A 144,179-nucleotide genomic window follows, 5' to 3' on the forward strand; every position below is an offset into this window, starting at 1 on the left:
TGAGCAGGTCTCCTGAGTTTTTCAGGAGCCCCTTGGTCTTGTCCCCAGTTCTGCAGGATCAGTAGCCCCAGTGCCCTCTAGGGCTGCCTTTTAATCAGGGGAGTTGTTGACTGAACCTCCCCAACTTTGGTGGTGACAAAGACAGATACATCAGGAACCTTAGGAGCCACCTCCTAGCCTAGCCTGACAGTAACACAGACATTCACATAGCCCCTGCAGAAAAGGGGAGAATAAGACAGAGAATAATTTAGACTTGGGATGAATGTGTCCCAAAATATTTTCTAAAGATTCAGGGACAGAATATGAGGCAGGAAATTCTGAGAATTTTCTGCTAAGTTTTACAACATTCTTTGAATATTCATAAAAACAAACAAACCATGCTATCATTTTTAGAAATGTTTTCTGGAATAAGAAACAAGCTTATTTTAAAATTTCTTAGAAAAAAGGAAAATAGAAAACATTTAGTGGGGATAGTCCTGGACTTTACATTGGAAGCCTTGGATTTGCTTTTGCAACATATAAACCTTTCTCTGTATACTACTCAAACATATCCTTCAAACAAGGTGAGAGATCTGGTTGCTCTATCTCTACAGGCCCCAAACAGTAACACATAAGGATCCCTTTTGTTGTGCTAAAAGCAGGCTTTATAGGTGCTTGGAACAATTAGGAATTGCAAACTTACCAAGTCCTGAGCCTAGGTATCTAAACTCAGAAAACTGAGACTTTTCTTCGCTGCTCTTCCCAAAATGTTATTCTATTCATTAAATAGACTCTATCAGCCACTTATGCAGCTCTTTTTTTAAAAAGAAGTTTCTGTTGATTGTCCCCCTCCCCCACAAAGTATGTTCTTTAAGTTTTCCAGAGTTCTGAATTCTTTGCTAAAATGCCCCCAAGGAGCCATCAGTGGAGATATATGCAAATTCAAATGATTCGTTTGTTAAAAAGAAAATGAGAGTAAGAATTTGGGGACTTGGAGAATAATTCTCTGAAATATTTTCATCAAAGTATATGCAAATAAATTCAAATTGGACAATATTCTTTTCCAAGTCTAGAAGGGGAGAGGTCCCAGGGGTGGAGGAAGTGGGAAAGCCCCTTATACTAGGGATGTGCACGAATCAATTTTTTTGTTTTGATTTGTACCCGAATTAAAACACCCCCAATTTGTTTTGGGTCCAAACCTGACCCCCCCCCAATCACCCCAGATTCGATTTGTACCCAAATTTTCTGAATCGGTTCAGATAAAAAAAGGGTCCCAGGGCCAAAAGGGGTGGTGGTAGTGCCCAATGGGTGGAAGCTACCACCAAATTTCAAAGAAATTGGGCAAAGGGGTGATTTTTAAAGAATTTTTGAAGTTTACATGTCTTGGTTTTGTTGGCTGTTGTTGTTTCTGAGGAGTTATGAGTGTAGATTCTCTGGTAGCAAATGAGTGTGGATTCATTTTCATTGACAAACAATGAATCCACCCTCTTTTGCTACCAGAGAATCTACACTCAAAACACCTCAAACCCTGTACCCCATGGGCTTGTGTGTATGGGAGTGGTTGGTACCCGATGTGCACCACACCATCACTCACTCTGGGCCACCCCAGTGCCCCCCAAGTGGAGTTATGGGGCTGCTGAAATCCCCATTATTCCCTATGAGGGAAAAGCTTAAAGATGTGCAAACTTCAGAATTTTTTTTAAAAAATCACCCCTTTGCCCAATTCCTTTGGAATCTGAGTGATAGCAGGGACACTTTGGGCACTACCACCCAACCCACTCTTCTGCCCCTGAAGCCCCTTTTCTGGCCCGAATCTGCCCCAAAGACTCACAAACTTCAGAAATTGTTTAAAATCACCCCTTTGCCCAATTCCTTTGGAATGTGGGTGGTAGCAGGCACCCATTGGGGCACTACCACCCGACCCACTGTGGCCCTCCTAGGAGGCACCCACAGGCAGAAATTAGCATTGTCTGACTCCATTGTCCCATAGGGTGGATGCAGCACACGTTAACAACAACAACAGTGGAGCTTTGCAAAGAACAAGGTTTCCAAAGGTTTCACGCACATCCACTGTGGCACTCACCACATCCACTGTGTCCCAGCATACTCCCCAACAGAAATGCAATTGATCTACACACAACAGTGTGAAACAACAACAATGAAATGCACTGCCCCACACGCCCCCTCCCAATGCAGGGTAACAGCAGCAGCCAGCAGCAAGCAAGTAAATAAGTGTGGTATCACAGGTGCAGCAGACTAGGGCCAACAACAGCATCAAATGTGCCCTGCCCTCGTTCCCCCAAGCATTTCATCAACAAGCAACACACAACTACATCTGTGGCACCCAGCCATAAAAGCAGGTTAAGTAAGGATGCAAAACAACATTCTGCCAATGGAACAGCGAGGTTTGCCCCCCTCCCACCTACACAAGTAAAAGAGTTATGATGACAACAATGGTACACAATTTTTTGGCACATGTTTTTGACATTTCTGCAACAGATCGGAGCCTGTGGCACCAGCACAAACTATTGTAGATGCAAGCAATCTAGTTTGAATAAAAATCACAATGATGCTAGAAGTCACAATAAGACCCAATCTTCATTGCAAAGAAGACCAGATAGGGTGAGGGTGAGGGTAAGGGTGAGGGTGAGAACCTGCCCTGTGCCCAGGCATGAGGTCCCCAAAATACAGGCACAACAACAAACCATCAAGGCATTTGAATTGCATAATATATATACCGCTAGACTTGAGATTATTTAGCAGGGAAGCATAGTATACCTGTGCATGTGTCCTCTGTGAAAGGGCTAGTGGGTTTAGGGTTAATTTTTGCCATGACCTCAGAATGCTGCAGTTGGGGGTGGGGGGTAAATGGGCACAGGGAGGAGGCTAGAGTCTGTGCCTTCCTGCCCACTCAGAGCTTGTAGGCTGCTGGGCAGAGAACAATAATATTGATATATTATGGGCAGAGAGGGCTGGAAGACAGGCTTCTGTTTTTAAAAAATGCAAATATATATAAATCATGAGGCTATGCTACCCTTCTAACCACCTACTAGTGCTAGCTAACGGGGATCCTTCCCACACAGAACCCCTGTTTAAACTTCTTCTAAACTGAACAACACACAACTTTTTAAATTAAATTGAAAAAAACCCCAAGAATACACAGTTCCAGAGATGTATGTGTATGCGTGCATGTGTGCGTGCATGTTAAAATGGGCACTCACTCAGTGGCTTCACCCACGTTGTGTCCAGTTGACCACTTCTGTAGTCTGGTTCCTGAGTCTACTCTTCTCCAATCTTCTTCTCCTTCTTCAGTCTTCAGATTGGTGGTGGTGGTGGGAGCCTGGAAAATCTGGGGGGGAAGGGGATGGCTGGCCATGTGGCCAGTGGCCAGAGGGGTTGGGGCTGGTGGCTGGCACACAGACAGCAAGCACAGGCAGGCAGTGATTGTCTCAGCAGCAGAAGGGGGTGAAAAAAGAATTCTCTTCTTCTCAGGAACAAAAAACAAGCAATGCAGCAGATATAATCCATTCCTAGGCTGGCATGTAGCATCAGGGGTGGGCAGGCTGGGCTCAGGCCGGCAAGGCAGAAGGCAATAGGCATGGCATGGCATGGCAAGGCTAGGCTAGGCTAAGCTAAGCTCTCTCTCTTCTCCCATGAGGCAGAAAGGCAGAATGGTCGCAGTACAGTTCGCACATCCCTACCTTATACTACTTGCTCTTGACATGAAGGAAGGGGATTCTGGATGCTCTGTGGTGAGGGTGTGTGTGAGAAGATGGGGAAGCAGAGAGTCATAACCTCCAGGATGAATCCCAGGGATGTGTGAATTGGAAGGATTCCTACTAGTTATCTTTATAGGGTGAAAGATGCCTTGTGCTGTGAGATCTATGTGCTGAAGTGAGGCTTCTTTGGGTTAATGGTTGCTTGAGATAATGTCTGGCAGAGAACAATGGATTTTTGGGTAGTTAGCTATTACCTGAGGGCCTGATCTCCTGAGGAGGATGTCAGATGTTGTTTTTGGGGATTACTATTATCTGAGGGATGTGACCGAACAGACATGAGTACAGGGATAAGAAGGGCAGTGATGTGACTAAGTAATGGGGGAGCCATGGCGGCCTTTCCTTGGGGTTTCAGAACTATAGTCTCCATAGGGGAAGCTCTATAGGGTGCTTGGTTTGGGCCTTCATAAGACAGGGAGCTGCTATTGGTAGGGATGTGCAAACAGGTTCAAATGTTGTTGTTGTTGTTTATTTACGATCTTAGATCAAACATCAATATACACAGCATATACACAGCAAAAAGAGAAAACAATAACGGAAACAAAGTCTAAAATGTCATCAAATATATAAAATCAGGAACCTTTGACAGTAACCGATTGCTGTGCTCTAGCTTCTCTTAGTATGGTCAATGTGTAACAGAATTTAGCAACTGCCAGGGATATTGTTGGGTCCCTATCTTCTAATAAACATATAAGAATTGTCTCCACTGAGTGGCTTTTGAGATCTTTCAGATACTGAGATAAAAATAAATCTCTTTCATCAGTATAAAGTGGACAATGTAACAGTGAATAGGGTTGTGCGTTTTGTGTTTTTTTCTGTTTTATTTTGGTCCGAATCCGAAACACCCCAATTTTTTTCTTTGTTCGAAACCAGCCAATCCGTAACACCCCAATTTTGTTCTTTGTTCGAAATTGCAAAATCTGAATCCAAAACATTTTGGATTTTAAAAAATGCCCCCAGGGAAAACTAGTGGGTGGGGGTGGTAGTGCCCAATGGGTGGAAACTACCACCCAAATTTCAGAGGAATTGGGCAAAGGGCTGATCTTTGGTGAATTTTTGAATTATAGGATTTTTCCCATAGGGAATAATGGAGGTTTCAACAAAAGTATAGCTTCATGTTGGGGGGAAGGGGTGGCCCAGAGCAGAGTAGGGTGGGTGGTAGTGCCCAGTGGGGGCAAAGAAACTGCTAGAATTATTTCAACGGAATTGGGCAGAGGGCTGATTTTTAAAGATTTAATGGCGTTTACACATCTTTCAAGTTCTTCCCCATAGGGAATGATGGAGGTTTCAGCAGCCCCATAACTGCTGAAACTTGTGGGGCATCGGGGTGGCCCAGAGCAAGTGATGGTGTAGAGCACATAGAGTGCCAACCACCTCCATGGGTTGCTAACCCATGGGGTACTGGGTTCTGTTGTTTCTGAGATGTTTTGAGTGTAGATTCAGATTCTCTGGTAGCATGTGAGAGTGGATTCATGGCTTCTCATTGAAAATCTCATATGCTACCAGAGAATCTACACTCAGAACACCTAAGAAACAACAGAACCCAGCACCCCATGGGTTAGCAACCCATGGAGGTGGTTGGCACCCTATGTGCACTACACCACCACTCGCTCCCAGCCACCCCAGTGCCCCCCAGGTGGAGTTATGGGTCTGCTGAAACCTCCATTATTCCCTGGGGGGGTGACTTTAAAGAAGCGTAAACTCCAACAATTTCTAAGAAATCAGCCCTTTGCCCTACTCCTTTAGAATCTGGGTTGTGGCAGGCACCCCTTGGGTCACTGCCACCCAACCCACTGTTTTGCCACTTAGGTCCCCTTTCTGCCCCGAATCTGCCCCAAAGACATGTCAACTGCAGAAATTCTTTAAAAATCAGCCCTTTTCCCAATTCCTTTGGAATCTGGGTGGCAGCAGGCACCCATTGGGGCAATACCACCTGAACCACTCTTCTGCCCCCAAAGCCCCCTTTCTGCCCCGAATCCACCCCAAATAATATCAACAACACACATCACACATCGACAACAGCAGAGCTTTGGGGAAAATCAGGCAGATTTCCAAAGGTCATGCACATCCACTTCCCCCTCCCCCGCCTGAAATGCAATTGATCTACACACAACAGTGTGAAACAACAACAATGAAATGCACACTGCCCCACTAGCCAATGAGGGTAAAATTTACCCTTAAATTTGCTTAAAAGGAATAAGAAGGCAGTTGCCAGCAGATCAGCCCATGCTTTTGCTGGCCAATCTGCGGGCTGGAAGGGCCGGAAATTCAAGCAGATGTCAAAATTCAAAATGGAGACTGAAGGAGAAAGACTTTTTGCGATTGCAAAATGAAGTTCCAAAACTGCCGAAACAACAAAACATTTTGTATCCGAAACAGAGACGTTTTGTTTTGGCTGCAAAATTTTCTGTTTTGAGTATTGGGTGTTTTGTTTTGGCTACAAAACAGCCGAAATGGCCTGTTTTGTGCACAAAACGTTTTGTATCCGGAACGAAACGCACATCCCTAACAGTGAATGCATCAATGCTTCGGGAGCAGCTCCGCAGGGGCATAATCTCTCCTCATAGGGTTTTCTCTCAAATTTCCCTGCTAACATCGCTGAGGGTAGAACATTCAAGTTAGCTCTTGTAAACTCCCAGCGCAGCTTTGGTGAATAGATTGTATAGAAATAAGAGACTGTGACCCAATCTTTCTTGGTGCTTAGGAACTGTAGCGGCCTATTTATAGAGGCCCTTTCCTCCTGGAAATTTATGTCCCTAAGCCTTTCTTTAACTAGGCATCTTGCCGTTGACTCACCCTGTTCTAACAATTGTGCTGGGCAGAAGTCCATCTTCCGGAGTCTTTCCTCAACCGTCATACACCAACGGGGTTGTGGGGTAGTGGCAAGGAGATGAGGTATAAGTCCTGCCGGGTAAAGATAAGTCTTAATCCAGTACAGGATAATAAGCCAGGCCCTGGTCTCCAATTTCCATAGCCCAGTCTCCAGCCGTATTAAGGAGTTCGGGACGCATTTTGGTACCCCCAACAGTGATCTCAGAAAGCCCGATTGGACTTTTTCTAAAGCTTGTAAGTCTTTTGGCGGTCTAACCTGAATCCCATATAGCAGCTGAGGTATCACTTTAGCCTGAAAGGCTTTATTTGCTGCCGGAATGTAGCCACCACCTTGTGCCCCGAAAAATTTCCTGATTGCCATGGAAGATCGAGTGGCATTCAATTTAGTGGCACTGGTGTGCATAGAAGTACCGCCATTAAACTGAAACACCACCCCCAGGTATCTGTAAGACTTCACCTGCTCTACTCTGGCACCACCTATGGACCATCTAAAAACCCGTTGCTTCTTTGCAAATCTCACGATTTTAGTTTTGGTGTAGTTGATTTCCAAAAATTCCTCATTGCAGAACAGACTCAAGCATTCTAACGCTCTTTTTAGACCAACTCTGGTCTGTGACAATAAGGCTGTGTCATCTGCATACATCAGGATAGGTAAGCACCTGTCCCCTATCTTTGGCGCATGAGTTTCAACTTGCCGTAGGTGGGTGATTAGACCATTTACATAGAAATTGAAAAGAGCTGGGGCTAGTATGCATCCCTGCTGGACCCCTCTTTCTGCAGGGATCTCTCTGGATAATTGGCCATTATGGTCGCATTTTACTCTCAGACTCATGTTCTCGTAGAGTTTATATATTAGAGATAGCAATCTCTTGTCAATAGAAGAGTTTGCAGATTTCTCCCACAGAGAATCCCTGGATATTGAGTCAAAGGCACTCTTAAAGTCTATAAAGGCAACATATAACGGCGCCTTTCTGCCCTCAACGTATTTCTCTATTAAACTCTGGAGGACCAAACAGTGATCCATCACAGATCTTCCTTTTCTGAACCCCGCTTGTTCTTGTACTAGAATGTTTTCTTTCTCCATCCAATCCAACAATTTGGAGTTTAGATGTTTAGCGTATAGCTTACCAATTACGCTTAGTAGACTTATGGGTCTATAATTCGATGGGTCATCATACGGGCCTTTTTTGTGAATTGGGACAATTGCCTGTCCCCAGCCATTGGGCATATTTGTTGTTCGGTCTGTGTAAGTGAACATGGAAGCTAAGAGCAGAGCCCACCAGCTAGCACTGGCCCTTAAAAAATCAGGGGGAATATAATCTTTACCTGGGGATTTGCCTCTCTTTAGCTGTCTAATCAAATTCTCCACTTCTTCAGTGGTAACTGGAGGCCATACAGGCGATTCCTCTGCGGGGATGCTGGGCCAAGATGGAAAGGTTCAGTGTACTTGTGGGGCAGCATAGATTTTAGTGAAATGATTTACCCATCTTTCCTCTGGGACTGGAATTTGTCTGGGGAACGAATTAACCCCGGATACTAAGCGCCAAAAACTGGCTTCATCCTTATTATTAAGGGCCATTATAAGTTCTGACCATTGTCTTTCTTTCAGGGCCTCCTTTTTGGCTTTAATCAGAGACTTGTAACTTCCCTTATATTGTTTGAATTTCGTGTCTAAAGATAAGGTATTATTTATTTCGCGGTCAGCCGAGAGTTGTAACAGTACTTTTTTCGCCTTTTTACAGTCCTGGTCGAACCAGGGTTTGTTATAAGATACGTGCGAGGCGACCCTGACCCTGGCTTGAGTGCCTCTGACCAGTAAAGGGATAAGTAGAGAAAGCAAGGCTTCGTAATTAGCAATCACTTCAGTCTGGGACACCAGCGCCCCTTCGGGGGGCGGATTTGTCACACCGTTTAATGCAAACTAGGGTAATTTTTTTATGCTCCTCCATCCCCGCTTCTGAATAACACCAGCTCATGAGTCTAGCCTCCAACTCTGGGGACCACTTCATTCTCTGGGCCAAAACAGGGGGTTTCGTCTCTGGGTCATCCCTGTGGTTGAATGAGGGTTCTATGATCCCCTCATTGGTTAGATGGCAAGTGACCCTCACAGGGAAATGGTCACTCTCTGGTCTTGGGATAACCTTCAGCTCTATTATTTTGTCTATCAGCCCTCTAGATACCATTACATTGTCTATTATCGAGCGTTTTGTACTGAGAAAAAAGGTAAATTGGCCAGGGCAGTCTCCATTGATAGCTCCATTAAGAATATGGAGATCTAGTTTGTTAGCCAGCTGTATCAGCAGCCTGCCAGTAAAGTTACTGCCCTGGTCTAGCAGGATACACGTTTATGAAAGAAGAGTACCCAGAATGTTGGGGGCAATATGCTAAATCATTGTAAACCACTTAGAGAGCTTCGGCTATAGAGCGGTATATAAATGTAAGTGCTATTGCTATTGCTATTGCTATGAAAGAAGTGAATCTTTTGGTGTCAGGTAGGAGTGAGTCCGAACCAGTCCGACGGCCATTCTAAAGAATGGCCGAACTGCCGGACTGGTTCGGCGCTTGCTGGTTCGGGTCCGGGTGGGGGGTATTGCTTTAAGGGCGGGAGGGCTTGCTTACCCCTCCCGCCTCTTTACCCCCTCCAGCGCCCGTATTTAATAGACTAACAGGGCGCTGGAAACCAGCCGCCCCCGCCGCCCCCCCGCTGAGAGCAGATTTCTCCAAGAGGTACCCATACCCCTGCTGCCGCCGTAGCCCGCCCACCAGCCAGCCAGCCATTCCTCCCTCCCTCCCAGCTGCCCGCCCGCCCGAGTCCTCACCGGAATGCTTTGTTAAAAAACGAGAGGAGCTCTCGGACAGAGCTCCTCTCGTTATGAAGGCCTGCTGCAGAATGAAGGTGCTTTGCGCGCGCGCGTATGCGCGCGCTGCAAAGGACGCCAATCGCCGGAGGCCCGGTCTACCCGGCCGGGAAAAGGTAACATGCATCAGTCTCAAGGTCACTTGGGATAGGCCCATAGTTGCCATGGCCACTATGAATTCTAGAGCCATCCTGGGCAAATTGTTCTCAAAGTGAATATTGAAGTCCCCTACCACTATAAACCTGTGAGATTCTAATGCCAAGCACAAGTCAGCTCAGATAGGGACTCTGTTGGGCAGAGGGGTGATCAGTACACCAACAAAAGTCCCAGTCTAACCCTGGTCCCCAAACAAGTACTCACATCAATATGGTCAGGCACTTCGAGAGGGATCCTGCTAAGGGAAATGTTATTCTTATAGGTCACAGCCACTACATCTCCATGCCCCCCACATGCTCTCACCTGCTCCTCAACAAAGTACCCTGGAGGGAGAACCTGGGATTGGGCCACTAGCCTCCCCCAACTAAGTCTCTGTGGTACATACCAAATTAGCCCCTTCGTCCCATAATCTGATCATGGGTGATTTAGGATTTATTCTGGTCCGATCTGGCATTACAAAGGATCAAGGTGAGGCTCTGTGGGTAGTTTGAACTGTTCCCCAAGGTCAAAATGCTGGTAGGACAGCCAGAAGGGGAAACCGCTATTAGGTTTCTGATTTCCCTCCCCCTGTAATGGCCTGCTGATCTGCCAACATTACTTCTTCTACTCCCCACCACCACTGGAATAGCCTCTCCACAGTCAATGGACATGCCCCCAGTCTCCCTTTCTCTAGACATGCCTAGACACATGGTAGACTAATCTCACCCAAGACACAATCAACTGAAGCTGTCTAAACAACAGCTTCAGCTTTTGAAACAGCAATAAAAGAATATACTCTGCCCCGCAACTCACTCCCACCCAAAGGCCCAGCACCAAAGGCCCGGCCCCCTTTGGTGGCTGGCTTTGGTGGCCACCTACAGGCTGGCCACTTACTGCTGGCTGTGCCACTGGCCATGCCACTGGCTGCACCTCTGGTGCGCCCTCCTTCCTTATAAGCCCCAGGAACCCAGAGCCCCCCTCATGAGATACTTCAAGACATGGCTGATGGTAATTAATGCGCAGAGAAATGTCGATCCGCTGGCCGGGCAGGAGGTGTGGGAGGCAGCAATCAATCTCCTTTTCTGAATGAATGAGACAATCTGGCAAAGTTCAAGCCACTTACCTTGCCCTCTCCAGTCCTTAAGTGTCTCTACCTTCCTCCTGTCAACCTTCTCCAAGCAACAAACCCACCACTTCTTTGACCATCCTCTTATTTTGAACATATCTGTAAAACCTCTTTGTTGTTCCCCTGGGTGGGCTTTGACAATGCCACCCAAGAGATTTTGTGGGAGGGCTGTAAAGCAGGCTGAGGAAGTGAGAAAGACACAGCTACCTCAGGGCAGCATACTGTGGCAGCCCATGCATCACTGCCACCAGCAGCAAGTCAGAGAGATGGACAGGAGGGCTGGTGCCCAACAAGGATGCATCAGAGAAGAGAAGCAGCAGGGAAGGCAGGCTAGGAGTTGGGTGAGACACTTTCTCTCAAGGCCCTGGATTCCAGAACACATACATGGAGAAGACTAAGGTTGTCTGAAAGGTACTGAAATCAATTATTGCCTGTCAGCTACAATGGCTAGTAATAATGATTGTAGAGAATATATGCTTGTAAAGAGACAAAGTGGATAAAGATTGTATACTTCTCTTTAAAGAGGACTAGATGTGTCTTCACTTGTAAATCTCTTCATTTCCACTTTTTTGTCAGCTGTCTGAGATTAATGCCACTAACAGCTGTCCTTTCTTCTATGAAGAAGTTTCTGGGACGTTTGAAGTAATATTGTTAACACCCGGTAAATTACTTAGAATTCTAGCATGTTCTGAATTCTCCCAAGTCTCCACAAGGTCATGTCTCGTCTGTCTTGAGGAACAACTTGTCTGACTGAATCTGTCGCAAAAAGAAAGAGGTGGGGCATTAGGTCAGATATGATCACCAGGCTGATCCTTTTTTTTATTATAGCGGAGGGCATCTTTAACCTAAGGGAAATGTAGGTTTTGTCAATGCATTCAGTTTTTCATTGCATGCATGATAAGCAGTTAAGCAGACATGCCCTTGAGAAACAAGGACAATCCTTTTTAACACACATATGCACACTTATTATCTTTAGTAACACAAAATAAGAGTAAGAAAATATTGGATGAATCAGACTGAGGGGGCCGAGAAAGCATAAAGCATGAACCTTATGGAACAATACATTCTTTGGAAAATCTGTCTACAAGGCAGCTGCAAGCTCTGTGAAGTCAGCAAAAGTGGAAAACAGCATCATCCAATATTTTATTGTTGCTAATTAGTGATTTGTCTCTCCACTTCAAATTCAGTGCCCACATTACTGGGTGGAAAGTCAGTCCAATTATGCTCATTTATGGATATTTCAAAATTATCCTTTTCTGGAAGTTTTAATTCCAGTTTGGATGGATGTGAGTGTACATAGTGGATAACAGCCAGTAAGATCCACCAGATAAATATGAGGTTTTTCTTCTTCTTCTGGAAAACAATATTAGAGAATAGACAATAAATGGCTAAATATCAAATCCCATTGGTACCTATATGTATTCTGCTTGAAACCTTTGAAATGGTTTTGATCCAGATGTGGTAGTGGGCAACCACTATTGCATAACAACTGGTGGGCCCGAATATGGATGTTAATCCCCGTTTGTATCAAATGGTTCCAGCCATTTCATTCTGGATGAGCACATAAACTGGAATGAACTGGATGGACTCCTCTCACAGAAGTCTGCTTTCACATGGGAATCTTCCTTGCTAAATGAAAGCAATTGTTGGTAGAGGAAAAATGGAATTAACTGTTTATTAACAGCTGCAGAAACCTGGCATTTTATTAATGAGAGAAAAGACTGCTGAAATTGTACACTGAAAATGATATATTCTGTCAAGAAATAGTTAAGACCTGTAAGGCAAAGTACAAATTTTGGAAAAAAGATGTTCTTGAAATGATACATGTTCTGACTGTATTTCATCCTATTTCCTTACTTATTTGTCATTGTTCCTTCTAAAATATATAGTCATAGGAAAGGAATTACTCAAAATCTGCTAAGCTGCATGTTTAACACTGGAGCACATTTTACAACCCCATGGAAGCAGTTACCATATGGAAAGCAATTGATGTGGGGCCATCTATTATATTATTAATATTAATAATAATAATAAATTAATAATGTGTGTATTTAATTGATATATCACCTGACCCCAAAGACTCTAGGCGGTTCACAAAAACAAATACAATAAAGACTAAATAAAACAAACAAAATAATTCAAAACAATTTAAAAGTTCAAAGATTACTAAAAGCTAGGCCAAAAAAAGAGAGCATCTTAAGGGCTCTTTTAAAAGCTGGTAAAGAAATTAAACCCCAAATGTCTGTAGGGAGCGCATTCAACAGCCCAGGACGTGACTACTGAGAAGGCCCACTCCCTGGATGCCACTAGACGAGCTAGCAGCATCTGGAGACGGCCCTCTCAGTGACCTTAATGTGCAGTGGGAATCATGCAGAAGAAGGCCTTCTCCCAGGTAACTTGGCCCTAAGCCGTTTAGGGCTTTAAAGGTAATTACCACTACTTTGTCTTTTTCCTGGAAACCTATTGGCAGCCAGTGCAGTTGATTAGGTAAATTTTATGTTGATTAGGTAAGTTTTACACACAGCACTCAGGCCTGTTGTGTTTTTTGTTTTGTAGTTTGAGAAAATTGATCAAATCCATAATGGACCAATCCATATGATGACCCCCCTGCATGTAAACAGCTCTTCATGCAGTGAGAGCTGCCAGTCCTCTTGAGCAATCTAAAACAACTTCTTTGTGATGGCCATAATCAGGGCAGCAACGCCTTTGGTTGCAACCGACTGTTTTGTAGGGCATGTGCATTTGTGTGTATAAGGATCCCCAAGCTTTGCTCGAAGGAACCATGCCAAAGGAAGCTTTTGAGCCAGCAGGGGTTACCACAGTATCCCTTCATTTCTCTGCACTAGCTCCGACTACACTGTTCTGGAGCAGTTCACATTTATGGTCACCTGTGTGCAAACATGTTGGGGAAATGTAGGGAGCATCAGCCAGACCCTCTCTGTTCATATGCAGCAGGTACTACTTGTGAGAACCAGTGTCCCTTTATGGGGGATAGATGTGCAGCCTCTGCCATTTGCACACTCATGGTAGCCCCCACAAGGGCTCCTGCTATTGTGCAAATATGGCCACTAGGTATAGCCATTTCCTGTATATTCTCCAGTATTGGAAGCTCCAGTTCTCACAAATGGCACCTCCACAGGAATGTTTCTGATTGCCACCTGAAGCCCTTGAATGCTTCTGAAGTGCCTGCTTGTGGGCTACCACCAGCATAAACCAGGTCTTCCTCACACAAGGGATCATTTGCATTAACTGTAGTCATGAGAAATATTGGCACAACAAAAAGAAGTCCAAGAAAGAAAATGAGAAAATACTATCACTAACAACCATCTGACATTTCCAACTCATTAACTATAGACGTGGCATGACTAGTTAGCAAACTATATAGGATGTATAACCACAGAATTCCCATGTCATGTTAGAGAAATAAAAAAAGCTCCCCCTAAGTGAACTTGATTATTAAGCACACAAGTGTGCACTGAACTTGTACACACAATTGCTTTTTTAATTTGTGCACTCAATTACCATGATTGTGTGTGGAAATTGAATAATTGAATAATTACCCATAAAACAGTTCATTATGATTATTTGCATGCATAATTACCTGATCTGCACGTACAATCATGTTAATTATGCACAGAAATTAGTTATCACATAATTGCATGCCTTACCTTATTAAAAATAAAGCCCAATTCATTTATTGCAAATTGCACTTATTCAATGTAACATATGTATATACACAGAGACTCATATACAGATACACAAATATTGTACTGATTTTGGATTTCCTATCACATATAAATGCTATATCCACTGGAATTTTATCCACCAAAATCCCTTACATTGTCACCCCAGTGAGGTATGTAATAAAAGCAACACAAAATCTATCATAATATCATAAAATCTATCATCATGTTTTCCAAACTATATTCCAAAGATCTCTGGGGTCCACAGGATCCTATGAAAGGTTCCTCAATGAGAGAAAAAGAAAGGAAGCCTCTTTGAAAGACAGCTTGTACACTCATGAATGATTTTTTCTTTCTTTAATATGCACCCACAAAGAGTGGTCAGTTTGGTCTCACTCTCAATTCACACCAGGCAACGATGAGGCACAGTGGTGCCCCCTATGATCTGTGCAAATGACCATGTCACAGAATCCTGTGCAGCACACAGGTGTTCTATGGCAGACATCCATCAGATTCTTAAAGCTAAATCTGTAGAAGGGTTTCTTAAAGTTGCATAGTTTGAAAACCATAGACCAACAGGAGTAGTAGCAATAGTGGAGTAGTAGCAATAGTGGAGTAGTAGCAATAGTGGAAGTAAAAACATTGCTTTTTAGAGAGAGGTCAAAGTGCAAACTTGCTTTTAACCACAAGGAATCATGCCTACACACACACACACACACACACACACACACACACACTTTTTAGCTCACATTCATGCCTTTTCCTGATCAGAGATCAAGAACGTTGGTTGTTCCCTTCCTACATAGGTATTTCTCCAAAGCTTCAATTCCTTCCGAAAATATTTTTTGGAGTCAACTTTATCCTCCTACATCTCACAGGAAGGACAAAACATTCAAGGAATTGAAGCTTTGGAGCTCTGAGGAAGAATGATCGAAATGGGTTTGAAAATTTCCCGGGCCAGCCCATCAGCCCTGTCGTATACAGATACTCTGCACAGATCTGCTCACTAGCAATTATATTACACCTTCGTTCTCAACATTCCTGCACTTTATCTCAAAACAACAAGCTCCTCTTATTTCTATTTATCACCTGGAGCTCAAGGACTTGTTATCTCAATGCAATGTTTGCAATTGTTATTTTAGTTATGTTAGAATTCAGGTGATTTGTGACTCTTGTGATTTACACAAGTAGATCTATGTGATTAACACATGAAAATTATATGAGGTCATGTGATTGTATATGTTCAAATAATTATGGATATTTATTCAATTTTGCAGTCTTTTCAGTTTTGTTATATACAAGTATAAGGTGGGTTTCCCCCACAGAAAAGAAATTTGTAATTTTCAAAATTGTGCCTGCTTGAGAGGTGTTATCTATGCTACCAGCCACTACTGCACTTTTTATGAAGGCAAAGGGCAGAATCCTTCACATGGGGGTGGAATTATGGTATGGGGGTGGTGAAGGTGACTTCAGTTCCAGAATTTTTTGAAATTTTCTACCATGAAACAAGCCATTTATAGGCCTTTTGTGAGTTTTTAAATAAAAAATAATAATAGTTAAAAATCAATGCATCAACCAATCCACTTCAAGATCAATAGACAGTGTCCTGCTAACCTGTACTATATCTGTGTTCAATTTAAGAACTCTAGGCCAAGCCATTTTGGAAATATAAAAGAAGGTGAAAAAGGAGTGATGTTTATCCTTTTGTATGAAGGCAATGGGCAGATTTCCCCATATGGGGGTGGAATGATAGTCCGGGGTGGGAGCGGGGCAGTGTTTAGTTCCAGAATCTTTTGTAATTTTCTACCATGAAACCAACCATTTATAGGCCTTTTGTGACTTTTTTAAAATTCAAAAAATCATTAAAAATCAAGGGACTGATATATCCTCTTCAAAATCAGTACACACAGTCCTGATACCCTGTTCTACATCTCTGCCATATTTCAGAGCCTATGCCAAGCCATTCCAGAAATATAAAGGGGGCCCTCTTTTCCCTTGGGATACATCATGGCACTCTCTAGGAGGGTGTGCACATGGATCTGGGCCTCCAGATCAGTGCCTAATGGTGCCCCTATCCAAAATCCAGGCTTGAGGGATCTTAAGAAACTTAGTAAAGTTTCATTACAATACCAGTGTAACATAAGGGGTGGGTGGAGTACTTTCAAACAAGTAGAGCACATGAACTCTGTGTGTGAGTGTTTCAAAATAAAGCACTGAAAATGCAGTGACAAACATATTGTTATAATATTGGTTAGGAAGTCCTCAATATAATAGTTAGATGCTATTGAAGAGCATCATTTGAAGAGCCAGGTGTCAAAATATGTCAGAAAGCATCACTTTAGTATCTTACAGTTAGTAAAAATGCTGTGATTCCTCCAGTATATTCTGATCAACTGTAATTTGGTTAAAATAAGTCAGGAAATTAAATATATGCCTTCACAACTGTTAAGTTAAATCTTTGGGAGAGCTATATATATTGTTAATGGATTGGTGTTGAATGATATTTTCAGAAATACATGAGTGTACACAGAAATCAAACATAATGAGCTATATTGCATTTTGTAGAAAACATTTTAGTGTTCACTAACTTCTCCCACAGAAATGGGGGGGGGGGGAGTCCCATTATTTGCACATTGTGATTTAGACACATTGTCAGGACTCACCAGATGCAGACTCTGAGGAGGCCATGACAGAAGAGGATGAGGAGCAAGCCCCAACTTAGATCCCCAGCTCCAGTGGAAGCCCCTCAGATCCAAGAAATTCTAAGCAACCAGAACTTGCTCCTCCTACAGTCAGAGGAAACCAGGGATCCAAGGGACCCTATGCCAGGACTCCGGTCCCATCACTGGGGTCCCCTCCATTGCCCCTGGAATCTCAGGACCAGAGGCACTACTGAAGCTTCATCACCAAAGCCAAAGTGATTACCTGGCCCCTTGAGAGCTCCCTTCTAATGGGCTTGCTTGTGAGGGATGGGAGGCCAGCTCTGGTGCCTCAGATCAGGACCAGCCTTAGCTCTAGAAAGGGGGGCAGGACTCTTGGCTGCCAAATAAACCTTTCATCATTCAAGGCCTGACCTTCACTGGTACAACAGCTCCATACAGAACTCTTATTAGAATCAGCTCAGCCTTAGGTATTGGCTCCAGTCCTTGTCTGGTCCTACCTTCCTGTCTTCATCTGCATCTGGTCTTGTGCCCCAACCTAGACTCTGATCTCAGGTTCTAATCTGGCCTTGCTGTCTAATACAGACCCTCCTCTGTTGGAATTTTACTGCATAACTAAGCATTGTCTTTCTTCTTGCCTGTGGCATACTTACCCCTATATGTATGTGTCTATGTTGGGTTCCTGGGGTGGAGTCAGTCTTCAGTTCTGTTGATTGGTTGTTTTATCAGTTCATTTGGTTTTGCTGTCTCCCTCTTACAGAAGTGACTGTTACCTTGTTAGCTAGTGTTAATAAATAATAAAGATGTTGTTTCTGTAACTAAAGTTAAGCCTCTTGTTTAATTCCTTATAATAAAGGAATTACTCTGGAACACTGGGCTGTGGACCCAGTTGTGAGTATGTGTATCTATATATTTATATCTATTTATCTATCTATCTTTGAATGAAGCAACAATCTCAGAGGCAATGAGAGGTTTTGTAGGCAAGAGAGATGAACAAGATGACTACTTTTGAATCTGTAAGAAAGCATCCTATGATTGAACTGCTGAATGATACAAACTACAGAAAATGACCATTCACAATCAAGATGTTGCTAAATACACTTGGACTGTCTTGTGTTCTGGAGGAACAGAGACCAACAGAGAATGAAAGGAAAGAACAGAAATGGGATTCTGCAAACAAACAAATTATGGGATACTTATGTCTGACTGTAAGTGATCAGTTAATTAATTTATTATATAGAAATAAAATTACAGCAAAAGAAATGTGGGGAAGATTAAAGGAGATCTTTCACAAAGAACAATGAACAACCGAGGTTCTTTTATGCTGGTTATGCAATAAAAGATTCAAAGAGGGAGAGAGTCTGCAAGAGTACATATGCTCATTTTTTGGAATACTGAGAGAATTGGGGCTGCGAGAGATAAATATGCCAGAACCAGCAAAAATTGGACTTTTGCTGAATACCTTGCCTAAAGAATATGAGAATACCCTTAACTTTCTGCAGATTAAACAGAATGGAACTTTGAATTTTGTGCAGGAGTGTTTGCAAGAATTTAACTTGAAAAAGCAAACTGAGAGGGAGGAATCAGTTAAAAATCAAGCCTACAAAGTTTCTGGGGGCAGACAATGGTTTATATGTGGGGGTACTTCACATCAGAGAAATGCATGCCTGTCAGGGAGTGGTCTGACTCAGAGGGAGAATTGTCTGATTCACAGCCCCCTGAGGGGACCCTCCTGCAGGATGGTGAGAAAGAAGAAAGGAGCACTCACCTGCTGTAGAACAGCAAGAGGTTGCTGGGGAGCCATTGCTTTCTTCAGATGGGGAGGAGCCAGGACCAAGCAGCAGACCGGTGAGCCACATGCAATGCCAAAGAGAATGCAGAAAAGAGCAGCATGTTGGGCAACAGAGAATCACCCAGTTGGCTGCAAAGTATGACAGGGCTGGCATCTGAACATGCAGCCCGAAGGCAGGTGGGGGCCTTAATTGGCTTCACCTGGTGTGGTACCTTGAAGAACTATAAAGTCTGACTGCTCCCTCTGCATCACACTGGTTTCAACTGATTGCTCTGGAGTACAGATTCAGTTTCCAGCTCCTAGAACCCTTGTGCTGTTTACTCCTGGTCCCCCAACCTTGGCCTGGATATTGACATGTGACTTTCTCTGGAACCCTTAGACCACAGAACCAGCAACTTGACCCTTCTCCTGGTGATGACCCTGATTGGACTTGGCATTGACTACAATTTATGGACCGGCAATTCTAGGAAGGGAATGCACACCGCTGACAATGCCCTAATTAAGAGCATGGAAATTATTTCCAACAAAGAAAAGGGAATAAGAGTAAATTCCAGAAAAATAGATTTTTGTAGAGATCTTTCCAGAAGGCAGTGTTGCTTTGTTTTCAATGAAGGAAAGCTTCTAATGAAAAGTATGGAGAGATGACGAATTGTATGAAATGTTGCAAAAGGGAGAAAGCTAATGATGCAATGTGTACACAAATATTGAATGAATTTATGGAACCACAGATTTGGGCAGTGAAGCAATGAGTGCATTTCAAAATTAGTAAAAGAACAATTGGCAGCAAACCTAAAGGTTAAAACATGCAAATCTGAAATCAAGTGCATTGAATGTATTAAAGCAAATGCAACAAGGGATACTGCAGTGGATTTACTCAGCCTTTGTCTTAGAGCAAGCCCACATGAAGGGAAGAAAAATGCTGAATCATGCCCTCCGTGCTTTCAGAACAAAGGCTTCGCCCCAAAAACCTCCTTGTACACCTGGTAGTTTATTCGCTGCCACCCCACCTAAATTAACAACAGAGTTGGGAACCCCTCACCCACCTACCCCCGGGCCTGGGTGGAATTCCCAAGGAAACTCTCTCCTCTGCTATTGGAAAAATACAAAAACCTTCCATGTGCAAGCTTACATGTGGTGAGAAAACTCGTAGATTGCTGAAAGATCTGAGACGTGTTTTGCACCATAGAAAGCCCTTCCCTCCCACCCTTTATTTAAAAAAAATATAAAAAGTCACGCAAATAGGCTTGTTAAAACCTAAAGAATATATGACTAGCATAAGCAACATGTTTGGAAGAAAAAGTGTCATTTGTGCACTGACAATGCTGGGAAATATACTGGGAAAGGTATTGAGCAGTACCTAAAGTAACAAGGAATTAAGCATGTGAAAACAATACCTTATTCTCCAGAGCAAAATGGGATGGTAGAGAAAAAGAACAAAACCCAGATTAAAATGTCCAGAAGTATGCTCCTTGATTCAGGTCTGGAAAATAAATACTGGGGAGAAGCTGAAATGACTGCAACTTATTTGCAGAATAGACTTCCCACTAAAACAAAATGAGTAACACATTTTGAGCTGTGGAATGAGACAAAACCTAACCTAAAACATATCCGAGTGTTCAGATGTAAGGCATTTGCATATGTTCCTACAGAACAAAGAGGAAAATTTGATTGCAGATGTGAAGAAGAAATATTCATAGGTTATGAACTGGGTTGGGAAAGCTACAGAATACTTGACCCTATTTCAGTAATTGCTAAACTGCATAGTGTTGCATATTTTGATGAAAGATCAAGGCCAAATGCCAATACAATATCTCACTGTGACTCAGTCTTTCTGATAAGTGAAGAGGCTGCGAGTAGATTTTCACAACTGAATGGAATGCAGAGGAAGAGATCCAGCAACATAAAGCAAGACTAGTTGCCAAAGGATATGCACAAAAATATGGAGATGATTATGAGGAAATATTCACACCTGTGGTCAAATATACATCTATTACATACTGCTACTTACATACATCTATTATACTTCTACTTACAATTGCTGCATAAAGAAGAATGGAAGTACATCATCTGGATGTTGAGACAGCATTTCTATATGGTGACATTAAAGAGAACATACATATGAAACAACCACCAGGTTTTGAAGAACCAGAAAAAGAAGCACTTTTTATGTAAACTTCAGAAAATTATACATGGGTTAAAACAAGCTACAAAGAATGGGATGAAAAATTAAACCAACTACTTCTAAGAAAAGGAAGGATTCAAGCAAGGAAAAGCTGATCCCTGCTTGTATACAAAGCTCAGAGATGGAAGGCGGATATACTTCCTCATATTTGTGGATGACCTGATAGTGTGCCATCAAGATAAGAAAAATCATGATGAATTAATGAGGAGTTTAAATAAACAAATTGTAATTAAAGATCTGGGAGAAATCTGGGAAATAAAAAGTTAAAAAAGATGCAAGTTTTACCTTGAATTTTTTAAAAAAGTGGGCTTAGTAGAGTGTCTTGGCTTGGCAGAAGCAAATAAAGTAAACACCCCAATAGAAGTGGGTTTTCTAAAGAAGAAAGAATGCAGTGAACTACTGGAAAATAATGACAAAAACAGAATGGGAATTGGAAAACTGTTGTATATATCAACTGTTTGACAACCAGACATTGCAGGCAGTAGTTGGGATATTGTGCAGAAGAGTGAACTCATTAACAAAAAAAGACTGGACTGCAATTAAGAGGATTGGATAATATCTAAAAGGTACAGCAAATTTAGAATTACTACTACCAGCTAGTAAAGAACCTAGGTTGATAGGTTCCATGGATGCCAACTGGGCTAAGAAGATAGAAAATCAACCAGTGAGAATGCATTTTATGGGGGTGGAGTGATTTCATGGATTAGTAAGAAACAGTCTATTGTTGCTCTCTCTTCAACTGAGGCAGAATACACACACACACACACACACACACACACACACACACAGTATATATGCAGCACAGGCTTGCCAAGAAGTAGTATGGTTACATAAACTCCTTCTGATTTTTGAAACAGAAGAACCAAGACCAATTACGATGTATGAGGATAATCAGAGCTGCATCCTTCTCTCACACAGTGACAAGACTATACAAAAAATCAAACATATCAGCACGAAGTACCACTTTGTAAGGGATTTGCAAAAGAAAAATTTGATCCATATAAAATACTGTGCATCTAAGAAGATGGTACCAGACATACTCACGAAACCTTTAACTAAAGATCAATTTCGGTATAGGTGAGAAGCAATGGAACCTGTGAACTGAAGAGAGAAACAACGAGAAGGGTAGTGTTGGAACTTTATTGTGTAACTAAGCATGGTCTCTCTTCTTGCCTAAGGCATACTTACCTCTGTATGTAAGTGTCTATGTTAGGTCCTTGGGATGGAGTAAGTCTTCAGTTCTGTTGATTGGTTGTTTTATTATTTATTAATTTATAAATAAATAAAGTATAAAAATCTCAAGGCGGTGTACAGAATTAAAACATAATTAAACAGTATCAAACCATAAAATGTAATAGAAAATATTTAAAATTCATTAAAAAATAAAAATCGTAATAGATACAAAAGACCTTAAAGTTAAAAAGTTTAGTCTCAGTTGAAGGCCTGGGGAAATAGGTATATCTTCAGTGTCCTAAAATCAAACAGAGAAGGAGATGTTCTTATTTCAGCAGGCAGGGAGTGTGTTCCAAAGCCCTGGGGCAGTCACAGAGAAAGCCTGGCCATGAGTTGCCACCAAACGAGTTGGTGGCAACTGTAATCGGACCTCTCCAGATAATCTTAATAGGCAACAGGGTTCACGACAGAGAAGGCACTCTCTTAAGTACCTTGGACCTAAGCCGTTAAGCGCTTTATAGGTAATAACCAGGGCACTTTGTATTTTGTTCAGAAAAAATATCGGCAGCCAGTGCAGTTCTTTTGAATCGGTGTTATTTGGACCCTTCGGGTAAACCCAGAGACCAATCTAGCTGCTGCATTCTGCACCAATTGTAGCTTCCAAACTACGTACAAAGGCAGCCCCATGTAGAGTGCATTACAATAGTCAAGCCTAGAGGTTACCAGCACATGTACCACTGTTTTATGGTCATTTGTCTCCAGAAATGGACGTATCTGGTGTATCAGCTGAAGCTGATAAAAAGTACTCCTGGCACTGCCTCAACCTGAAAAACCAGGGAGAGTTTGGGAAACAGGAACACTCCCAGACTATGAACCTGATGTTTTAGGGGGAGCGTAACCCCATCCAGAACAGGCAGATCTAAACCATCTCTCAGATCCCAACTCCCTACAGATAGTACCTCCGTCTTGTTTGGATTCCATTGTTATCCCTTATTTAGCCCATTCCTCCAGGCAGGCACTTAGGGGGGTCATGCCATTTCCCATTAAAGTTGGTATGGAGAAATAGATCTGGGTGTCGTCAGCATATTGATAGCATCCCAGACCAAACTTCCTGATGTTCTCTCCCAGCAGTTTCATGTAGATGTTAAAAAGCATTGGAGACAGTATGGAGCCTTGTGGAACCCCACACTTTGGCTCTCACTTTTCAGAGCACCAGTCTCCAAGTGACACCATCTGGAATCTGCCAGAGAGGTAGGAGCGGAACCACTGTAAAACAATGCCATCCAATCCCACCTCCTTCAAGTGACCCAGAAGGATACCATGGCAAATGGTATCAAAAGCTGCCAAGAGATCCAAAAGGATCATCAGAGTCACACTCCCTCTGTTGATCATGTTGGAGACACCCTGAGCCCAACATTAAACCCAGAGCTACCAACCCAGAATTATATCGAATCCAGGCTCGTGTCGGACTCCGTTTTATTAAGGAACCAATTAATGCCTGAATTCAGATGAACTGACCAGTACATGACACTCAGGTCTCATGACTTGCGTCTGAGACTGATGGTAATTGCTTTGTGAAAGTAGGGGCAATCCAGCATTGTATTCTCAGTGTTTGTGAAATGGGTACTCAAGAGACACAATGGCCAAGCTTGGTCTCCTATCCAAATGCTAAAATTTAACTTGCTGTCAGATAATGCCTCTGGGAAGCTAGGAGCCGAGCTTGCATTTCCTCCTTTAGAAAAGCTCACACCAATAATGGGTGATTGCTTTGCTATCCAGTGAATTGTCTGAAATTGCCAGAGAAAAAACCTGTCTTTCTCTGAAGGAATATCTGCTATGTAAGAATTAGAAGCATTATTTATACCCTATTGTTGTCTTTAGAATTCCACCTTAGGTATCACAAAAGAAAATGATTTAATTACTGTCTCACACCTATAGCTTTGATTCTTCTTTTGCTACCTTTTAACATGCTCGGGGGGAACCAGGTGCCAGAAATCTGGGGACAAGAAAATATGCCCATTTGCAAGCTCAGAGATGCAGATTTGCTTTGGGCAAATCTCAATAGAACAGTCTCCCCAAACAGCAGCTAACAGGAGATGGAACTCAGAGCCTGGACTGAGCTAATATCCTGAACTAATATCAATAATTAAAAGAAAATATCCAGAGGGTAACAGCAAATTGTCACCTTTTTGTGATCCAGGAAGGATGATGATATTTGATCTATGGAGATCAAAGGTAGAAACAACTATAAGAATTGAGCTTACCGAACAGAGAGCTAGCAAGCTTTGCCTATCCAGCAGATCTTTGCTCAAAAACTATCCTAGAGTTTGCTGCTCCAAGCTGCAGGGCTAAAGCAGGAATTCTTTCCAGGGATAATATGACTGCCAGATGAAATAAGCCAAGTTGGGCAAGGGTCAAGAGAGCAGGTGGTGGGATGTACAGTCCGAAGCAGTTTGTCCACATTCTGGACAAGCAGTTTAGTTAGCAGTTCAGTTGCTTTTGCTGTCTCCTTCTTATAGAAGTGACTGTTGCCTTGTTAGCTAGTGTTAATACATAATAAATAATTAAGATGATGTTTCTGCAACTAAAGTCAAGCCTCTTGTTTAATTCCTTATAAATCAAGGAATCACTCTGCAACATCCTCACCCTGCCAGATTTGGACATAAACACAATCTATACCTATCAATGCACCTGCTTACAACTGAGACCAATTGTTGCAATCCTATATACTTGTACTTGGAGGTAGGTCCCACTGAAATATTATAGAGTAGGCATACACAGGATAGAACTGAAATTTTAAGTGTTTGTACCTAGAAGCAAGTCACATTGAAATCAATGGGATACAGTTCTGTTAACAAGATTCAAATTTACCTCTAGGGCTACAATCTTCACACAAATGTAGAGGCATGTTCCACTGAATTTGCATAATGGAGAAAAAGAATCTAAGCTATAAAGAATTGGTCAAAATTTCACTCTGCCACTCTGAATTTGTGAATCTACAATTTTATTTGGAGTTTTAAAATATGCACAATTTATTTATTTGCATAAATATTTAGCACATTTTAATACCACCTATAACTAGGTCTCAAGGCGGTTCACAATTGCCACAGCTACTATAGCACTGAATACCTTTCAAGGAAGGTGGAGCAGAGTGAGATACCAGGAGCTTTCTCAGATAACAGCCTTTACCCCGGGCTTATTGCGAGACTTTACTGTGAGTTCAAAACTGAAAAAAGAAAAAACCTGATGCAAAAAGTGCATTTTTTTTTACCCTGGATATAAATCGAGCTACACTCTAATGTGCAATGAAAAACCCAAATTGGGTGTGAAGTGCTTCCCGATAGCTTGCAGGGACTTTGGGATAAATTCAACCGATATGTGAATGCACAGTTCCATTCTGGAGGAAATGTGAACTAAAAGCTGGGTGTGAAAAACTTCCTGGTGAAGCTGGTCTCTTTTCAAGAGGGGAGGACAGCCCCAAAGCCATTAGGCAGAGGCAGCGTGCCTTCTGTATGAGTGCATATCACTAGAAATTAATTGTGTCCAAGCAATGGAAATACCAATGACGGAATCTTGCCCCAAATGGCCTTATTCTTGTCTCAGCCATTTTTGGCAGCATCCCTATGGCAAATGGAATGTGGGCTTCATTTCTCAGTCTTTGCTAGTTCTTTGCTTGGTACAGAATAACTTCTGTGAGAGAACGACTCCGCAAACCAGACATTATGGCTGTGTTGTAGAATGTTATGCCACCTTTTGCAGCAAATATCACAGTGTTTCGAATCAGGAGATAGGTATGCTAAATAAAGAGGACCAATGCCATGCAGGTAAAAGTAATATTTATTTACAAGTTGATTTTTTTTAAAGCCCTTTCAATTTAGCACAGCTACAAGAGATGTGTCCTGTTATTCTAGTATTCCGTATAATGATTTCTGATTACTAAAATGTAGAGCACAAATGGTAATCAGTACCCCTTTCAGTGCAAGGGCTGGTGCTGAGTACCTCCTATCAGTTTAATCACAGTGTACAATTCACTCGGTAATGTGTCATAATTGCCCCTCACAAAGTTGGCTGGAGGGACCAACTTCGTTGTAATACAACTGGACTTCATAAGCTGCTGAAACACAACATGCATTCCCAGGATACAGAAGGAATCTTTCATGGAGAATTCCACAGGCACTATTAGTCTTTCAAATAAGGCTGCCATAGGAAACAGAAGGGGCTCCCTTTTCTTTTCTTTAAACCTCTTTGTCTACAAAAGGGGAAAAAATAAAAATTAATAGCAGGTTTTTGTTTTTTAAAAAATGCACATTGCCAGCCACTTTTCTTTTACATTAAGATCAAGCCTGATTGCCATCTCTTCAGATAATTAAATCTATTCTTTCGGCAAGGGTAGATTACTGAAAGCTGCACTGGGAAGCTTTTTCATTTCTGCGGGTTTCACCCAACAGGGGGTTTATTCTTATTTTGATGCATGGGGAGCTGCACATATAAATCACTGCACATATATCAGACAATAAGTCTTCTTAAAAAATAGCAAACACACACTTAGAAATAGACAAAACACAGGCAGCTGCATTGCACATTATTTCAACATAGTGTGCCACCTATGAGGCTATTTAACAGCCACTTGGAGCACAAAATTTACTTGCCATTATGATATATAAAGTCTTCAGCCACTAATATCATTTCACTAGAAATAATGTTATAGTCAACCACAGCTAGATGAATTATTCATTGAAAATACATCCTGCCCTCCCGCAAGAAACAGAGACCTTTACATCTCATTTGTTAATTATTTGTGAACAAATCCTTTTTCTCTGTTATTAATATGCAGTTTTTACAGAAAGTGTTCATTTACTACAGGGCTGCACAACTTTAGCCCTCCAGCTCTTGTTGGACTACAATTGCCATCATTCCCAGCCACAGTGGCCAATAATCAGGGATGATGGGTGTTGCAGTCCAACAATGGCTAGAGAGGCAAAGTTGTGCAGCCCTGGTTTAATAGTTCATGAGAACAGATTACCAACCTGTTTCAATTTGAGTGGTCAGTTCTGACTGGTTGGGTGAGGTTGGCTGTTGTGCGTGATCTAATTTCAGATGGATCTGGAATTTGATACTTTAAAAAGAAGAGAGCATGTAATGATCAGACATCTTTAGGGACCTGTGTGTCACAACGAAGGGAATACTGACTGATGTAATTCAGTGTAGCAGGTTAACAAGGAAGACCACAAGCACAAGAACAAAACTTTACTTTAAAGGTGTAAGAAAGATAATGATGATAATAATCTATATATTTAATTCGCTAAGTCATACCCGGAGTGAATCCCATGCGTGGCAGCTCTCGTGAGATTTCGCGAGCGAGGGGAGAGGGAGAGGAAGGCAAGTGGCCGCTGGCTGGCGAAAAGAAGTGGCAGTGCCAGCTACTGGGAGAAAGCACCGGGTAGCGAGAGGAAGTGGTGGCCATGCCAGCTGCCAGGGAAAGTGCCACCCGGAGAGAGGAGGAGGCGGCCACTGGGCGGTGAGAGAAAGTGCTGCCCAGTGAGAGGAGGTGGCAGCCAGGCTGGATGCCAGGGAAAGCACTGCCTGGTGAGAGGAGGCAGTGGCCGCCAGGTGGCAAAGTGCTGTCCGGTGAGAGGAAGCGGCAGCTAGGGCCGGCCGGCCAGCCGGCTGCCAAGAGGAAGTGGCGGCCGGGGCTGATGGGAGAGGGGGGATAATGGCTGAAGAGATGGAGGGAAGACAGGGAGAACTAGAGGCGCAGATGGTCTGCGCCAGGTCAACTAGTTGCAGTTCAATAATGATATAAGGTAACTAAATAGTTACTGTAATGCCATAACAGCATTAAAACCATAACACAACCTAATAATTATACATTAGGTTCACAATCATGTTCTAACTATCCTTTCAAAACGTCATCTACCTAGTTCTGTGTTGTTGTTTAGTATAACTGCTACTGTCTCCTGCATGGAATGTTGGGCGCATGCATACATTACACTGACATGCAGAGTATCAGACTGAGGATGCAGTGAGCAGCTTCTCAGCAGCAGAGCACTTATGCATGGAGAGAGAGGAGGAATGATTTTCGCTGATCTCTCCTGCCTCCTGAAGTGCTCTGCACCTTCCAGAAAAATGTCCCTGAGGGTTATGCAGCCCACAGGGACATATTTCACAGGTAGTCTCAGGCGTGACTCATGTGGGCAGACACACTTTAGACCTGGTTTTTGTCTCAGAGCAGTTGCAAAGTGATTTGAATATGGGGGATATAGCCATCTCTCCCTTGCCATGGTCCAATTACTCCCTGATCTGTATGCAGATTACCGCTGCTCCTTGCCTCCGCAGAGGCAGTGGACCTACTTTGATGGTCTGCCCCAGGCGCCTTATGGATCCTGATGGTTTTCAGAGGGCTCTTGAGAATATTCTCAGCAATCTGGTGGGCACCTCTCCAGCACAGCTCATTGAGGCCTGGAACACTGAGGCCATGAGGGGTCTGTATGAGATTGCCCCTAAGCGGCCTCTCAAGATTCGTGGATCCCGGCTTCCTTGGTTCACTCAGGAGCTTAGGGAGATTAAATGCCTTAAGAGATGACTGGAGCACCGCTGGAGGAAAACTAATGCCGAAGCTGACCAAGCACGGTTACTCTCTTATCTTTGGGAGTATTCCGTGGCGATAAGGGCAGCAAAGTCTGCTCACTTCTCCGCTCTTATTGCATCAGCTGACTCTCATCCAGCAGCCTTATTCTGGATTACCCATTCCCTGTTTGGGAATGCATATCCAGTGGAGGTTCCATCTGGCCGTTGTGTCATGTTTGCTAGATTCTTTGCTGATAAAGTTGCTCGCCTTCGGCAGGAGTTGGACTCCAATTGCACAGGATCTGATGAGATGACGGAGATGTCATCTTGTGATGTTATCTGGGATACTTTTCAGCCTGCTGAGGCCGAGGAAGTGGACAGGATTCTATTTGGTATAGGTGCTGTGACCTGTAGCCTGGACCCTTGCACCTTCTGGCTTATTAGAGTAGCCAGCGGGAATGTAAGATCATGGCTTCAGGAGTTGGTGAATTCTTCTCTTCGTGAGGGGTCTGTGCTGGCAGCCTTAAAAGATGCAGTGCACCCTCTTTTGAAGAAGACTTCTCTCGATTCTGAGGTCCTTGATAATTAGAGACCAATCTCCAACCTTCCTTTCCTTACAAAGGTTTTGGAGAAGGTTGTATGTGCCCAGCTTGAGAGAACTCTGGATGAAGCTGATTTTCTAGACCCTTGTCAGTCGAGTTTCAGGCCACGGCATAGCATGGAAATGGCATTGGTTGCATTGGTTGATTACTTGTATCTTGACCTTGATGAAGGTAGCACCCCTCTCTTGGTCCTTTTAGATCTCTCAGTGGCTTTTGACACCATCAACCATTGTATCCTTCTGGACTGCCTGTGTGGGTTAGGTATTGTGGACACTGTTTTGCAGTGCTTCTGTTCCTGCCTTAGTGGGCGTTTTCAGTCGGTGTGTATTGGTGGTGAGTGCTCTGCCCTGTGGCCACTCCTTTGTGGGGTGCCTCAGGGCTTGGTTCTCACACCCATTCTTTTTAACATCTACATGAAACTGCTGGGGCAGGTCCTCCGTCAGTTTGGGGTGAGATTCCATCAATATGCTGATGATACTCAATTGTATATTGCCAGCCCAGGCCACTCTAGAGATGCCGTTTCTGTGCTTGCCCAGTGTCTGGAGGATGTCAGGGTCCGGATGGGCCCAAATAGGCTCAGACTTAATCCCTCCAAGACTGAGTCGCTTTTGCTTACTGTTCGATCTGGCCAATTGCCTAGTCTGAGTCTCTCCCTGGACAGGGTTGCACAGCCCCTGAAGGAGGTGGTGCATGACTTGGGGGTCTTTTGGACTCACGGCTCCTGCTTGAGGAGCAGGTGGAGGCTGTGGCCAGAGGTGCCTTTGTCCAGCTTTGGCTGGTCCGCCAGTTGCGGCCTTATCTCAACCGGCAGGCCCTGGCAACGGTAACTCATGCCCTTGTCACCTCTCATCTGGATTAATGTAATGTGCTCTACTTGGGGTTGCCTTTGAAGATGACCCGGAAGCTTCAGTTGGTCCAGAATGCAGTGGCCCACCTGCTTATGGGCACTAGGAGATATGATAGTGTGACACCTCTCTTGCGGTTGCTCTATTGGTTACCTATTTGCTTCTGGGTCCAATTCAAAGTGCTGGTTCTCACCTTTAAAACCCTTCAGGGCTTAGCACCTGCTTACCTTCAGGACCACCTCTCCCAGCCAGTCCTGCCCCATCCTGTGAGATCTTCTCAGTTTGCCCTTCTTTTGGTCCCTGGTCTCAGAAGGGTCTGTAGTACTAGGGCTCGTGGAAGGGCTTTTTCTGTTGCCACCCCTTCACTTTGGAATTCTCTACCCCACACAGAGCCTGTCATTTAGGCTGAGAGGGGTGGACTGAGACTAAGCACCTAGCCAGTCAGTGATGTGGAGAGGAGGAGGAGAGATGGTGCCTGACACTCCTCCACCTCCCCTCCTGGAGAGGGAGTCAACAATATAGCATGCAAGTGAGCCAGTCAGTCACACGGTGAGGAAGAGGGAGAGGTGGAATCAGATCAAGGGTATGCTGTGGTGCCCTGGCTATGAGGCTCCAGAGGACAGGAGGAGAAAGGAAGCCATAGTTTAGAATTAGAGGTTTTTATCGTTGTTTAGTTTGGTTCTCCCACACACACACACACACACACACCATCACCACCCCGACAATTCCAGGACAGATTCATTTAGCTTGTATTTTATTTCCCACCAACTTTGGAAAGATTTACTTCTTGGGGATGGTGTGTGTCACAGTTCTTGGCTGCTTATATTGGGTACCAACACTGAAGCTTTGAGACAGAAGGTTTTTGTTTAAAAGAGTTGAAACTCCCTGCTTTAGACTTGGGTATGGCCTGTTTATTTATGGAGCACAGTGGCTGTTGGCTATTCCAAGTTATCTGGAATAATATCCACATACCTTAATGAGACTGAAACCAGTTTTGTCTGGGTCAATAGGCTGTATGTGAGCAGAGCTGGATATCACTCGCTTGGTGAATTTCTTTTTAATTTAGTACTTCCCGTATGTTTGCTCCTGCATTCCATAGCATCTGCTCAACTTGTTCCTTTTCAAAAGATCAAATGATGAGAAAGACACCCAAAGTCTGCAATCCAACTTCACTCAAACAAATATTCCTTCCAGGCATTCATGCCAGTAGAGAATGTGTTGAGGAGGGACTGAGGTCATGCTCAGTACCACTGCTCCCAGCCTCCTTTGTTAAAGTGTTCCATTTGCACAGAGTCTAAATACATCCACCTGTTAAAAAGCAAAGGGTACAGATCATGCATATAGGAGTATACACATATACTTTGGGTGTAAGTGCATAAGCTCTGTAGACATGGGATGTTTGAACATATGGAAACTGGAGACATGACTAGTGAGCATGATCCTGAATCCCTATCCCCCACAATGCATTTCTACCAACATGAATCTCTGAATAGGGCTCCTATGAAAGCTGTCCTCAACTTCCAATTTTCAGAAGAGTATTTTCAAAACAATATTCTAGTGTCGGAAATTTCATGTCAACCCCTATTTAAAATGGAAACTAGGTAACAGATTTTCTTGGCGCTCTTGGAGCCATTGTCATGAGGCATTTGTGTTTCCCTGAATAATTAACGCAGAAGTTCTTGAGTATATCTTGCCAAGGTCATTTGAAGATTATTCCCTGAGCCGCATTGTTTAAGAGGGAGGGGGAAAGAAAACCTGTTGTGTGAATAGTAATTTCTCAAAGCATGGCAGAATAAAAGCTACCCTAAATTTGTTCACAGTTGAACTGAAGTGTTTAACACATGAAAACTCTAATTGACAATTCCATACCAAAGTGTAAATTTGTCAAGGAAGGATACACAACAAGTTTTTTAACATCTCTGTGCGAGCTGTTGTGATTTGGATCTATTCCTTCTGAATATTGCATGAAGCTGACAAGCACTTGTCATTTAAAGACCACATGGAGACATTTAGTTTTCCATTTAGACATAATAACACATTATGCAAATCAGCTTGCCAAGGAAAGCTGGAGGCTTGCATTAAAGAAATGGTCAAACACCAGTTACTAATAAATGAACAGAGGCCTATTTTTAAAGTGGGGGGGAGTCTTAACCTGGGAGGAGTTGGAGAAGCACAAGTTCAGCAGACTGAGTCCTCTGCCACAGACCATTCCTTACATGGATATGCAAAGCAGCCTTACCCATGAAATTCTAACAGGAAATCATCACTCCTCACTCTTATATAATCAGTCCTTTTTCTGGCAATGAACCAAGCTTTAAATAAATCTGTAATAACTCTTGACTGAAGAGCAGGCACATAAAATAAGGAACGATTTTCCGTTCCAGGAAATGGGAACAGAACATCAGAACATCATTAGGTTAAATAGCATAGTTGCTTTCTGTGAACAGAGATAAATGGATGGTGAAAGAGAAGAAAAAAGACCTCTCCATTTTAAAATAAGCATTACACAGTCCATAGAAAGTTAAGAAAAAGTTCTCTGAAGTATGTCTATCAACTTTACACAACATATGCAGAAACCTTCTTCCTTAAAATAATTTAAATTTTTTCTGACTTGCATGGATGGTAATCTACAATAGCCCAGTTATTAAAAAGAGTGGGCACAGCCCATTCTCATGGAGGTGCAGCTGCCTATGCAAGGAGGGATGATTTGGAAGAATAAGGTACCTACATTCAGCCCACTGTACATGGGGGGCTGCACTTCTGTGGGGATAGATCATACATTGTGCCTGCAGTGGGAGTGGGAGGGAGTGGGAGCTGTTACACAGAACTGGGTGAATAGCAGGCTTCAATTGTATATTAGTAATATTTCTAGTTGTTTTGGAGGACAAGGGCAGGGATTTTGGACTAGACCCGGTCATTCTTCAAGATGCAGCTCCAATTCAACGTCCAGATCAGATCAATGGGTTGATTCATCTTGGCTGAGTGCATCCACATTTAAGTGGGGGCACACCACAATATAGTGCATAGCATGTATTTATGATTATTTTATTAAATTTTTATACTGCCTCACCCAGATGGCTCTAGGCAGTTCACAAATATAAAAACAAATAACTCATTAAAACCAGTTGAAAATCATTTCAATACTCACTAAAAGCAGGCTAAAATATATGTTTTTAGGGTACTTTTAAAGGCTGCTAAAACTCTTAAGCCTCTAATATCCATAAGGAGCACATCCCAGAGTCCAAGAGCAACTACAGAGAAGGCCAGATCCTGAGTCACCGCCAGGTGAGCTGGTGGCAGCCAGAGATGGACCTCTCCTGATGACCTTGAAGTGTGGTGGGGATCATACTTTAGAAGGCGCTCTCCCAGGTACCTTGGTCCTAAGCCTTTAAGTCCTAAGGGCTTTAAAGGGAATAACCAGCACTTTGTATTTTGCCCAGAAACATATTGGCAGCAAGTGCAGCTGCTTTAAAACAGGCATAATATGGTCTCTCCGGGAAACCTTGAAGTCCAATCTGGATGCTGCATTTTGAGCTAACGGATGTTTCTGAATGACATACAAAGGCAGGCCCACATACAGCACATTGCAGTAGTCAAGCTGAGAAGTTACCCATGAGTGAACCACAGTTTTAAGGTCATTATCTCCAAGGAATAGACCAAAGTTGATAGAAAGCACTCCTGGCCATAGCCTTCAGCTGAGACACCAGGGTGAGGCCTGGGTCCAGACGCACTCCCAAGATACATACCTGTTCCTTTAGGGGGAGTGCAATCCTGTCCAGAACAGGATGTTCTACCATATACTTCGAATTAAGACTCCTCACTAAGTACCTCCATATTGTTTGGATTCAGTTTCAATTTATTAGAGCGGAATATAAATGTAAAAATAAATAAATAAATAAATTTATTATCCTTCATCCATCCCATTTCTGTGTGAAGGCAGACATTTAGGGGAACCATGCCATTTCCTGACTATGATGTCATGGAGAAATAAATTTGGGTGTCATCAGCATACTGATAACACTCTGCTCCAAATCCCCTGATGATCTCATCGGGTGGTTTCATATAGATGTTAAAAAGCATCAGGGATAGGATGGAGCCCCGAGGGACACCATACAATAGCTCTCCATACAATAGCTCTCCATACAAAACAACTATCCCCAAGTGACACCATCTGAAATCTGCTTGAAAGATAGGAAAGAAATCACTGTAAAGCAGTACCCACTCTTCCGAAATCCCCCAGATGACTCAGAAGGATACCTATGGTCAATGGTATCGAAAACCACAGAGAGATCCAAAAGAAACAGCAGAGTCACACACCCTCTGTCAATTCCTCTGACTGATTGCTTGGTCATACATGAGGCCGAACAAAGGTGTCTCAACCCCATAGCCTGCTTTAAAGCCATTTTGATTTTATTTATTTATTTAATTAATTAATTTTTAAATTTATATACTGCCTTTCATTAAAAACAATCCCAAAACAGTTTACAAAAGTTTAAAAATATATAATAAAAATGACAGAAGTATTAAGCTAAAAATATGAAAACAAATTTGATTTAAAATATATAATATACAAACACAAAAATTGTACATTGATAAAAACACACAGAAACAGCAATAAAACAATCACATAATGGCCTAGATAAAAAGCCAAGATTTAGCAAGCTTTCTAAAAACTGTGATGGAGTCCGAGGAGCGAATGGCCCCTGGGAGAGCATTCCAAAGTCTGGGGGCAGCAACAGAGAAGGCCCTGTCCCGCGTGCATGACAACCAAGCCTCCCTCATTGTTGGCACCCGGAGCAGAGCCCTCTTAGATGATTTCGTCAAGCAGGCAGCAACCCTTGGGAGCAGGTGGTCCCTCAGGTATCTACATAATACGGGTCTACATAATCAGGCTATGGGTCTACATAATCAGTATCCCCCAAATCTAACTGGAGTCGGTGTAGTGGGTAGAATCCAGTCTCTAGCAATGTGTAACAGTGAGAGGCAGCAGGGCCGACCTGCCTGCCAGGTGGCTGCCTAGGGTGCCAAGCAGGAAGCGGCGCCGATCGCCTGGGTCATGTGTACACACCATTAGAACCAGCCAGTTAAACAGCCACAGTCAGCCAGCCAGGTGACCATAGGTAGTTGTGCACACTGTGGGAGCCAGACAGCCAATCAGCTACAGCCAGCCAGCCAGGGTGGGCGGCCGGGATCGTCCGCCTGCCCAACAGGAGGTGCCCACCTGCATGGGCGAAGGGGGCAGGGGAGCGCCAAACCAAGGCTTCACCTGGGGCACCCCCAATCTTTGGGCTGGTCCTGGGTGGGAGGCTTGTTAAGCAAATTGGTTATTACAAGTGTATCCTTATGTTTAGCTGCAAAATGTTGGAGGGTAATGACTTGACTCATCTGCTTTGGTAGTCTGGAGTAACATGCTTTGCATGCACTTTACCTGCTTCCCATTGTGTTATTCTTGCAGCAAGAATTGTATGTTACACCTCCCAGGATGCTTGGACATGCTCCCTACACATTCGCAGGCATTCCTCTATGGAATTCGCAGGCCCCTCCGAGTAAAGGAGATAATGAAGAAAATAGAGAGGGGTGGAGCTGGGGGTTCTTTGAAACCATCCGCTCAAATGTAGCTACACCCCTGAAGACTGCACTTATATTAACATTTACTTGGAAATAAAATCCATCAAACTCAGTAGGATTCACTTCTAAGTAAACATGCATAGGGTCAGGCTGCATGGCTCTGTGAGGTATTGACTCATGGTCAGCAGAGCTTGGAGGAAAATATACTAAGTTTGAAAAAAGTAGAGATTTAGACATCTTAAACTATCTGTCTGAATGAAATACAAATATCTGGTGCTACCATAGGAAGCTCAAAGTAAAATGGGCTCTGATCTACCTTCCTTGAAGTAGAATACTTATTTTATTATTATATCAATTAATAGTCAATATTTGACACAAATTTAAGTTAGGCTTCAGACTCCTGAAGAGAGAAGATTGGAAATTGCTTCATCATATTCTCATTAATAAGTTGCTGACATATGCAATGCAGTGCTTGTGTTGCCCATTAGCCAACACTTCTGTCTGTGCACATGACAGCCCTAGCAGTGTTGCACAAGCAAGCAATATCAAACTACTGAAATCTGCATGCCCACTGTTGTGCAACACTACTTCCATTGGAACACTTGGGCTTCCACTGGCAAAGGGAACAGGATCTGCACTGGTCTGATCCACTGTTCTAAGCCTGGAGGTGATTGCCCTGAAGGATTTAGGGAAAGGACACTACTGGCCTGGTCATTTGAACCTAGGTTTAATGTGGGTTACCAACACTAGAGTGATTGTGTGAACCCATGCCAAGGTGGGAATCTCAGATTCATCTCAGGCCTCAAACCACCTTGCCATGGATTCATACAATCATGCTAATGTTAGGAACCCACATTAAACCTAGATATGAACAATTGTGTAACATGATCTTACCTCCAGCCTAAGGTAGGCGGACACTGATGGGTGGTGGAGGAGAATTTTAATTGCTGCAGTCACAGTGATCTTAATGTTTAGTACTGTTGGGAGCTTTCTCCCATATTGTGCTTCAGTGTCTTTATTGGCTTGTGTCTTCTGGTATAGGGCAATGGCATAGGAACATAACAGCCCTGCTGGATCAGGCTCAAGGCCCATCTAGACCCTGTTCCCTGTTTCCAGCATCCTGCGGGAGGCAACGTAACCGCGCAGATGCTATCTTGAATGCCCAACAACTTGAGTGTTACTGGGCACTCAAAATGGCTTCCGCGTATCTCTGTGACATCACAGCCCACGGGATGCTGGGAACAGGGAACTTCCTGATCCCAGCTAGAAAGCCCCCGGTGTGGCAAAGCTTTATCAGCAGAGATGGCATGGTCTTGTCCGTGTGATAGTGCCACAGAGAGGTGGCAGAGGGCAGCAGCAGAACATGGGAGAGGCAGGTAAGACCTTCCCCTCCCCATTTAAAGTGCCTACTCACTGATGCCAGGGACGTTCACAAATTGATTGGTCCCTAACGGTGACCAGAACTGAACACAGTATGGACATAATATGGCTGCACCATAGATTTGTATAAGGACATTGTAACACTAGCATTTTTATTTTCAGTCCCCTTCCTAATGATCCCTAGCATGGAATTTGCCTTTTTCACAGCTACTGCACACTGAGTCGACACTGTCTTTCAAAGAGTTGTCCAACATGACCCGAAGATCTCTCCTGCTCTGATCCAACAGCTCTGACCCAACAGCTCTGATCCCATCAGCATATATGTGAAGTTGGGTTTTTTTGCCCCGGTATGCATCATTTTGCATTTGCTTACATTGAACCGCACTGCCTTCTCTGATATTTAAATCAAAATATGTTAGTTTTTATTTGCTATAGAGTAGTCCATGTACTCAAAATTACCCAATAAATTCCCTCAAATCTGGACTCCTCTACATTAGTCTTCTTGCTTTATAATCTCTTGCTAACTCACTGTATTATAAAACTCTGCTTTAAACTACAGAATTTTATTATACACTTTAAGATCCAGAAGGTATACAATAGTAACTGAATGTAACTCTTAAGCCTTGAGCAGCATTGCATTGATAATGGCCTTATATTCTCAGATAGCCAAATATCAGACAACATTGGTTCAAACAAGCACTCTGTGCCTTGGACAAATCTATCCATTTGTGGATTCATTTCATGTCCCCATTCACTCATATCTGGAGATGCATGAATTCCTTGAAGAAAGATCTGAACAGTAGCCAAACACTAAGATCCCATGTTATTTTATTGCAGCAGCTACATTATTCCAGGTATTTAAAAGTATATACTGTATACAGAGTGCTTTCCTAAAGGCCCCGCAGCCACAGATTTGACTAGTTATTTCAGATCAATATGTGAACATCAGCCTCTCATACCTCTACTCCTGCTCTCTTCCCTTTGCCCATTCTTCTTGTCTCCTTCAGCTCCTCCAGCAGGCATTCTCCTCTTTCACTTATTCCTCTGGTCTGTATTGTCTTTCCTAACCTGTCCAGTCCTGGTCTTCAATGTGGGCTTGTGAGGCAAAGGCAGGCCAATCTTCAGGACTTCAGAGAGCTCTGAGGTAGCAAGTTGATCTGATGGAGTCACAGCTCAAACTCAGCCCTTTTATGCTTTTTGGCACTAACTACCACCCTCAGGCTCCATCCTTCTGAGACAGAGTGTGGATTCATAAAGAGGCAGCCCCCAGGACTGGAGCTTAACACTCTGCTGCCTCTCAGCCCCCGCTTGCCTTACATCTTCCTTGCATTGATGTGTAGGCACTGAAGGTCAAGAGCTTTCTGTTATATCCAAGACAGATCCCTTGCAGGGACCATGTTTGGGGGACAGGGTTAGGGTTCCGATGGCTGCACATTGCCTAGATCATCCTTGCCCTTAGGTTCCGGGCCCTGCACCTTGGCAGCTGTTGATGGGGATCTGCTTGACTTTCCATCCTCAGAATGTGAGTCCTGGTTGTCACTTGACTATGACACAACCAATTTGACTTTTAGAGGCTATTCTTGTTGGAAGTTAAAGGACTTTGCGCTGTCTCTTTGCCTCAGACAGTGGAGGACAGACTAGTAAGTCAGAGGGCTAGAGGGTCAAGACATTTGTCATCCCTTCTCCACTGCTCTGATGCTATCCCTTTGAAATGTAGATTGCTAATCTTAGGGGATTCAACTTCCTTCCTCCTTCTCTCTCTTCCCTACCTGCCCTTCTACCTTGCAACATGGCAAGCCTCTCTCCCTGCACCATATGTGCAGAGAGGATGCAGAATCCATCTGCATCCAGCTAGATAGATAGATTAGAGATCCTAACTCCTCACTTTCCTATCTAGAATGGAGTTCCTTAATAAATGCCTTTTATATTGATTTGAAACTATGAATTGGCTCCAAGTTACTTTACTCTCAGCACACACGCATGCTTAACTAAATGTCCGCTGTGTTGTGCCTCTGTGCACTCTGCTATAATGAGAAAGGGATTCTCTCACCACAGAGAATTTCCAACAGGTTATGGGAGCCCAGTATTTTGAGCTGCGTGTACTGCAACTAGAGAGTTAGGTTTGTCCCAGGAGATCCATTGAGATCTAGCGTGGACACTTTGAATTGCTAATCTACAGCAACTGTATTTGCCTCCCGGTCTTGGGGGTCTCCCCAGGATGCCCTGCATACTCACATGGGGCATCCTAGGACTTCTGGGGGCCAGGTGGCCCCTGATCCCACAGCACCTACTTACTCTGTGACAGAGCCAGTAGTCACGTGGGAGGCCGATCTGACCACCCAGGGCTCCTCAGGTGACCATCTGTGGGTGACCAAACCCTCCCAGGATCTACACAACGCTTTTGTGTAGAGCCTCCTAGTCTTCTCTGGCTTCTGCCTCCTTTTTTCCTAGGACCCATAGTTTCTGCTAAGACTTCCTGTCCTAGTCCCTCCAGCCTGCCACAGTCTGCTTGCCCCATGCCTCATGAAATTAGGGAACTTTAGCAAAGCTTCATCACCATCATCACATTGTTAGTATAATATAGTCTGTTCTTCAATAGCATTCTTGAAGGAATTCATTTCATCATTGGCATGGTATAGTTTAACTGATGCAGTTTGTGGTCTTAAGGCAAAAAACAGTGCTACACAACTTTTGAAGACATATTCCCTTGGGACTACATAGATGGCTATCAGATAAAAAGCCCATTTATCTTACCTTATAATTCTAAAAGCGGCCACCTTCAAACTGACTCCACAGAAATGCATCCATTTGTATAATATACACTTCACTTTCAGTTCAAAGCAAGCATTGTCTCTTGGGTTTCCATTTAGCTGCTGTAGTAGTTTCTCGTTTAGTCTGTACTAACCATCCACTCCAAAGTAATTAATCTTTTGATCAGTAAAAGCAGTTTTCGTTTTCCTTTCCTATTCTTTTCTTTGAAGCTATCTCTTGGACCACTTTCAAGGCAGACCAAGGTCTTACTGAACAGATCTGATGGCCACATGAATGAAAAAGACAATTGGCCCTTGTTCCTGGAACAGAGAAGTACTTTTATCTGACCCAAGCAAAAATTGAGCATATAATTTCAAAACAGGTCATGCTGATGACCACCACTGCTTCAGTCTTGCCAGGATTCAGTTTCATTTGGCTTTCCTGAAATCCACTCCTTGTGAAGCACCATAATGACAAAACCTTGAATGGATGAAAGGAATGTACAGAAACATTTAGAGACGTATATAGTTTTTTGACTTAATGGTTGATTGATGTATTGATTGGATTTTTCACCCTTTATGTATAGCAATAGCAATAGCAATAGCACTTACATTTATATACCGCTCTATAGCCGGAGCTCTCTAAGCAGTTTACAATGATTTACCATATTGCCCCCAACATTCTGGGTACTCATTTTAAGGATGGAAGGCTGAGTCAACCTTGAGCCCCTGGTCAGGATTGAACTTGTAACCTTCTGGTTACAGGGCAGCACTTTTACCACTGCGCCACCAGGGGCTCCTTATGTATGTATGTGTTCTTTTCCATTCATAGTTATATGTATGTTTTTTCACTGTAGAACCTACGGTGCTGATGGATGCTGACTGGTGGGACTGATTTTCTGTTTTCTCTATATCTCCACAGGATGGGTCTTGTTGTTTGCGAATTGTAACCTTTTAAGTGTATGGTTTTGTATACCTTTGTATACTTTTTTATCTATTGCCCATGTTCTGATGGCAATTTATTATATTGTATGTGTATTCCCTAATCCAGGATTAGATGAAAGGAGAATTGGTTGTCATCAACATGATGATACTAAGGACACCAAAACTTTTTTCTCTCTCTATTTGATCTCACTTAATGGCTTATACACAGGTTGAATTAAACAGGGTTGGCTGTTGGCCTTTGAGGCTGAGGATTATGGGAGTTGTAGTTCAAAAACAGCTGGAAGGCCGAAGTTGAGCAATTAAATTAAATTAAATTAATTAAAACATGCAAAACATGGTATTCTGCAGAGTGCCACAGAGAAATTTCTGGAGAAAAACAAGCAGCTGTCTGTATCACAACTGTGTCACCAACACAGAATGGACAAATGCATCAACAGTCACAGAAAAATTTAACAGGATTAATGAAGTATGTGGGCTGTCCTTTCCCCAGGGGCAGTAACTCCACATCACCACACACCAAGAATCAGGTTTTACCTTTAATAGGATTCTGACAGTGACAGCAATTAGAGTCAGTTGGTCAGGCATCAAGCAAGCTGGGCACATTTTTTTTTCAGAGCCCCTACTATCTCCCACTTTCCTTCTTCACAGTGACTGTCTTCTGTTATAGTTCAGTGGTACTGGCCTAGCCCTGTGACCCCAAAGTTGGCAGGCTATCTCTTGCTGCAACCAATATCCCATCTCCTCCTCCAGTCATTCAGTTGGATGAACCATGGAATGCCTTAGGGCTGGTGGTGGTTGGGTGGGACCAAGTTCCACCCATACTGGGTCACCCAATATGAGCCTCCCATCTTGCTGAGCATTGATCTTACAGGTTGTTGAAAAGAAGTATATGAATAGTCATAGTAGTAGCAGTCAGGGGTGGATTAACCTTTTTGCTGCCCATAGTCAAAAAGGCTTTTGCCGCTCTTTTACCTAAAAACAAAAAAACCAAAACCAACCATTGTGCGGCTGTGACAGTAGCTGCGAGAAGGGGTGGGGGAGGGGAAACTTCCCCCTTTTGCCCTGTGCGAGATGGGGCACGGCTGCAGTGAGGGCTGGGGGCAAGGAGAAAGTTCCCCCTTTTACGTTAAAAAAATCACACTGCTTTGTGGCAGAGGCAGTAACTTTGGGGAGTGGGGGGGGGAGTTCCCTTTGCCTAAATATTTACTTAAATATTTTCCTTGACCCAGGGAGGGTGGGATGGGATGTCGCAGTGGCTGCAGGGAGGGTAGGGAGGTGAGGAGGGGAGAGTTCTCCTTTTTACCTTTGAAAGCGCTACTGGGCACAGCAGTGCGGGTTGGGGCGATGAGCTCCTTCCAGCTCCCTTCCCTGCTTCCAAGTGACTGCACGGGCCTCTCTGCAGTGCAGCCCATTTCTGGCCTTCCTCCACATGGAAGGAAAATTTGCTGCTCCTCAAATTGTGCCGCCATAGGCAAATGCCTACCTCGCCTCTCCTTTAATCCACCACTGGTAGCAGTACTAGTACTACTGGTAGTAGTAGTGGTGGTGGTGGTGGTGTCAAGCCAGGAGCTCTGACCAGGTAAGTCCCTCTCAGCCATGGGTTCCCCTCACACACACTCTCCAGGTTCATAGGGTGCAATTCTCTCTTTGAGTAATGGTGGGGATCATTAAACCAAACTTTTGGGGGAGGGATTTTTGATGGGAAAACATTCAGATTTCCCCTACCTTTGCACCATGGTTCCAATCTGAACTGAACCTGTGAACAGTGGTGGCTGTTTTAAAGTAAAAATAAACCTCAAAAGCAATGACATGCTAGCATTGCATCTAATTTGACCCCTAGCCAAGCTGGAAGTCAGATCAGTAGGGGTCTAGATCACTGATCATAGCTACGTATGCCTGATGCTACTGGGTAAACTCACATTCGACCATTCCTGCCCCCAAGGAAGGCACATTATAAACAAGGTATTAACTGGCAGGGAAATCTGCATCCAGGTTTTATTTATTTATTTATTTTAAGTAGGGGTTACAGAATCACAGAGCTGAAGTTGTTCAGCATTCTGTCCTCACTGAGCTAGAAAATCATTGAAAGCATGGGACACTGAATATTATCATTTGGGCAATTATTTTGAGAAAAAATAAAGGGTTATTAAATTGAAAAACTATACAAACAGAAACAAAATGCTAATTTCTAAAGCTCAAAATATGGAAAGAGCTTCCAAGCAGTCTGTTAATGAAATCCTAGCAAGATTCCCTTTTGCTTGCTGCTACTGCTGGTGCTCCTGATTAAGAATTTGTTTAATGTCACCAGCGATCTCAAAGATGGGGGGAAATGCTTTGGACTTAGCTTCTAGTGGGGCTTGTGTCACTTGACAAATGCATAATTGTATGACCTGATATGAAACTAGGGGTGTAGCTATAATTGAATGGATAGTTTCAAAGCACCCAGCCCCCCTAACTCCTGAAGGCCCCCCAGCTCCACCCCTCTCTATTTCTTCATTATCTCCCTTACTCTGAGGGGCTGCCAGGGTGAGGGGTGAACATGGGCCCCCTCTCCCCCAGCTACGCCCCTGTATGAAAATGATACGGAAACTACATATTTTCAGTAAAACAGATGCCCTGATTATTGTTCCATCAGGGACAAAATGATCAACGCCTTTGCTGGAACGAGTCTTGGATCATCTAAACTTCCTTTCATGCATCCATCCTTGTGGTTGTTAATCTCCCAGATGGCTGCATTTTAGAATAGGTAGGATTTGTAAAAATAATATTTCACTCTTCCATCAAAAGCTGCCTTCAATTAGTAATCACAGGCTACTACTCTGATTCTGTTGCTAACCTTCTTTGACTTGTAGTTAGGGCAAATTTAGAACACAAGAAATGAGACATGAGAGAATTTTGAATCAGATAGAGCTCTTTCTCATGATCCATGAGGAGAGCTTGACAGGGTAGAGGGAGCAAGCCTCAAAAAGCTTACCTCTTCAGCAGATGATCCTCTCCTTGTTGCTGGGTGGGTGGATTGCCCGCCCAGACAACTGCTGGCTTCTGCTGGCAGCAGGAAGGTTTGGGGGCTGGGAGTGCACAGTGCATTATGGGGAGCAGCTCAATGCCGGTCAGGAAGCTGCTGATGTGTGGATGCCATGCACAGCCGTGCAGCACTGACACATGATCAGTTAGCTTGGGCTAATGGCATGTTTGCACCCTTAACCTGGGCTAACAGCCGGGCGCCCTTGCAGGTTTGCCACCGTGCCACTGCCGGGAGCCATGTGCACAGGCAAAACCAGGCTGGGCTTCCCTAGCCCGGTCTTGCCTGAGCGTGAGAACAGCCGCTTAGAGTTGTAGCTGGACTGGGGGTAAGAATATTTCATTCTTCACTTCCTTTTTTGATCTTCACATCTACTTTTTAATAATATGTGGATACCCCTTTCCTTTCTTTACCAGCACCCTAGCAGCTTTGCTCTTTGATGTCCTGCAAATTTAAAGAAGGCTTTCTGAGGAGCCTTCTGACTAGCATGTCTGCACGACCCGTTTCTTTGCATTGATATCACAAGCTGACATGGGACCTTCCACTAACTTTGGATTGATATCAACTAGGCCTTTGCATGGCCCCAAATGTCAGAGTTCTGGCCTGGTCCAAAACACATGAAAGTGGTACTGCTGGGAGTGGCTGAAGTGGGACCCCCATGAATCTCCCCCCAGCTGTTGGGTCATGACAGGTCACAACTTCAGCATTCAGTCAGACCCCCTGCCCGCTCTTTCCTCCTCCTCCTCACCTGTAAGTGGGTAGGGGCTAGGGATGTGCAAAAAATTTCGGGCACAGAACGATCTGTGCCTGAAATGAACAATTTCGGGTGATTCGGGGCTGAACCGAATCACCCCCGATGTCCCCCAATATTTTTCAGGCACGAGCCGAATCACCCGAATTTCGGGCATGAAAAATTCGGGTGATTCGGTTCATGGTTGATTTTTGGCGATTTTTTAAAGTTTTAGTGACTTTGGGGCAGTTTGGGGGCATAGCATGGGATCTGGGCAAAAGGAGTGGGGTGGGGTGGTAGTGCCTAATGGGTGCAGGCTACCAGCCCAATTTCAGGGGGATTGGGCAAAGGGCTGATTTTTGGTAAATTTCTGAAAATTTCATGTCTTTGGGGCAGATTGGGGCAGAAAGTGGGGCCTGGGGCAGAATAGTGGGGTGGGGTGGTAGTCTCTAATGGGGGGAGGCTACCACCCCAATTTCAGGGGGTTTGGACAAAGGGGTGATTTTTTGAGAATTTTTGAAGTTTTAGTGACTTTGGGGCAGTTTGGGGGCAGAAAGTGGATCTGCCCCAAAAGAGTGGGGTGGGGTGGTAGTGCCTAATGGGTGGAGGCTACCACCCCAATTTCAGGGGGATTGGGCAGAGGGCTGATTTTTTGAGAATTTTTGAAGTTTGGGTGTCTTTGGGGCAGATTGGGGGCAGAAAGTGGATCTGCCCCAAAGGAGTGGGGTGGGCTGGTAGATAGTGCCTAATGGGTGGAGGCTACCACCCATCCCCAATTTAAGAGTGATTGGGCAGAGGGGTGAATTATGGTGAATTTATTTGTATGAGGTTTGTCTTCATAAGGTGAAGTGTGCTAAAGTAAACTGATTACTTCCTCATATTATTCATAGTAAAGGAAAGTGTGAAAAAGTGAAAGTGGGGTCATGAGAGTTGTTTAATTGAAAAATATCTCATTTGCTATGATAGAATGAGAATTCACACCTCAGAAAAAACTTGAGGCCTTGAGGATCAATTTGCTCACATGACATCGGCACATGACAGAGGCATGTTAGCTCCAACATGTCTGTCAGTATAACATGACTGCACAGCTTGAATGCCACCACAACAGAACCCCTATCATAATGCCCTATTGTGTGAAGCTGGCGATATATTAAAATAAAAAAGTAAAACTCTAGTAAAGTCTGAATAAGGACACAACTATATGGGTGCTTTTCATACTCCTGCTGCTAGAAAAAGGAATGTCAGAAACAGTGATTCTATGAGCTGGTTCACACACGCTTCTCATGCTAAAATATGTCTTAACAAGGTTGTTTATCAAATAGGTTGACTCCACCATACCCATTCCTTTCCAGCAATATCTGTCTACCACATGATGCACATTCTTGGTGGTTTTATGTCAGAATCATGAGTGCAGTAACAGGGAGGTGGAGAGAACACATCCCTTTTCAGGAACCCATGTTCACCCCAAGACCCCTAAACATACTTGCATATACTGAAAAGTAATACAAAGGGCGATAGGGGGATTGATGGTGGCCTGGTTGATTTTGAAAAATATAATGCATTCAGAATAAACACTAGTTAATTGGGCATTCCACTGTTAAACAAAACAAAACAAGACAGAAGCAGGCCTGTAGCCAGCCTAAACGTACAAAAGTAGGGGTGAGCCAGGCTATACGGTCTTTTAAAAGCGATTTTCAGCCTGAGGAACATATACTGTAGTGCAAAAGTCAACAGAAATTGCAATTTTCTGAATCAATATCTTTAATAAATTCAATAAAATTTAACGTTTTATGGAATTGTTAAAACAACCCAATAAAACAGTAAGTGGGCTTCCTTAAGTAATTATAATAGGAGTATGCTTATCTTCTATAAATTGATATCGTTTTTAAAAAATGAACTCTTTTTATTAACCCCCTACGCACACACAGCGTGACACACTCAGTATTTAACATGTGGGTTCTTGAGGGCCCAAATAGCAGCTGAATTCACAAGAATGTAGAACAAATGAATGTAAAACAAGAATATAAAAGAACTTTTTTCACAGCGCAGCAGCTGTGAAAAAGGCTAATTCCATGCTAGGAATCATTAGGAAGGGGACTGAAAATAAAAATGCTAATATTATAATGCCCTTATATAAACCTATAGTGTGGCCACATCTAGAGTACTGAGTACAGCTTTGGTCACCGTATTAAGAAGGATACTGTAGAACTGGAAAAGGTGAAGAAGAGGGCAACCAAAATGATCAGGAGCCTAGAGTACTTTCCTTAGGAGGCTAGGCTACAGCATCTGGGGCTCTTTGCCTTGGAAAAGAGGTGACTAAGTGGAGACATGATCGAGGTGTATAAAATTATGCATGGAGTGGAGAGGGTGGACAGAGAGAAATTTTTTTCCCTCTCTCACAACACTAGAACCAGGGGTCACCCCATGAAACTGAAGGTTGGGGAATTTAGGACCGACAAGAGGAAGTACTTTTTCACACAGCGCATTATTAATCTATGGAATTCTTTGCCATGGGATGTGGTCATGGCCACCAGCTTGGATGGCTTTAAAAGGGGATTAGACAGATTCATGGTGGACAGGTCTGTCAGTGGCTACTAGTCTGCTGGCTGTGGGCCACCTCCAGCTTCAGAGGCAAGATGCCTCTCAATACCAGTTGCAGGGGAGCAACAGCAGTAGAGAGGACATGCACCTCTTGCCTGTGGGCTCCCCAGAGGCATCTGTTGGGCCACTGTGTGGAACAGGATTCTGGACTAGATGGGCCTTGTGCCTGATCCAGCAGGGTTGTTCTTTTGTATGTTCTTAAGTACAGGGGTGCACCTAGGTAATTTTGGAGCCTGGACCTAAAGGCCTTTGCAGGCCCCACTTCCCTGCAAACTAAGCATGATTATGCTCCACTGGGCGACCACACCACCCAGGACAGACTAAAGAGGATTGGGGGGGGGGGGCAGGGCTGTGCACACTCTGGACTTCTGCCCCAAAGTCCAGGAGTAAGAGCACCTCTGCTTAAGTATATTTATGCAGATGTGTAGTAGTAGAAACATTTCAACATGTAATTTAACATATTCCCATCCCACATATTTCCCTCCCCACTCCCCGCCCCCTGTCTCTAAGGGATCCATTTTTAAACAACTAAATTTGCAAGAATGTAAAGATGTAAAACAAGACTCTTTGTACAGATATGCATTAGCAGAAACATTTCAAAACGTAACTTAATATATTCCCATCCTGCATATCGCTTTCCCCACTCCGCACTTTGTCTCTCAAGAGTCCAAAAGCACACTTTTGTCTTTAATAAATAGTTGGATATAAAAAGAGAACTTTGGTAGATGAAGTTTCTCGTAACACAATATGACAGTGTTGAACTGGAGCAAAGAAGCACTTAATAAGGTTTTATTCATGCATATTTAAAAACCTATCAATTCATTGTAACCACAGCTGTTCTCCTCCCCTCCCCTGTACCATATGTGTGCAAGTGGTGTGCTGCAATGGCTGGGTGGAAGCGGCTGTCTCCTGCTTGGCAGCAGCCTTCTCACCTGGGCTGGCTGTGGGCCGGCCCTGCGTATGCACCTGGAGGGAGCCTGGAGATTAGGTGAGTTGGGGCAGCCCTCACTGCTGTTAGTCATGCAAGTGTGACTTGGGACAGAAAACCTGAGGTGGGGGCTGCAGCTGGTGGGGGGAGATAAACTTATGAGGGAGGTGGACGCCCCCGGCTACAGGCCTGGACAGAACCTTGGAAGACCAGGTTCTGAAGCTGATGTAACTTACTGCTTGAATGCAGAGTTTTTGCTCAAGAGGCAGGCAGGCATAATCTCCTATTCTATGATGTGGCTTTCTGAAGACCAGAGCAGGGCCAACACCCCCCACCCCATAATATTTAGCCTAGCATTATGCCACTAATACAAGTCACCTATATTTTGTCAATATATATTAAGAAAACCATTGCAAAGCTCATTTTTTTCATGTGACATCTGAATTAAAAATAAAATAAAATAGAGAGCTACCAGCAGTTTCCCGTACCATAATCCTCATCATTGTGTAAATACTGCAGAATTGCTACAGGGCTATAAAAAGAGCATGCTGACAGTAGCAAGACTCTAATCAATGAAAAGAAAGAGAGGCTGTTCTAATGGAAGGGCTAAAGCCTGCTTTTATGGCTTCTTGATGCAGCAAAACAAAACAAAACAAACAAAAATGACCTTGAATATAGGAACTAATTGATAAAATGTGGTAAAAATGGAAGCCCTGACTTTTCTATTTCAGTTTGCAATATGGCAAGGCATCCATGGTAGCTTCATATTAGGTTATTATTTTTCCTGGCTCTGTTCTTGACATAGGTGATCCTCAAGGCAAAGTTTCCATTAATAAATAATTATCCCTGACGCAGACAGCAGGATGTAAGAAAGAAGGGGGTACCAATACTCTTTTGTACTCATTTGCAATTTAATAAGCAAAGATGGAATTGAAAGTTTGTTAATCCCACTAATGTCATCTGGAATGCCACTGAAACAATCCCCTGAAGCACAGCTGAGAGGCACAAATGAGCAACACACACACACACACACACACACACACACACACACACACACACACATCCTTTCACTTTCTAGAATCTAGATTACGCTCTCCGTAGTACCAGGGCATATTTCAGGTGAAGGCAGATACAGTTTTCCTGACTGTTGAGACTTAGACAAGTATTACACAGCAATATGGTTATCTTTACGGCCCACACATTTTTATTTTTGTGCAGCCCTTCAAATATGTGCTAAGAGTTCTTAACAATTCCATATTTGTAAAAACACACAGGTGAAATCTTTTAAACTGGCAGTAGTTTTTGCAGTTACATGATGAAATGCCCCAGGATCTAGCAAACTGAGAACTACTAATATAACTCTAGAAGATGGCAAATCACCTCTTCACTAGCAAGAAGTAAAGATAAATGTTGAACGCTACGGTAGAGGGAAAGGTCTGACGGTGAGGAATTCTGAAGTCCAGAATTCTGACTTCAGAATAGAATATATCATGGCAATCTGTGTGGGTAACATCAGGGTGCTTTCCAGATTAGACCCTACAACAGGGTCATGACTTATCTGCTAAATGTGCTTCCACACTTCCTGTGTTGTGACACTGCAGTCCCTATGCTGACAGCAGGATTCCATTCATATTTCTGATTTAATTGATGTGATTTAGTGCTATAACATTGTAGCTGCATTGCAAAATGTTTGGTGTATTTTCCTGTTGTAGGATTTTTTGATTCTGGGGACTGTTGTGAATACGATCCTGCCAAGCCGAAGCATTTTACCATGGTTAGGTGAATGTAACACTAGGACAGTTTTTCCTGGCTATCTGTGGGTTCTTTGAGGGAAATATTCAGCATGGTTGACAACTACAATACATATAGTCAGATCAGGCTTGCATAACTTGTAACTCAACTGGTCCAATGCAGCCTATCAGCCATGTTTAATAAACCTCCTGTTTTTACTGCTTTGATGGGATTTCCAAGAGAGGAGGTCTGTCAAGCTCCTGGGAGGCCATAATAACTGACAGCTCATCTTGGTGAATCACAAGTTGTTCAGACCTGGACTTGATTATTTGTGTTCAATTCATTTGTAAGTAGCCATGTTAAAATGTTTGGTGAAATTTCAGAAGCCAGATGAGTGCTTCATCTAGGGAAAGCAGAATAAATTATGCAAAAGAGAATCCCAAATTTGCCTAATTTATACAAGCTACAGAATCCAACTGTGAATGCTGCAGAATTTGAGCTACCTTGGTGCAGAATGTTGATTTAATATTTAAATAATGAGTATGACATAGCCCTCATTGTAAATGGAAAAATTTGCTAATGACTTTCTTGCTTTTTAAAATTTTTATTGGTTTTTACAATATCTTAACAATCCCGTTACATCTAATTAAGTAAATGTAGACTTCCCGCTCATCAATCTGCGCGATTCATTAACTATACAAGTCAACCATTGCTATATTAATTCAAAACATATATCCTACACACTGCAAACTCGATTTTGCTCTACCCAACCTGCTATTATTATTAAATTTCAAACCCTGCTGAAAGGTCCATATTAGAGAAATAGTTCTTTAAGTATAGTAAGAATGGTTCCCAATCTTCTTAAAAAGATTCCAAGTTTTCATCCCTTATCAGTACTGTAAGTTTTGCCATCTCAGCATATTCCAAAATTTGTATCAACCAATCTTCTTTTGAGGGCATTTCATTGTCCTTCCATTTTTGCGCATATACTATTCTGGCCGCCGTGGTTGCGTACATAAAAAATGTTAAGTTTCTTCTGGAAAACTCTCCTTGCGTTATTCCCAGCAGGAAGGATTCTGGCCTCTTAGAAAATGTCATTTTAAAATTTTTCTTCAACTCATTATATATCATATCCCAAAAGGCCTTTGCCTTCTCACAAGACCACCACATATGAAAAAAGTTCCTTCACTATGTCCACATTTCCAACATTTGTTTGGAACATTTTTATACATTAATGCTAATTTTTTGGGTGTCAAGTACCACTTATACATCATCTTATAATAATTTTCTTTTAAAGTATAACATGCAGTGAGCTTTAAATCCATTTCCATAATTTTTCCCAATCTGCCATATCTATATTGTGACCCAGATCTTGAGCCCATTTTATCATAGTAGTTTTAACCACTTCATCTCTTGTCTCCTCCAAGAGCAACAACTTATACATCTTAGAAACTAATTTTTCGTCATTTTCACACAGCTCCTTCTCAAAACTCGACATTTGATCCTCAAATCCAACTTTAAAATCCTTCGTATAGATTTCATTTAACTGATGGTACTGAAACCAGTTACTAACCAAAATTTGTACTTCGATTAGGTTTTTTTAATTTGCAGCCCTTTTCTTGGAATCATAACAAATCCCTATAGGTACCCCATTGCTGTTGCATATTTATCTCTTTACATGCTAAAGCTTCAATTGGGGATAGCCATAATGGAGTTTTAGATTCCAACCATTTTTTATATTTTACCCGCACTCTCATTAGACTCCTTCTTACATAATGATTAAGAAAGTCTTTATGCACTTTACTTTTATCATACCACAAATATGAATGCCATCAAAACCTTCTATCGAATCCTTCCAGATCAAGTATTCTGGGATTTCTTAATGTTATCCATTCTTTTAACCATGTCAAACAAACAGCATCAAAATACAACCTTAAATCAGGCATGGTAAGACCACCTCTTTCTTTAGCATCTGTTAAATTTTTAAATTTAATTCTTGGCCTTTTCCCTTGCCAAACAAATTTGTTTATGTCCTTTTGCCATTGCTTGAAACAAATTAGCGTGTTAATTATAGGAATAGTCTGAAAAAGAAACAACATTTTAGGTAAAACATTCATCTTCAAAACTGAAATTCTTCCCATTAAAGATAAGTTCATTCTAGTCCACCTTTGCAAGTCGGTTTTTACTATATTCCATATTTTAATATAATTATTTGAAAACAACAAAGAATTTTTGTTTGTCAACCAGATGCCCAAACATTTAATTTTCTTCTCCACTTTCAGTTCACTTATTTCAAAAAATCTATCATTAGATTTCTGGTCCATATTTTTTGTCAACATCTTCGTTTTAGTCTTATTTATATAAAACCCGGCCAATTGGCCAAACTGTTGTATTTTTTGCAAAAGTCTTCCGATCTTCTCTAATGGATTTTCTAGAAAAAACACCACATCATCCGCAAAGGCTCTAAGTTTATACTCTTGTTTCCCAACTTTCGGGCCTTGTATTTGATCATCTTCTCTAATATTTCTGCAAAGCACTTCCAGTACTAATATAAAAAGTAACGGGGAAAGTGGACAGCCTTGTCTAGTTCCTTTTTGTATTTTACAATTATATGATAATTCCCCATTTATAATAATTTTAGCATATTGCTCCGAATATATTGTCTTGATAGCCCTAATAAAATTATTACCAGCTCCCATTACATCTAGTAGCCTCCACATAAACTGCCAGGAGACATTGTCAAATGCTTTCTCTGCATCCAGAAAGATCATAGCTATCTGTTTATCACTGTGTTTTTCATAATACTCCAATACATTCAAAACTGTTCTCACATTGTCTCTTAATTGCTGTTTTGGCAAGTGCTGAAGCACTTTAATGACTTGAGTAATCTTCTTTTTGTCCTTAGCCCATAGAAGTTCTCTTTCTTTTTTAGAAATCTCCATCAATAATCCCTCTTTTTTCAGTCCCTTTTGTTTTTTAAAGTATGCATTTTGCTGTATAAAAAACCCTCTCATAACCACTTTTCCTGCATCCCAAACTATCTTATTGTCCACTCCTTGGTTTAAATTCAGTTCAAAATAGTCCTTTAACTTCCTTTTGGCTTTCTCCACAACTTCCGCTTTTTCCAGCAAGTATTCATTCTGTCTCTAGCAAAAGGAAACCGTTCCCTTCTTCTTCCATGTAAAGCAAATTGCATTATGATCTGAAAAGGTTCTGGGCAAGATATCCATTCTTTTCATACATGGTGTAATAGATTTAGATGTCCAGACCATATCTATCCTTGAATGAGATTTGTATCTTTCAGAGAAATCGGTATACTCCTTTGCATTTGAATTTTTTATTCCCCACAAGTCGTAGAGATCCATATGTTCTACTAAATCAAAAAAAGCTTTAGGTAGCCTGCCTTGGAGATTCCTTTCAGACGTATCAGATTTTCTATCCAAGGATGTAGAAACAACCCCATTAAAATCTCCCAGTAAAACTAAATTAACATTCGATACCTCAGCCATCTTCTGTTCTAAATATTTATAAAAGTTTACTTTTTTTTTCATTGGATGCATAAATTCCAATTATCACTGTTTTGATTCCGGAAACGAAGATTTCCAAAGCTAGCACCCTACCGTCTTCATCTGTAAAAATCAACTTAGGTTCAAATTGTTGTTTCTCATAAAACACTACCCCTCTTTTTTTTTTCTTGTCAGAGGAAACGAATTCTTGTCCCAAGGCCTTATTAAACAAATATTTTCTATCTTGTTTTCTAATATGTGTCTCTTGTAAGCATACAATGTCCAAGCTTTGTTTTTTTAAGAAAATGAAAAACTTTTAGCCTTTTGGTTTTGCTATTTAATCCATTCACGTTCCATTAAGCTATTTTATAATCCATCTTGGCTAGTTAGGGTTATGTGTTGAAGGCTGGGTGCTCAGAAGTTAAATTTTTTTTTGTATTTCCGTCAAAATTCTTGCGCTTTGAGGAGCTCTGTGAATCTATTCCTCTTCCCCTTGAAAAAAAAAGGAGACCCCTTCAGGTACTTCCCATCTAAAACGTATTCCATTGGTGTTTAAAGCATCTGTTAAAAATTTGTAATCCTTACATTTCCTTAAAATCCTGGATGGTATTTCTTTCAGAACTTTTATCTGTTGAGCTTCAATGGTAAGGGCTTTGGCAAAATGTGCTTGCAGTATCTGCTCTGTAATTGATTTGGAGTTGAATTGAACCATGCAATCCCTAAATAATTTGTTTCTTGTGGCATATTCAGAATTCACACGGAAAACTACATCTATCTGCTGTTCCATGTCTTCACTTGAAATTCCCAAACGTAGTGAGAGTTCCTCCCTAAGCACATTTTAAATATCTTGACCAGTTTTTTCTGGGATTCCTCTAAACCTCAGGAAACACTCTCTTTTTGCTTCAGTTCCAACAAAGCCATCTGATCTAATAATTTTTCCCTATCATCTCTTAGTAATCTCACATCTTGCTCCAGGCTTTCCACCCTTGTTTTAAATTCTTTGTTGTCTTCTGCCAATTTTTTCACTGTCTCCTCAATATTTGATGTTCTCTTATTAAGTGTTTGTATATCCTGAATTACTTGTTGGAGGGTGCCAGTATTAGCTTCTAGTAACTGTTTCATAGCAACTAGTGTCTCATTTAACTCTGAAGACATTTTCCCTTCACCCAGGCCTGGGTTTGGAACAGAAAGTTTCCTAGTTTGTGTTTGGGTCTGTGTTTGGCTCTGCTGCTTTGCCTTTTGCATTATTTACAACTCCTCCAGCAACACAGCTCTTACAGCAAGATTCAGCCTCCTTGTTGTCCAAGAAAGTAGAGGCCTGCAATTATTTTCCAAATAAACTCAGCTCCAGACTGCAACCTTTCTATCTTATCACCGCCAGTTAAATTTCCCCCACGGTTCAATAATCCACCTTCTTGCTCTAATTGGTGCACTTCATGATAGACATATTCAACAGCAAACAGCAAATCACTTGTTCGTTGAGTTAAACTCTCTCAGAAGGTACTGGGGAAAAATAATTCCAACTCCTATGCTTTTTTAAGTTTTAGAACTTTTAGCCATCAGTTCAATTTTTAAATTCCAGCATTTAGTACACAGATTGAATATCCATCCTTAATTTATAGTTGGCAGACTTACGACAACTTCACAGCATTGGCTTGAGATCTGTCCAGTCTTTGCAACAAAAACAGGTAGAATTCCAGCAATTTATCATGCTGAGAGGTGAGCTTCTTGAACTTCAACCATTAATTATAATCCAAACCGAAAGAAATTGGACACCAGACCGGCTTCTGTCCATTGGATTTCCGATGAAGGAGTGTAGCTTGATGAATCCCAGCCTCCACTGCTTGACTTAAATCAAAGCTGTATTTTCCAGCACAGCCTTGAGATAAGGAGCAGGCTCCAGGGGGGTACAATGGTCAATCTTGATCCAACCCTTTAATCCAGGGTGGTGGTGGGGTTTGTGAAGACTCAAAAACCCCCAAAATACTCCTCCTCGGTCTCCCCGTAGGGAAGCATGCAGCCTCATTGGCAGTCCAACCGGAAGTCTGAAAAACTTGCTAATGACTGTCAAGCATTTTGTACTCACGGTTTGTCTTGAAAGCGATGCCAATGTCATTGCCATCACTGAGTTAGCTTTAAGTATCCTACGTACCTGTCTCTTTTTGCCTTGTGTTTTAATTTGTAGATTGGTCAACAACTCACTCTTTTTTTCCTATCTGTGCAAGCACTTTTAGTCAACACAGAGGCTGTTCTCATATGCAGCCAGAGGCCCACTAACCCCCAGACCTTGGGGACCTGGTCTGGTCCTCCAAGGTCCGTGGGATCCTCTGGCAGCCACCCTGCACCTGCCCTGCCAATAATCTGTTTTAAAAAAAATTCTTACCACAGTCGAGGGGTGGCTGCAGGGGTGGGGGACAGAGCAGTCCTTCTCCCTTCTCCCCCTCCCCTCCCCCAGTGGTGGTAGGGTGGGAGCAGGAGCGATGCTGCACCCATCCATTCAGGCCAGCATCTGTAAGCAAATGCAAGGCATGCCTGTGCAGAGGAGATCGTCACAAGCCCATGACATCATGGCTACTTGCTTGAGTGCAAGCACGGATTGCTTGCAGCCCAGCTGCACACAGAGATGGGTGCCTAGAGCACCTGTCTCCTGGGAGAATTCCCCAATGCATCACACGTGTCATGCGCTGCATTGTGGGCTTCACAGAGGCCAGGACAATGGGTCCCAGTCTCAGATCAATCCGCACTGCTTTGCATTGCATGGAGCAGGGCTGATCATGTGGAAGTGTGGAGCATGCTCCCACCAACAAAGCAACCATTATCTGGGGAGAAGGCAAGTCTGGAAAGCCTTCCCCCTGCCTGCCCAGTAGGTTATGTGAATGGCCCCGCAGTCTACTTTAGTTTGTGTAGCATATTGTGGGTAGTGGAAAATTCCTTTCCTGACTAAGGCCAAGTTACTGGATAATCTCCCTGACTGGTCTAAACCAGTTCTGCAACAGGAGGGAAGGCTCTAGCACTGAGTCATCCCTTCCCTGTGCTCTGAGATACAGACTGGCTGGTTTAAAAATCTGTAAATTTCAAGACCCAAAACTTAAGAAAATGATTCTGGGAAACCCTGAAGTTCTGATAGGTTCCTGCTGCCACCAAGCACCCTAAGATTTGCCTAGAACTGGACCCTTGGATTGAGTGCTTCAGTCCAAGGTCCGTCTATAGTTGGGTACTGGGCGAATGCAAAAATCTGCTCCCCCTTTTTGCTAACAGACAAGACTAAAGGGGGGAAAAACTTTCACTTCCATACATTTTGCCTACATGTAGAGCTAATTATTAATTTGGCCAAGCTGTCTTTGAGATATGTTTTGCACCAGAGAAATTGCCCTTCCTCCTGCTGGCTCAATAGCCATCTAGGGATGTGAGAAGTGGTTTGGGGGTTTGGGGTTTCAAGGTTGAACTGAAACCCCACCACCACCTGGTTCCATCCAGACTGGAACCGAACCCCCGCACAAGTTCACGTTTTTTAAAAAAATATATTATAATTTTAAAAAAATGGTACCTCTAGATTAAAATGTTTATTATTTATTTATTATTATTATTATTTAAAAAGGCCACTGCACATGCTCAAAAGACCTCTGCAAGACCCTGGGCTATGCCAGGCCTCACAGAGGCCATTTGAGCCTGTGCAGCTGCAGGCAAAATGTCTGCTGTGCTGAACAGAGGCCCAAATGGCCAAAAAGGATTATTTTACGGGCCGCAATGGTGATAAACAAGGTCAGCGGGGGAGGGGGAACCTTCATGGACACCCTCACGGCCTCTAGGAAGCCCCCCAAAGGGGATAGGAGGCACTATTTTAAAAAAAATTAAAAGAAAAATTCACCCCCCCACACACCTGACCGAACTGGACCAGGGGGGAGGTTCAATGGGGGCCAGACTGAACTGGCCCGGTCAGGTTTAAGTGCAGTTCACACTTGAACTGAACCAAGCTAGCCGGATCTGTGCACACCCCTGTAACCACCCTTGGAGGCTTGACAAAGGTAAAGAACAAAGGGAAAAAAGTTTATTCGATTACTACAGACTAATTCCGTCTGAGGCTTTTAACTTTTAGATACAATTCAAAATACTTAATTTGGTTACAAGAATACTTCAAAAACACTCCGATGATGTTGGGGTGGCACATTTTAAAATTTAGTTACTTAGTTGCAAATAACAGATATTTAGTACATGCAAAGCACACACCAAAGAAACAGAAATTCTAATGCAAATTCTTACTAAAACACTTTCTCCTGTCCTAAAGTTCCGAAGCCAATAGCCTTGGCTTCCCTTGAACTCACCAAGCTCCTGATGAGAATCAAGCCAATCCTGTCTCCCAGGTATCAACAGTCATCCTGCTGCAGTAAACTCCATTGCCGCATGTTCTCCTTCCCTCCTCCAGAAAACAATTTCCTTTCTTGTTCCCAGAATTCCCAGCAACAGCTCTCTAGGTCCCACCCCCCTGTTGAGCTCTGGAGTTCACCAGCATGTCAGTCAAGACAAGGGTTCACTTCTTGTTAACTCTTTAGAGGGAGGGGAGACTGGTCACTACAATTTGCTTTATGCAGTTGTATCTAGGTCTCCTTTTTGCTCTTCCTTCCAATTTCCTTTTAATTAAATTTTGGACTATCCTCCACCCGGATCTTCTTAAAATATGCTCTATGACACTGAATTAGATTTCTCCTTCTTCACACTTTGCATAAGTAATCATTCATCTCCAATATTGCTTTATTAGTTTACTTTCTATCAAATTCACACACTCTTCTCCATCACCACATTTCAAAAGTCTCAATTCTCCCATGATTCACATTGCTCACATTATCTGCTCCAGACAGTCGTAAATACCATTACAATTTGTTCTATGATTTGTATCTATTGAATGTTTCAGGTTGACCTGAATTAGAGAATTTAAAAAACCATCTGACACTGAAATGGGCTCAGACTTGCCTTCTTACCTCAGTAAAAGCCTTTCGGGGGCGGGACCCAGGCTACCCAGTGGGCCAGCACTGGGTTTGTGACCCATCCCAGTGCTCCACATGAGCAGCCATACCCAGGTGGGGTTGCTCATGTGAACAGTCCCTTAGTCTTCCTATTGAAGACTAGCTGAATGCCAACCAGGAAAAGCAAACCGGAAGTGAATAAACCGTTGGCAATTTTAGTTGGATCCATTTCACTTTCTGCCTTCAGGGAACTCTTTCCATATTGGCTTGTCTGTTGTAAAACTTTCTGCAGATCTGCTGTGGGACCCCCTGTGCATTGCAAAGGATTCTGGGATATGTTCTAAGTGTGATGTCAGTTCATGTGGAGCACAGAACGGACCTATAAGGCCTCATCATTATCCTCAATGAACCATTGCAGAATACACCCATCACTTCTCACCAGGTTTGTACTGCAGAAGATTGACAGTGGTAGATGGCTGTTTTTCAAGCAAGCATGTCTGCCATTCCTGATCCTCACTCACAGTGAGGAATGCTTGATAAGCTTTTTAAAAAACTCAGGGTTTCTCAGAACCTGGTATGAAAATCATTGCACTCCTGAAACTCACATTAGATTGATAGGCTTCATTTAAGTAACAACCATCTACCAGCTGAGTCTTGTGAGTAAATTATACTCCCATATTGCAAACAGAGTTTACTTCAAGGGAGATAACCAGAAGAATTTGTGATGGTAAGCTAGGCTGCATTTGTCCAGTGTGCCAGAGTGCAGCTAAATATATGACCCAACTTTAAAGAACTAGCCGTTTTGTCTTAGTATACAAAGCAGCCATTTCAAATACATCTTCAAAAGGCCAATACATTTGTTTCACATCTTTGCTCTCCCAAAAGAACATCATAAGCATGTGCTTAATTTCCTAAATTCCTCCTTGAATAAAGAAACTTGGTGCTTCTTTTATGCCTTCTTGATGTATTACTCAAGAGAAGGCTTTCACAAATACACTTTTGTGTAACAATGTCTCTGGCAATGTGATGATGCCTGTCATCTTTCACCCCAGTGAAAATGATGCAGTTTGCTTGCGATTATAGACTCCTATTGATTTCCAATTTTCACCAGACATGTTCAGGTCCCTTGGGCTCTAGGCGCTTGTAGATTCTTATCAGTCTTGTAGCAAAGAAACAATGTGGTAATATAATTGGCACAGTGTAGCAATAAGACTCTCCTATTCTACTTTCAATTTAGTCCTTTATTGCAATATCTTGACAGTAGATTTCTTCTTAGCGTTAATGGCTTTATATACAGTTTGCGATGACCAGGCTAAATTTTGCAAAGAAGTGTGCATGTGGGGTCTTTTCAGACTGAAGAATCTTTACTCGAGAGAAGGGTCTATTGTCCAGAGCTGGTCACATAATACAACATTTTTACAGGGTAGAATGGACATTATTCTTGTATTTGTGTTTCCTATATTGGTCAAGTCTACATCGTCATAAGCTCTCATCAAAGCACAGAGTAACTGTAAATGAAGCAATGGGATTGTTTTGAACCACAGTGTAATAGGGATGTGTATGGATGGTTTTCCGTGGTTCAGTCCGAATTCATACCGAATTCAAGCTGACCTGCAGGTTTGCAAACCAGTTGATGGGCTGGGCTGGTTGGTTAGATGAACCAACTCGAACCGGTTCAAAGTTGTTCACTCATCTGGAATAATGGGTGCCTTGAAATAATCACTGGAATAAATGCACCTTGCAAATGCAGAATCAGATTGCAGAGCAGACCAGAGCAGTGGGTGAAGCACAATGCTGGACATGGAGCTCACAGCAGTCATCAAGAAATATGAGAAAAAGGAAAGTGGTTTGGAACTCCCTCCTTTTTCTTCTCCCCTCTCTCATCCCTCCCCACAGCCAAGGGGGGCAAAATTGCCCCGAAAACACTATTTTGAATGGATAACGGAATTTCAGTCTTATAAAGTGCAAGTATAAAATTATATATGTTATTTATTTATTTATTATTTTATTTATTTGACATATTTTTATACCACCCAAAATGTACGTCTCTGGGCGGTTTGCAACAAGATACAAACATTAAAACATTAGTTAAAAACAAAAACAAGAAATTTAAACAATATTCTAAAACTACATTAAAAACAATCAAAACCGTATCAGTTAAAAGCCTGGGTGAACAGATGCATCTTTAAAGACTTTTTTAAAATTGTCAGATGGGGAGGCTCTTGTTTCACTAGGGAGCTCATTCTAAAGCCTCAGGGCAGCAAGGGAGAAGGCAACGGAGAGGTTATATCATTTAAATTATAAAGTGCAGCCTATGCACCTTGCACTAAGCTCCACTGAGCTCAGTGAGACTTACTTTTGAGCAAACTTTATAGAATTGGGCAATCAGATTACAGATTAATCAGATTTGAAATCCTGTATTTCAAAAGGTGAAGGCAGATTGTAAGTGGTTCCAATATGGTTTTTCATTCAAAACAGCAGAACCTCTAGATGCTAGATGCACACACACTCACACATGTTAACAAGTCAACTGATTAGGTCCTCCTACATGCTTAAGCAAACCTTCATTGGACTACTATACAAAAACAGATTTGTTTTAGAAAGCAGATACTCATCATCTCTATTGCAAAAGAGCTCTCTTCCTATAGGAGGGGCTGTATCTCCCTGGTAAAGCACATGCTTTGCATGTATAAAGTCCCAATGTAATCCCTGGCATCTCAGGGTAGGGTGGAATAAGACACGCCTCCCATCTCAAACCCAATTTCTGTCAGTAGAGTGTGGGGCTGCTGGGTATGGCAAAGGGGCGGGAGGAAAGGTAGTGGGACAGGTGTATATGGGCATTTCTGGTGAGTGTGATGTTGTGTGTTGCCAGGTAGATTGCAGCTGAAGATGTCTCAGCTTGGGAGACATGGAGAGTAAGCAGGATGCAAAAGTATCTAGATGTGATGTCTGCTATAGGCATAGGTGTCAATGGTGGACATGCGGTGAAGGCATGCCAGGTGCAGGTAACCAGGATAGTTGAGAGGCATGGGTTCAGTGATTTGGATCATCCCTAGCTCCACCACCCTACTTCAGATCCTAGATGACCGATGCTGGCTTTCGCCCCGGGATGGAATTGTGATTCCCAGTGTAGCAAGGGCTCAATCGTGCCAATGTGGGTAACCAACATCCAACTATGATTCCTGTGATTGTGTGAACCTGCCCAATGCCTCTTTTCTACACATCCATATGTTTATAGCACCCCAATGGCAATTGGATCTAATACATTAAGAGTGTGTGAGTGTGTGTACCTACAAGTTTTGTTCCTTTATCATTCCCATGTGAGTGCCTCATCTCCTCCCCCACCCCCAATTCTCAGAGACATACACTGGAATTAAGTCCTCAATGGGAGGAGAGCTGGTCTTGTGGTAGCAAGCATGACTTGTCCCCTTAGCTAAGCAGGGTCTACCCTGGTTGCATTAATGGGAGACTCCATGTGAGCACTATGAGATCTCCCCCTTAGGGGATGGAGCCGCTCTGGGAAGAGCAGAAGGTTCCAAGTTCCATCCCTGGCTTCTCCAAGATAGGGCTGAGAGAGTTTCCTGCCTGCAACCTTGGAGAAGCTGCTGCCAGTCTGTGAAGATAATACTGAGCTAGATAGACCAAGGGTCTGACTCAGTATATGGCAGCTTCCTATGTTCCTGTGTTCCCATCATCAATCTTCTGTATGTTTTACATGTGCTCGCCCTTTGCACTTCACATGTTTACTGTGGGAAATATCAGCCCAGCCATGGCAAATAACAATTGCCACTTAAAACCTGAAGCAGCTTTAATCCTGTGATTGACAGTTATATCCTGTAGCAAAGAGCATTTTGGATGTAAGGTGTGAACAGTGTAAGGCGAGGACAATCATTCTGCTTTGCTTTAATCTATATATTACCTGTTGCTAGGGAAAACTGTCAGGTGCTCATGTGTTTTTGTACGATGTGAAAGGGTAAACAGGTGTTTCCTAAGCACATTTTCCAAACCATTAATGATTTTATATACCTCTAGCATATCTCCCACTCAGCCATCACTTGTCGAAGCTGAAGAGCTCTAATCTCTTCTATGGAAGCCTTGGTATTCAGAGCAGCTGCTCCAGCACAAAACAAAACCCTTGTCTCTTCTCATTTTGGTCTATAATACCTCTACCCAACCCCTAAATTTTAAACTGACAACACAGGCCATGAAACTCAGCTGAAGAGTAATTCACGATAAAGATCAAAGCAATTATGTAACGTTCTGGAGAAATCAAAGCCAATATGTTCCTATTTACAGCTAGAGAGTGCACAGCATTTACTGTTGATTTACAGACTTTGTAAGAAGACGAGGCATCATAATTATATAATGCCTATTTTACATAACAGAAGCAAAGCTGGTGCTTTTTGCATCCCTGCTGAACAATACTATTTGGTATTGCGATCAAGTATCTCTAACAATAGGAACATGATTTGGAATCAACAAATATTCCATTTGTTTAAGGACAGATTTCTTTTAGGCTTCCCTCCTCCCTTTTTCACCATCACAATATCCACTGAAACACTTCAGGGACACTTTAGAACACAATTTTGGATTTAAGCATAATATAGACAGCTTATTGTGAACAGTTCCCTTTTATGGAACAACTTTCACTCTGCTAACACAAACTAAAATGTAATTTCACTAGTCTTGCCTTTTAAAGTAATTTAGGAGGGGGAGAACAAGTATCCATCACAGCATAGTGGCTGACACAGTGTGCAACATTAGGCACACAGTGGAACGTAATTGCACAATTGCACAAGAGTGCTGGTACACAAGCACAAAAATTGTGCAAATTGACCTCTGTGACTGTGTGGCCATTATATATAATGGCCACACTGTTATGCAACTCTGTTCAATTTTTGCAGTTGCACAACAGCACTCATGCGAGGGTGTGCAAATGTTACATTCCACTGCATTTGTAATGGTTCACACTATATTAGCCAGTTTCTTTCTCAGTGGCTGTTCTTGGTCTTCCCTGTGTTTCTTTTTAGATTGTGAACCTCTTTGGGACAAGGAACCATCTTTTCCTTCTTTTTGCTATGTAAACCACTTTGAGAACTTTTCTTGTTGAAAACTGGTATATAAATATTCACCATAATATGACTATTGTGAGCTGCCTCAAGACAATGAGAGGTGGGAAAGATACATTCAACATAAATATTCTAAATAAATAAACTATTTGGACTTCTCTCAGAAAATCCCAGATGTTCTACCTTTAGGTACTCACTTCATATTCTACACTAGGCAAAATTTGGTAATACTTTGGAGAGAGTCCTCAGCCCACTGAAAATCTTTTGCTAATGTTATCAAAACTCTGTTAGCTCACCTCAAAATGTCTCAGGTATTTCTCCTGAGGCTGAAGCCCCCAATAAAACCAGTACCATTGGAACAGCTTAATGAAAATGAGATTCCTAAAAGGACAAGATCTACAGTGTAAGAAAAAAAATCAGTACATAATGATCAGACAGTACACACACAGGTTCCGTGTCCCCCATAACAAGGGAACTCTGGATAGCACCTGCATCATGTTCCTACTCCCTCCTCTATCAGTGCATCTGGATGACCATATACACAGGGATTTAGTCCTGAGTAGGAACAATGCATGGAAGCTAATGTCTGTCTATCTGTCTGTCTATCATATTTCTATACTGCCTGATACACTGGAAACAGAATCAGTTGATTACCCAGCAAGGTGGTTGTCCTATGTAGTTATGGCCTTTCAAAAGGGCTGAAGGTGTGCATTTAGTATTTAATAGGGGTGTGCATGGACTGGTTTCTGTGGCTTGGTTCAAATTAGAACCAAATTCAAACCAGAATGTGGGGCTCACAGACCAGTTCATTTGAGCCAATTGGATGACCGATTGGTTCTATGAACTAACTTGAACCAGTTTGAGTGGTTCGCCCATAGGGAACTATGGGGAACTTGAATCACCCCATCGTTCCCCATGGGTAGCTCCTGGGGACATCAAAGCAAGTTGGCTGGTAGGACATGTTGGGTGTTACCTATCACCCAACCTGTAAAACAATCAGGCAGTCAGCCGATTTTAAATGAATTTTTGAATGTTATCTGGGTTAGTAGGTCATGGTTAGGGATATGCACAGAACCAGATGGCCCAGTTTGGTTCAAGGCCAGACCAAACCCGAACCCAACTGGACCAGTTAAGTCCGGCACCCACTCAACCCCCCTGGGTTTGGTTTGAGTTTTTACTCCCCTTGAGGGAGTTCCTGGAGGTGGGGGGTATATGGAGCTTCCCTCTCCCCCGCCGGCCTTCTAAATCACCCCTTCACCGGGTTCGGGCGCTCTTCGGCTGGTTTTCAGCCTTCACCAAGCAGCCCAGTGGCTATGTTGGGGGTTGGGTGCCTGTGCATATGGCCTCTGTGTGGCCTTTGCACAGGGGTGCCTACCACCCACCAAACCCCAAGGCAATCAGGCACTCCTGTGATTTTTAATGAATTTTTAAGGTATTTTTCAATTTCCCATAGGGAACAATGGGGATTTAGGGCAGCCCCAAACTGCACCTTTGTAGGGTGGCAGGGCACCCCAAAGTGGCTCTGGGGGCATGACAGGGATAGCCTGAAACCATCCCTGCTACCCCCAAGTGTCTAGGATAAATCTTTCAGGAGATATAGAACTTTGAAGGTAATAAATTGGACTCAACAGAATAGAATTGCCTGCACTAAATTAGTTGATGACTGACCTGAGGCCAACAATTAAGGGAAAGTAGTTGATCTATTCCAATGAATTTCTATTGAGTCCAAAGTATCTATATATTTAATTATCTTAGCCAGCATGCATGCCCAGGATTTGGCGGCGGAACTCTCGTGACATGCTGTGAGAGTTCCGGCGTTAATAATGGAGGTGGCCCAGCCCAGCTGAATAAGGAGGAAGGAGAGGAAGAATAAAGCAGCGGTGGTGAGTGGGCGGAGAAAAAAAGCAGCTGCAGGCGGATGGGGGGGATAAAAAGAGGCAGCAGGTAGATGGCAGGGGGAGAAAAAAGCGGCGGTGGGTGAATGTTGGGGAGAGAAAAGCGGCAGCAGTGCGGGTGGGGGAGGAGGATGGGGGAGGAGGAAAAAACCAGAGGCGGCGGGTGGGCGGATGGTAGGGAGAAAAAAGCCAGGCAGAGGGAGAAAGCGGCAGCCGGCGGGGCGAGGGGGAAGAAAGCAGCGGTGGGCAGGCAGGCAGGTGGGAGAAAGCAGTGACTGGCGGGTGGGCTGGTGGGAGGAGAAAGCGGGGGAACTAGAGCCGCAGATGGTCTGCACCTGGTTGAGCTAGTTACCTTTAAAATTTTATATCTCCAGAACCATAAATCCTATCCACTTGGGATTTGCTAGGGGTAGTAGAGGCCATCCCTGCCATACCCCCTGAGCCACTTTGGGGTGCCAAGGTGGGGGTTCGGGGCTGCCCCAAATCTCCATTTCCCCCCTATGGGAAATGCCATCTCCCAAGAAAGCTGTAGTTTCCTTGCCCCCATTGGGCACTACCACCCACCCCACTACACCCCACTCTGGGACACCCCAGTCCCCACTACATGAAGCTATATATTTGTTGGAATCCCCATTATTCCCTATGGGGAATTCAAAAATATTTTTGAAATTCACCAATAATCGGAGGAGTGTCCAATTGCCTTGGGGTTTGGTCGGTGGTAGGCACCCCTGGGTACCAAGGAGCACCCCACTTTTGTGCTCCTAGGTACTCTACAATAACGAATAATGGGCTGGTTCAAGTCCCATTATACCCAATGAGAAAAATAATTTAAAATATTTCAAAAATCCATTAAAAATCATAGGTGTGCCCGATTGCTTTGGGGTTTGGGTGGTAGTTGGCACCCATGGGTGCTCCACAATAGGGAATCATGGGCTGGTTCAAGTCCCATTATACCTTATGAGAAATCTTTTTTAAAAAATGCAAAAATTTGTAAAAAATAATACGAGTGTCCAATTACTTTGGGGGTTGGGTGGTAGGCACAGATGGGTGCCAACTACCAACCCACTCACTTTGGGAGCTTTGAACCAGTTCTAACCATTTTGAATTTGGACTGAACCGGGGGTGGGTTTCAAGCAAAACCAAAACTGAACCTCCCCCTCCCGGTTCGAACTAGGCAAACCGGTTTTGTGCATATCCCTAAAGCTGGTGACCTACAAAGAAATACTGATTACTCAACAGCTCTCTTAATGCAGATATCTGTTTTAATCCAGATGTAGCCCTACCCAACATTCCCACAGGCTAGCATAAATATATTTCTTCATGTATCTAAAATAAATTCTTGAGCTTATGGTCCATAGTGAACATTTTTTTCATTTATAAAGCTATTCCTGGACAGTATAATTGAGGAATTATTGTAGAATAGAATAATAGTTCTTGACTTGTCTAAACACTACTTTTTATACAAAAATGGGATAAATGGTGCTATATTGCTGCCTTTAGGGCTCCTCTGAACATACATGCTACACCTGTGCTTGACTGGATCAGGTACTTAGAATTTTGTAATAATACCTGGATCCAAGGTTGTTAATGTAAATTTGTGAACAGCCAGGATTCAAAGCATGTAGACACCTGCATAACATAAATGCTGCCCAGCTTCCATAAATTCCAAGCAGCATGAAATGTCTTCAAAAGATCAACATCCAATATTTTCTTGAGCAGCAGTCCTTCAATTGGTAGCCATTTGAACTGCCTTCTACTTGATGCTGCCTTTTGCTGAGCCAAACTATTGGCCTATATAAGTCAGTATTGTCTGCAATGGTGATTGCCGTTCTACAGGGATTAAGGCAAGGTTTTTTCTCCACTGTATTACCTGGAGATGATTGAACTTGGTAGTACAGTGGAGACTGTACAAGAGATTGAACCTGAGACCTTCTGTATGTGCTCTAGGATGTGCTGTACCAGTAAGATGCAATTCTGCCTCCACCCCGCTGCCATCACCATTCATGAAATTTTATCTAAGGTCAATTTCTTATAATATGGTTGCCACAAACGTTACCTGCTTCACACAGAGAACTGTGTCATGTATATCTGCTTGCCACATGCAATTGTCTCATTGCCACACCCCATGGTTTGTCTCAATGCCACCAATTTGTATAGTTGGTGATAGATTGTGGCACTGTGATGACACCTAATATATTAGGTATCAACCCATATGGCGAAGGCTGGCATCAGGTTTAGAATCATGTGGCAATTGTCAAGGGCCCAGAGTCTTCAGAAGGGCCAAGACCATCTCTATGTCCCATATCATGATTATTTACATTTCTATCTTGCCCTTCCTTCAAGGAGCTTAGAGTAGTATATAAGTCCCCACCCCCAATTCAACCTCACAACAGCCCAGTGAGGTAGGTTAGACTGAACAATAATGACTAGCCCAATGTCACTAGCCCAAGTGAGCTTTTTATGGCTGAGTGAGGATTGCCTTTGTGTGATGGTGGCAGAGCAACTCTCTTGAGGCTCTTGTAGGAGGAAGAGATCCCATGAAGGTCAATATGCCAAGGGCCCTCTGAAACTTGGACCTGGTCCTACATGTGGTAAACCAGTACATACGAACAGCTTGCAGCCTCAAGCATCTACCATGCAGACACAGTTTTCAAGTAATCTCCATGTGGCAGCTATTTCTCATGAAGCAAATCTAGGGCATAAGGATGCCAAACCACCCCAGTCTTGTGGGGGCCAATCGATAAGATGGGCCATATGGACAAAACTGGCTGCTCACATAAACCAGATGCTTTGCAAAGACATCTCTTAGCTGACTCAAGATAATTACTGAAGAAATGATACATTAGATTAACTATTAGAAATGCCTTTGCATATTACAATAATTAAGATAAGCCAGAAGAAAAAAAGACATCCAAGTGTGAATATCTCATATGGGAAATAAGTGGTGAAGGGAATAATTTTTATGCTCTCAAATAATTTTTACTTTTGAAAGAAGAGTGTTCTAACATGAATTGATTGAAACAGTAAAACTACAGCCTAGTAGGTTAGATCGTAAGTCAGTGTGTGGTAAAATACAACCACATTTAGGATAAAAATATGCCAGAACTTGCCAATTAACTAAAAAACCAATTAAAATTCATAGGGGATATGGAAATATTACAGCCAAACCTCAAAACCTTTATTTGCTCATAACTGAGGATGGGGAATTTGGATATTAAGTGACCAAGCTCCCCTCCCTCTAAAGAGTTAACTGGAAGTGAACACTGTCTTGACTGACAGGCTGGTAACCTACAGAGATCACCTAGATCAGTAGGGGTGTGCAAAAAACCGATTTGCCCGGTTTGGTTCAAAATTGAACCACGCTCAAACTGGGGTGGAGTGGTTCTGTTTTGGTTTTGCTCAAACCCCGCCCGGTTCAGTTCAAATTTGTATTCGGTTCAAATACTTGCAGTCAGCAGACTATTACTTTCCCTGCAAGGGAACACACTGTGCACTGATAACCTTAATTACTTAATGGCTGACCTGAGGTCAGCAATTAGGTCAGTGAAAGTGTTTCTGCAAAATCTGCAGCAGCAACCTGCAAACTGGAAGGAAAATATAAATACCTTTAAAAATCCATATCTTAAGAAATAAAAATCCCAGGGACTCGGGGGTGCCTGGGATGGCTTGAAGCCATCCCTTCTGTGCCCCCAGACCCACTTTGGGGTGCCCTGCCACCTCCAAAAGGGGGATTCATGGCTGCCCCACATCCCCATTATTTCCTATGGGGAAAATAATAATTTAAAAATTCACCATTAATAGTAGGAGCACTCAATTGCCTTGGGGTTTGGTGGGTGGTAGGCACCCCTGGATGCCTAACACCTACCCCACTTTTGCATCCTTGGGTACTCCACATAGGGAATAGTGGGAAATAATAAAAAAATTTCAAAATCCATAAAAAAATTGTAGGCGTGTCCAATTGCTTTGGGGTTTGGGTGGTAGTTGGCACCCATGGGTTCCTACCACCCAAACCAGTTTTGGAGGTTTGGAGGTTCAAATCAGTTCAAATCAAACCAGGTTCAGTTCGGTTTGAATTCAAACCAGCAGGTCAAACCCAAAGCCTGGTTCAGTTCGAATTTAAACCATCCAACCAAACTGGTATGAATACAAACCAGTTTGCACATCCCTACCAATAATTCCACTGGGGGCTGTGTGTGAGACCTAGAGAGCTGTTGCTGGGAATTCTGGAAACAAGAAAGGAAGACGCTAGGCTGGAGGTGCACAGGAGGACATGTGGCCATGGAGATTGGCTGCAGGAGAATAACTCTGCAGATCCTTGAAAGACAGGAAGGCAGGAAGCTTGAATTCTCATCAGGATTTTGGTGAGATCGAGGCAAGGAGCCAGGGCTTTGGCTTCGGGATGATTAATTTAGGGAAAGGTTTGTTTGGTCAGACTTTACGTTAGAAGTTATATTTCTTTGGTGTGTCTGCTTTTGCATATTCCTTTTTTTTGCACTTTATTTTTATTAGTTTTCTACATATCAATGTGACTTCCAGTTCATCTTTCAACACAGTTATACTACAACATCCATATTTGCTCTCATGTGAATATTTTCTTCGTATTTATATATCTAGTTATTATGTCCTAATCCTTGTTTTCATCACCATAGTAATCTATTAGTTTCATTACTATAACAAATTTCCCAACTGTTATTTTTACATTTCAACCCGCTTTAATAAATCCATATTCACATTGTTTTTCATATACCGCAAAAAGGGTTTCCAATCTTCTACAAAGTTTTCTGTATGACTATCTCTTACTAATACAGTAAGTTTTGCCATTTCTGCATATTCATATGCCTTCATCAACCATTCTTCTTTTGCTGGAATTTCTTCAGATCTCCATTTCTGAGCAAGAACCATTCTAGCTGCCGTCGGAAGATATTGGAATAAATTTCTATTTTCTTTCGAGATTTCTTCATTAATTATGCCCAACAGAAAGGATTCAGGTCTCTTATGAAATACACATTTAAAAATATTTTTAAGTTCATCATAAATCATATCCCCAAACCTCTTTACCTCTCTGCAGGACCACCACATGTGATAGAAGGACCCCTCGCTATCTTTACATTTCCAGCACTTATTAGATACATTTTTATACATTAAAGCTAGTTTCTTAGGTGTTAAATACCACCTGTACATCATTTTTATTAAATATTATTTTAAATTATAACACACTGTGGATTTAAGATCTTTCTTCCATAGCTTCTCCCAGACGTCTAAGTTAGTATTATGACCTACATCTTGTGCCCATTTTACCACTGTTGATTTTACTACTTCATCTCTTGTTTCTTCACAATAACAAATTGTACATTTTGGTAATTAGTTTTACATCACTTTCACATAACTCTATTTCAAATTTTGATCTCTGCTCTTCAAAGCCTATTTTTGAATCTTTTTTTAAAAAAAAACCTCATTTAACTGATAATATTTAAACCAGTTGGTCACTCTATCTTTTAGCTTTTGCACATTCCTGATACTCTTCTATTATTGATTACGTAATTAAAATAAGAAGCACTAGCCTATGCCCACCCTACCTAGGGTGTTGCAAAAGACTCTATCAACATTTAAGCATGCATTAAGACAACCTATATTTGTAATCCTACTAAGTATTTTTAACTGCATTTAAAGCTGAGAAAGCCTCAGACGGTAGCAGTCTTTAGTAATTGAATAAAACTGGGTTTTAAAAGTTATTTTCTTTTTACAATCCTCTCCGAGTTGGTTTTTAAGACAAGGGGGCGGGAGAGAGGTTATCTGGTGCAAACATGTCCTCAAATGGTCAGAAGCTATCAGTTTTCTTACTATGTGTAGGCTTGCACATAGAAGATATTTGTATTTGTCCAAGAGCCAAATTAAGAGAGTTTTGGGGGAGATTATCCCACCCCAAGCCCAGAGAGTTTCTGTAGATAAAAGGGGTGGCGGCGGCTGCATTTTGAACCTACCAATAATACACAATAGTTTTAGGAGAAGCCTCACCAGGCAGCTCTGCAGGGATGATTCAGCATTTCTTTCCCTCATGTGAGCTTGCTCTGATACAGTCTGTAATCTGCTACAGGATACATCCAGACCAAATACTAAAAGAGTAGTTGCCTTAAGAGTAGTTAGGTATATAATCCTCTTAACATAATTTTGTCCTTATTTGGGATCCACCAAGCTTCTGAATTTCAGCTTTGGAGAAGAAGTTTAGCTTTGCAGGTGTTTTTCCTCACTTGAGCAAAAAACTCAGTCTTGGCACCAGGCTGGGGGCTGTTGAGGAGAAGGGGTGGACGGGGAAGTTTAAGCATCCCTCTTCTTACCCACAGCTTCTTCTCTGAAAATGCCACCACCAGCCCCCCCCCCCTCCCCCCAAACTTGCACACTGGAGAGGTGACATACAGGATTAAAAATCTCATGTTTGAAAATGAACATCTAGTACTGATTTCCACAGTGGGGAAAATCAATGAACATAAGCTGATTTCCTCAGTGGCCACATTCTCACAATGATGAGCACAGTTAAAGAGTTAACTATGATTGCCAAGCTCTGCACATTCCCACAGAGCATGACATGAGAACCCAGAATTTCCAGGCAGTCCTGGTAAAATCGTAGGATATTGGTTGCCAGTTCTGGTTAAACGCTGTTTAACCACAGTGGTTTGACCAGGATTGCCCAGAAATGACAAGTTCTCATGTCACACTCCATGGGAATATGTGGGGCTTAGCAATCGTGGTTAACTCTAACTGTGCTCCCCGTCATTGTAAGAATATGGCCAGTGAGAACTTGATAGTTTCATCAGACTATGAATCAGACACAATGTTCCTACAATATCAATGGAAACATGGCATGCTCAGCTTTCAGTACTGTGTCTTTATTTGTATCTTGAGGTGGCCTAATTGTACAATAGGGTCAGGGTGGCTCTCATTAACAGTGTGAGGCTTTATGGCTGAAATGGTACCTTGCCATAGTCATATTGTTCATAATTAGGGACTGAAAGATATGGATGAAGTGGTTGGCACAGTGCCCTAATTAAAGTCTGGAGGGAAGTAATGAGCAACATATTGAGTCGATGGAGCATGGTTGACATGGCCTCTTGGCAACTGTGCACTTTGAAATGACATATTTCATTTGGTCAATCACTTTCTAAGGACATAATCCATCAGTTAATTTGCTAAAACTGAAGCCTGGGGTCCTCTCTCATGTTACCTTAATCTCTGTTTGTATGTGTTGGCATGCTAGGCTTGTAGCAGAAGAGAACTTTCATCATGTGTTATTTTCCTATGTGGCACATGTTGGGAAGGATGCCCAAATCAAGGCAGCTTCTGGTGAGTCAATGTTAGCAGACAGTCAACATTAATCTAAATTAGGCCTAAGTGGTCTTAATATATGGAATATTGACACTTAGCCTGGCACAGATTCTGTCTTGGATAGTAAGATGAGAAAGTGCACACAGTGCCAATCAAGAGCGTGTTTTCCAAGGAATGTCTTTCATTGTAGTTATACAAATTGCACATAAATGTACTTCCACACAAGAGCAAAGGCTTTCTTTTTGATACAAAATTTAAAGGAATAAAATAGACACATATTTTTAAAAAACCTCTAGCATTAATGGCTAATAGAGTGTATCAAATGCACTGAAAAATTAGTAGCGTAAAGCATTACTTGCGACTCCATAAAATGTTGTTTTTGAGATAACGATATTGCAACAGATGAAGAACTATATTGAGGCTGTCCTCATGCTTTAAGCTGCACGTGAGAACCACTGGGATTGGGCCTGATCCTGGCAGCCCCGTTTCTTAGCCCAGCTGTGAGCCAAAGTTAAGGGAGCAAGCACTCCTTAACATGGGCTAGAGGCTCAGGTGCAAGCTGGGCAACTACTAGCACAGCTACACACAGAGATGGGTGCGTGTTGTGCAGTCCATTGTGGGATTTATGTAGGCTGGGACGAGTCCCAGACTCTGTTTAGCAGCACTGCTGGGAGCAGCGTGGAGATCCATCCATGCTGCTCTTGGCAGCGCTGGTCATGTGGGTGTGTGGCTTGCGTGCTGCCCAGGCTGTGAGCACGAAGCAGTCATCTGGGGGAAGGTAGGTTGAACCCTGCCTCCCTCCCGCCCACCCAGCTGCACATGCACGGTCGTGTGAACAGCCCCATTATTTAGTTTTTAACTGGACTAGACTAGACTAAACTGTTTAAAAAAAAAAAAAAACCCTCCTCAATCTAATCCAAGAACAATCTAAAATGTCTTTGAAAACAAAAATCCTAAAATCTCAAAATGGATGGTTTAGTGTAGGGTGTATATGTGCAATGGATGCCACACTCTAAGCACTTAATTAGCTATAATTAATAATGGCAGAGTAAATTAGAAAAACACACAAATTAATGTAAGTTGCAGAAGTGTTAATTCTCCCTTCTTAAGACCATATATGAAAAACTGAAGAGCTATTGTTCTCATCTTCCTACATTTCCTTGCATGGAATATTTGATTTACCTGAATCAAAGATGACTCTGAATTTAAGATGATCTCCTCAAAAGTAAAGATTAAATACATGTTATACCTGCATTTATTCAAAAGGAACAGGACTCTGAATGTAAGACAACCTCCCAGTTTCTAATATCAAAGAACTTGGGGAAAATAGTCTTAGATTCAGGTCACTATTCTTCACTATAAAAACACTATTAAAAGAGTATCACTATTTTTTAAACTTTCTACATATAAGAATTGTTTCCATACCAACTTGCTTGCCAAGACAGACCTGTGTGTTGCAAAGGATTCTTGGACCATTCAGTATTGCAGTCAACCTATTGGGACCCACCTACACCCCATGCAAACTGCAAACACACTCTAGAACCCAACTAATGCTCCTCTGTGACTGTACAATATAAGAACTAATGGTAGGAAATAATTACCTTTCAGTCTGCCATTACTGGCCTTTTCATTGAGAAACTCCTGAGAAGCCACTAAATGCACTAAGGAATTTTTGGAATGCAGTCTGAAAGAAAACTACCTTTTTCAGGCCATAAAGTAGATGTTTTGGAAAGGTATAAGCACATGAAAAATGGGGGCCTATAATGCAAGCTGTCTGGAAACTGAACTAAACTTCAGTTTATTGGATATTGGCTACTACTGTATAATAAGAGGGATGGTATATCCACAGGGTGCAGCCTAGATCCTTTAAAATGAGTTTTTCTCCATTGATGGGATGCGGATTGCATCCACAGTCTGTATTGCTGAACATTTCAGTTAGTAATAACTGCACCTCTACAAATATAAATTAAATGAAGTTGTAAGCCTGTGGTTGAGAAAATTAGAAATGCTGCAGCACCTTGAAGCAAAAATTACTGCTTCTGCCTCTTCTTATTGGCCTAACAGTACAACAGCTCCCAGATAGTATCAAAATTAAATATATCTAGGTATGTGAACTGTTCAAGTACCAGAACTCCAGCTATTGGCATTTCATAATGCTTAGGTAATAACCAAACAATCTTATTTCTATCTGGGGGCAAAAAGGAGATAAAAACCAAAAAAAAGAGGAGAGAGAGAAAGAGTTACTGCATAGTACTCCACCGCAGGGCAGTGGGGCAGAGTGGCGGACACAAAAATCAAGTCCCACAGTTTCAGACACTGGCACTCATTAATCTCACTGATAAATTGGGTCTTCATAAAAGGAGACCCAGCAGTATTGAGAACAGAAAGAAATACTATAGGAAACAAAGCGTAGTTCTTTCAACAGTTCACTTGGCTTTACATGGAGTGGCTATGGTAAGAATGCTAGGATAAAAATATGCCACTTGGAGAGGGAGAGAGAGAGAGAGAGAGAGAGAATGAATTATGGATGGTATTTATATTCCTTTCGCTGCAAACTGTTCTTTGGCAAAAAGGTTAGATCCAATGTATCTCCAAAAATGGAATAATAATGTGCTGTTGAGCACTGAGTTTACAACATACTATCCCATACGCAGCATTTATTTGGCAAAGCCTCCTGCAGTCTTCTGCCTTTCATGGCAAGTGGCTTCTATCAGTACTGACATCTTCCAGATGTTAGTAGCTTTGATTCTGTCCCCCCCCCACCTCCCTCCTCTTTCCCATGCTGCAAATGAGTTGGCATGGAAACAACTCTTTTCTGGCAACATGACATACAATTCAAGCAAAATGCATTTAGCACAGATGAATAGTTCAAGAATATGCCTCTAACAAAAGTCATTTTGAAAGCCCTGCTTTGCATTTGTTGGTGTTCATGACAACCTTCCAAACAAAAGTCTAAAATTCAAATATTTTCAAGGGCAGATGTTTGATCCTTTTAAAGTTGTGTACCTTGGATGATCCCTGATCTATTTATTTATTTAATCAATAATGGAATAAAAAGCAACCTGGTACAAAGCCAGGGTATGAGACATTCATAGCAGCCACAGCAAAGATGCTTCTGTTAAAGGAAAAGGTTGATTTTATTAATTCCCTCACATATGCATCTGGTTCACAACCAAGATAAATACTGTACTTGAATTTAAGAATTGTAGGAAGCTGTATTGGTCCAGCTTGGAGGGTGGGGAGAAAAAATCCAAAATCAAAGTCTAGTAAAACCTTTATTAGAGCCAATCAAAATGAAATAAAGTTGTGAGAACCTTGTGCCATTTTAGTTGGGGTCTTAATCAAGTATGACCAGATGGTGGCTTTTGAATTTAAGATGTTTCAAGATGAAATTGTAATCACTTACCTCTAGTTGAAAGCTGATTCAAATGAAATCAATGTATCCATTGGAACAGTTGGATCTTACTTCTAAGAAAATATGAGAGAGTAGTGTACTGCATGACATCATTAGTAGAGCAGAGAGTTTCAGATGGCTCAAACAAATCATCCAGTTGCTGCAGGGAAAACGAGAAACAAGCAAGATGTCCCAGCCAATATTATGAAACAATCTGACCTGGAAAAAATCCTCCCTGACCCCAAATATGGGGATGCATTATTTAAGTGAATGAGACGTAAGGCTGCAAACCTAAGCACACTTAGCTTTGAGTAAACCTCACGAAACGCATACAACTTATTACCAAGTAAGCACACACTAGATAGGGATGTGTGAACCTGTTTGATTCAAACCATCATTCGAATCGAACCGTCTCGGTTCAGCTGGTCAGAGTTTGAACTGAACCAGCCCCAGTTCTAAAAGAACTTTTCCAAACTGGTTTGGGGGATCTACTTGTAAAGGGGAATCTGGCAAAGTAAAGGGGTATTCCCTATAGTAAGGGGTGTGTGTGTGGGCGGGGAAAAAGGGTACTTAGTACCTTCTCTTCACAGGCAGTGGGGATGGCGGCGGCAGAGACATTGGTGGTGGAGGTGGTGGCGGGATCTCCTCCAACCCTCCTGCTGGACTCTTGAAGAACAGCCCAGGCTGGCTGTGTCCTGGTTTGGACTGCCTCACAGGCTGTTTTTCAGGAGGCTGGCAGGAGGCTGGAGGAGCCCCCACCATCTCTGCCTCTGCCACCTCCATGTCCTCACTGTGGGCAAAGAGAAACTACTAAGTACCCATTTTCTCTTCCCCCTCTCCTTAGTCTAGGGAATGCCCCTTTACTTGTATATCCCCCAAACTGGCTCACAAACCAATTTGGCCCAGTTTGGTGGCCAAACCAAACACAGTTTGGCTGGACCTAGACCAGGTTAGGTTGCTTCGAATTTGGTCCAAATTTGAACCAAACTGGCCACACCGGTTCTGTGTACACCCCTAACACTGGATTGTGCTATAAGAGCTGAAACACATGATCAGCAGACCCATTTAATGTAGATGGTGCTGAAATGCATCACTTCACACATCAGGTTAGAGGTCTATTGTCTGAAACTCATACATATTTTAAAAATCTCTATAAATATATGAAACTAGTGTGTCAGGGGCAAGTTTAACTGTGTAAGGTACAAGTGATGCATGTGTGAATGGAAAAGTGGTGCAAAAAAGATATCACCTCATTTATTTTATTTTATTCTATTTTATTTTTACACTTATATCCCACTTTTCCTCCAAGGAGCTCAGAGCAGTTAACTTCTACCTTGGAGCATAGGTATATACGTGGTTGCCACAGGGATTTGATTTTATTTAGAATGTGAAATTTTAGAATGTGAGCCCTTTGGGGACAGGGAGCCATCTTATTTGTTTGTTATCTCTCTTTGTAAACCGCCCTGAGCCATTTTTGGAAGGGTAGTATAGAAATCGAATTAATAATAATAATAATAATAAATAATAATATTTATATTTTAAAAAACATTTCTATACCGCCCAAAACTTGTGTCTCTGAGCGGTTCACAATTAAAATCCTCTCCCATTGTTAAAACAGTTTGAACTCTGGGAGAACTCTCATACAATTCCTGTTCCATTTATGTTACATTCTGAACTACCCCCAAATGAGAGAAAATCCTCAAGGTGCCTAAAAATGTTCATTTATTGGCCAAGCATGTTTCAGATTTGCAGTCTTTTGTCAAATACTGGCTGGCATCCTGACTAACAAAGCACTTGCATAATGACCAAAGTGGCAGTAGCACACATAGGGCTCTTTCTCATGACCACAGATCCAGGTGGGAGGGCGTGCAGGAAGGAAGGCTACAGAAGCTTACCTCCCCCGCAGATGACCGGGTCCCAGTTGCTGGGCCCATAGATTGTGCGCCCTGATTATCTGCAGTTGGCCCAGGCAGTGTGGAGTTGTGTGGGTGGGTCAGGACGCATTATTCTGGTCCCCGGGAATCCCACAATGCACTGCACATGTGTGCAATGCATTGTGGGTATCCCTTTGATGACGTGCAGGCAACCCCAGTGTCTCAGTGCTCCCTTAACCTTGTTAAACAGCCAGACTTCATAGCCGGGCTTTATCGCTGGGCCTGCCACCGAGGTGCTGCTGGGAGCCACACACCTGGAGTTCTCATGGGCAGCCAAGCCAAGAGTGGTCTGCCTTAACCCTTTCTTGGCTGCTTGTGAGAACAGCCTCAGAGTTGAACTAAAAATGGGAATGTGTGGAATTGTGTGCGAATGTACTATAGTGCTACAGTGCTCTTGTGAAAATGTTCCTTTAAAACAAATGAGGCATGCTGAAGGTTGCACAACTACTGTGCAAGCACAAGCATGCTTGCAGTAGCGCAACACTAGTCTGGACTGCAAGCTCCAGACTTTGTTCATTATGCCAGTGCGACAGCTTTGCACTAGCTGAACAGCCTTCTGCAAGTTCTTTGTTAATTAGAGTGTGAGCCACTGTTGCCATAAAGTCCTATTTCGTTGCAGTGAAGCATCTGCTGTGTCTACTGCAAATCCTCCACCGCTGGGAAACCCCCCATCTCTTTATTATGTTGCAAGTGAGGCTAGGTTTGCTGAATGCTGTGGCTACTGCAAAGGTAACTCATGTGAGTTTTTCATGGGAGAAGTGCAGCATCTCACGTTTTCCATACTTTTCTAGCACTAAGAGTGTCAGATTATTATTTGCACTGCTGTGCACACCAAATTTCAATGTTCTGTTTGCAGAAGAAATACCCAACCCGTTGAGATACCTTTATAAGTCAGTCAGTCAAAGAGGCACAAATATGAGATTACTAGTAAACCCAGCAGCAGTTTCCTTAACACAAGTATGGAAAATGTTCCTGGCAATCCTTAATCGAAGGATTGCTAAAGCACTGAAGAGAAAACCCCAGAAGTTTGCGATTTAACTAATTGTATTTATCCCCATACTTCTATATTTTAGCTGTCAGGGCAACCAACTCCCTCCAGCAGCTATGTGTCACAGAAGTACTTTAACAATTTTGATTCCCCATGTCAGGAGGTGAGTGAGTTAGGCCCAAGTGTCTTTATATATAGAAAGACATAAGACAATAATATCCAGAATTGAATTCACGGAATGCACTGACCTTTCTAGCTTAAGGAAATGAATTTCTACGACTTTGCCAGAGTAAACATCAGTTCCTTCTGCCTTGTTAATTCCTCAGTGTGTAACTGGCCTACAGTGGCAGATTAAAACACACCGCTGATTGTGTGCTCTATATTTACCTGAGTTTCCATCTTTAGTTTGTTACTTTGTCTAAGATACACAACATGCATGAGTGTCAAGAACCAGACATGTCAATGAAATTCTACTTCATTTCCATAGTCTTCATTATTTTACTAATATCTGTCCAATTTAAATGAATGCATCTGTTTTAAATGATAAATTTCCTATTAGAAAAAACTCAAGTACATGCATGCAGTATCTGTTCTGATTATGCTGATTTTAATGCACTGTTGCATCTACTCTGGATTTTGTCACTGTTTCTAACCAGCAGTGTCCTAATCTTATTTGTAAGCCATCTTATTTATAAGCCATCTTATTTGTTAGTTCTCTTTGTAAACCGCCCTGAGCCATTTTTGGAAGGGCGGTATAGAAATCGAATTTATTATTATTATTATTATTAATCAATGGATTGGAGAGCCAGATTCCCTTCTGAGCAGATGAAAGGATACACCCATAGTTTATTCACTAAAAAACACCAGCTCCACCCAAACTGAAGTCACCATCTTGATAAGACAAGAACATTGGATATGGCTCCTTGGGAAGTTCTGTCCTGCTCTGCACTCACCCTGACCATTAGGGAAGTGAAAGCCGGTTCGATTCAAGTTATGCTTGATATCAAACCAGCCCAGTTCAGGCAGTCCGAGTTTGAATTGGCCCGGCCACTGGTTCTAAGAATTGGTTTGAGGACCGGCTCGGATATACTTGTAAAGAGGAATCCTTAAGGATTCCCCTTTACAATTGAAGAGGATATCCCTAATCTTTAAGCTAAAAAGGTAGCGGTGGAGAAAGAAAGCGCCCTCCATACCTTTATAGGAAGAGGCAGTGGAGAAATATTGGAGGCAGAGAGGGCGGTGATGGGGGCTCCACCAAGCCCCCCATTGACCTCTCAGATGATAGCCCAGTTCCGGACTCTGCACATGCAAAGAGGCCACTTTTGTTACCTTTGCGCATATGCAGAGGCCTGAACAAGGTTGCAGCCAGGTTGGGCTGTCATTTAGGAGGCCAGCAGGGGGCTTGGTGGAGCCCCCACCGTCACCCTCCACTACCTCTGAAGCCTCTCCGCCGCTTCCACCACTGCCTCCTGTAAGGTACGGAGGCTGCTTTCTTTCTCCACCCCTGTCTCCGTGCTTTTAGCTTAAAGATTAGGGAAGCCCCCTTTACTTGTAAAGGGGAATCCTAAGGATTCCTCTTTACAAGTACACCCAAGACGGTCCACAAACCAGTTCGGTCCGCTCAAGTGTTGAACCAAACCAGACCCGATTTTGACCAAACCTGGAACTGGACTGGGCTGGATCGGTTCTAATCAGGTCCGGATTTGAACTGAACCAGCCAAACTGGTTCTGTGCACATCCCTACAGACCATCTTGTGCAAGAGCACGAATACTTTTCAGAACTTGCCTGAGCTCCAGAAATGCTCACACAGAGTGGAAACACATCACTTGTCCAACAGCAATGTGTTTTCTCTCTAACAGAGTACTTCTGGAGTGCAGGTAAGCTCTGAAAATATTTGCATTTTCGCATAAGAATGAAAGACCACCCACACATCTGGGAGAGTGCAGAGCAGTGCTGGGACTAGTGCAGCATGGGTGGTCCTGTTAGGCTGCTCTGGACGTCAGCCATTTTTATTACAGTTTGTATACTCTAAAGAAATAATATAACTAAATAAAATCAATCAATTAATATAAAGAAAATGAGGAAATCTAATGTACAAATTGAAACCAAACATTGTTATCAATTTAGACAGAATTTCACAGAATTGACAACATACAAAAAACAAAAAGGAAAGTTATTGTTAACCATAATAATTTGCCGGAATCCAATGGATAAACTTTCTGATGAATTGTGGACAGTGTGTATATCTGTGATGGAGAAACTCCTCATTGGATAGATTTTATATACTAGCTATCAGTTACTGTATAACTGGCTCACTGAGAGCAGCCTGAATTAGTCACTTTCCAGGAAAAAGTAAATGTTTCCCATGGGAGATGGCTCATACCCATTGTTTCTTCAAATATGCCTTGTATGCTTAATGAGACCAATACTGACTCCAGGTTTGTGGGGGCCCTCAGCCATGCCTTTGTGGGGGGCCCTGGCAGTGGGTGTGGGTAACCACCATTTTCTAATCTGTAATGCAATGCCCCTACTCCTGCCATTGGATCATTAGACTATAGGGAAAGGAAGATGGTAGACACCAGCATGACTGCCAAAGAGTGCGCTGAACTACCACCAGCACCACCAAAGGTTGAAGAGGGCTGACCTTGGAAGTAGCAGCAGCAGCTTCAAGTGCTTCATGGTGGCCAGCCTGGCAACTGCCATCTTTCTCTTTCTTTCTTTCTTTCTTTCTTTCTTTCTTTCTTTCTTTCTTTCTTTCTTTCTTTCTTTCTTTCTGCCATGGCCCCAAGAGTTAGTCATGGGACCTTTAATGGCCCTGGGCCCTTGACTGGTGCCAACCTTGACCAACCCCAGATGCTGGCCCGGAATGAGGCCACAAACTAAGAAAGGCCCCAAGGAAGACAGGAGGGCATGGAGGACAGTTCTATCAATGGCTAGTCTGGTCGCTATAGGGCACCTCCAGCCTAAGAGACAAGATGCATCTAAATGCCAGTCCCAGGGGAGCAACAGCAGGAGACAGGACATGCTCTCACCTCTTGCCTGTGGGCTTTTCAGAGGCATCTGGTGGGTCACTGTGTGAAACAGGATGCTGGACTAAATAGGCCTTGGGCCTGATCCAGCAGGGCTGTACATCCCAATCTTGACTGTTATTCCTTTCCTGCCCCATTTGCCTTTAGCAGTTAACCACACATCTAAGCCCTGTGCAGAGTTTCTGCCTCCATGCATACACTAAACATATGGAGAAGCAGCAAGCCAGCACCTGCTAGCCATGCCTCCTAATGCCAGTACAGTCACTGGTCATATCCCCATTGATGGCTTGACATTCAGTATTCATGTGAAAAGGGTTAGGCATACAACTAACCAGGGCTCTTGGTTGTGTGGAGGAACCCGATGCACTTGGAGCTCCTTGTACACAAATGGTGATTGTGCTAGCAGATGCAGTCCCATCTCCCCCATCACACACATTCAGTGTATGTATGGAGTGTCTATACATGCCCTAGAGGAGCCAGATTCAAAGCTGATTGAATGCTCTTAAATCTGCAGTTGATTCTATATTGTATCCCTGGCCTGATTGGCCAAGGCTCCCCAAACATTATTCTGTCTACAAAAATGTTATTCTGAAAAAGAGATGTTTGTCTATGAAAAGGGGCCAAGAAATACTCCATTGGGGAAAATGCTATCTTTTGTTATTCATTGATGTGAAAATGCACTGAGGCGCTTCACACAATGGGTGTGAAGCACCGGAGGGGGTTCTACGGGGAGAGCGGGCTGAGCCCGCTCTCCCCGTAGACAATCAAACGGTAGCCCTGGGCAGCCAGATCAGCTGCCCACATGACTGCAAGCTCCGTCATGGAGCCAGTGGGGGCTGCGGGGATTGGGGGCCATGTGGCCCCTGGAAGTTCCAGGAGGCCCTGTGCGAGCGCTTGCAGCCTCCCGGTTGGGGGTCTACTTGTGTGTCACCATGCGCCACGGCAACACACAAGCAAAAAAATGAGGTTAATGGAACACGGAATCTGTTAACCTCATCTAAAGGGAGGGGTAATTAGGTGGGCTGGCCGCATTGGGAGCACTGGGCTTGCCTGCAAGCCCGGTGGTTCCCACGATCCCTTGAAAGTGGGCTAAGCTCAGTTAGCCCGCTTTCCAGTGATTGTGAGAATAGCTTCACTGAGTCTTAGAGGCGGGTCTCATGATCCGTGAGACTCGCTTTTTGCAAAACTGCAGGGAGAGCGGGCTAAGCTCGCTCTCCCTGCAGACGATCTCTGCAAAAGCCCTGGGCAGCCGTATCGGCCGCCCACACGATTGCTGGCTCTGTGACGGAGCCGGCGGGGGCTGGGGAGCTCGGGGACTGCATGAGCATGCAGGGCATACTGGGGAGACACCTGGAGCCGGGAGGCGGTTTTTTGCCTCCCGGTTGGGGGTCTACTCACGAGGAGTTGTGGCGTGGAGCCGCGTCATGGCTACTCATGATCAGGGAGGCCAGTTTTGTGGAGCGCTCACTCTGCAAACCCGGGCAAAGCGCAGGGGCACTTAGGCAGGTTACCCGCCTAGGAGCCACCAGGCTCGCAGCTGAGCCCGGTGGTTCCCACGATCGGGAACAGTCAGGCTAGGCTTTCCTAGCCCGATTTTCCCCGATCGTGAGAATAGCCCCTTAGTCTAAATGCCTGCTCAGCAAAATTAGTGCCAATGCAGAGTTAGAACTTGGTTCATCTTTTGTTTGGTTCCCCCCACCTCCTGGAACATATTGATTTTCAGAATGTATTGATGTCTTTATCTCTAAATGTTTACTAATTAAAATTCCATTTATTTTTGTTCTGCTAAAACTTTAGCTGCATATTGCAAGTTCAATTTAAAAAAACCCATCTGAGTGATGTTACTGGTTTGAAGAAGAGTGGGTACCAGTTGAGGTTGGGGACCACCTTTCCAGCAGAGCTACAACTAAGAGAATATGACCTCTCTTTTCAAGAAAGGGTAATCCTTACCTTGGAATAGGAAATGGCCCACAGGGATCTACCTGTATTTACCCAAATAGAAGACAACCTTGGATTTAAGATGACCTCCTTAAAAATAGTGGTTAAATACAAGTTATACCTGTATTTACCCAAAAGGAGCAGTACTCTGAATTTAAGATGGCCCTCCAATTTCTAACATCAAAACACTTGGAAAAAACCTAATCTTGGATTCAGGTAAATACAATAGTGGCAACAGTTTCATTCTGGTAATTACCACAGGAAAGTATTTTTTAGTCAGAACTGACAAGACCCTGAGGCTGTTCTCATGCACACCTAACCCAGGTGAGGGATACCCAGGCCGGGTTAGGCTGCATGTGAGAACCTCTGGGATCGTGCTTGATCCCAGCAGGGCAGTGTCACCTAGCCCCAAGCTGTTAACCCAAGCTGTTGACCGAGGTTTAGGGGGTGAGAGCTCCCGTAGCCCGTGCTAACTGCTCATATGTTCGCTGGGGCTATGTTTAGAGACACAGAGACAGGCGCCTAGTGCGTCCATCTCTTGCGGGAATCCCCCAATGCAACACACATGTTGCGCATTGTATTGTGGGATTCACGGAGGCCAGAACAAGAAGTTCCTGCCTGGATCCCTCTGCCTTGCTCTGTGCTTCACGGAGCAGTGCCACTTGTGTGGGGAGCATGGAGCACGCTCCCACCACCAAGCCCTCAATTGTCTGTGGGGAAGGTAAGCTTTTTGGAGCTTTCCCTGTCCCACTTCCCACCCGCTCCTGGTGATTGTGAGAATCACCTCCCTGTGTGAAAGGAAGCATACAAACTCCCTCAGGTGAGGAAGGTCAAAGGGTTAGGCAACTGATTCATTGTTGTGGCATGCAGTAGTGACTACAGACCCTTTCGTCTCTTATGGGCATCAGCATCATAGCCCTCAAGATTTCATTTGTATGGAATGTGGCAGGGAGTTCCACAGGATACACTGGAGACTCTTAAATGCCCTGATATGGACGCTGTGACTTAACTTTGACATCCATGTTTTAAACATGGATGTCAAATTAAGAACAGTAACAAAAACCCTCTACTGAAGAGAGCTTTGGCACACAGCTGAAGACATCCAAAAAACTGCTTTCATCAAGAAATAAGAGTTTTCACACATATACATATACATTTTGAATCAAAATGTATTTGTGTATGTGTGAAAACTCTAGTGAGAGTTCATTCTTGCCCTGACAGCTTCAACAACATGTCCACACATAATCATACTGTCTCAGCCAACTCAATGTCCAACATATAACCATGCTTTAAAAAAAATTATGCCCAAGGAATGGAAAGAGAAACTGAATTCCCGGTGCTTTGAGTAAAACACAACAACAATGGTCTATTGCCCACAAAGGACCTGAGTTCTATCAGGTGGAAAGTCAGAGGCCTCTGTGTTACTCTGACATGTTTAATAGGACTAACAGCTTTTGCTCCCCTGCCTGTTTTGAAAAATTTAGCATGCAGGGATTGCTCGATATAATAATGATGTAAAGAAAGCTCTAATAATGGCCCAGTATTTCAGTTTTATGGACTACCAAGATACCAGTTGGAAATTAAAGCATACATCTTTATTTTACGACTTTATGCTCCTGCTTGGTGTGTTTTGAAGTACAGGCAGGAACAGCAAACAGTATTTCACACCAACATTTGCTCTGTTTCCCAGACTGAAATACTACAGCACAATAAAAGCCTTCAAATAGGGCACTCCTGGAAATAACCGTCACAGGCAGGTCAGAGCTGGGGAATCGAGGAGGCAAAACTGCCATGGATCTCGGAGATGATTTTCTGTGCTCTGTCGTTTGAATAGCTACTCCTAAATATCTCCGAGTTTGTTACACTCAAGGTGCTTTGATATTTATAGAGGCAATTTGGGTCAAACTGACCTGCACTGCAACTTGATATCTAAGTGTAAGGCATTACATTCACACACAGCGGCCTTCAACACATTACTTTGTTCAATAGCTGCTCCTTTGCCAGGATGGGTCAAGGGGAAATGCAGAACTGTAATGAGTCCATTGTCTTCCCCTGCTTTGCCTCCTTTGACCTCATCACCAACTCTGACTTTGGTCAGCTCTGTGTCAGAGCTAGCCATTGTGCTGAAAGGAATGGTTTTGCTTAGGTAACGTGAAATAATGACATGGACAGGAATAGTTTCTGTGTCTGTGTGTCATATTGCATGCTGCAGTGGTAGACAAAAAGCAAGCTCAGTTTCTGAGCACAGCTCCAAAAGGCACCTTAATGATGTTCTGTGAAACACAAAGAGACATATTTCTCTTCACTCTGTTTTTCTACCCATCTCCTCAGTCTCAGTTTCATCTGCACTCATTTTCATAGGCAACAAATGTAGTCAATGTCAAGGTACGCAAAGAAGGAATCTGAGGAACAAATTACTGAAGTCATAAAAACAAAAAAATAATCATTCCTTTAAATACATCACAAACAGAAAGAACAAACCATAAGGGAAGTAGATTGACATTTAGACAATAAATTGTGGATGGAGAAAAGAGAAATTTTTGAGATGCTTCATGAATTATTTCCATTGGTCATCATTGCTGAAGATGTTGGATGGGTACCAATTGATTACAACATCTGAAATATCATTTTAGAGAGAAGGCATCTGAAAATATATATCAAACAAAGGGAACAAAGAATGAGCATTTAGAGCTAATAAACAGTTAACCAATTAACTATTACTGGGGTTTCATGGCATTCACCAACACCATTTGAGTTTCTTTAAAAACTCAAATGTGAAACTCCTGGAGGCACTTCACACGACACATGTGAAGCGCCTGAGGGGGTTCTGTGGGGAGAGCGGGCTTAGCCGCAGACCAACGGCCGCTCATAGCTGGGCGTCTGCATCAGCCACCCACACAACTGCCAGCTCCGTCATGGAGCCAGCAGGGGCTGCAGGGATCGGGGCCGTGAGCACATGGGGCATCCTAGAGAGAGCCCTGAGCCTGGGAGGCTCACCGCAGTGACACACGAGCAATGGAATGAGGTTAATGGAGCGCTGGCTCCATTAACCTCATTTAAGAGGAGGGTGGTTTAGGCGGGCTAGCCGCCTTGGGAGCACCCGGCTTGCCGGCAAGCCCAGTAGTTCCCACAACCACTGCAAAGTGGACTAAGCTCTCTTAGCTCGCTTTCCAGTGATCGTGGGAATAGCTTCCTGGTCTTTTAACGACAATAAAAACAAACAAACCTTATATCTGGAAAAGCCTTGTCGCTAGGAGCATCATCATCATCATCATCATCAAAAGTGCCTGCTAGAACATGCTACTCTCCTTAATGAACAACACACAGCCTTGGAGTTAAATACTCCCCACATGAATCAACCAATTACATGGTAGGTGGAAATAATTAACCAGCTGCACTGATCTTCATTCCCTCTTTTTAAAAAGAAAACAGGAGAAATCACAAATTACATTTATCCCATTGGTGGACATGTCTTGAACTTATAAATGAAGTAAGATTCTTTATGAAGGAGAATCCTGTGTGTATCCTGTTTGTCAGAGGACCTTGATCTATATATATGAACAACATGAAAAACTTTAGATCATCAGGTGAGTGGGATTTGTCAACAAAATGTGGCACTAATGGGGTCTCCAATATTCTATTCTTAAGCCTGGATCTGTGTTCGAGAACACAGGTCTAGATGGCTCTTGTAGTGCTCCCAATATACTACAAATTACATGGACAAACTATGACATAAACAGTCCCTTTTGTATTGCAGTTTTTAAATATGTTTTTAATATGTTTTTAAATACTGGGGTCCCAATATTCAGTGGTAGGGAGGCTAAACGAACAGGCTGCACAACTCCCACAAGGGTAAAAACCTTGTGCAGCATTACCCACTAGTGGTCTTATTGCAAAGTCAGAACGAGTCAGCAAATTTCTCAAACTCTCAGTTTTCCTAAAGGCCACCACCGAGGGTGTTTTACAACCAGGTATATCCGAAATATGACAACTCAAATTGATGACTAAATCCTTCATCTGCCTCGGGGTCTCCTGCCCCGCGGAAAAAATAGGGCCCCCTAGATTGACTCTTGGATGCTCTATCCAAGCATGGTCTCCCCTCCTGAATATAACTATCATCACCAGAAGTGGTGGAAGATCCCTCTGTATCTGTACCATCGGTGTCTGCTGTGCTAATAGGGTCCCTCCATCTAACCATTTCTTTAGGTGTGCCTGCAAATGTCATCCAATTGCAAGCATGATCTGATGCATAATCCTGACTATCTCTTTCAAATTTCTGATTTTTGAATTCCTTAAGTCTCTCTTGAAACTGTAAAATGTTCACATCAAGATCCTTGTACCTTTTCTCAAACATATCAGGGATATGAAATACGATTTTTCCCCCTTTTGTGCATGTAAAAAGAGTCTGTAATTGTACAGCCCAAAAGCAGTTTTACCACCACAACCTGCTGTTCTGTTTAGCCCAGCACCTATCAAAAACCAAGGTACTGTTTTATGTTGGGAGTGATGGGATGAGTGAGGGAGAGAGAGAGAGAGAGCACAAACAGAAGCTTGTGATTCTTAGTTACCACTTGTTTTTCTGTAGCAGCAAGTTGCTCCTATATCACCATATTTAACAAATATTATAAACAATACTTTGAGACCAGAATAGTGCATTGGGGGATACCCCCATGGAATGGGTACTTGAGGCACCTGTCTCTGTGTCCATCACATGACTTCAGAACCAGAGTTAAGGGTATGCTCTGAGTTCACAGAGTTTACAGCAACTAAGGTCACACATTGTTCTTTTTCTGAATGGGGAGAGGGATTCATATTGTATTGACAGTCTGGCAAACAGGCTAAAATCTTTAAAATTTTATTGGAAGGAAACTATGAACCCCACTGGCTTTGAGCTTGGGGGGATGGAGTTGTGACACAATGTGCCTTGCCCCCAAACCCACTTTGGGATGCCCAGGCACCCCAAGGGGGGCAGATGGGGCATCCTCAAATCCCCATTATTCCCTATTGGGGAAATGCAAAAAATGTTTTTAAAAAAATTAAAAATCATTTAAAATTGCAGGAGTGTGGTCCAGCCACCCTGGTTTTCTGTCCCTAGGTGCTCTGCATAGGGAATAATGGGCCAGTTTGAGTCCTTATTATATCATATGTAGAAACTTTTAGAACCAGTTCGTGTTGGGTTCAAATTTGAACCAAACCAAGGTGGGTTCGAGTAAAACCCAAACCAAACCTACCCACCCTAGTTCAAATTCAAACCAAACAGGCCAAGCCGATTTTGTGCACACCTCTAGTGGAAATTGCAGAGAGGAACTTTTTAATATGGATGGGGTTACACTCCCCCTGAAAGATCAGGTACATAGTTTGGGAGTGCTCCTGGACCCAAAGCTATCACTGATTTCTCACACTGAGGCAGTGGCTAGGAGTGCTTTTTATCAGTTTTGCTGATATGTCAGCTACATCCATTTCTAGAGGTGAATGGCCTTAAAACAGTTGTACATATTTTATTTATTTATTTGGAATATTTCTATACCTCCCAAAAGCAAAATGCTGGTAACCTCCAGACTTGACTACTGTAATGCGCTCGACATGGGGCTGCCTTTGAACATAGTCTAGAAACTACAATTGGTACAGAATGCAGCAGCCAGATTGGTCTCTGGGACAGCACGAAGGGACCATATAACAACGGTTTTGAAAAACTGCACTGGCTGCCAATATGTTTCCGGGCAAAATACAAAGTGCTGGTTATTGCCTATAAAGCCCTTAATGGCTTGGGTCCAGGCTATTTAAGAGAGCACCTCCTTTGTCATGAACCCTGCTGCCTGTTACGATCTTCTGGAGAGGTCTGGTTATGGTTGCCACCAGCTCGTCTGGTGGTGACTTGGGACTGGGCTTTCTCTGTGGCTGCCCCAGGGCTTTGGAATATGCTCCCTGATGGAATTAGAACATCTCCTTCTCTGTTTGTTTTCAGGAAGACCCTCAAGACTCTCCTGTTCTCACAAGCTTTTAATTAGAATTAATTTTAATAATTGTTTTATATTGTTTTATTGTGTTTTATGTATTGTAAACTGATTTTTAATATTAAAATTTGTACACCGCATAGAGATGTACATATCAGGTGGTATAAAAATATGATAGATAGATAGATAGATAGATAGATAGACAGATAAAATTTTAGATTTGGATAGGACCTTGCAGTTCTCCTAGTCTAACCTAGCCCAAGCTTCTAGTACTTGCCCAGAGCAGGAAACTGGTACCACATCTCTGCGATGGCTGTCTAGAAAACCCATCAGTACAGAAGAATCCACTACCCAAGGCAGACTCTTCCACTGTTGAACAGCTTTTACAGTTAGGAAATTGTTCCTTAATGCCTAGCCTGAATCTGCTTCCTTGGATTTCAATCCCTTGGCTCTACTCCTGCCATCAGAAGCCGCTTCATCTTTGGTCATGATGCCCTGATGATAGACTGCTTCCCCATTACTTTTTAAAATACTCTTGATATACTGATAGTCTACCAATGTTTGTGAGACAAGTAAGCAGGTACTTGGCAGCTGGAAAGATACATAGGAACAGTAAAAAGTCTAGTGTAAAGAGATGCCATAGAGCAGGGATTCTCAACCTTGGGTCCCCAGATGTTGTTGGACTTCAACTCCCATAATCCCCAGCCCCAGTGGCGTTTGGTTGGGGATTATGGGAGTTGAAGTCCAACAACATCTGGGGACCCAAGGTTGAGAACCTCTGCCCTAGAGTATGCCAGCGTGCACAAGCCTCTCTTTCATCCGCATGTACAGTAAATCATTCACTTTAAATAGCTGGTGCATTTAAACTGAAAACAAGAATGCATGTTCTTACTGAAAAAGAATAAACATTTTTGATTGACACTCTTGCTTTCTCTGCCTTTCATAACCCCATATTGACACTATCAATCTGTGTATCCTGAATGTGCATGGTGGGGGAGTGAGATCACAGCAGCAGCCCCACTCCAGCATTAGTGTGTTCACCAGACCATCAAAGCATACTCTACGTGTATCCAAACTGTACACACATATGCTTGTTTGCACAAAAAGGGATTCTGCTGTTGGCAGGTTTTCAGACTGGAAACTGTTCTGACAAGCCTACTGAATGCATGGCCCCATGCCACTCCCTCATGTGTGTTCACTGGTCATGTGAACAGGGACAGAATATATCTATACTGCAATTTAAGAGATTTAAATTAACAGATGTATTTAATATTGCAAACACATATTTGTTTTAGAGTTTAACTTTCATGGCTCTCCATTACTGCCCTGCAAATACAGGGAATTGTATTTTAGTGAGGGTGCTGAGAATGCCCCCCAACCCTTTTATTACTATACTTTTCAGCTTTTCCTGGAGAGAAGGATAGCTATTAAACCAGTTTAACTCTGTGGTGCAAATACATTCTCGGAGCGAAATCAGAACATTATTCTAATTAATAAATGTAACATATATTGGCTAGCTTAATAGTACACGGTTTTATATACCTTACAGAGAAATCTCAGGACTATTGGCATTTCATAGAACTCACATTCTGAGAATTCCTTTTCACTGTAACCTCTCATCTCTTAATGCCATCACATATAACTCATCACTATCAATGTCAGAAATATATGAGTATTGTTATTGTTGTAGCAGCAGAAGCAGAGTGAGCCAAAGAGTCTCCGTCCTTACCTTAAACTGTCAGTCACTGCTCTTGGCTTTCAGCATGCAGACATGCTTATTTGCTAGTGGGTAAAATAAAACATCTCCTAGTACACTTAAAGAAATTTCTGAGTAAAAGCTCACAAGACCCTGAGCATCTGAAATGACTGGCAGGCTGGAAGCCATCATCTTTATCCTCAGGATTTCCTTGCAAGAGAATAGTTCCCTGCTGATACTCAGTCATCATTACCACATATAGTAGGCTTCAAATGGAAAACTCAAAGTTTGTATTTTCTTTTCTCTGTTGATTTTTACAGTTGTTTTTTAGTTGCTCCCTTGCTTGTTCTTAACCCTTTCCCCACCCATTATTTCTCTGCACTAAACAGTTCCCCAATGGGACTCAAAGTTTATGTTGACAGCTCCCGATTATTTTTTAGCCCATGCTGTGTTGGTAGCAGGAGAAATGGAGGGAACACACAGGCCTAAAAACACAAGTGCTAAAATAACAAGTGCACAAGTTATTGTTATACTCAGGATCTGTGAGAAGCTGCACCCAACAGCTATAAAGTGTGCCATCGAGTTGGTGTCGACTCCTGGTGACAACAGAGCCCCGTGGTTATCTTTGGTAGAATACAGGAGGGGTTTACCATTGCCATCTCCCACACAGTATGAGATGATGCCTTTCAGCATCTTCCTTTATTGTTGCTGCCTGATATAGGTCTTTCCCATAGTCTGGGAAACATACCAGTGGGGATTTGAATTGGCAACCTCTGGCTTGCTAGTCAAGTCATTTTCCTGCTGTGCTATTAGGTGGCTTATCCAACAGCTACAGCTCCCAAAAAACTACAGGAACTGCAGAGGAACAAAAAGCACAACTAAACTACACAGCACTCCCTGGCTTACATAGCAGCTCTCCCCACTTAGCTGACATGGTCCTTCATCCAGTGAGGGGGAACCCTTTCATGGGATGGTCTCTGAAGACTACTGGTGGGTCCAGAAGGACTAGGGGACTGCACCTCAACGAATGCTGCAGGCTGGCTCTGGTAATTCCACAGGGAGAGTGGCAGACACATCAGATCCAGACCACTTCAAGCCGTTTCGAATAAGAGTCTACCACAATCAGGAAATTCTTTCCCTGAAATCGTCCTGCACAGTCAATATGGATTCTCATGCAAGGCTTCTCGGTCACTTCCAAGGGGAAGGTAGGTGCCCTTGGTGGGTTATTTTGATTAGCCTGGCAGGTGCTGCACTCATTTACAGTCTTTTCAATGTCTGAGTCACTTTCAGGCCAGCAGGCATTACTTCTAGGCAAAGCTTTCATACAAAAATTTCCAGGATGTGCTGCATGTCGTGTGGCTAAAATGGTTTGACAACCCTCTTCTGGAATAACAACACAGTTTCCCCAGAAAAGACCCTGCCGCCCCAGAGCAGTTCTATTTGTATTTAGCAGCTGGGCTTTCTGTATGCCCTGCTACAATTGCTTAGAAACAGGAAGTTCCTTGTTCCCAGCAGGAAATGGTGTCTGAGCATGTGTGGACACCATCTTGAGTGGTCAGAATAGACCACTCTGGGAACTTCCTGTTTCTAAGCAAATGCAGCTGGGCAAACAGAGAGCTTGGATGCTAAATAGAAACAGTGTTGCTTTGGGTGGTGGTGGGTGGCGAAGGTGTAACGGAGTGGCAGGTAATATCTGCCTTCCTCCCTTTAAAGTGCCCACTCACACCCCAACCAAAACAATTCAGCTGGGGCAGCTTGAAGCATTTCAGCACCTGGAAATAGAGGTGCCAAAATGCTTTGAGCACATCCCTACTCTGTTCTCTCCCACCTCATTTTCAATATGGGAATATTAATATAGGTTTGCCTTACAGGATCATTTTGAAAAATGTCAAGATAGCATATGTGGAACACTTAGAACACTCAAAAGTGCCGTACAAATGCTTATTAAAGCCTTACAGAGCATTTGTTTTTGTTCTTACTGGTATCCATGAGATGGCACAAGTTAAAGAACTGAATTTTGCTTTTAAATCCAAGCTTTTGGTAGCCGGGGGAGGGGCTGCCTTTAATTTAACTGTGATCTTTGAGTTCTTTCTCAATCTTCTTTCCTCTAAAACACTGCTTGGCTATGAAAAGGGGTTATCACTAACACAAACCTTGAAATCAATTCAGTGGATCAGAGTTACATTTGCTGTACAGGGTCTTTATATTTTCATCTTTTGATCAGCCATTGATTAGTCAAGGATCACCACACTGGATGCCCTCTGCTCTTGTTAATGAGCTGCTCAAGCCCAACTTCTGTGCTACCAGACAATTTTTTAATACAACAAAAGCAATTCTCTTGGTTGCTCAAGCCTGCAAACAAGCCTGATCCAGGCTTTTTCAAGGAATTAAGAAGTATCACCTGTTTGACCTGCCCATGTTCTGGTTATTAAAGTAGGTATCATTGCACCTGTTGAATGTCTGCCTGTCATGCAACTGTTAAAAGTCCTAGGCCTTTACAAGGAATCCAGCAGCCCCACCACCTTATATGCTACAAGGCTGTAGGTTGTAAAATCAGTACTGAAGCCTTGCAGCAGCTGAACAATACTGAGGCCTAGCAGTTTTGAGGTAAAAGGATGCAAATAAAATACAAGTTGTTCTAGTACAGGGCTGCACAACTCAAATGCCCTGGCGGGCCGGAACCATCCACAACTTGGTGTGCAGGGGCCGAGGTCAATTTTTTAGCACATTGTGACATTAAAATTAAATATTATTAGTTACTTGTGGCTCTATTTCCCCTGTCAATGGACCCATAGTTTTAACCAAGGATAGTAGCCAGAGAATAGGTCCTGTCCCTACTCAATCAGTGGGGCCCCTAGAGTGCATGCCAGCCCCAAACAAATGCCAAGTCCTCTCCTCTTCCTAAATTGTTGCTTTCAAGCTGCAGTGCTAGGCATGCTTACATGGGCATAAGCCTCACTGGGCACACCATGGAGCATATTACTGAGAAAGCATGCACAGGATGGCACTATAAGGCAGTTTCCAGCACCTGTGTTGCTGCAGGATACCCGGGGGCAAGTAAAATAGTCACTGCGGGCCGAATCCGGCCCCCGAGCCTTATGTTGTGCAGGCCTGTTCTAGTAAGAACTAATCAGCCTACTTTCTTTTCACTGTTTCTACAACTGGATTTGGTGCAAATCAAGGTCCCCAAGTTAGATATCTTGCACCTCAAATGTTCATGCGTCCACCATCTTGGATCAGGTTGGATGACATCATTACAAACAACACCACTGAGATGTTCCTGTGTGTCACTCACTACTACTGTACCAAATTTGGTTGGAATCGGTTATTAGACAGTCCTCAAGTTAGTGCACTTGTGCCTCAAAAGTTCACACATCTGCCATCTTGGACTGGGATGTATGACATCATCACAAACTACACCACTGGGGCATCCCTATGTGTCCACACAGCTGTAGCAAATTTGGTTCAAATTGGTTAGACTGTGCACAAATTAGTGCACTGGTGCCCCATAAGTTTACGTGTCTGCCATCTTGAAACAGGGTGGATTACATCATCACAATCTTTGCCACTGAGGTGCCCCTGTATCCCTGTAGGTGTCTCTACAGCTGTAGCAAATTTGATTCAAACCAGTTAAGCGGTTTACAAGTTAGCTCACTTGTGCCTCAAAAGTTTATGGTTCTACCATCTTGAATCAGGGTGGATGAGATCATCGCAAACTACACCACTAAGTTGTCCCTGTATGCCACTCACTACTACTGTACCTAATTTGGTTCAAATCAGTTGGACAGTCCACAAGTTAGCCCACATGCTCCTTAAACATTCACACGTCCGCCATCTTGGATTAGGGTAGATATCATCGCAAATTACAGCACTGAGGTGTCCCTATGTGTCCAACAGCTGCTGCAAATTTGGTTCAAATTGGTTAAAAGGTTCATAAGTTAGCCCACTTGTGCCTCACATGTTTATGCATCCAGCATCTTGAATAGGTGTGGATGACATCATCATGAATTATGATGTTGAGGTAACCCTGTGTATCACTCACTGCAACTGTACCCAGTTTGGTTCATATGGCTTAGGCACTCCTCAAATTAGCCCACTTGTGTCTCAGATGTTCACATGGCCACCATTATGAACTGGAGTAGATGACATCACCACACACCACACCATTAGGGCATCCCTGTGTGTCCCTACAGCTGTAGCAAATTTGGTTCAAATTGGTTAAGCGGTTCACAAGTTAGCCCACTTGCACCTCAAAAGTTTACGCACCCGCCATCTTGAATCGGTATGGATGACATCATCACAAACTATGCTGTTTATTATTATTATTATTATTATTATTATTATTATTATTATTAATGATTCAATTTCTATACCGCCCTTCCAAAAATGGCTCAGGGAGGTTTACACAGAGAAATAATAAATAAATAAAATGGATCCCTGTCCCCAAAGGGCTCACAATCTAAAAAGAAACATAAGATAGACACCAGCAACAGTCACTGGAGGTACTGTGCTGGGGGTGGATAGGGCCAGTTACTCTCTCCCTGCTAAATAAAGAGAATCACCATGTTAAAAGGTGCCTCTTAGTCAAGTTAGCAGGGGTAAGCATGCACTCATTTAAAGAGTGAACCTAGGGACTGGCCCCTCAAAAATGTAGGATGCAAAGTGTATGTACTGCCTTGTACTGAGTGCATTCCATAGCCCATGAGCAGCTACAGAGAAGTTTCTGCTGCCAAAGATGAGTCTCTGCTGATGACCTTAAAGTGTGGTGGGGATCATACTGAAGAAGGTATGAGGAAGGTTTCAGGTAACCCGGTCCAGCTTTAAAGGTAACTAGCTGAACCCTCACAGAGCATCTGTGCAGTAGTAAACTTCATTTTGGGGGTTATTTGGGAGAATTTGTTTGGCTGGTCCTCCCACAGCTCGCTCGCTCTGTCTCTCCCCCGCAGGCCTCGCTCGCTCGCTCTGTCTCTCCCCCGCGCGCCTCGCCCGCTCGCTCGCTCTGTCTCTCCCCCGCGCGCCTCGCCCGCTCGCTCACTCTGTCTCTCCCCCGCGCGCCTCGCCCGCTCGCTCGCTCTGTCTCTCCCCCGCGCGCCTCGCCCACGCGCCTCGCCCACTCGCTCTGTCTCTCCCCACGCGCCTCGCCCGCTCGCTCTGTCGCTCCCCCTGCGCCTTGTTCGCTCGCTCTGTCTCTCCCCCGCGCGCCTCGCTCGCTCGCTCTGTCTCTCCCCCGCGCGCCTCGCTCCTGCCCCACTCTCTCCTGCCCTCCCTCCTTCCCCTCCCCCACTCTCTCTTGCCCTCCCCCTCCCCGCACTGAGTTCTTTACCTCTGCTGCCACAGGACTTACCTGGTGGCGGGTGGCCGCAAAGGGCCCCGCCGCCGCTGCTCCTCCTCCCAGGCGGCGAACAGGGAAGTTTCGCTGCCAGGTTCCCTCCCGCCCTGCCCTCCCACGGGCGCCTTGCCTCCATGGGCAAGCTGGCCTCCATGGCCTGCCGCCTGGCCTCCATGGCCTGCCGCCTGGCTTCCATGGGCAAGCCAGGCCCACTGCTGCCTGGCCTCCGCGGGCGGGATTGGCCCGCCGCCTGGCAGGCCCGCCGCTGGGCCAAGTATCGGCTCCACGACCCGCCACTTGCCTCCGCAGTACACTCCCCCCAGCCTTCAGCCCCAGTCAGCTCTCCCCCCGCCTTCAGCCCCAGTCAGCTCTCCCCCCAATCCTTCTGCCCCAGTCGGCTCTCCCCCCAAGCCTTCTGCCCCAGTCGGCTCTCCCCCCAAGCCTTCTGCCCCAGTCGGCTCTCCCCCCAAGCCTTCTGCCCCAGTCGGCTCTCCCCCCAAGCCTTCTGCCCCAGTCGGCTCTCCCCCCAAGCCTTCTGCCCCAGTCGGCTCTCCCCCCAAGCCTTCTGCCCCAGCTTCCTCCCTCCTCCATTTTTCCCTCTTTCTCTCTCATTTTCTCTCTCTTATTCGTGCTTCCGCCCCACCCCACAGCTTTCTAGGCTGCTTGTGTTTTCCCAGCTGGCCGTTGCCACCACCTCCTTGGGCAGCCAAGCATTCAGCCGGATCCTTCCTGCATGGCCCTCCCTCTAGTGAGCGTCTTCCGAAGCAGCCACTCCACCGCTTTCTCTCCCCACAGCTTCCCCCCTCCCCCACCCCAGTCCGTTCAGTTCTCCTCTCTGCTTGCCCGCTTTCCTTCTTTTCCTTTCCTCCACTTCGCTTGCCCAGCCAATCCGGCGCGTTCACTGCCCAGCCAATCCGCTGGGTTGCCGGGACGCATCCCCACAGAGGCACATCTACGAGAATTAATATAATAGATTACCAGCACTTTGTATTTTGCCCAGAAACATATCGGCAGCCAGTGCTCCTATTTTAAAACAGGCATAATATGGTATCTCCACCCTTGGTGAAACAGAAAATATTAGACACGGAGCGGCAGGAAGATTTATCTAAGTCGCCAGGTTTTTATTGTAACAATACCTCAAGGTATCTTGTTGCTCCTTTATCCTATCTGCAACAATTAGATATCCCCAAATATAGGCTGGCTTTCACACAGGCCAGATGTAGATGCCTTCCCTCTGCTGTCCTTGAAGGGCGTTACAGTGGGACTCCTTATACGGAGTGTTTATGCCCTGTGGTGGTGGGGAGGTTGAAACAATCGAACATGTTTTGCTTTATTGCCCCTTTTATAGGGACTTACGTCTAGAATTAATATCTCCACTGCTGGCTCGTTTTCCAGGAAATTCGCCTAGTCAACAAATGGCTTTCCTGCTTGAGGACAGTACTCCTGCCATCATTCGAAAAGTGGCGGGCTTTTGTGCGGCAGCTCGAAGATCACGTCAGTTTTTAATTAATAATTCTAGTGCTGCTTTATAACCTTTCAGTTATAATATTGTTGGTGGGTTAGACTGTTGATATGTTATTTTTTAAACTGTTATCTATATTTTAATTGTATTTTTTCCACCTTGTTGTGCTGGTCATAGACCGTAATAAACTTTGATTGATCGATTGATTGATTGTATCTCCAAGAAACTCCGGAGACCAATCTGGCTGCTGCATTTTGAACTAACTGACGTTTCTGAACTACATACAAAGGTAGCCCTACATAGAGCACATTGCAGTCGTCCAACCTGGAGGTTACCAGCTCCAGCTCGTAACCTCCCATATAATATTCATTGAGGCTCTTCACACTGCTATGGAGAGCCTGCAGGGCTTCTTGTGGGGAGAGCGGGCTTGACCTGCTCTCCCTACAGATGATCTGTTGGCAAGCCCTGGGAAGCTAGATCGGCTGCACAATTACCGGCTCCGTCATGGAGCTGGTAGGGGTGGTGGGGATTGGGGGCTGCCTGGCCCCCAGAAGACCCAGCATGCCCTGTGCAAGTGCGGCCAAGATTCTGGGGACACCCCTGTGCTGGGAGGCTTGTTTTAGCCTCCTGTTCGGGGGTCTTCTCGTGAGTTGCCACAGCACGGAGCCACACCATGGTGACTCATGATCAGGTAAACAGGGTTAGTGGAGTGCTTGTTTAAGAGTGGGGGCAATTAGGCCGATTTGCTGCTGGGAGCTGCACAGCTCCTGTTGCAGCACATGAAGGCAGGAACTGGGCTGGGCTCCCTTAGCCTGGTTCCTGCTGCTCACGAGGATAGCCTCACCATATTATGAATTGAATTGATATCCCCAAACTACTTCATTATTACAGATAGGATTTCTTCATAAAAATGCTTGCAAATTCCCTATATTGGAAAGAATGCTGGCAGGGTCAAGAGTACATGCCTGCTGTACTATTAGTTCCACTTTGAGAAAGTCAGTTTGACAGTTTGGTTTTGGAGGGAAGGCAAGTTTTGAGAAATGGAGAGAACTTTTGAGTTACACTGATTGGGTTGTTTAAAAACTGTTGGAGTAAAATTGGCTATATATGGAAGGGTTGCTCAGAGAGTTAGTTGAAGTTTGAATCCTGGAGAAAGTCAGAGGAAGTCAGAAAGAATCACCTTGAAGAAGTCAGAGGTCAGTTGAAGGAGGAGAGTCCAAGAGTTACATGTTGCACAGCTGGAACAGAGAGGGTCCAAGAGTTGAAGCTGGAGTTGGAAAAAGTTGAAGTTGCAGCCAAAGCTGGAAAAATTGGAGTCAGTTGGCATCTGGAGAGAGACTACAGAAATGAAGGATTGCTGGCACAGAGCTCTTAAAATCACTGGCAGAGATGTGTAATCTCTGCAGAGCTGAAATCACACAGAACTGGAAAAGAACAGAAGGGGGCTATTCTCATGATCGGGAAAAATCGGGCAAGGAAAGCCTAGCCTGATTTTTCCTGATCGTAAGAACCACCAGGCTCAGCTGCGAGCCTGGTGGTTCTCCAGCAGGCAACCCTCTTTGGTAGCCCTCCTCTTAGCCCAGGTTTGTGGAGTGAGCGCTCCGCAAACCTGGGCTATCTGGTCATGAGTAGCCGCGGTGTGGCTACTCATGAGGAGACCCCCGGAGGGGAGGCAAAAAGCCACCTCTCAGCTCAGGGGGGTCTCACCAGCATGCCCTCTGGGGGTCTCACCAGCGCTCACACAGGGCATGCTGGAGCTTGCAAGGGCCGATCAGACCCCGCTCCCCCCAGCCCCCACTGGCTCCGTCATGGAGCCGGCAATCGTGTGAGTGGCCAATCTGGCCGCCCAGGGCTACTGCCCCAATCGTCTGCGAGCATAGCCCGCTCTCCCCGCAGTATTATCAAAAGCGGGTCTCACTGATCATGAGATCCACCTCAATCTGAGACAGAACTGAGGAAAAACCAGAGTTGCTAAAGATGTTCATCAAGGACTCTAAGTTAGGGCTCAGTAAGAGTCAGGTTAGTTGATGCATTTTTGACCACATTTTGTTTATTCCTTATGCTCTTTTGCCTTTTTTTTTTTTTTTTTTTTGGTACTAACTTGTGAAGCAACTTTTAAAATTTAAAATTGAACTATTTGAAAAGTAAAATTACTTGTTCATCTTTAAAGAAAAAAAATGTAGCTTCTGTTTACTTCACCCCACGCCTATAGGCCTTACTATTCTATCAAAGTTTGTTTTTGCAACAGAAGTTTGAAAAGCTGTTGTGGTAGACTCAGCCTGTTGCACAAAACTCTACTTGGTGGTAGCGGTTAAACTAATAATTGTCAAGGAGATCCATGTTTCATGTTAGCAGAAGGGCAGTTCCTCCACACATGGTGGCAAAGCAGTGGGATGTAGAACTATTCCTCCACATCCCAATTCCCAAATCCCTCAGACAATTCAGAAGGATACCATGGTCTATGGTATCGAAAGCCACAGATAGATCCAAAAGAACCAGCAGAGTCACACTCCCTCTGTCAATTCCTTGGTATAGATAATCCATCAGGCTGACCAAGGTTGTCTCAACCCCATAGCCTGCTCTAAAGCCAGTTTGAAATGGGTCTAGATCCTCCAAAACTACCTGGAGCTACTACCCTCTCAATCAGCTACAACCCTCTCAATCACCTTGCCCAACCAAGGGAGGTTGGAGATCTATAATTATCCATCACTGAGGACTCTAGGGTGGGCTTCTTAAATAAAGTTCTCACAATTGCTTCTTTCAAACATGGAGGCACCCTGCCCTCCCCCAGTGAGGCATTTATGAAGTCAACTAAGTCATTTATCATAGCCTCCCTACTAGATGATATAAGTCATGTTGGGCATGGATCCAGGGGAAAGGTGGTGGCTGAACATCTCCAAGAAGCTTGTCCACATCTTCAGGTGTCACAATTTGAAACTGATCCATTCTATGCATCGTGTGGCAAGCAATGGCTCGGAGACATCTAGTAACCTTTCTGCATCCATTCTCCAGAGTTAGCTGGTGGTGGATATTCTCCTTGTCCTTGTCCTATACAGCTAGTTTAGTTGACCATGCCCCACCCTCTGCCCCCAGATTGGCATAGCCTCCCCCAGTTTCACGTGCTTGGCTAGTGTGGTCTGCAGATGTCTGGCTCTCTGACTCTCTAGGGTGTCCTAATCTGTGGCAGCACAAGGCCAGGACCCCCTGCAATTTGGCATCATGCCTCCCTAAACACACTGATCTCAATATGCATAAGTATACCTAACTCTACATAGGACTGGGCTGAAAGGCTGCAGTAAGTTTGGGAATAGAAAGGGGTTTATTGCCAAATAAACATGCACAGGGGTCAGGCCGCAAAACTGAAAAACACTGCTAATCTTCTGTAACACTGAGGCTAAAACTGCAGTAAAATGACCCACGTTCCGGCTCTAAACACAACATTGAAGGTATCTTGTGGACACCTGTTTTACAACTCTGAACAAGAGATGGATGAGATTAAACCTGAATTCGAGGAGACAGAGAAATATATGGTGCAGGCATTGTTTTACAAAATATTTTGGTGCTGTTCACTCAACACTTCAGTTCTGCAGCTGATATGCACATTTTAGAACAGATTAGTCTGCTAGTGTAAAAACACATTCAAAGCAAAAACATCAAATTGGCAAAATTAGTCATTTTTAGTGAAACAGTTTTCTAGGTCAAGAATTACTTGCTGAAGATGCAGCATTATAAATTGACTTCTTTAAAACCACTTGTACTACTGGTCTGATAATTCATTTCTTTCTAAGGGAACACTTTACAGTCTATTAGCAGAAAAGAAAGATTAGGTGAGCATTAATCAAACTTCTCAGATGGGGAGAATCATGCATACTGCATCCAGGAATTCCCCATCACCATTTTTCAGAAGCTGTATATAATCAATATTTCAAATATATCTGCTTTGTCTTCTATCACTGAGTTGGGGTTATTCCTTCATCAAACAGGGGGCTATCGCAAATGCAGCTAGGAGCTTTTTTGTGGGGGGCGGATTCTTTCTCAAGTAATGCTGAACTGGGCCAAAAGCCTCCTATTAACAGGGCAAAGAGGCATCTTTTAAAGTGGTGGCTCTTATATATTTAGCAGGGGGAGAGCAACTGTCCCTGTTTAGCCTGGCATCTTGCCTGTGTGGGTCTGTTGCTGAAGTGGGGTGTGTGTGTGTGTGTGTGTGTGTGTGTGTGTGTGTGTGTGTGTGTGTGATTGTAAGCCCCTTGGGACAGGATACCATCTTCAGCTATGTAAACGTTTGCTATGTTTTGTTACTATGCAACAAACTGAAGTTGAATTCAAATACTGATTGTGGGGGGCCAGGACCCAAGAGATGGTTTAGGAGAGGAGAGCTGGTCTTGTGATAACAAGCATGACTTGTCCCCATTGCTAAGCAGGGTCTGCCCTGGTTGCCTATGAATGGGAGACTTGATGTGTGAGCACTGGAAGATATTCCCCTCAGGGAATGAAGCCACTCTGGGAAGAGCAGAAGGTTTCAAGTTCCCTCCCTGGCTTCTCCAAGATAGGACTGAGAGAGATTCCTGCCTGCAACCTTGGAGAAGCTGCTGCCAGTCTGTGAAGACAATATTGAGCTAGATAGACCAATGGTCTGACTCAGTATATGGCAGTTTCCTATGTTCCTATGTTTCCTATCTGCTTGTTCTGAATGGGGTTACACTTTCCCTGAAAAATCAGGTACATAGCTTGGGAGTGCTCCCGGACCCAAAGCTCTCCCTGGTTTCTCAGGTGGAGGCGATGGCCAAGAGTGCTTTTTATCAGCTTCAGTTGATACGTCTGCTACGTCCATTTCTAGAGGTGAATTACCGTAAAACCGTGGTACCTATGCTGGTAACCTCTGGGCTTGACAACTGTAATGAGCTCTATGTGGGGCTGCATTTGTACATAGTCCAGAAACCACAATTGGTACAAAATGCAACAGCCAGATTGGTCTCCTGGACAACACGAAGGGACCACATAATATTGGTTCTAAAACAACTGCACTGGCTGCCAATATGTTTCCGGGTGAAATACAAAGTGCTGGTTATTACTTATAAAGCCCTTAATGGCTTGGGTCCAGGCTATTTGAGAGAGCACCTCCTTTGTCATAATCCCTGCCACCTGTTACGATCTTCTGGAGAGGTCCAGTTACGGTTGCCACCGGCTCATTTGGTGGCGACCCAGTCTTTCTCTGTGGCTGCCCCAGAGCTTTGGAATAAGCTTTCTGCTGAAATAAGAGCATCTCCTTCTCTGTTTGGTTTAAGGAAGAACCTCAAGACCCCCCTTTTCCCTCAGGCTTTTTATTAGAATTAATTTTAATAATTTAAAAAACTTGTATTAATAATTTTATTGCTTTTATTGTCATGTATTTTAATTCATGACTTTTAAATATACATGAACTGGAATGGCTTCAGAGATATACATATCAGGTGGTCCAAAATATGATTGATAAATAAACAAACAAATAAATAAATAAATAAATAAATAAATCCCTATGAGAATTTTTTTTTAAAATGGGGGGGGTGCACATGCACATGCGAAAAGACAGCTGTAAAGAATTCAACACAGGGAACCCATTCTCACGATCCCATGAGAGGCCTTGAGGGAGGGGACGAGGAAGGCTGCAGGAGCTTACCTTCCCCGCAGACAATCCTGCTGCTGCCTCTGGGTGTGTGGATAGCACACCCAGGTGTTACTCTGCTGCCCCTGGCAGCGGGGAGGTGTGGGGGTTGGGATGCATTGTGAGCCCCTGGTGGCGCAGTGGTAAAACTGCTGCCCTGTAACCAGAAGGTTACAAGTTCGATCCTGGCCAGGGGCTCAAGGTTGACTCAGCCTTCCATCCTTCCGAGGTCGGTAAAATGAGTACCCAGAATGTTGGGGGCAATATGCTAAATCATTGTAAACCGCTTAGAGAGCTCCGGCTATAGAGCGGTATATAAATGTAAGTGCTATTGCTATTGCTATTGCTATCTATTTTAGCTTGATTTATATAACTATATTGGTGTTCAGTTACAATAAGAGAAGACCTCTATGTGCACTGAAGAAGTTACATTGTAAGCAGTGAAAGAGTCTGCTTACTTGGCTGGTTGGCTCTACCTTTGCCTGTTTAGAGTCAGTAGTTTTGACAGGAGCTTTGGTGGCATCCAAAAACTGTCCAATAAGAAGAGGTCCACAGGCAAAGGCTTAACCAATAAAATTAAAGCAGTAGGAATTCTGCAGGTAAAGGCTTTGGCTAATCAATCTAAAAAGTGACAGGTGGACAAGGATTGGCCAGGCCTGTCTGAACGTTCTGGGGCGTGGAGTAGAAGATCTGAACAGGCATGCACAGAGAGTTGGCAGACACTGAGGCTGTTCTCACAACCAGCCTAACTCAGCCTGGGTTAGCCCAGGCAGGGTTAGGCTGGTTGTGAGAAGTGGTGGGATGCTCGTGGATCCCTCCACTCCCTGCCTGCCTAACCCGCTTAACTAACCTGGCTTTGCGCTGATGTTAAGGATCACCCTTAACTCGCTACCAGGTATCATGTGTCTCCTCGGGCTCAGTTCAGCCCAAGAAGACACAGAGATGGGTGCATAGAGTGCCCATCTGTCAGGGACATCCCCAATGCAACATGCATGCCACACATTGAGGCGGTTCCCACGATCAGTGGGAACCACCGAGATGGGGTTTGTGAGGAGAGCGGGCTTAACCCGCTCTCATCTCAGATGACTCCATTATGGAGCCGGCAGGGGCTGGGGAGTTCGGGGGCCATGTGGCCCCCAGAAGCTCCAGCATGCCCTGCGCAAGCGCACAGGGCATGCTGGAGAGACCCCCCGAGCCCGGAGGCTGCATTTAGCCTCCCCGCCAGGGGTCTTCTCATGAGTTACAACTCACGATTTAAAAAACCCAGGTTAGCGGAGTGCTCGCTCCGCTAACCTCAGCTAAGGGGAGGGGGAATTAGTGGGGTTTGCTGCTGGGAGCCGTGGGGCTCCCATGGCAGCACATGATCAACTAAAAGCGGGCTAGGCTCCCTTAGCCCACTTTTAGTGGATCGTGAGAATCTCCTCATTGTATGCCACACATTGCATTGTGGGATGCCCAGAGGCCAGAACAAGTTCCAGACCTGGATCCTTCCATCCTGTTCCATGCAGCTCGGAGCAGGGCTGCCCATGTGGGTGCACGGGAGACACCAAAGACAGCCTGCTTGGTCATCTGGGGGGAAGGGTAATTTGAAAGCAGCCTCCCCCGCTGCACCCTCCCTGTCTGCCCAGAACGATCATGAGATTTGCCCCAGAGAGTGTCAGGGGAAGTAGGGCTGAAGAGAGATGGAGCAGTAGGTAACCCAGGGAGGACAGTAGAAAGGCAGACACTGAAGAGTTAGTCACTAGGAAGGAAGGCTCCCTCTGGATAGCTTCAGAAGAGCCGAGCACCTCACCTGAGGTTTGAGCACTTCACCTCATCCTGCACATTTAGGAAGCTGGGGGACTGGCTAGTGAAGATACCTCAGAAGGCTCAAGGAGTTCTGCTGTTTTCACCTGCTGTTTGCTATATGTTGTTTTACTGTGTATATTGCTTTTATTTATTGTCTTTTCATACTAATATTGTAAGCCATTTTGATATATCTTTTGCAAAATAGCTTCTGTCTATAGTGGGACAGAAATCTTTATAAACAAACAAAAGCACTATCTGCAATAAAAGTGCCAGAGGTATGATAAATATGTATCACTTTGAAAATACCATCAAATCACATTTATATCAGCTTAAACTGATTTGTAAATAAGGAAGTTCATTGGAACAGAAGTCAGTGCCAAAATGCAGAAATGTAACTAAATACAAATGAAAACCATCTCTTTCCAAACCAATAATTTCAAGGAAAGCAAATCTAAAGAGAGATTCTGAGGACTCACTGAAATGACCATTCAGGTCTAAAGTGCTGCTGCTTTAGTTATTTACTAGCATATCATTATATTAAATGAATCAGAGCTGATTTGATAGCAGTAGGGGAAATGGTGTTTCACTGAGTCAAGTTTATTTTAGTTTTGTATATGGCTCACAAAGCCACACATCCCTCCCTCTAATTGGTAACATGTAATATTCAGTTCATTAATTTTTTATTCTCCCCCACCCACCTACCCGCCCACCCACCAACACACTCACCAACACCCAAAGGGCTTACACAGTATACTGTATGGTGCCACTGTATTCAAGAATACATTAGGGATGGGTCCGGACCGGTCCGGAGGCCATTCTAAAGGCCTCCAGACTATCCGGACCGGTCCGGACCTGGCCGGTTCAGTTCGGAAGGTGGGGGTTCCTTTAAGGGCGGGGGGGGTTTACTTACCCCTCCCGCCGCTTTCCTCCCTCCAGTGCTAGTATTTCTCGTAGTAATTGGGGCGGCAGGATACCTCCCTGCCACCCCTTCTCCCTCTTCAATGCAAAAGGCTCCAGCAAGCCTTTTGCGCACGCGCACGTAAGCTTCACATCTCCCTGACGTGCATGCGCACGCAGTGCCAGACCACAGCTCTGCGATTCCGTGCACACCCCTAGAATACATGGGGAAATAGTATTTATGCAAGTGTATTTGTATGGGGTTTTACTACTGATTTGGAAGTGTTGTGGCAATTTGATTATCTGCAACCACAGAGCTCCTGTTTCTGTTGTGTATTTAGAATCCAGAACAGCAAGTATTTGAGAGTCAACACAGGGAACCCATTCTCACGATCCCATGAGAGGCCTTGAGGGAGGGGACGAGGAAGGCTGCAGGAGCTTACCTTCCCCGCAGACAATCCTGCTGCTGCCTCTGGGTGTGTGGATAGCACACCCAGGTGTTACTCTGCTGCCCCTGGCAGCGGGGAGGTGTGGGGGTTGGGATGCATTGTCTTGGCCTACAGAAATCCAACAATGCACCATGCATTGTGGGAATCTCCCTGGCACTGACTGGCAGCCCTGCAGTGTCTCAGCGCTGGTTGCAAGAAGCCGGTGCTGACACATGAGCAGTTAGACATGATAGCGGCCAGCGTGGTATTGTGGTTAGAGAGCTGGACTAGGACCAGGGAGAGCCAAGTTCAAATCCCCATTTATGATACTAGCTGGGTGACTCTGGGCCAGTCACTTCTCTCTCAGCCTAACCTACTTCACAGGGTTGTTGTGAGAGACAACTCAAGTATGTAGTACACCGCTCTGGGCTCCTTGGAGGATGAGTGGGATATAAATGTAAAAAATAAAATAATATAATAAATATTAAGGGCACGAATGGATCGTTAACCTTGGCTAACTGGCAGGCTTCTTTGGAGGGTTTGCTGCTGAGGTGCTTCCAGGATCCACACGGATCCTAGTGATTCTTACGTGCAGCCTCCCACAAGCTGGGTGTCCCTAGCCCGGGTTAGGCTGTGCAGCTTCAGATAGTACTGAAAAAGCTGGGTAATTGCACACAATTGGAAAGAGTAAAGAAGATACACAGCCCCAAGCCCACTAAACACTGTTATGTCCTGCAACATAGAAGGTATTTCACACCTGCAGAAAAGAAGAAAAACTTTAGAGATTTGATCTTTCTGCCCTCAACCAAACTGGAAACTAGCTGTTCCTCCATCCAAAAAGCTACTTTTGGCTGCTGTCCACAACCCAACTGAAAAAAATATCTAAATGCAAACTGATGTTGTCTACACTTTTTCTTAGCAGAATTTCTGATCCTGCCTCCTGCTGCCAAGAGCACACAATGAATGGTCATGACCTATGTCCAGGCAAATTAAGTCTCACTTTGGCCCTTCATCCTGCCCCCATCCTTTTGGAACCTGGCAGGTGGAAGCTGTGAGGAAAACTAATTGCTGCTGTGCATGCAAGGGGGGGGGTGGCGGATTTAATGGGATGGATGCATTCGCTTTTCTATTGGTGTCATGGCCAATTCTTGGTAACCACAGGGAAAAATCAAGCATAGAAGTTTTAGGAGATGCTCTTGTATTACTGGAACAGAGAAACCCCTGCTAACTGGGCAAAGAGGCACCTTTTACCATGGTGGTTCTCTTTATTTAGCAGTGAGAGAGTAACTGGCCCTATCCACCCCCAGCACAGTACCTCCAGTGACTGTTGCTGGTGTCTCTCTTGTGTTTTTTTTAAGAATGTGAGCCCTTTGGGGACAGGGATCCATCTTTTTATTTATTATTTCTCTGTGTAAACCGCCCTGAGCCATTTTTGGAAGGGCGGTATAGAAATCGAAACAACAACAACAACTGCGGAATTCCTGTGACTCCACACCTCAGCACTATGTCTGTGTATGTAGGAAATCATATGGGATAAGTTGATGATGTGGTAATGGGTTTTACTACTTTTTAACTGCCTTTTTGATGCATTTGTACAGGAATAAAACTCTCTCTGAGCCCAATTTGCAATTCAATCTCTTAGAAAAGACTATTCCACAACAGCTGCCACCCTCGCCAGAGAATTACTGGGACTGTGCATGCCCTAAAATAAACACAAGCAGTGGGGAAGAAGAGCTTAAGAACATCCTGTTTTGTCTCAGCCAAAGTTCTAGGTGTTTGATAAGTGAGAACAGCAGCGCACACCTGATTTCTTCTAATAACTTAATTCTTTATTGTTTGCAACTTACTGGGAGAAGGATCTTTCCACAGGCACAGCATTTGTCCTAAAAAGTGAGAGTCCTCACTTTTTATAGCACCGGCATAGAACTATTATTTATTTATTCAATTTTTATACCACCTTTCCAAAATTGGCTCAGGGTGGTTTACCAAATGAACATGAGATCCAAGTCCTACCTCCTTTTAAAAGCTAAAATGTCCCACTTTGATAACCGGATCAGACCAACTAGGCCTCCAGATTCCTGGGTCAGTTAATGCTCGGCAAGTTACAAATGACATCATGTGTTATAGCTAAGTAATCACACCTTTGCCAGATAACAAAGTCTGTTAAGATGTAAATTAAGCATCCAATTTATGCATGCAGACTAAACAGCATATATAGCTTGCAGGACTCAGTCAGGAGAAAAAGGGTGTGACAAATCATTAACTGCTTGTTTTGCATGTGTGTGTGACTAGTCAAATTAAACAAAGGAAATGCAAGTGTCTGCTTTGCAAATTGTTCTGGTCCTCCAGAACTGGACTTTTGCACTTTAAAATAGAAGCCAGTAATGGCAGGAAAAATTAGAATCATCACAGATGTCATTCCTTAACTTCCCATTACACTGTCACTCTCCCAGGGGTGTAATGGTGCAAGAGCGGGGAGTAATCATATCCTCACCCATTCCCTGCTAATGCCCTTTATGCAGACATTAGCGGGGGGGGGGGTTGCAATTAAATTATGGGCAAGTGTCCACCCCACTGACTTAAGAATAAGCCTTTAAACTTGTAAACCTGGTGGGTGATGGTGTGGATGGTTTCCCCCATTTTGACAAATGTGCTGACAGCTCATCAAGAGTGTATGAAACTTCAGAAACCGATGAAATGCTAGCAGGACAAAAGGATGGCAGCTCTACATTTTCTTTCCAAGGTGTACACCACTTGGAAAGGCTATATGAAAGAACAGTGGACGAGTCATTAATTTTTAAGAGGGCTACTGTGAAGTTTGTTTTTTTAAAACCAAACCACAGCCCCTTTACTGTTTACAATAGCCCAATGCAAGCCTGATTCTGAAGTCTTTTTCTTTACAGAGCTAGAGGAAACCTCTCTCAGTAGTACATGTCTCTGATATTCTTCTCTCTCCCTATATGTGCCTAGGACTCCTGTTGATATCAATGCCACGCCGCTCACGTAGAGCAAGTCAGAATGTCAAAGGTGAGTGCTGCTGTGTGGATCTGAGTGGAGTTATTGACTTTATCTTTCCCCATCAAAGCCTGATCCCTTCATTCTGTATTTCATCTGAGGTTTACAAGGTCTGCTTCCTTACTGCATTGTGTCCTTTGAGTAGAAGTACAGATCTGCCAACTCTACTCCTTCAGTTGGTAGGATACTGAGATCAGTGCTGCTCTCACTCTGTACCATTTCAAAAAATATTACTTCTTCAGTCATCCAAAAACCTTTGGATTAAGTTGAGAGTTAAGATGCTTTACATTTTCATTTGTGCTCTAAATAGAATGGAAATTGCAAGTTAAGGTGCCCATCTTAACTTCAGCACCATAAAAGCAGTAAAGATGTGGTACAGTCTGGTATAGGATGATGGCTCCATGCACCCACACTTTGCCTTGGTCTTTCAGTTGGACATTGGGCTCGGGAGGGATGCATCCAGGCAAGCATTTAACAGGTGCAACTTCCCTAATCACTTCCTAGAGATGCCCCTGATAAATTTCTGCCTGATGCATCTCTGATCAAGGCCAAGTACGCCTCCATGTTCCATGGCCTGGATGCATGCACAGAGGGGTGAGATATTGGAGTAGACCTTTAAACTAGGGATGTGCCCGAATAGTCTTTGGCACCGGTGGGGGTAGTGCTTTAAGGGCGGGGGAGGGTGTACTCACCCCCCCGCCACGTTTCCCCTGCCGGCGCTCTCCAAATTTCAAGCCCCTTGGGGTGGCAGCGTTCCTCCCTGCCACCCCGTTCCCCCCGTCGGCCGGAAGTGGCCAGAAGTTGTGAGCACATGTGCGCCCGCCTGTGTGCCATGCGTGCACGCGCACAATGGGTGCACGCGCGCTCGCAACTTCCGGCTGACAGGGGGGAATGGGGCGGCAGGAACGCTGCCGCCCCAAGGGGCTTGAAATTTGGAGAGCGCCAGCGGGGGAAACGCGGCGGGGGGGTGAGTACACCCTCCCCCGCCCTTAAAGAACTACCCCCGCCGGTGCCAAAGCACTGAATCCCGCCCCAGCGCCGAAACGTTTCGGAGGCCTTTACAATGGCCTCCGAAACATTTCGGGCACAAGCCTACTTTAAACCCATTCAGAATCCAAGACCCCAGTGCAGTGTCATGCTAAATGCAGATCTGTGGGTGTGGGGAATTGCGGGAGAAGGGAGCCTCCATTCTCTGGCCACCAGGAACAGCGGGGGGGGGGCTGTTTCGGGGTGCTAGCAAGAATAGACAGGTCAACATGGGCGGACGGGCTGGCAGGGGGCATGTTTCTGTGGCAGCTTGGACCCAGCCCCCAAGATGAGGAAAGCAATCAGTCTATGGGTACCCCTCCACGCGGCTTCCCGCCACATAGCAACCTTGCTCTATTTAGAGTCCCCATGGGCTGACACTCTTGTGAGGGAGGTGTCCATGGGAGAAGGGGACATTTTGCCATCAGGCATCATGTCTGAATTTGCTTGGCAATTCTCTGCCCTCTCCTCTGATGGTCCTTCTCATGAGTTGTGTGGGGGTGTCCCCATGGCCTGGCATTCTCATGCCTGGGCAGGGCACCCCAGGTCGGGTGGACATATCTTTGAAGAAGGATTTCAACTTACCCATTCCAAACCCAGTGACCGGCCTTGATCATGAGTGAGCCTGGGGAGCAAGAACCCCCAATAGGGGAAGGGGCTGGACTGCTTGGGAATCCTTGCTGGGGGCTGCCTTTCAAACCATTCCCAGAGCACACACACACACACACACACACACACACACACACACACCGCCCAAACAAAAAACCATTTACATGGACAGGGGAGACAGCAGGTTCAGGCACAGACATTTAAACCTGTTCAAAGTTCCTGGATCTGGTCTGGCATAGCGCCATATGCAGATCTATGGACATAGATCCATATCCCCAGGAGAGGGGAGCCCCAGTTTCAAGCTGCCCCAGGATGGTAGCATTGCCCCTGGGGGGCACAGGCAGGGGTGCAGATCTCCACATGGCCGGGCAGGCTGGCAGGTGGCACAGTTCTGCAGAAACCTGGCCACAATCCCCAAGACAAGGAAAGCTGTCTTCAGGTTACCCCTCCCCATGGCTTCCTTCCACACAGCAACCTGGCTCTTTGTAGAGTCCCCATGGTCTGGCACTCTCTGGAGCAAGTGCTGTCTGCCCATTGTTATCATAATCTTCATTCACTGGAACAATGCTAATTCAGTTGCCAGACCCTGCACATGAGTAAGTCTAGGGAGTGAACACCTCCCCACCTCCAGGAGGAGGCTGGGACCCCCTTCCCCAAACTTTCTGTGGGGAAAAAATAGAACTTAGCAGCTCCAGAATGCCTGCTTGAGGCAGCCTCTTAAATCAGGACAGGAATGCCCCCTGCCCTAAACATTTGCTCCCTACCTGGAGAGGGGATGCCCTTCTCATGCCATGAGGAGGCCATTTGTCAGGGCATACCCACTTGTGTGGATGTTGTAGACCAGGGCTGCTCAACTGTGGCCCTCCTGCAGATGTTGGCCTACAACTCCCATAATCCCTGGCTATTGGCCACTGTGGCTGGGGTTTATGGAAGCTGTAGTCCAAAATCAGCTGGGTGGAGGCCTAAGTTGAGCAGGCCTGTTGTAGTCACAGGGCAGGGCATGGACCTTTAAACCCATTCCAAGTTCCCAGGCTTGGTCTGGCATTGTACCATATGCAGATCTGCGGGTGTGGGGATTCCCAGGAGAGGAGAGACCTGGTTTCTTGTGGCCCCAGGACAGTGAACTCACCCTTTGGGGTTGTGGGCAAGGGTGCATATCTCCACATGGGTGGGCAGCTGGCAGGGCGCAGGGTTTGACTGTTTGGCAGCAGTCACTGAGATCGGGACAGCACTTGCCCAAGTACCCCTCCCCACAGCTTTGCTGTATGAAGCATCTTAGCTCGGTATTGAGTCCCCATAAACTGCCACTCTTGTGAGAGAGCAGTCCGTGGGATAATGGGTTAACTTTGCAGCATGCAACTGGAGTACCACCTAGTGTTTATTTAGAAGTCAGTTCTTCCACTATGTTAGATAGGCCTTACTTGCAAACAAGGCAGCATAGGACAGCAGCATTATAGGACTCTGTGGTCACCAGAAGTCAACACCAACTTGACAGCACTTTACCTTTAAGGCAACATAAGGTGACTACTTACTTTTTGGCAGTCCTATGATGTAGAGGTACATCATACAAATACAAAAAGTAGTGGAGATTCTGTTGTTGTGTATGAAAGGTAAAGATGACAAATTGCTTTTGAATATGTGAGAAAACATTTCAAAGTTCTTATAACATTGAGTAGCACTTTTCACAAAGTAAGAGTTCAATGGCTATTAGCTGAAGTCTCAAAGATGTCTCATCATGCACTTGCAGGTCAGGATAATCTGCCTTTAACTGGTTTTATTTAATATTTTTGGGTAGGTGACATGATCAGATGCTACAAATTCAAAGCTGGATTATGTTCTCCACTAGCCACGTTAGCTCTGAAAACCCCAGTGATCAAAGGAAAGTGGTCTTGAGAATATTGAGTTTCCAGGGAAACCCTGCCCATCAACATACCCTTGTCTGGCACGGATGCTAGACAAGGGTAGGCCTTCCAAGGCTTTGGATATAGACCTTCCAAAGTCTTCAGTTTAGGGGAGGCTTGCTATTTTTATGTTAGCACAAAGCTTTAACTGTAGGCGGCACTTTATAGGAGAAGGGCTGAAGCTGTAATCATAACTTGGGACATAATATACTAAATCTATTACCTTAAGCTAAATGAAGAAGCATAAGCTTATGGGGGAAATCTAACTTCATGCTCAGCATGACTAAACTGATCACGGGATCAGTGAAGAAAGGCTTGTGAGAATTTCAATATATGAAAAGGCAGACAGATAGCACAGACACAGTACATTTGGCCATGTCAATAATTTTCTGTGCCACCCAAGGGTTTTATAGTCCATTCTGCAACTTCTTAATACATGAAGACAAAAGGGACCAACAAAGCCTTAGTTGAGTTACATCAGTTGAGTGGCTGGCCCAGTTTTTGTGAATGCTTTTAGAAATTCTGCTGCACAAGATGCAGCCAGTCATGTGCTATGACCTAGAAGCTGCTTATTATGTAATAGCATCTTGGTGGCAAAAGATAGGTGTTTGTCAACGGAGCTAGGCTGAAAATGCTCGAGTTCATCCATTTAGATAGATACTAGCAATTACAATCGTAGAATTTTAGAGTTGGAGGGGACCCTGGAAGTCTTCTAGTCCAACCTCCTGCTAACTACAGGAAACAGCTACAGCGTCCCTGGCAGAGAGCCATCCAGGTTTGAAAACCTCTAAAAAAGGAGAGCCTGCCACTGCACAAGACAGACTGCTCCACTGTAAAACAGTTCTCATAGTTAGAAAATTCTTCCTAAAGTCTAGCCTAAATCTGCTTCCTTTTCAACATATTGGTTCTAGTCCTACCCTCTGGAGCAATAGAGTCGACAACGATGAATATTTATATACCACTCTTCAACAAAAATCTCAAAGCGGTTTACATTTTAAAAAATACACAAAAATAAAAACTACTCAAATCCTGTCCCCAAAGGACTCACAATCTAAAAAGAAACATAAGGTAGACTCCAGCAACAGTGATGAGCCCAGACCATTCCAGAGGCCATTCTACAGGCCTCCGGACCGGTCTGGACATGGGCGGTTCAGGTGATTGGGCTGGGGGGTTCCTTTAAGAGCAGGGGGAGGGTTTACTTACCCCTTCTGCCGCTTTCCCCCTCCGGCGCTGTGGTCCAGCACTGGGCTGGGGTTCCTTTAAGAGCGGGGGGAGGGTTTACTTACCCCTCCTGCCACTTTCCCCCTCCGGCGCCCGTAGTTCTTTTAATAATTGGGGCGGCAGGATACCTCCCTGCTGCCCCTTCTTATGTTTTGCTGCTGCTGCCGGCTACACTGCAAAAAGCTTCAATAAGCCTGTAGCGTGCACACGTCGGGGGAGACGTGAAGCATGTCGGCACACGTCGGAGGAGACGTGAAGCGTGCGCGATGTGTGTGTGTACGCGCTACTGCCTTATTGAAGCCTTGAACCTGAAGTTCCGTGGTTCCGTGCACACCCCTCACAGCCACTGGAGGAATGCTGTGCTGGGGATGGATAGGGCCAGTTTCTCTCCCCCTGCTAAATATAAAAGAATCACCACTTTAAAAAGGTGTCTCTTTGCTCAGTTAGCAAGAGTATATGTCCACTCCTCCTCCTATGTGACAGCCCTTCAGATATTCTAAGAGAGAGCTATCATATCTTCTCTCAGTTTTCTTTTCTCCTTGACAAACATACCAGTTCATTTAGGTCCTCACAGGATTTGCTTTCCAGGCACCTCACCATCTTTGTGGCCCTCCTCTGAAGCCATTCCAGTTTATCAATGTCCTTTTAAACATGTAGTGCCCAGGCATAGGCATTTTCCCCAGTCTCTTCCTCAAATTGATTATATGAATAATTTATCCCCTCCCGTGGCACTTTTCTGTTAATTGTCATTGTTTGCCCTGATAGATGCTTCTTTAGCACCATCTTTTCCTGGCTTTCCTGCTGTTTCTTTCTTTCTGGATAAGTCACATGACTGATTCCAGCCAATTAGGAGTCCCACAGTGAACAGGATGATTAGTTGATGCTACAAAGTCAATTAGGTTTGGATGCGCGATAACATTACTGAGGGGAAATGAAGGCAAATGCAAGTGTGCACACAAACATTTTCTCAAAGAGCGTGTGTGTGGGGGGGGAGAATTGCCAGAAGGAGAGGTGTATTTTGGCTGTGCTTCAAATTTTCAAGAAAAACGAGCATAGGTTTGGCTAAGCTCTATTTATAAAACACTTGGCAGACTTTACTATTTCAGTGGATATGGTTTATGGATTATGATGGAAACACTCTTCTTAAAGTAAATCCCATTAAAAAGTAACCCATGATAAAATATTGATATACAGAGAAGCTTTTCTGAAAGGGCCTTTGATCATCTCACATTTGGAGATCTGGCTCCAGATGGCATCGACCTTTTACATCAGTAACCCTAATGAGCTGAGCACAAGGGACATTGGGAGTGGAGATAGTCAGTTAGGGTCTCCTTTTCTTCCCTGCTTATCTCAGCCTCTATGACCCCTCAATTGATAGAGTGTGCTCAGGATAGATAGAGTGACTCAAAATTGATAGAGTGTACTCACTTCCTGGGAGTGACTTCCTTCTTCTTTCCAGAATGCTTCTAGCTCTCTCTGTGAGCAGCACGTTGCTTTTATAGGTTTCTCTCTGACCAACATGTAGCCAGCAGTTAGATATAGGTTTTTTCTATCATCATGTTCTTCCAAATAAGGTAGATTAGTTTAACCTTAAGTCAGTCTCCATACTTATCATTTACAAGCTGTTGCCCCTGTTAACTTCTGCTGTAATGGGAGTGAGTTAGCTTCTGAAATACTCTGCTATATAAGTAATTACTCCCTAACACTCACCTCCATTTTCTCCCTCTGTAAAACAAAACATTAGCAGAGCCATTTTAGAATCTCCTTCAGTTTGTGAAATAGTTTGTACATGGCCCACCTGAAATAAAAACATAAATTGCTGTCGTACCAGAGACAATTCTTCTGTCTCGTTAAAAGGCAGACAGTATTCATCTTGCTCCCATGCTCAGTTTCTGGAGTGATCTCAGTTTTATTATGCTTGGTCAGGAGTATGTCTGCTATCGTGCCCTGCAACTATGCTTTTGCTCGGGGGGTCGGGGTGGGTGGGTTAGCTTTGAAGCCAATAGCAAGTGTGCAATAACGGCAGTAATATTGGACTGATAGCCATGGGTAAAGGCAGATCAATGTTAGGTGTGTTTTTCTCCCTGAATGTCTGAATAGGGCAACAGTCTATATCTTCTTACACCCCTCCTTCAAGCATTCCATTTTCATGGGATTTCATACTATGGAGACATCAACGGCTGTTATGGAATTGGAGGAAAACTGTTAGAAAATCCCAAGGAAGAGTCTATCACATACCATCCCACCCCTGCCCTTTCTCACCTTTCCCCAGAAAGAAATGATAACATGTACGTTCAGCTATTATTGTCTTTCTCTCCCTAACTTTCATATCTAAAATTTGGACTGAGAAGGGAGGAAATGAAATTTAGACGTTTGAAAACATTTAGCAAAAACAGCTAAATGTGAAAACAGTACAAGGATAGCAGTTGCTGTCATATCAGTGTAGCATGTCAGCAAGGTTTCTGTTTGTTAGTCATTCCAGAAAGGTGAAGCTTTAGCTTTCTCTACAGGCTCTACTTACCAGGAGCAGCTGAACAGGATGCAGAATGTCATAAAGAGAAAATCTCTCCCAGAGGGTTCATTGGTTAGGCTCCCTCAATGGCTACGATTTTCTCTGTCCAAAGAGGAAAGCTTTAAGCTGTTATCGATGTGGTAGAGTGAAAGCCCTGGCATTGAGAGACATTTTCATCTTATTATCAAAGCTGCTGGATTTTTCATCTTTTCTCTCTGTTTGTGGTTAACAACTTAGCGAACAAATGGAGAATAGGGAGGGGGGAAAGGAACGGGAGTGGAAATAAATCAGGAAAGAGAAATAAATCAGTTGATTCTGCTTGTCTAGGTTGCTAAAACCCTCTGGAGTCACTAGTATGGAAGATGAGAATCATGCTTTGTGGTGCTGCAGAATTACTCTGGCCAGCTCCACTCCTGCCCCCATCTGGCACATGTTTGAACTACATTGCAACAACACAAAACCTTAAACTGTGTTGCTACAATAAAAAGAAGAAAACTCTCCCCTTTCAAAGCAATGACTACTACAGCACCGTAAACAATTATAAACCTACCAAATATCTGAGAAAGGCAGGAAGATTGCAAGGAACAAGAGAAGAAATCTGTCTCTCACTGGCATGCTCCAGTCTGTAATTCATTTCCTTGTCCCCATTTCAGGTACCACATGGGGCAATCAATCAGTGGCTGGGCTTGCCTGAAGGCACTTAGGGCGAGGTTGGAAGACCTGGCAGCAGCTGCAGCACACAGGCGCGTGCACTTAAATCATAAAAGTCATTTTAAAAATGTTTGATGTGCATGGTGGTGACTACCCACAGCCAGCTGCCCCTGCAGAAGGAGCCAAAATATGCAGAAATTTGAAGTGGCTATCATATGCCCAGCGGTCATGTGCATTTTCCATGAATACACTTTTATTTTTGTAAGACTTCTTAATTAGACCACAAGAAAGGTGATGACATGTGCATTTAAATAATGAATGAATAAAGGAAGAAAACAAGTGTGACAGACTGAATTAGTGATTATCAGGACAGAAGCAGAAGCAATGTTATGTGGCAACTTCAGTTTCATTCTGGTTTTATTAAGACATAGAGTTATTTTGATAATAAGCCCTTGCAGGACTAGAACCTGCATTCTAGGGTTTTGCAGTACCATTGTGTTATGCTTGAATAATAAGGAGTTTTCTGGCCAAATCTGGATGTGAACCTGACAAATGCTTTGCATTAACATTTTCTTTTCAAACTTGCCATCACTTATCAGACTGTCTTTGAATCTTGTAAATACATTTTTTATTTCCCATCTGAGTTTGTCCTTCTGTTTGGCAAACATTGATTTTTTTTCATGTTATTTTTCCAGTGAACCTTGAAATTAAAATATCTTTTTTACTATTCCTTGTACAATTCCTTGCACTCTGGACTCATTGTTGGAGCTTTGAGGATAAGTTGGTTGTCTAGTTGGTTGCTGCTTCAAAGACAATAAAGTTGCAAAATACTCTTATTTTTCTGAATCATGGACAAACAACTTTAAAAAGAATGCTTTAAAATAGAGCACTATGACACAAGGCAATGAAAGTAAAGAACATATAAGTCCCATTAGCTGACATGATAAGTAAAATTAAGCAATGCCTAACTTGTCCTTTAATTTCAATGGGACTACTTTAAGTTATTTTCCTTAAAGGAAATTTGCCACTGAGTGATTTCAGTAGAAGAGTTACCCATGTGCTTAAAATCTCTCTCACATACACTGTGATCAATGGGACTGGATCATGTCTTCCGTTTTAAATGTCAATGAGTAAGAAATTAACAATTGTGTGCTGCGTTGCTACAATTCATTTTAATCCTTTTAATATGTTATCATTCTTTCCAGCAGATAAATATCAAGAAAAAAGTTACTAACAATGCAGAAAAGCCAAGGATATTTAATTATGGAATGAAAGTTTTAAAAAGATGATAAAATACTATGTATGGGCTCAGTTGCTCAGATATATTTACATTCTTAGCTAGCTCATCCAAAGAGTTAGAAGGCAGGAAGTTTACCGCCAACATAATATTTAACTAAAAGGAAACACTCCATGAATTAAACAGGCTTGCCGTAAGGTTATGCATTACATCAAGAAGTGTAACCGAATATGTTCAAAGGGTAAAGGGAGCAGGTAGTAAATTGTTTAAAGTGGTGAGCATCATGTAAAGTAAGGTCATTACAAATGGATTCTTCCAAGCTATAATAAACTATGAATTGAAAAAAAGGTTAATTGACAAAATGATACTCATCTAATGCCATGTCTGCAACAGCAATTATAGTAGAATCTATAAGGCTGGGGTCCTGCTATATTGACAGTTATGTTTCCTTAAAAAGGTTCCCAGTTATTTCCTCAGTCTCTTTTAACTATGGTAATGAATTATAGATTTTGAAGTGAGCTTTGCTCAGAAATGTCTGTAACCTCTACCACTGAAACTTCCATTCACATTTAAAAAGAGGGAGCAACAAGAAGCTGCATATCTCTAACAAATATCGAGGCTCTGATACAGATAGAGCAGAGGACAACAATGCACACCCGCCCCTAGACAGTAACTGAGAATATGGATTTCCATTCTTGTTGCACTGCCAAAGGAAATGTACAAGTCCTATCAACAGTTGGGGTAATTTGTGGGCCAGGACACCAAGAAGGAATGGTAGCTGTGTTAGGGTGGGAACTCTTTGGATGGGAAAAACTGTACAAGAACTTCCTTCCTGCTCAGAATGTGCAATGGTCAGTGCTGTTGAACTTGAGAGGGCAGGAGGACAACTAAAGCCTGTGAGGGAGGAATTGTGTTTCAGTGTATAACTCCCACTCACAATGATGACAAAGTGGACACATTTAAAAAATGAACCCTAAAGTGAAATGTAAACTTAAAAACAACAAAAGCCCTCTCACTTACTGACGTTAAAAAAAGTCTGATCTCTTTCTGCTTCCATAGTAACCAAGCAACCTGTTTTATTGCTGCTTCCCTCATAAACACAAAGTAATTTTATATAGATTTAACTAAGAGTTTATTCAGAAAAACTCCATTTTATCCTTCCCCTCCTTTTTCATTTCTGACTCCATCCTCAACACTCTCTACAGGATCTCCACTGGGACAAACTTCTGCACAAGAAAACATAAAAGATTACTGGATAGAATACAACACATCCCTCCCCCTTATAACAACCAGAATTGGATTAATTTAGAATTCAGTTACAAAAGTCTTGAAGTCTTTTAGGTGGCCTCCTGCCATGCACACTTATCCTAATTCTTGTGTTCTCTGGCACAGGAGCTGTTAGTGATGCTTTTCTGGTAAAGAGGATTGTCCATCACTTTTATCAGCCTCCTCTGTGAGGTCAAAACTAGAGGCAAGATCAAAGTTCTCTCCAGTTCCTCTCTGAGATCAGACTCTCTTCCCTCTTTTCCCCAAGTACAGGTGAAACTCGAAAAATTAGAATATCGTGCAAAAGTTCATTAATTTCAGTAATGCAAATTAAAAGGTGAAACTGATATATGAGATAGACGCATTACATGCAAAGCGAGATAAGTCAAGCCTTAATTTGTTATAATTGTGATGATCATGGCGTACAGCTCATGAGAACCCCAAATCCACAATCCCAGAAAATCAGAATATTGTGAAAAGGTTCAACAGTCTAGGCTCCAGGTGTCCCACTCCAATCAGCTAATCAATCCATAACACCTGCAAAGGGTTCCTGAGCCTTTAAATGGTCTCTCAGTCTGGTTCATTAGGAATCACAATCATGGGAAAGACTGCTGACTTGACAGTTGTGCAGAAAACCATCATTGACATCCTCCATAAGGAGGGAAAGCCTCAAAAGGTAATTGCAAAAGAAGTTGGATGTTCCCAAAGTGCTGTATCAAAGCACATTAATAGAAAGTTATGTGGAAGGGGAAAGTGTGGAAGAAAAAGGTGCACAAGCAGCAGGGATGACCGCAGCCTGGAGAGGATTGTCAGGAAAAGGCCATTCAAAAGTGTTGGGGACTTTCACAAGGAGTGGACTGAGGCTGGAGTTAGTGCATCAAGAGCCACCACACACAGACGGATCCTGGACATGGGCTTCAAATGTCGTATTCCTCTTGTCAAGCCGCTCCTGAACAACAAACAACGTCAGAAGCGTCTTACCTGGGCTCAAGAAAAAAAGAACTGGTCTGTTGCTCAGTGGTCCAAAGTCCTCTTTTCTTATGAGAGCAACTTTTGCATCTCATTTGAAAACCAAGGACCCAGAGTCTGGAGGAAGAATGGAGAGGCACACAATGCAAGATGCTTGAAGTCCAGTGTGAAGTTTCCACAGTCTGTGTTGATTTGGGGAGCCATCTGCTGGTGTTAGTCCACTGTGCTTCATTAAGTCCAGGGTCAACGCAGCCGTCTATCAAGAGATTTTGGAGCACTTCATGCTTCCTTCTGCAGACGAGCTGTATGGGGATGCTGACTTCATTTTCCAGCAGGACTTGGCACCTGCCCACACTGCCAAAAGTACCAAAACCTGGTTCAATGACCATGGGATTACTGTGCTTGATTGGCCAGCAAACTCGCCTGACCTGAACCCCATAGAGAATCTATGGGGCATTGCCAAGAGAAGACATGAGACCAAACAATGAGAGACATGAGACCAAACAATGCAGAAGAGCTGAAGGCCGCTAATGAAGCATCCTGGTCTTCCATAACACCTCAGCAGTGCCACAGGCTGATAGCATCCATGCCACGCCGCATTGAGGCAGTAATTGCTGCAAAAGGGGCCCAAACCAAGTACTGAATACATATGCATGCTTATACTTTTCAGAGGTCCGATATTGTTCTATTTACAATCCTTGTAAATCCTTGGTTTCATGTAATATTCTAATTTTCTGGGATTGTGGATTTGGGGTTCTCATGAGCTGTACGCCATGATCATCACAATTATAACAAATTAAGGCTTGACTTATCTCGCTTTGCATGTAATGCGTCTATCTCATATATCAGTTTCACCTTTTAATTTGCATTACTGAAATTAATGAACTTTTGCACGATATTCTAATTTTTCGAGTTTCACCTGTATGCATGCTGGAAAATCTCAAACTGTTCCATTTCTTTCTATCATCCAATATGACATAATCTCCTTGGATTTCAATTATTTGTTTTGGTCCATAATATCGGGAACATCCCTTTTTCACTTTATAAGGCAGCCATACTTGAATACAGCACCACCTCCCGACCTGATATGTTCACTGTTTCGCACCCCATTTCTAATCCACACATAATTTGTATTTTTGTTGCTCCTCCTTTACCCAATCATGAATCTCTACATCCTCAGGGCAAGATGGCATGGAGAGCCCTATCGGTTGTTGCCATTTGGATATGTTTGGTGGTAGCTTTGCAACCTCTCAGCAGTTCAAACAGTGATTTTCCTGTAGTGAAATGAGGAGTAGTTTGATTACAGCAGCAGCACCCCTGCATAAGCTTGTAGTCTCTATTTTTGACTTGTGGGATTGCAGGCTCACCATTCGCTTACATGGGATAACTCCCTAAGGTAAGTTGCGTAGCAGGCAGTATGGGGTAGGTAACTCCAGGTCAAGCCCAACCCGCAACACTCTCATCATGGTAAAGAAATAAGTTATCTTCTCCCCGAAGGTCTTCCTGACACAAGATAAGCTGAGTCTGCCTATTCAATGTTTTCCATACAGTTGTCTAAACCTTTTCACTCCATTGTGTTCTAGAGCACACCCACCTAGAACCGAACAGGACAAAATGTATTCTTTTGTCTATCACAGATGTCATCCCTTTCAGCAGAAAGGTGTGGTCAGCATTTGGTCCCAAGGCAGAATTCTGCCTATTTCTGTCACAGCAATTTCTATTTCTGCCATCAAGCAATGTGTCTCTTCTCTGGATTCACCCTCTGTGTGTAGGTGCATCTGGGCACCAGCTATTCCATCTGGCTGTAGCTTGGCCCTTGTGCCTGTCCTGCTTTCTGCCTCCAGGTTGGCCCTGTTTCCAGGCCCAATCTGTGCAGCATGCTTGGCTGCATCAGGGAAGTGGTCTCATGGGATTAGACCACATGGCTTCTTGACCCGTGAGTGGCACATGGGTACCCACTCTTGCATCCTGTTTTCCTGTTTGTTCCTAGAGAGAGAGGTCCCTTGGTACTGGCTGAGCAACAAATGCCCAACACACCATCAGAAAGGATCCAGGTACAGTAACAAACCTCTGCTCCAAACTGTTTTGCTTCCTCCTTGTCCTCTTTAAAGTCTAAAACTGTTTTCTAAAGGCCCACTTCTCTGGTCAACTTTGAGTTGATTGTAATTTGAATCTCAAGCTAAAATGCCTCTTTGTGAGCTTCAAGTTAGTATTATTGGTATTATTAGTTTTATTAGTTAATATTGTGTTGCTTATTCATAAATATTTCCCTTCTGTGCCCCTTTATTACTCTTCAATAAACCTGTGTGTGTTTTGACTTCAACTCTCTGTCAGTAATTTCCAAGATCTAAGCTTTGCACAAATTTATTCTGTATTAGCTGCTCGCTCTAGATCAGCTGATTCCCCACACAAGCCCAAAAGTTTAGTCAGGAGTGCATAGCCAATACTTCAGAGCAGTCTCATTAACAAATGCTATAGTTACATTCCTCACTTTGAGTTGTATAGGTATTACATTTGCCTTCATCTGAATTTTACGTTTGAATTGTATGACAGTGCCAGTAGTATCAGCAAAAATGTCTGAGAAATAAGCAGTCATATTAACATACAGATGCTCCATCATTTGTAATACAGGTTCCGTGCTATTTGGGTCTAATGCTATCCATAGATCTTTGCAACGCTGAGACTCCTTTTTCTGACATACACACACATTTTCCCTTCTGCACTAAGTCCTTTGTATTCCAGGACAACAGTGAAGTATCCATTTATGGCAATAGTGGAACCTCCCTATTCCCGTGGGTGAATGTTGCAAGTGCAGATTGATGTAGTGAGGAGTTTCTTGTAAAGTAGATTGGAAATGATAGTGTACAGAGAACCAGAATCAGCCATCATCCACACCACATGGCCATTAAGTTTAACTTGACAATGTGGAGAAGCAGGTTATGATTCTGTCAAACTTAAAAAACACTGTGAGGAAATGGTTCATCTGCCTCATCTTTATCATATAGTGAATCAATAAGGGAGTGGACTGCAGACTTGCATACCTTAAGTATCCTTTGGTTTTGTGGGCAGAATCTCCACATCAGTAGCATTGGTAACTCCTCATTTCTTGTGCTGCCACTTTCTAGGGCAGTGCCATATAGGAGATTTAGACTGAACAGTCTGGATTTCAGGAGATTGGGTTTCGGGTACCAAAGAGAGCGATTTGGCACAGTGAAGAGTATTTTCCACCTTCCTAGCCATCTCTATAACTTTATCCAAGGTACATTTCCACCCCAATAGCAGTTTTTCATGGTCCAGAACAGTCTATTTTCATAACAATATGATCCCTGATCATTTAATCAGTAAAGTTGGCAAGCTCACAAGTTACATTCACAGCCCGCAATGCAGTGATATATTGATAGATAGGTTCAACAAGCAGTTGGGATCTAGAATAGAACTTGTAACATTCAGCAATCACTTTCAAAGTAGGGTTGAAATGATCATCCAAGGCTTGAAGAGCAGCTTCATAAGAATTGGCATCCCCTTACAAGTTGGCAGGAAAGGGCAAATGCTTATATATTCTTTGGCCTTCACGGCCCAGGCAGTGAAGCAATATAGCCTTCTGCTTTGCTGGAGTAAAATCACAGGTCTGTATGGTGAGAAGGTAATTGCAGAAACAAGACCTCCATTGTTTCCAGTGAAGATCAGATTCTCCTGGGGTGGATAAGAAAAAATGTGGAGGTGGGATGTGAGCCATGCTGTAGCAGGCATCCAGTGAACAACAGAGTGCAGGATTGATAAGGAAAAAGTACCTTCAGGGGTTGTGCAGGTTAGGAAACTGGAGAAACAATCAGCAGCAGCAATAGTAGAGAGCAGTTCCAGAATGTAGGCCCAGTAATACAATGAAATAAGGTTGCAGGAAGATTCACAAGCTTTGCAGACTCACATGCTTAGTGGGTTCAGAATCTCATTGCCAAATGTTTTAAAGGTGCTTCCCTCATAAACACAAAGCAATCTTATATAGATTTAACTAAGAGGTTATTCAGAAACAACTCCATTTTCTCCTCCTTTCCCTCCCTTTTCCTTTCTGACTCTCCCCTCTCCCACCACACATACACTCTCTACAGGATACCCACTGGGATAAATTTCTAAACAACAAAACAGACAAGGATACTAGATAGAATACAATATAGCCTTATCCTCACGTTTCCATTTAGGAAAAGTTTTTTAAAGCTGAAGTTAGGCCAAATGAGATTTGATGCGAACAATATCTTGATAAACACATACTAGAAGCTTCATTTGTCACTGATTCTTCGGCAGAAGGAATTTGCCAAAGGCCTGCTGTGCCATCTAGTTAGACAAGAGGAAACCTTGCCAATCGGCACACTTTGGAGTTTTCCCACAAAAATGGCACTCTTCCCCTTCATTTCAACAAAGATTTAATAGCAGAAGTTTGTAGCAAAAGGCTCATGAGTAGAAATGTATTGTCTTTACGAAGGCCACATCAATCCAAACTATGAACAATTATCCCTCTAAAAAAATTCCTGTCAAAATGAATGAATAAAGAACATTACTTCTGAATGTCCACATTCACGTTGTCTACATTGTGCCAGCCAGAAGATAATAACATTTCACAAAGTATTTTATAAGTGAATTCCTATTGCCTTTAAAAGCCTTTGTATTCTCTTTGGCTAGTTGAGAACATTGTATTTAGCAATCCTTAGATTCAAATTCATTCTGATTCCTAAATTCAAGTTCCCACTCTCTAAATAGAATACGCTCTTATAATTCATGTCAGACTAGTAATTCCAGCAAACAGCTGGTTCATTGCAAGTAGTTTTTTAAGAAACAAAATTATTATATATAACAAAATCATTGTATATCTACAAGAAGATATTTGTAAAGCAATTTGTTTCTTCACAGTTCCAGTAATTTTCCAGCTTATCCAGGTAAATGATGGAAATGAAGGTGAAATTAGAAATTCATAGTTCCTGGGTAACCGGTAAATGTTAGAAATGTTTGTATCATGAGGCTTCTTTTAGACATTTCACAAATAGCATATTTAAATGTGCAAAGAAGCAGGTTGCCTTACAGTTTACCTGTAAATTGATTTCCTTGTACATAGGTTTCCTTAAGTTTATCTGTACATGTAAGAATGTTCCAGCATTTCCCACTGGTCTGCCACAAAGCTAAAAAGGACTGGTAAATGTCAGCATTCACTAGGCTTCCTAATATCTTTATTCATAGGCATGCATGTACAGACTCACGTCAGTTGCTGGTTTCCATCTTTTTGTCACAAAAAACCCAAAACTTTGGTCTAATGCGGGGCTGTACAACCTCAGCCTTCCAGCTGCTTTTGGACTACAACTCCCATCATCCCCAGGCACAGTGGCCAATAGTCAGGTATAAAGGCAGTTGCAGTCCAGCATCTGCAGGAGAGCCGAAGTTGTGCTGCCCTGTTCTAATACGACACCATCTTATCCAATAAAGGTACAGTGTGCCATCGAGTTGGTATCTGTTCCTGGTGACCACAGAGCCCTGTGGTTGTCTTTGGTAGAATACAGGAGGGGTTTACCATTGCCATCTCACACGCAGTATGAGATGATGCCTTTCAGCATCTTCCTATACTGCTGCTGCCCGAAAATCCAGGGTGAACAAGAAATGGTGTGTGTGTGTGTGTGTGTGTGTGTGTGTGTGCGCGCGCGCGCGCAGCCCATCACTGTGATGGAGCTCACAAAGATATGTTTTCTGCACTCACCACAAATTTATGACCTGCATCACCTGGGTGCGAAGAGATAGACATACTGGAGAGGGGATGACCTGCCTTTCCTTGTTATGACCTAATCTGTACCTTTATACTGATCCCCTGGGAAGGCAAGCTGGTCAGAGATTTGGATGCTTTGTAGAAATAAGACATTCTCCTCCCCAAGCATGTCAGACTCTGTCTCTACCGGGTCATTTCCCCCGCAAAGCAAGCCAGCTGCAAAGGTGGAGGATAGGCTGGGCAAGGGGAAGTTGGATGCATTTTGTAGTGGGAGGGGACTGCAGGGATCCTGCAGGAATGAGCAATAGCTAAACAATAGTGGGGGGACTGTGCACTGTCAGGCTGCCAATGTGAACCTACTTGCTTTGCATTTGAGGGGGGCATCGTGGACCACAGTCCCTCTTGGCACCTGCTGACCAGTCCTGCCTCCTTGTGCCAGGGTGTGTTGCTCACATACTAACATCACACTCGTGTAAGACATGTTTTGTGCATGAAAGGGAGGCAGGGCAATTTTCACCAATCCCCTGTTCCCTGTTGTCCCTAATGCTGCCTGAAAATAATATACCCCGGAGGATTAGGGGACCTGAAGGGACATGTTTTTTAGGGGTAGAGGGAAAGGGAGATTGGTTAAAATTGCCCTCGCCCGTGCGTATGTGAAACATTCTTATACACACAGCTTATCTTGGGGGCGCAAACAACACCCCTCTATATGATTTGGAACTGTGGGAATAAAGCTTCAATTGTTGGGATACCTGAGTTCACGGGATCGTGAACTCTGCACATGCCTACATTTGGCAAACTATGCAATTCGGTCACTTAGCACAAGCAAAGCATGGGGCAATGCAGCCCTAGGTCAGCATAACAAAGGACTGAAGGGAATCATCCCGAAAACCTCTCTTTGACCTTAGAAGAAAAACTGACAAAGTAGACCTCAGGTTAAATACATTTTCTCAGAGGGAATAGCTAACTCCCTCCTGCCGGAGATAACTCTCCTCCATAGTAACTCAGATAAGCATGGTGCATCCCCACCCCGCTGTCAACAACAGTGTCAGCAACCCCATCCCACTGCCAACCTAATGAGCTTAGGAGCCAAGTCTTAAGACTTAAGAAAACCTTATCTCTTTACTTGGAGAGACATCCTGGTTCTTAGATAAGCTTTTTAAAGTCACCCATTCCCAGCCTTTTGTCCAGTGGGTTTACACCGAAGTTGAGGAGTTCATGCAACCATGAACTTCTTTGTTTGGCCTAAGTTTCAGCCCCTCCAGCAAGAGTGTGAGACTTGTGTGTGGCTCCCAGGCATGAATGTGCCTACTTGTACCTCAGATCCAAACACATGTGCTCAGAACCTGTACTGGAATCTATCCTGGAACCTGCATTGAGACCTGCACAGTGGTCTGCCCTGGATTTACACCATCCTGGTTCTCAAGCTCTACACCACTTGCCCTTACTTCTTCCTGTTTTTCTGCTGCCTCCCACCTCTGAGGAAATCTGCTCGGCTGCCCATCTACAAGTGCATCCAATGCACCACCGGATCAGGATCAGTAAGACTAACCTCCTGCCCCTCTAAGTCTCCTCGCCCCCTTCTCTTCCCTCTTCAAGCCTGCATTTTAGCCCTTTATACAGCAAGCCTTAATCTGATCTACTTGTAATTTGGACCTTAAACTAAAATTCCTCTTTCTGAGAGACTTGTTAAGACTGTTGGTTAAGATTTTATTTCCTGCCTAGTCAGCTTTTCATTTTCTGTACTCTTTTCCCCTCAAATAACTCTTTAGATTCCTCATTTCCAGACCAAAGTTTTGCTCAAGATTAATACTGTAATTGCCCTCCCCACCCACAGTCAAGCTGATTCCCCATGTTAACCCAATAGTATAGTTGGAGTGTCCTTGCCAAGCTCTCCAGAGCAGATCTATTAACAACACCTGACAGTATTTATTTTATTTATTTTTGTATCATAATTAATCAGTGTGTGTGTGTGTGTGTGTGTGTGTGTGTAGTTTACATTCTGTGGATTCTCTAAGTGAGATGTGTGACACTTATGGCACTTAGCCACTACTTTTGGTAGTACTACTTTTGGTAGTCTACTATTTTTGGTGCACCTAAGTGTCACAAGAGAAGTGACACTTATTTCATATAGAGAATGCACAGATGAAGAAGATATTCATTAAGACACGTGTGTGTCCATGTGTGTGTGTGTGTGTGCACGCGTGCATCTATGTGATTCTCTAAGTGAGGTATGTGGCTCTTCCCTTGTGTCATTGGGATCAGCAAAAATAACTAGCATTGACTATAGAAGAGCATCTAAAATACAGGAAATTTATTAGGACAGAATGACCTGCATCCTCCATCTGTTAAAGCACATTTGCAAATTGCTCACAGTGACTATGTAGAGATTGCCAGATTCCCGTCCCCACCCAGGGCCACTAGTGTGGCAGATTCATTTGGATTGGAGCATCCAATATGCACCTCTATTCCCTACAAGGAAAGGCTAGAGCATTTGGGCTTTATAGTTTTGAAAACTAAGCTGTGGGCATGATGAGATTTATCTAGTTATGGATGGTCTGGAGAAAGTTGATAGAGGTTTTTCTTGCTATCTCATTATGCTAGAACTCGAGTCATCTGGTGAAACTGATGAGCAGTAGATTCAGCACAGACAAAATGCAATTCTTCTCCTCACAACATAGAATTAATGAAATTCCCTGCCACAAGTTGTGGAGATGGCTGCTTGTTACATGCCTTTGAAAGGGGACCAGAAAAATTCATGGAAGATGGATCTATCAATGGCTATCCGTCAGGGACATAGTAAGGATCCTGGTGACTCTGGTACAGTCGGCTGAGGTTCGGGCTGCTGAGTGTACTACCCAGCACCAGCCACACTCCTTCCCCCTGTGTCAACATGCTATGTCATATTATTAAAATCCACCCTGCAAAAATGATCCTGCATGTAGTAAACCAGGCAAACCTTTATTCTAATGTGCTTTGCTACGTATGGGGTTAGGTGCATTTGGTGGATTCCAAAAGAATTGGTTTTGGTGCATTCCAAAAGAATGGCAGAAGCATCTAAAAGAGACTCTGACCCAATCAACACATAGTGCAGATTGAGGGGTCTGCTGAGGTTATAGAATGCTGGACTGTTCCACTTCAAACTGCAGGTGAAGGGCCATATTTTAGAATTCTTCCCCATGCAAAATATAAAAACCCCATACGTAGCAAAGCACATTAGATGTATTCACTTCCAATTTTTCTTTTAACTTCAGTGTGTGCAATGTTATCAGCCTGGAGAATGCTCAAGTATTTGTAATGTTCTTTCTCTTTCAGGTTCTTGATGTTGCTTCCATTGGGCAGTTCTGTTCCTTCAGTTTTTCTTATTTTTCCTCTGTTCATTATTAATGCAGCACACTTGTCTAGTCCAAACTCCATTGCTATATTGCTACTGAATATATGGACAGTGTTTAGCAGTGATTCAATTTCTGACTGGGACTTTCCATAGAGCTTCAAATCATCCATGTACAGCAGATGGTTGATTTTACTTGATGTTTTAGATGTTTGGTATCCGAGGCCTGTTTTGTTTAGTATTTGTGGAAGTGGGGTCATGGCGATTACAAACAACAGAGGGGATAGTGAGTCCCCTTGGAAAATGCCTCTTCTAATGCTAACCTGTCCAAGTGTCTCGCCATTGATTGTTAACTGTGTACTCCACATGCTCATTGCTTTTTAAGTAAATATCTGAATGTTTTTGCTGACACCAGTTGTTTCTAAACATTTTAGTATCCATGTGTGAGGTAATGAATCGAAGGCTTTCTTGTAGTCAATCCATGCAACGCTTAGATTTGTTTTTCTTCTCCTGCAATTTTCTAAAATCATTTTGTCAATAAGCAGCTGGTCTTTTGTGCCTCTGGTGTTTGGGCAATTTCCTTTCTGTTCAATTGGAAGCTGTTTGTTAGTTAATAAGTATTGCATTACTTCATCTGCTATTATTCCAGTTAATAATTTGAACATGGTTGGCAGGCAGGTTATCGGTCTATAATTACTTGGAACTGCACCTTTTGCTGGGTCTTTCATGATGAGATGAGTTTTCCCAGTTGTTAGCCATTGTTCAATATCACCTCCTTGCAAAATGTGATTGAACTGTTTTGATAGTTGTTTATGAAGGCTTGTTAGGTGTTTAAGCCAAAAGCCATGCAGTTCATCGTTGCCTGGCGCAGTCCAATTTTTAATTTTCTTTGCTCTTTCACGTATTAATTCTGGTGTTATTAGATCTTGCATTTGTTGGTTACATTTTTCAACCTCTTTCACCCAGCCTGCTTTTTTATTATAATCTATTGGACTGTCCCATAATTTCCCCCAGAATTGCACTGTTTCTTCTTTATTTGGTGTCTCTAGGTTTCTTGCAGTTTCTCCTTCTATGCTTTGGCAGAAACATCTCTGATTCGACTGGAATTGGAGATTCTGCCTGTGTTGTGTAATTCTGGCTTCGTATCTGCTAATCTTGACACTGCTGTTATTTGCTGCTTTATTATTTCCAGGACTTCTCTAATTTTCCTTGAATCTAGGTGGTATTTTTGGATCAGATACTGTTTGGTGCTTTCATTCTTCAGCTGCTTGTCTTTCATAACTTTCAATTTACTAGCATCTGATCTAAGCCTGGAGATTTTATTTTCTAATCTAATCTTCCATTTAGGTGATGTACTGCTTTCTTTTTTTACAGGTCCACTGATCTTATATCCGAGCTCTTGTGTTGTTATTGTTGCTGCACTGTACATTAGTTGGTTTGTTTCTTGCAAATTCTTGGTTGTTATTTCTGCAAGTGCAGCATTGATATCTTTTAATGCCTGAGTGAGTTGTTTTTTGGCAACTGTTTTTAGAGCTGGAAGTCGAACCCTGGTGGTTGTTTGGTTCATGTGCTCAGTTATTTTTTGCTTTAGTTCTTGTTGCTTTTCTGTTAAACGGCATCCGGGTTTTTGAGGTGAATGCAAAGGGGAGGTTGCCTGGTTTTGATTTTGAAACAGTTCAGCAACAGTGGCATCCTCGATTTCCAACACCTCTTCCACCTGCGCCTGAGCAACTTCTTCAATTGGTGGTAATTCTTCTTCCATATCTTGAGCCTGTGTTGCTCTTTGCAATCCTTCCAGCTCAACTCCTGTGAATACTTTATTTCTTATTATGAATCTTCTCTGGTCAGCTAGACTTTGTTCTGTTATTTCTGTAACTGGATGCTTCTCTTTCCAAATTTGGTACATTCTTTTTAAATAACCTCTTCTAGTTGGACTAGACTTGTAATAGCAGATCATTATTTCCTTGTTGGCATTTTCTGTATATTTTTTTCGGTTAAGCAACGTTTCTTCCAGTAACCTTGCAGTCTCCAGCCCTGGTTGCTCAGCTGAAGATCCTGAGTCCTGCTGCCCACTTGCCACCAGATGTCCAGGGACTATAGCACCTGGTGCGGTCCTTGTTGACCTGGGCTATGACTGATCCGGTATAGATTTATTAAAGTTACATCTCACCATACTGTTGATGGGAGAGGCACTCTTTGTCTGGCTCCTTTGGTGAGACCTGTCCAGTATGGTTGGACCTCTGGCATAGCTCTCACCTTCCTCAGAGCACACAAGCCCCACAACCATGCCAAGGTAGTGCCTCACTGGGGGCATTATTATTATTATTATTATTATTATTATTATTATTATTAATTCGATTTCTCTACCGCCCTTCCAAAAATGACTCAGGGTGGTTTACAAGGAGAAACAATAAATAAATAAGATGGATCCCTGTCCCCAAAGGGCTCACATTCTAAAAACAAACATAAGATAGACACCAGCAACAGTTCCTGGAGGTACTGTGCTGGGGGTGGATAAGGCCAGTTACTCTCCCCCTGCTAAATAAAGAAAATCACCATGGTAAAAGGTGCCTAAAGTGCAGGCTTCTTTAGAAGAGGTCTAAAAATTGCCTCCTTAAGATAAGGGGGCATCCTGCCCTCCCTCAGAGAAGCATTTATGATTTCTACCAGGCCGCCTACAACAGCCTCCCTGCTAGATAGAACAAGCCATGTTGGACAAGGGTCAGGAGTACAAGTGGTAGGCCTCATCGCCCCAAGCAGCTTGTCCACATCCTCAGGAGTCACAAACTGAAACTGATCCAGTCAAACCACACAAGAGGAGTTGCTGGACACCTCCAATTCAGACATCAAATTAATTGTGGAGTCTCCATCTAAGTTGGTCCAAATCCGAGAAATTTTATCTGCAAAAATTTCTTTAAACGCATTACCGTGGTAGGCTTGAGCATCTCTCTTCTACTCTCCTCCTTTCCCTTTTCTGCTCTTTCCCCCTCCACTTTTCCCAATCAGTGACAGAGAAGAGATTGGGTAGGCAGCGGGTGCTCTCATTCCACCCCACCCACTGATAATCCATTGCTTGAGACAATAATCTCAAATGACTTCATTATGAGGCCAGCCCTGGCAGCACAATGAGGTTACATTTTCATTGAGTTGCTCTTCAGGACCCCAAGATTTCCTGATTAGTCATGACCATGTCAGATCCCTACTTTTACTGACATAGCTCCTGCCAACGGATCCTGGGAATTTCAGCTCACTGAGGTGTCGAGAATTCTCTGTTCCTGACCCTAGACTCTTCACAGAACCACCATATTCAGGAAATAGAACCACAATATTCAACCAGAATATTAAACAGAACCACAATATTCAATCACAATATTCCACAGGAAATGGCTACTGAAGCAGTCGAGGTCTGTAGTACGGAAATGCCCCAAGTTTTTGAAAAACCATACACAGCATGTGCAGCAGTATCCTCTGGAATTGCCCTTCAGTTAAGCATGATTAACCTTGCTTAAGCAGTGACAATTCCTCAAACAAGCCATGAATTAGGGTTAGCTGGCATTCCTATTGCACATGATTCTCTACTGCTCATCACACAACTCACCATCACCAGGAAGGGTGATAGCCAAGACAGGTATCTAGCATTTTCTGTTCCATATTTTCAGAAACAGTTCCAGCAGATATCCACATAGCAAGAGTTTGTTAGAATCTGAGCTGGTCTTTCTGCTCGTGGTGATTACGCTTTCCCAATTCTCTAGCAAAAAACAGGTTATTTTGCTGGTAAATGTGGCTGCATTTCACTTTCAGATTAAGGGGCAAAAGCAATTTTGTAAAAATTTCAGGGTTTGGGGAATGGAAAGTGAAATCTGTGCAGTCAGAACAGCATCTGTTATGGCAGCTGTGGCAATATCTTTCATACCAAGAGTAGAGAAAAAATAAAATAGGGTAAAAGAAAAAATTCTGATCAGAGAGAGAAAAACATTTGCTGCAGACCTTTCCCATTCCAAATCTAGAAGAACACCTCCAAATATTAATCAGCATAGGGTTCCCCTTTTCTAGGGTTGCAAGCCAGATCATTAAGGCACTTACATCCTAAATTACTCAACAGAAGTCCTGTTGTCTTACATGTCCCACAGCATCACACTTGCATTTCAGAACTACCCATTCAGCTGCAGGGTTATAACACACATAGTGATGGTGCTGCACAAGAGGGCAATACTGAACCTACTGACCTCTTGTGTGTTCACAAATTGCATGCTATTTGCACTGAGAACAATGATGAGGCCAGACAACTGGATAAATGGGCACAGGCAACAAGCCTGACCTTAACTTTATTAAATAACAATATTGATACTGCATAGGCATCAGAGGAGAATAAGGGCAGCTGGATAGCAGATTAGTAGATCCCCAAACTTATATCTCAGCAAACCTGAGCATCCTGCCCAACCTATCAGTGCATCGAAGTGCACTGCCGAGGAGGGGAGGGCCCATAACCAGGGCTAGGACTGGGGCGAAGACACCATGCCACCTGCAATTGCCCCAGTTCCAGCCCCCTGACTGAAGGGGGAGAGAAATTCAGCCCCATTTGCAACCTAGGTCTGTTACCACCGCAAAGTGTGGGGGTAAGGGCAAAGTGTGTGGGGGGACCACTAGACCCCATATGGGGCCAGCTTTAAACAGAACTGGCCGGCCTTCTAGCCCCCCTGGCCCAATAAAAGCCAATCAGACAAATAAACTGTAATACCAGTCCCAATGAGGGTGAACCCCCATCTCCCACTCAAGGGCTAATGAGGTTAAAATTTCCCCATGGTCCCACAAGGGGTGACCAGCTATGCCCAGGACTGGTAAAATAAAGGGGTGGGGTGGGAGGATGTGTGTGCTGTTCCCAAACTGTATGGAGGACACTGTGCAATATATACCCCTGTTTCCCATTTCTTCCAAAGCATCACAAGAGTAACCAACACCTCATAACAAAACAAAATGGCCCTCCATTGATCCAGTGCAAATTACCCCCTCGCTGTATTCATGATAAGAGAATGTTTCCAATTCCATTATTCCCATTTGAAACAGTGTGTAAGATGTCAGTAGTTGTGGTCCTGTCCTCTTGCACAGCACTGTTGCTATGTGTATTATATCCCCACAGCAGCATGGGAGGTTCTGCAATGCCCGCGTCATGTAAACCATTGAAATTAATAGGACAACATTTTATTGGTTGACTTTTCCTATTAATTCCAATGGGACTTCCGTCAAGTAACTTAGTCAGGATGTCAACCAGTTTCATTCATAGTGATGTTAAAGAGTTTCAGCAGGACTCTCACCACAGTGCGCTGTAATGACTGGAGCAGATGCAGTTGCCAATCTGCTATACAATTAGGAAATTCTCAGACTCTGGCAACTGCCACATGACTGGGAAAATATTTCCAATTCCTAGGCATCAGGCTCAATTTGAAACCAGAATCAGGTTTAAAAACAAACAAACAGAACACGGGACCAACCTAAGTAGGGTTGTGAACTTTTTTCAGACTGCCAGGCCAATCAGAATTTAAATCCATGAGTTCTAATTCTAAGACCCGTATACTATACAAAGGGCCCTACTTTTGTAACTTTGCCTAATAGTCCCATGTGTTCTGAATTGTAACCAGCATTTCAGCTCACTGAAAATGCATGCATCCAAGATGAAACCAGAACACAATGGAAAACAAACAAAAAGGGGTGGCGGGTGGGGGGGGGGACCATATATAGCTGCTTTATCCTGAATCAGAGCATTGGTCTATCTAGGTTAGTATTGTCTATGCTGACTGGCAGAGGCTCTTAAGGGCTTCATACAGAGGTTCAGCCCTGCCTGAAGATGTCAGTGTTGAAGTTGGACCTTGTACATGCAAAGAATGTACTCATGAGCTGCAGTATGTCCTCTGAGCTACTGAGCTACATACCATTGAGCTATGCACTCTCCTGAATGGACACTCTACTTAGGAGGAAAGATGTCCTGTCGTTCTAAGAGCAATTTTTTAAAACTTTGAATATTCACAGTTGTGCACAGTCAGGTAGTGCCATTAGCCTTTATAAAGTTTTGCTGCAAAAATCTGGCATGCTGTGTTAGAGAATGTAAGGGCAAATGTTTTCTGTAAGCTTTCTTGCTCTTCAGTGTAAACTTAGTGGGTGCATTCATGCTTGTAATGAAGAAGAGCAAAGCTCAGTGAATCTAATCGCAAAGTAGTTCATCCACCTACATTTAGTAAAAAGACTCACAATCTATTGCTGTTGTGTCCAAAAGTCATCTCTGTTTAGTCATCTAAAAGAACTGGGCCCAATTCTTCTTCCAGTTCTTGAGTATGATCCATTGAATAGGAGGCAAACTTACACACATTATATTTCTTTCAATGTAATGAAAAACATTTTGCCATCAAAAGCATGAGGAAGTTGGGAGGCAGTAGAAGCACCATTAGGCATAGACCTTGGGGTGCAGGCCCATAGCTTGGTGGCCTCTCTTTCCTAGAGGGCCACAGCACACCTGTCTCCCTGCCCTGCAACTGGTGCAGCTCTGCGATGCTTCCTTTGCACCCCACATGCCAGCAGCATGGGGCTGGCTATGATCAGAAGGCTTTCCTACCATTGGAAAGCTCCCTGCACACTGGGGCAGGCTGCCGGCTACAGCTCCCCCACCTGGCTATCAGCTGTTCAGTGGATGGGCAGGGCTTTTGTGGGCCTCTCTTCTAGCCTCTCTAAAGCTCTCCAGTGCGGGTTGGCAGGCTGCCTGCAGGCAGCAGTGAAGAAAGGAGGCAGAGTGGCCAGTAATGGAAGGCCACCAGACCACTGCCCTCTCCTGCCCTGCAGCAGCCACATACTGGCCTGCCTCCTCTTTGGAGCCAGCAATGGATGGTATGGGATTTCCCTTTTTTGGTCATTCCCCCCCCCCCCATATTTATGGAATGGCTTGCTATAGTGCTTTGGTATTGGGCTTAGATATATGGCAGGGTGGGAGGGCTCTGTATGTTTAATTTGGTCAAATTATTGCTTTTAAATAGGTTTTTTTTAAAAAAATTTCTAAAGCCATCAGAAAAGTCCTATAAGTGGCATGATTAATGTGGGGAAATTACAAGAACTTCAGGAACAGAAGTTGGCCAATCATTCCAGTCAATGTGCATTGAGACCAGAATAGGAGCTGCTTAACACGGGTGTCTACAGGACATTTTCTGCAGGTAGGAGGCAGGGGCATAGCTAGGGGAGAGGGGGTCTGTGCTCACCCCTCTCTCCAGCGGCTCCTCGGAGTGAGGGAGATAATGAAAAACATAGGGAGGGATGGAGCTGGGGGGGGGCTCAGGAGCTTTGGGGCCTGTGTTCCTTGAACCCATCCGCTCAATTATAGCTACACCCCGGGAGAGAGGAAGTTTTTGCAATCCTATATCCACTTACTTAGGAACATGCCCCATCAAATTCAATAAGACTGCCTCAATCTGGAGGCATGGGAGCAACTGTCCCCTCTCCCCATCCCACTCCAGAGCCCATGTGCTGATACACTCTGCACAATGCGTCCTCCACTGCTCAAGGAAGAGTGCAGATGAAATTGCACTGGAAACTTTAGAATTAAGATGTGTTAACATGTTTTAATTGTTGCCCAGTTTTATTATGTAAACTGATTTGAGAACTTTTGTTGAATAATGCTACATAAATATTCAAATTTTAAAAAATAAAATATCCTACACGGGATGGGTTCTTACAACCTGTGTGATGCTGTTGGAATTGGGAAACAGTAGGTTCATGAACCATGCATGGTCCCAATTTCCACTAGCAAGGATCACCAACCTGACATTTAACAGAGGTTGGAACCTAGGATTTGATCTATGGTTGCAGATCTCCATTAAATGTTGAGCTGGCATGGTGTGAAAATTTCCAGGTTCTTATGATCAGAAACTAGAAATGCACTTGGCTCACAAATCTCCATTTCCTGGTTCCCCAGCAGTGTGACCCACTGCTGTGTAGGTCATGAGAACCTGACTTTCATCAATGCTGATATCTTCAATATTACAGAAGCTTTACTTGCAATTGAGTATGGGATAAGAGGGACTTCTCCCCCAATCCCCTCCTTGTGTTATGTAATCACAATAATGCATACAAACAGTGACAGCCTATGCCTCTTTGAGTTTCTATAATGCTATCAAGACTTGTTCTCCCATACATATGACAACTCCACAGGACTGAACCTCTAATTTAACCAACAAATATTCTCACTTGTATTTTTATTGTAAATTTCACAATATAATTGGAAGGGAATTGACATTTCCATTGTTAAAGCATTTACCTGGCTGTTGACTGCTGTTCTGTTAAAATAATGCATAAAGAGGGATGATGAAGAGAAAATTACAGTAAGATTTTTTTTAAAAAAATGGCCATTAAAAGGAGAACCCAGATGATTTTGTATTCGTGGGGAGTACTAATGATCTTGGACTTATAGTTGGATTAATTCATAATTTTGTATGTAAGGGCTTCTGGGGTGATCTGACTTTGTATTATGTGGTGTTTGTGTTCTATTTCGATGTTATGAAGATCTATGACTGTGAGATAAATTATTCATTCGCTTGGTTGTATATGATTATGTATTTTTCATTATACACCAGATTTTTTTTAGTGGCTATATTAACAAGAGAATCTTTTTGCTCATACTGTAACTGTTTACTGTACCTCTTACAGCTGCTTTACTGGAAAGAGCCCACTATCCAACCTTTCTTTATAGGGCTAGAATGTGTTGTTTCATCACAGCTCCAAGTATAGTAGGATGAAGCTAACATTCCAGTTCCACATCAACCAGTTTCCACTCTGCTGATGGGGCTAAGACCACTTTAACTGCCGTGGTCCATGCTCTTTGTCCTGAGATAGAAAGGAGAAGTAGTACACCGTTGATGCTTCTTAGTTGCTGAGTGCTCTCCTTTAAAAAAAAACCCAACAATCTCCATGCATATAGAAAACAAGCATATCAAGGACAGAAACCTTTTCCCTGATAAGTTAGTTTTCAATGCGCAGAGTGGTTTTTTAAAAAAACAAAACACCACCCACTTGCCATCTGAAAGCTGCATCACATGATTCCTCCAATTATGTATTTCAGCTGTTAGTTGCCTAGAGAAAATGTGAAAATGGCTTCATTTTAAAGATAAGTCTTTCTCAGCCATTGCTTACATCACTGGAGATTCTCAATGATAGAGGTGATGGTGGTTGTCAGCCTAGATGACCCTTGACACACAGCCCTATAATTCTAAATTTGCTTCAGGCAAGATGTCAAGACTATGCCAAGCCAATAGTGAGTCATTTTTCAATCAGTTTCATTTTCAGGGTTCACATGAAAACATGGTTGCTTGCCTCAGTGTTCTTTTCAGAGTGTATAACTAGACTGTGGCGATAAGCCAGGTATTTTGGTCTCCAGATTTATTTTTTTAAACCCTTTTTATGATTTTACATTCATAAATATTCCCATAATGTCAAGGGATGGTGTGTGTTTTTTCATCAATTCATTAGATCTGCTCCTATGAATTATTTATGTGTGGAGCTAAAAATGGTTCTGAAACATTACAAGAATTCAGTATCAGTTTTCACAGTGGGGATTTCATCATTTTAGCATTGAAGCATAATCGCCTAATGCAATACTAATATGATATGGTGCTAATAGGGTACAATGAGAGTTTCCACTAATATGCAAACATTTTCCATGTTGCATTATTATTTCTTTAAAGTTAATGTGATACGGTGCTAATATGATGAAAAGAATTAGCTTCATATCATTGTCTGCATGACTTGTGCATATTAAAAGAATATTCTGCCACCATCCTCCCCTTCCATAAATGAGCTTGAAAATTTACCCTGTAGTTATGTTTATGTTAATGAGACTGTTTAGTTAGGAAACAGCCTTGCTGTTACTTAGCCAACTGGAGAAAAGAGTTGACACGTGTGACTTCCTTCTGGAATGAGTTTTTTTTTCCCCTTTGCCTTTAAAGATTCTTTGGTAAACATGCTTCTTTTAATGTTTCTCACTAGTTTCATTGCACATTTACAAGATATTTCACAATCAATATTTATGAGGTTCCACTTGTAATCATTTGTCACTTACTACTAAAGATTAATCACACTGGAGTAGGAAAGGGAAATGACAGAGAAATTGAGGTTGAACTGGGTTGAACTTAGGTATTCAGGATTATTGGTGCATCTTAAATTAGTATTCAGGATTATTGGTGCCACAGAATGTTCTACATACTGAAATTTCCAATTTCTTGTTCAGAAATTGTTGCAGGAGCCCCCAATTAGGAATAAGGTGTGATGCAACATGAAGGGGGTGTTAAATCTTTGCTCTGTGCCAGTTTCTTGACTTAAATTGTCCCCTCCCAACCAATGTTGTCTCTAATTCAGGGGCGTAACTATGATAGGGCAAGGGGAGACAGTTGTCTGGGGGCCCACTGCCTTGAGGGGCCCCCCAGAGGGAAGTCACATGACTGACTCCCCCAGCCGTGCACCCACCCGAGTTTTCCTCAGTTGTATTCATCCTCCAAAATTGATGTGAGTGTTAAGACCTGGAGCTACCAGAACAGCATGTCTTTCTCTAGTACCACGAAATGACTTGCATCGTCCACAATTTACAAAACCTTTAAAAAATAATTTAGGATGATGTTCTATTGTGGCACATAGGAGATATATATATAAATTTTACTCTGCTTTTGGTTACCACTATTCAGCCTCATTTACGATTTCTTTACTTCATGAGCTGAGCTTCAGTGACAGGGGGCCCATTTTAAAATCTTGTCTCTGGGCCCACTCCAACCTTGCTACGCCCCTGCTCTAATTTCTTTCATCTGTGTGCAGAATGAGTTTTGTTCTGGGTGGCATTATCAAGGCAGTGTGTGTGCATGTGAATTCAGAGTGGGGCTTTCCAGATTCGACCTGAGTGGGATCTATAATTGACTGAGCAGACATTTAAAAAATGTATGGGTGTGCACACAAACATGCCTTAGAGGGAACACTGCTCCCAACTGTTATTTGCCACCAAAAGGAAAACTTATGGGCACAGTTTTTGTACCCATACATTCTCTCTTCCATGACTAACAGGAGCTTCGGGGGTGATGATTTGGATCAAGTCCATGCAATTGCGGTGGGGGTGTTGGGAGGTAGTCCTCTTCTGCCTCTCATTGTGACCTTGATCTGAAACATTTTTGTATAGATGCTTTTTTAAAATGAAAAAGATATTGAAAGTTCCAGTCCTGGAACTCCTACATTTCGTTTGGCCCACTGTTCACTTTGTTTCAAAGCAAACACGTTGATGGGGAAAGGATTCCGTCAGGGTAGAAAGTTTGAAAACTACTGATCTAAAGAAATGTAGAGAAAGATGACGTGGCAGGTTCGTTGCTTTGTGTGTCTGTAGACGGGACAAAGTGTAAATGTTTGGAGCGAAATTAGAATGCTAGTATTATAGTCTATGGGCAAGGGGTCTAAAATTGGGCTGATGGGTAAATTTTGAGTGAATAAATGTGGTAGTATTTTTGGATTGCTAATGACCCTGGTAGTATTATTACCCAAGATGGGCTTTGATAACGAGTAGCCTTCACCAGTTTATTGGATTAAAAATAGCTTTAAAATACTTAGTAAGCAACAGTAACTGTATGGTAGCCAAATAATTCTAATAATCCAAACTTTTTCTATATGAAGTAACAGGTAAAGGTAAAGTGTGCCATCAAATCAATTTTGACTCATGGCGCCCACAGAGCCCTGTGGTTATCTTTGGTAGAATACAGGAGGGGTTTACCATTGTCTCCTCCCACGCAGTATGAGATGATGCCTTTCAGCATCTTCCTATATCGCTGCTGCCCGAAATAGTACCAGCAGGGATTCGAACTGGCAACCTTCCGCTTATTCGTCAAGCATTTCCCCGCTGCGCCACTTAAGTGCTTTTGAAGTAACAGACTGACAGCTAAAATAAATTTTTTAAAGTTTTCCCAAGACAATACTTATTATTTTATTATTATTTTAAAACCATCCCCAAACTGGCTGATACTATACATGGAAAGCAGTTTGTGTTATTTTTTTAAATAAATTTTAAACATTTGTTTTAACATTATTATTTTTTTTATTTTAACATTATTTTAACATTTTAACTTGGCAAAGAGGCACCTTTTAACATGGTGACTCTCTTTATTTAGCAGTGGGAGAGCAACTGGCCCTATCCACCCCCAGCACAGTACCTCCAGGGACTGTTGCTGGTGTCTATCTTATGTTTCTTTTTGGACTGTGAGCCCTTTGGGGACAGGGATCCATCTTATTTATTATTATTTCTCTGTGTTAACCACCTTGAGCCATTTTTGGAAGGGTGGTATAAAAATTGAATAAATAATAAATAAATAAAAATAAACACAATCCCTGAGCTCTAGGATTGTGCTCTGGGATCTCTGCTCAGACCACAACCAGAGGACATTGGCAGCTGGTCCACTTAGACCCTTTGAGGTCAATGGTCTGAAATATTGGAACCTGAACTAAATGATAAGTGCAAAGAAAGAATCAGAACATTATTTTCTAAGGAAAGGCAACAAGAAACACTGATCCAAATGACAGAATAATGGTGCCAGAAGGTACCTGAACATCATTCTAGCCAACTATTTGTTGTTTGGAAGAACTCTTCCTACACCAGCCAACAACATTCAAAATATCCTTTAGATGTCACTGTCAGGCTGTAGCAAGGGAGAATCCAGAAGGAGCACAATTTTGGATTTCACGTGTGAGGGCAGAAGATATTTAAATGAGAACGGGGCAATGTCATCAGCAAGGTTTAAAGGATATAATCTGTCTTCCATATATGCATACACATTGGAAAAGCAGGATTGCATTCTTACAGCACAATGTTTTGCCTAGGGAGCAAGAGGTTGCTGGTTTGAATCCCTGCTGTTATGTTTCCCAGACTATGGGAAACACCCATAGGCAGCAGGGATACAGGCAGCTGGGATACAGGAAGATGCTGAAAGGCATCATCTCATACTGCATGGGAGGAGGCAATGGTAAACCTCTCATGTTTTCTACCAAAGACGACCACAGGGCTCTGTGGTCACCAGGAGTCGACACTGCCCCGACAGCATTACTTTACTTTACTTTACTTTACTCAGAAGTAGACCCTATAGTACACAATAGAACTTATTCCCAGGCAAGTGCCATAGGACTGAAGCCTTAACCAGGATGATTTTCCTTTTCTACACCTTAACTTCCCCATTTATAACATGGTTATGGCAATAATTTTTTAATAGGTTTATTGTACAAACACAACCAACTGACTCTTAATCTCCAGTTTTGTGAAGTGCTATGCAAATACTGATTACGGTTGTTAATAATGTACAGTATCTTTGTGTATTCTCTCACTAGAGTAGGTAAGGCTTGCAATCCAAGTAATGCCAACTCAGTCACCATTACTGCTCCCAAAATAACAGACTGATTTAATTTTAAACTGGTGTTTAAAGCACCTACAATTCAAAGAAGCTTACCTAGAATAGCTCTCAAACCAAGGTCCTGAAATGCAGGGAACCTCTACCTAGCATTATTAGTTTTTTAAATGTCAGAACTAAAAGGATCTTGTGCTTCTTTTTTAATTATC

General features: G+C 43.3%; 1 long non-coding RNA gene across 1 annotated transcript; it reads right to left on the bottom strand.

Annotated features, from left to right (window-relative positions):
* Positions 1–69,801: 69,801 nt before the first annotated feature.
* LOC128325407 (uncharacterized) lies at positions 69,802–115,701 on the bottom strand. The gene is made up of 6 exons (XR_008307430.1): positions 115,420–115,701; positions 99,522–99,679; positions 86,162–86,544; positions 79,181–79,270; positions 76,023–76,170; positions 69,802–70,288 (listed from the first exon to the last, which is right to left on the bottom strand). It is a non-coding gene; the product is annotated as an uncharacterized LOC128325407 (long non-coding RNA).
* Between the last annotated feature and the right edge of the window lie 28,478 nt (positions 115,702–144,179).

Source organism: Hemicordylus capensis, chromosome 4 (assembly GCF_027244095.1).
Source record: "Hemicordylus capensis ecotype Gifberg chromosome 4, rHemCap1.1.pri, whole genome shotgun sequence".
Lineage (NCBI taxonomy): Eukaryota > Metazoa > Chordata > Lepidosauria > Squamata > Cordylidae > Hemicordylus > Hemicordylus capensis.